General features: G+C 36.8%; 5 protein-coding genes across 9 annotated transcripts; 2 read left to right on the top strand and 3 right to left on the bottom strand.

Annotated features, from left to right (window-relative positions):
- Positions 1 to 15,142: 15,142 nt before the first annotated feature.
- On the bottom strand, positions 15,143 to 20,069 carry LOC122359997 (endothelin-2). Its single transcript, XM_043260265.1, has 5 exons — positions 19,251 to 20,069; positions 18,130 to 18,280; positions 17,648 to 17,761; positions 16,512 to 16,688; positions 15,143 to 16,405 (listed from the first exon to the last, which is right to left on the bottom strand). The coding sequence occupies exons 1-5, from the start codon at positions 19,306 to 19,308 to the stop codon at positions 16,336 to 16,338; spliced, it is 570 nt and encodes a 189-aa protein (XP_043116200.1). The 5' UTR covers positions 19,309 to 20,069; the 3' UTR covers positions 15,143 to 16,335.
- A 2,536-nt stretch (positions 20,070 to 22,605) lies between these two features.
- Positions 22,606 to 81,389, bottom strand: LOC122360159 (transcription factor HIVEP3). Of its 5 annotated transcripts, none has more exons than XM_043260528.1 (9): positions 81,130 to 81,389; positions 40,831 to 40,998; positions 33,096 to 37,717; positions 32,813 to 32,958; positions 29,261 to 29,436; positions 29,028 to 29,129; positions 27,034 to 27,647; positions 25,528 to 26,272; positions 22,606 to 22,857 (listed from the first exon to the last, which is right to left on the bottom strand). In XM_043260528.1, exons 3-9 carry the CDS (start codon positions 37,281 to 37,283, stop codon positions 22,754 to 22,756), a joined length of 6,075 nt encoding a protein of 2,024 aa, XP_043116463.1. In that variant the 5' UTR covers positions 37,284 to 37,717; positions 40,831 to 40,998; positions 81,130 to 81,389; the 3' UTR covers positions 22,606 to 22,753. The 5 variants fall into 5 exon arrangements, with proteins under 5 accessions (XP_043116463.1, XP_043116465.1, XP_043116461.1 ...); XM_043260530.1 differs by lacking the exon at positions 81,130 to 81,389 and adding an exon at positions 44,725 to 44,908; XM_043260526.1 differs by lacking the exon at positions 40,831 to 40,998.
- An 11,149-nt stretch (positions 81,390 to 92,538) lies between these two features.
- serinc2l (serine incorporator 2, like) lies at positions 92,539 to 101,587 on the bottom strand. Its single transcript, XM_043261016.1, has 10 exons — positions 101,429 to 101,587; positions 98,272 to 98,433; positions 98,002 to 98,189; positions 97,830 to 97,909; positions 96,628 to 96,765; positions 96,350 to 96,519; positions 95,805 to 95,895; positions 95,227 to 95,377; positions 94,216 to 94,425; positions 92,539 to 93,916 (listed from the first exon to the last, which is right to left on the bottom strand). Exons 1-10 carry the CDS (start codon positions 101,465 to 101,467, stop codon positions 93,778 to 93,780), a joined length of 1,368 nt encoding a protein of 455 aa, XP_043116951.1. The 5' UTR covers positions 101,468 to 101,587; the 3' UTR covers positions 92,539 to 93,777.
- An 18,538-nt stretch (positions 101,588 to 120,125) lies between these two features.
- On the top strand, positions 120,126 to 123,869 carry stmn1b (stathmin 1b). The gene is made up of 5 exons (XM_043261300.1): positions 120,126 to 120,219; positions 121,920 to 121,965; positions 122,085 to 122,257; positions 122,333 to 122,524; positions 122,607 to 123,869. The coding sequence occupies exons 2-5, from the start codon at positions 121,950 to 121,952 to the stop codon at positions 122,670 to 122,672; spliced, it is 447 nt and encodes a 148-aa protein (XP_043117235.1). The 5' UTR covers positions 120,126 to 120,219; positions 121,920 to 121,949; the 3' UTR covers positions 122,673 to 123,869.
- Positions 123,870 to 124,634: 765 nt separating this feature from the next.
- paqr7b (progestin and adipoQ receptor family member VII, b) lies at positions 124,635 to 131,071 on the top strand. Its single transcript, XM_043261299.1, has 2 exons — positions 124,635 to 124,957; positions 126,449 to 131,071. Exon 2 carries the CDS (start codon positions 126,485 to 126,487, stop codon positions 127,547 to 127,549), a length of 1,065 nt encoding a protein of 354 aa, XP_043117234.1. The 5' UTR covers positions 124,635 to 124,957; positions 126,449 to 126,484; the 3' UTR covers positions 127,550 to 131,071.
- Positions 131,072 to 144,179: the final 13,108 nt, after the last annotated feature.

Raw genomic sequence — 144,179 nt, forward strand, 5'->3', positions numbered from 1 at the left:
TAAGATTGTTCTTTTGTTTATTATTTTTTTTATTTATATTGTCAGACAGCTCAAACATTTTACAAAATGTGTTAAATCAGCTGCACAAAGGGATTGGCATGCTGAAAAGATTTGTCTATTCTCATTTTTGTTGGAAGATAAATATACTTAATCACTTTAACTCTACATTTACAGTCAGAGCCATGTTACAAATGTTGTATAATTTTACAGTTCTTATTTTTTTATAAAAACGTTTTATATATTCTATTAATATTAATAATATTATTCTATTGATGTTGATGTAACTAGTAATATTCAAATCTGTATCTACCTCAATTGATCATTGTTTGAAAATTATTTGTCATGTTCTGACAATAAACTATAAATAATAATTAATTGTCTGGTTTTTCTTTTATTCAGGAGAAAAAAACACCTGCCTTTAAAATCGCTAGATATAAAGATTTGACATTTATCGTGATAATTATCGATATCGACTGATAAGGAAAAAATTATCGTGATAATTTTTTTTGCCATATCGCCCAGCCCTACCTCCCATGCTATACTGTCTTGCAGTGCAGTGCAGTGCAGTATGTATAATGTGCACAGTATGCTAATTGTCCGTACACAAGGAATATTTACTGTAACTAATCTACTATATTTGCCTAGGCTATATATACAGATATCAGTACTTCGGACACTGTATTGCATAAGGCAAAGAACTCTCGTCATTGCAGCTAATGAAAGCAGTTGAAATTCGGAAGGCAGAACTTCATGGCAAAAACAATAAATTGGTCCAAAAGTGTCTATACAATGTTCTCTAAAATGTATAATAAAACAAAAATTTAAAATGTCACAAGTATGCGCACATCATAAGATATTAGGTTACTGATTTCAGACAAATTTGATTTTGAATCAAATTCTATTTAAATTTCTTTATCATTAATTGATCAAACTACCAGAATTGTTAACAGTCACAGATACACAGATTGTTTTGTGTTGGGTTTAATAATTAAACTGGCAAATTTACAATTACAATTATACACTTCTGGTGTAAATAATAAAATTATTCATATACATCCAAAAAAAATCTGCCCATTAAAATGAATGTAAAATTAAACAAACATTTCTTTATGAAATAACTTGTAAAACTATAAAATGTAAGCCGTTAATTAAATTTGACATTCATTTTAATGAGGTATGTAGTATAATAATACAGTTTGAATAGTTTCTCATTGCATATTGCAAGCTATTTCAGATACAACTCTCATTCGATTTGAAGAAATGCTGCTGCTGTGGCTTCATGCTGATGGGGAATGGCTTAGGAATATGTGCTGGATGGGCAAAAGAGCCGAGAGAATGAATTGGAGACACTTCAGTGCCTTAACGGGGAGCAGATGTGTGTGTCTCAGATAAATCCATTCTCACACCCCTGGACCAGAAGCATCAACGGCAGTGAGTCACACTGTAAACTGGAACAATGTGCAGGATGCTTCCATAAAAGGTGAGAATGTATGCATGCAGCATTCATGTGTGTAGCGTTTGAGATGAATGTGAATATGACCCAAATTGCGTGTTTCAAAAGCCACTATAACGACATAGGAACAGAAAGTGAGACTGTTGTCATATTCCCAAATGCAAAGAGAGTGTCACCTCAAGAACCTGACACTCTGCAATACATAACACATGCTAATCCCGGACACACACACACACACACACACACACCCATCCTCACAGCCTCCCTCAGGACATGAAGTGTGAAAAAAGGATGTAACTGGCCTATTTCTTCTTTGGGTGCTTAACTCCTCAGCCTCCGTCGTGCACCATTTAGGAAGTGCACTCAGGGAACTAAAATCCTTCATACTGTAAATTACACACAGAAAAATCTGTGTGGTACCAAAGCTGTTCAGGTACTGACCCATAAAAGCAAAATTTAAAAAATGAAAACCCGATTTGGATGGCTCTCTTAAGGCAAATGTCATGTAACCTTGCAAAGTACTTCATTTCACACGTCACTAACGGTAAACATTTCTTACGGTCAACTTCAATCACCAAGCAAGAAAACTCTAGAGGAGAAATAGAACAGATGTGCACTCTATTATTGCGTCTCCGGCGTGCCTATGATGTCTCGCTCTCCTTCAGAACCTCCATGTGAACACCAAGGCCAGTCCACACTCTGAATAAAAATAATCTCGAGTCAGAAACAAAAACATGCAAAAAAAGCTCTTACGTTCTGTCCAAAGTAGGGCAGAACAAAAGTACAAAATCGACTAGTCGTTGGTTTGCCTAATTAACTAGACTTGAGCTTTCAAACCAGGGTCAGACCAAAAGACAAGCAAGATCAAATAATATTTACCAAATTTTTTAAAACTTGTCACGAATCATGACATTAACCACAAATTATATTATTGTTGACATGAGATGCAAAACCAAAAAAAAAAAAAAAAAGTGAACATGAAAGGAATAGAATGTCTATAGTAAAATGAGTTCATTTATTGAATATATATAGAGCCTTTTTACATTTTAAAAAGGGAGGTCCCTTGCAAAGGTACCATCAATAAGAGATTAATAAGCATTCCATTATAAATAAGACAATATATAATAAAGAGCAAAAAGGAGGACAATAGATTGTAACACTGAACAACAAAAAAAAAACTGTAATTTTCTTAAAAACAACACTTGTGTTGAAATGCTCCAAAAATATCATGAAATATCATTTAAAAAATGCAACAAAGATGTCCGTCTGTATATGGATGACTGCAAGAGAGGTGCTTTAAAGTTGGCTTTTATGAAGAAATGTGTCACTAAACATCCAAAAATACACCTATCTAAAGAATATAATCAAATTGAGATAAATTAAACTTCACAGGTCAAATAGTCAGTTGTTGAACAGATCCAAAAGGCTCTGATGTCCCTTAATAACCGAAATGATGAAACAATGATAGAAATTGTATCAGAGCAGATGGCACGCTCAAACACATCCCCAAAGCTCGCTGTTAAAAGAGTGACACTACGGCACCACCCTCTCATGTACAAAACTAGGCCTACAACTTGAATGCCTAAGAATAGCTTAACACACATTAAAGTGGGTTTAGTGTCCTACATCAAGCTGCCTGGAGTACCACACGGCTGATTCTCCAAACACAAGTGACAGAAAAGAAGAAAGGATGACAGAAAGTAGAGTCCTCTTCTATAAACAGAACTTTCAAATCTAAGGACGAGTTCTTGAACTGGATGCGCTGATTCATTTACGTAGCACTGAAATGGGAGCAGCTGGTACGCTTGTGTGATCTTTAAATAGCATCCCACCTCTGCGCGTCAAGGCACGCTCGTGTGTTTAGGTTTGGGCAGAGACAGCTGCTGATGGCTGAGAGAAAAATCGTTACATGCACTGGAGGTCAACAGATAGTTTCGATTTCACAAACTTTTGCCAATTGCGGGGGAAGACAGTATCTACTGAGAACTTCCGATGCACCAATGTAAGCCAAATGCAATCTTACTGTAGAGTAAAAAAAAAAAAAGTCGCACTAGAAGTTGGCCTACCTCTCTAGCTGAGATCTCAACCAGAACGGAAGAGCTCCGTTGAGGAACTATGAAGCGAGACCTGTATTTCCTACCTCCAGACCGCATATCACACCCCTGGCTCCTTCAGAATGACTGGACGGTGCTGTACGTTCCCATTCGAACCGCCTGTGCGTCATTGCCACGCCTGCCCCAGAAAAGCTTCACTCACCCCAGGGACCTGTGGCCCACTTTCTAAGGAGCCCAAAACGCCAGTCCGAACCAAACTTCAAGACTTTCTCTCATTCAGTTTTCTTCACTGCCTGGGAAACTAACGGCACCATCAACATTGATTGACTCGCGCTCAATGGAAAGGATGTCAATGCTTGTTTCCTAATGAAATTCGGTTTTATAGAGTTTGGGGAGGGGAGCACTCTCCATTTCCAGCTACTGAAGTACGATCCTGTGACTAAATCCTGATAACTGGCAAACTGGATTTAGTGGGATGAGATCTCTTGGACACAAAATAACTTGATCAATACTGGATGATGTTTAGGTGGTAGAGCAGCTCAGAGTGCCACATGTTCTCATGGTAATTCGTAACTAATTTTACATTTCGGTGGCTGGCTAATTCATATGATCCCATTTGTATCTTTTTGTATCTTCTTATGACTGATGGTTAGGCTTAGGGTTGGTCTTTTCAAAAGTTATATCACACATATAAAACATAACTTTTGGAACCATGATCAGCCCTGTTTTGCTCTAAAAAGCAACACATTTATTTTGATAGCCATGTTAACCAAGATTTGGCTTGTCACCATGGTTTAGCTCTTGCTGGAAAATGTCATAACTACATCACCTTGCTGAAGAGAGGTTTTTGCCAGGCCAGGTATAACATGCATAAATAAGCAGAACAAACAGGAAAATGCACTATAATACTATGCATAGGCACAATCTTTTACAAAATAGTTCACTATGAAGCAACATAAACCCCAATTACTCGCTAAGGCCAGATGCTTCAGGTTCCATTGTATTTATTTTTTTACTAAATAATTATAAATCAGATGTAAATGTGATCCAACTCCCCTAGATTTCACAAAGATCAAGTCGGTCGTAAATCTCGACCTACCCCAGATGACCTTTTATAATGTACAGTCATCGAAAGAAACATTAAATGCAGTAAATCACTTTCTTCTTTGCAACAAGGCAGTTTCATTATGCTGCAGATTCACCATTAGCGTGAGAGTATGACGCGAACCTGCTGTTATAGTTACGCTGTTGCTAAGCTCAAGCACTACTTGTGCATGCGGTGTGAAACAGGCTGTCCTAACAGAAGTAAAAAAATAAATAATTAATAATTTTACATGCGTAGACGATACACAATCGCATAAGACATCAATCAAAAGCAACAACGAGATGTCAATTAGCAATTTCGAGGAAAATTAAACCAGTCTATAAACATCCTAACCGCCTCATGTCTTCAACATTTAAACATTTCTCCGAAGGAACTATTTAGATTTACAATGAAAAGCTTCTAGTATCTATTGATTTTTATGCCAAAGAGTTTAAACGCATGACTTGACATGATAACTCTATAGGCTTAATAAAATAAATAACCGATGTATTTTATCTTTAGTACAATTTCATCATCTCAAGACAGCATTCTCAACTGGGCATACCCAGGAGATTCAGATCTACATCATTTTAATGAAATTCATTTCTAATTGTCTAACTAAACATGTGTTCAGCATCATACCATGTTAGTCAATGTTTCTAATCAAAGTTATGATAAAGAAGACAGCATTTCATACTGAAGGTTCTTGGTTTGCTTAGTGTTTATCTATAAAAACTGAAAAAAATTTTTTCCACTGAAGCACGTTCTTGTAAGCGTTTGCGACCCCCTTGAAAAATAATTCCAACGCGAGAAACATAAGATGGTCTGCACTGCAACACAGATATTTCTTCAAATTAAACGGCTAAACAAGTGCCCTTCACCCTACCTTGGAAGCGCCAATCCATCTCAATCTTTCACTCAGGCACACGAGAGAAATTAGAGCTTCGCTGAATGAGTGATGAATGATGGAGCTCCGAGCTGATCAAGTCCTCAAAACGACTCGTGCACAAAGAACAAATTAGATGCTCTCAGGATGAAATCTTCCTCGATGTTACGCAAGCTGGCGAGATCGATCTTTGCATGTGATAAGATCGGACACCGGCTCTTGTAAACGGTTGCGATAGATTTTGAATAACAATGGAGAAGAAAAAAAAACAGGCGGTAGATGCGATATGCTCACTGCGAGTGGAGACGCGTGCTCCTCATCGCTCGGGTTTCAAATGAAGCTGAGCGGTGATACATTCAGAAAGCACGGAGGATTGTCCGTCGTATTAAAACTAGGGGCTTCGGTCTCCGTATATTTTCCATTATAAAAACCCCGTAAACAAAAACAGATTCGTAGAAGCGAGCGCAGCAATCTTACGTCGCTAAAAAGTCAGGTGATCATCCTAACGGCAAACATTCTCACATGTGTTCAAGGTTTCCTGATTTTCACAGCACTTAATGCTAGACTAAAGGGAAATGCACGGTTCGTAGTGGTTATTACGAGCGCTGAATGCATGCAATCGGGAAAAACGGGCGCAAGCGTGCAGAGATGATGCGGAGCATCGCGATGAGCGCAGCTCCGCTACAACTTTGAACACAAGCACTGATGCACTGTTTTTCTCATAATAATAAAACAAACCTCCTTGGCTGTGCTTGTGAAGGAAAGCATTTGATGAAAATAAATTGTATTTGCACGAGCGCCTTTGTGCATAACACTTACAAAAGCTGAGATTTGCATTGCAGCAACTTTCTTTCCAATGCGGTTCACCTGCGCATGCATCGTCTGGTTAATAGGTAACATCTCTTACCTTCCCCTATTACGTCTAAGGCACTGGCCCTCCTCTTCCCCGTCTAGTTTCACTTCACGTACACGACAACACGGGTACTTTTCATTACTCTCTTTTTCAACCCCCATTGAAACTTTTCCTAAAGATACCGGAAATCGAAGGACAGGAAGTATGGTAATTGTAGTTTTCAGTTTACAGAACCTCCCCCCTCTTGCATTGTCAGCGCCAACAAAATTGACTACATTGCCCACGAGGCGCGGCAGGGGAAACGAAACACTGCGACTCACGCTCTCTTTATAGTTTTGTATGCGTGCATGTGACTATTTAGTCTTTATCGCTAAGCGATACCTTATCATTAGAATTTATTAATACGTCGGAATGAGAAATAATAAAACAATTAGAGCAACAACAATTGTTTTTTTTTACTTCAGCTGAGTTTTTCATCTGTATACTACTTATTAGGCTATGCAATATAAATACTTAGCTTACAATGATGTAGAAATTAGTCCAATGAATGATGCAACTATTTTATTGGTCAAAAGAATATGCTATATAATTTTAAGGGACATTTATGTTGATGAATATCACTTGTCTTAACTGTAAAGTGAGACAAGATGTACTGGATAAACAACGATTCCCAATGAAAGTTTTTAGTCTGGCTGTAAAAAATGAATACATAAAAACTAAGCCTTTTATAGCTATCCTAATTGTTTGGTTTAGTGTATTTGGTGGAAGTTTATTTGTGGAGTTTTCTATCTCAGTGTAAAATCAATCCTTTAAGCTATGTAAGATTACTACAGTGTGTCTAAAAGCACTATACTGTATATGAAGTAAATATGAAACTATATATGAAACTATATATATATATATATATATATATATATATATATATATATATATATATATATATATATATATTATTTTTATTATTATTATTATTATTACTTTAAACTATACATGTCATAGAAAAATAGCCAGAGGCCTCTAAAAATTGATTGGTTAAGAAAAATCTTAATTTTAATCTGCATGAGACTAAAATAGTTCATTCACCTGGCTAAATTCGGCATTGTCATACCAGTGACAGCACTTCTGAACTTTTCAACCTGTAAAGTATAGCATGGTGAGTCAGTAGAAATTATATAGTGAGATAACTTTAGTAGGTAAAGTGGTCAAGTGGGTCAAAGGGAGAACGAAACCCCATGACTCCATAAGTGCTTCATGCAATGAAATAATATAAAAACTAGAATTTCCCTTACATGTAGACTGTACTGTACTGTGTTTCCAGAAATGATTTTCTAGGTGCCATTTTAGTTGTATAACACTAACAATGTAGTTGAAAACCAATTAAAAATGCAAAGGTTCAATATTGGTACTGCAATATCTGTTGCAACCAGTTAGGATTGAATATCTGCTAACATCCCATGTTTTTATTTAACACAGCATGGAGCTCATATTTAACTGCACCAAACATAAAAAATTATAGGTTTGTCATGTAAAAGTGATTCTTGTTGAGAATTGATAACAACATAACACTGCCACCCAGTGGAACTATGGAAAAATGCTAATGGAATCTTTTTTTTGCATTCAATTCTTTTCTTTTCTTTTCTGCTTTTGAACACCTTGCGTAAATGTGAATTAAAAAAAGGAAAGCAAAAGGATGGTGTGTTTATGACAATGATACTATTTTTAGATACAGTAGACCTACAATAAAATAACAATTGTGGAACGTTAGAATCTGTTGTAAAATAAAGTGTCGAAATAAACGTGGGAAAACCCCTGTGCCACACCAGTTATGCTTGGTATATTGAGGCAGCTTTCATGATACATTTTTCATTTTGATGGACGATGAAAAAAAAAAATGCAATAATTCTGTAAGACACTTTTAAATTGTTTTCTTTAAATAAATCTGTATTATAAGCATTTGTAATATTTCTGATTCAGTTAATTGGAATATCAAACACCTACTAATGCTTATCTAGAACCACGTCAGTAATAAGGTGAGGGATGTTTTACATAAAATTGACATATTTTACATTTGTTAACTAAGACACATGAAGATGAATTATATATATATATATATATATATATATATATATATATATATATATATATATATATATATATATATATATATATTTTTTTTTTTTTAAGCAAAGTCATGCATGCATGATAATTTAATAATTTCGTTACTCAACATAACAAATCAAAGTTCATCTAACAGCTGACAACGCCTTCAACGACTAAGGCGATTGCAATAGTCTGAAACGATAAAGAAAAACACAGTGTCATGCATAGTGCTGAAAAGGTGAAGTCTAAACAATGGCAGATACTTTGTTAATGCGGAAGCACTATATATTCGGTTTCAGTTTTCTCAGAAGTTATGTTTCAGAAAGTCAAAGATATGAAACTGATGTGTACAACTTTATTTTCAATAGTCTACTTTAGACATTCTACTAACAGTAAGTAACTTTGTAACTAGCAGCCATTAGAGTATCAGCAGACTGTCTGCTTAATAGCTTTATTTTGACTGGCCCAAAACATTGCCTACAACATACTGACTATATGAAAACCTTTGCAAATATATATGTCAGCTTATTAACCTATTAACCCTAAACCTAGCAGTGTACTCTGAGAGTGAGTAGACATGTAGTTGATATGTAGTTACAAAGTTACTTATAGTTGGTAGAATGTCTAAAGTGGATTATCAAAATAAAGCGTAACCAACTGACGCACAGAATACAAACGTAACTCAGCTATCCGAGAAGAAAAAATCTAGAGGTGAGCAGTGAAAACGACATCCATGAGTGAACCAACAAAACAGGAAGGGCAGAGGGTGGAGATCCTGCTCCAGGTGGTAAAATCAAGCCATCAAAAACGTTCCATGCAACTTCCGAAATTAAGATCAGAACAATGGGGGTAATGTTAGCATGATTTTATCCAGTAATAATCAACCGTGGAAACGATCACATGTTTTCCACAAGCTGATGTCTTCTGTGCTAGCTGCATTTCTATTTGACGATCTCTTATATTGGTACTGTAAAGTCATCCAGGGTACTAGTACTGCTCTGATAAAACTGTATGCACTTTGCTCGGATCTACGAAAGCAGGGAGACAAAAAGCTCTTTGATAATGTCGCATTTATTAGCATGTACATAACGTAAAATAAATGTTATCACGCTCCCCGCACGATCACTTCGTTTTCAGAACTGATATACTGAAGAGTCTAACACATACTGTGTTGTGAACATTTTTGTTTGATAAAATGTAATATATAAATATAAAGTTACAAATAAAATATCAGCTAAGTAAGTTTGTTGATCCAAGACGAGAAATTTAGTAATATATTATTTGCAAACCTAATGTTGAAGAGTGTCATGGACTACATTTGGATACTTGTTAAGGATCCTCCTCCAATCAGTACTATTAATAGCTCAGTAATAAGGCAGTGAGAGCATAATAAAGGAGCATAATCTGCTGGAACTTGTGTTTAGTGGACAGCTTTTGGAGGTCTCTATACTACACTGTATAACTGTAGAGTTATAGGAATGGCAGCATACTTAACATTTCTGATGCAGGAGGATTAATTGACATAAAGGAACGCTTATGACTGCACTTAGTTCTCTAAAAATAATATGATATATATATTTATATGAAGACAGAAACGCCCCATACTATATGGGTTTTTGTCTTATGCTCAGATCCAGAAAAAACCCAGAGACTGGGTTGTTGACTCAGCAGTTGGCTTAAATGTTTAACACAACTTTATGGTAAGTTGTATTTAACTCAGCTTTAAAAGTGACTATATAGCTAGCTTAAAAAACTCAGTGCTTGGTTGTTTTTAACCTAGCGTTTTTAGAGTCTGTATACATCATAATTTAGCAGCAAGAGCTCTGTTTTGTCCCCGAAGAACATTTGGAAATGTGATATTGATTTTACACAACAGTTCAATAAAGCTGTCACTGGGCGGCACCTTTCCAAAAGGTACACTTTTGTACCTAAAAAGTCCATATAGCTAGCTTAAATGCAGATACCTAAAACGTACAAATTAGTGTCTAAAAGGTACAACAATGCAAATTTTGAAAAGGTACCACATAGAGAAAGCTTTGTAGCTTTTGTCCTTAAATGTAATATGCTACATTTTCGACACTATACTGCCAGCCTATTTTGCTCAAGGAAAATAGCTCCAAACAAAGCCACGGAACTGCTGTGAATCAATGTTCAATCAATCGAGTGAATCGAGGACCCCCCGCCCAACAAACACACACACACAAATATCCAAGGTCTGTGAATAATGTGTTCTGCAGGTCAATTTCAGGCTTAAAACATTATCTGACCCAAAATTCCTCACCATGAAATATCTCAAATCTGTTCCAGATGCTATACCCCCCTCGCACCTGCTGCTCTCCTCACTCCATAACCCTGGACCCGCGCCCCAAAGACCACAAAACACCACAGAGACGACATTTTAACACAAGGGGAAGGGAATTCTTTACATTCTTACATTTCTTTTTTACATTGCATCTGCCACGTGTTCTGTTTTTCGATACTTCTATCACCTCAGTGAATTACCGATTGAAATAAATGGTAGGCCTATATTTTTAATTTTTAAATACTTTAAACACAGACTATAAAAACGAAATACATGTGTCTTGAGCACCAAAGCTATAAATTAAGCATAATTATTGATATTAAACACTAGTGGGCGCTAATTTATAATCTGAGTAATTTATTAAGGACATTACTGATCTGAACTGTCAGAGCCTCATATATCAAGGAACACCTGAATCTTGTCTAATGTCCCTAGGGACTGATTTTTTTTTTACAGGAGCGCATGCCTTCAGTACAAATGGGCTTAGCTATACTGACATGAGAATCATTTTCTCTGATAATATTGCTGCGATCGAGTCATGACTATTAATACTATGCCAGATTCTTGAATTAATCACATTCGTCTCACCATCGATTAAATGGCTTTGCAACAAGGGCTGAAACTGTTTGCTGTTTACTTCACTTTGTTCACTCATGCACTGAATCTTTAAATCGAAATAGTAGCGGGATATTTTATCGAGTTACCTAAATGGTTCCAAAAATCTAGGCCTACATTCAGAGAACTAATATGTAATCATATCTATTTAAAACAAATCTTAATCCATTATAAATTGACGAATGTTAATTACAAATATTTCAAATGGACAAAATGAAGTGTACAAAAACATAAACCAAAACAAATACAAAAAATAAGTTGCTTCCGGTCATAAGCTTCAACGGTGTTGTAGATGAACGTAGCATGAACATACTTTAAAATCTCTCTTTTTGGCTTCCGCGTAAGAACGTATGTCACACAGTTTATTATTCCTACGTGACAGCTTCTCATAAATAAGCCTTCTTTGCATATTGCGGCAATAACGATTTATGGATACTCAGTTATTTATTTCATTTCCTTAAAACCCTCATGCACAGAGCTAATAAAAAAAGACAGATATTTCATCTACCAGACAGAAAGGTATCGGCAAGGGAACTGTAATTAGGAAGAACTGTTTTATTTCTTTGTTTGGGTTGTGAAGGAAACAGCTACTTCCTGTTGTAGACATGCAGACTTACGAGAGAGAAAAGTGAAAGGAGTTGATTGAGGCCAGTCCAACAGTGCATAAAAACTGGCTTTGACAAATGTCCCGAATGCTTTGGAATGATAACTTGGCTCCTGCTTCCCAGGAGGGACTGTCAAACGAAGATCTGATTATATGTCTTAGACGCAGCTCACGCAATGAACCGCAAGGACAAGACTGGTGTAAAATTAACCTTTTTCCTCATTTGCCAAAATGACTGGCAAAATGAAAATTTACAGACATAAAACTTTATTTTGAATTAGCCATTTATTTCAGTATTTTGGAAGGTCTTTAGAAAGGATTATATATGTATTTTTATTTAGAGATATATGATACATTGTATGCACTAAAATAATGAATACTTTATTAATAAAGACACATTAAATAGATTCAAAGGGACAGTAAATGCATGATCTGAAAGATTCCTAATAAAATAAGATTGATAATAAAAATGTTTCTTGAACACCAAATCTTTGTATCATCATCATATGCTGAAAATTCAGCTTTGTCGTGATAAGATTCAATTATATTTTAAAATATATATTAAAATATAAAGTTTGGAAAAATAATATTTCCCAGTATTACTGTATGTGATTGAAAAAAATCATAAGAGGCCACGTTCATGAACTATGATTAGTGGATTGTGTTTTGATTTAAGGTAACATCATTTATTGAATTAAAAGACTTTAACAGAAGCATAACTTTAAAGAAATATTAAAGCACTCCAAAAGAAGCATTTAAACAATTAAAACACTCCAACAAAAGAATTAAAAAAAAAAAAAAAACCTGAATCTCTTCAACAGCATTTCAGTTGTTTCCCATATGATTTACATTTTACTCCATCTATTTATAGGATATTATTCTATCTATTTACTATATATAATAATAAATACAACAAATTGTTTCAGGATGCCAGGAAATAAGTAGGAAAACTGAAAAAAAATAAAAGAATACCAAAAAGGACAAATTAATCATACAAAAGATAAGACAAAAGAACACAGAGACATGAGACGTGAGTAAAAATAAAAAAGGTAAATTAATAACAAATCACCAGAGACGGAATGCGTAAACATTTCAATAACACTGAGTAAACAGATGGGAAGATGTTAAAATAAACTAACAATAAGACTTACGGTCATTTGTTAGTCATTCCATCTGTAACTTCGAGAATTGAAAAAAATCTTCATAAGCATAACAGTAATGTTTTATTTTCCATTTACTACTTAGCTAGTTCACGGCATCAGAGAAGCATGGTATTAGGCTAATGCCGTTTTGCTCTAGTTCTTGCGTATGAATATTTATATGTAGTTAGCAACAGCTAATAATAACAGCTACATGCTGTTTATTTAACAATCTGGCACAGGGACAGCAGTCTGGGTATGTAACAACCATTGGCACCTTCTTAAAGGTAATTATATCACATATAGCCTATAAGCAATTGCTGATATCACTCTACTACGTAAACATCTCCTGATTAGTTATCATCTGGTGTCAGTTATCTTTATTAGAGATTTTTTGGATACAGAACACACATCATCTGATGTTGACCCTGTGACCAGAAGCTTCTCTGAGATGCTAAGAGTCAACCGTTTGTGCCTAGCTGTGACAGAAGGGAGAAAACGTGCCAGTGTTTTTTATGCTTTCCATTATCGACAGCCGTCTACTTCATATCACTTCCTCTGATTTACCTCCAATGTGCCTTTCCTGACATTCTCCTCAGAATGCGACATGCAGTTGGGATGGAATGTGTAAAGGCATCCTGTTTTTCGAGCGGGACAAAGATGCTGTTGGCGGCGCAAGAGATATTGAGCTCAAGGGAGAAATGGATGCTGCCATTGTTTCAAATGTTAATATTGTTGAGGACATAAACCTTGTGAACTTGTCAAAGTAGTTTAGTACTTGTGTGCTCAAAAGGATTCAATCCCTGCAAAATCAAACTATTTTGAAGTAATATAAAAAAAGAAGTTCTGTAGGCCTAATCATTTACTCACCCTACCTGCAGTTAAGCTTCATAAAAGTAGGTCTATCATAAAAGTGACACCATTTGATCATAACTCAAGAATCAGTCCAGTTCACTCATGAATCTTTTTTATATAATTAATTTTTATTTTTTTATTTTATTTTATTTTATTTTATTTTATTTTATTTTATTTTATTTTATTTTATTTTATTTTATTTTATTTTATTTTATTTTATTTTATTTTATTTTATTTTATTTTATTTTATTTTTTATTTTATTGCTTCTATTATCTTGGCCAGGAGAAACAACTAGTAATAATAAAATGTTTCTTGCTCTCAATTTTGCCCTCAATTTCTTAAAGTTGTCCAGCATTTCATAATTAAAAACAGTGTAAGGCTTTATAAGGCTTCTCATGCCAGTATAATGATGTAATGTTGACGTATATGTTTTTCCTCGGTATGTGATCATTGAAATTGCTGTTGTCTCACCATCAGTCATTGCAGCCCATTCATGAGGCTACATTTCTCACACATACTCAACACATTTAAATGAGCAGACATGCTGAGAAACCTTGTAGCAATAAAGGTTATGCAGTATACAGTAGGCATGCAATGTATTACATGTTCAATAACAGAGTAATGAAGCAATGCATGTTTTTAGTCAATTTTAAATGTACAATAGTCTTAGACTAAAAGGATGAATGCATTTTGAGAATAAAATAATCAGGATAAGGATAAGTTCATGGATTTTGGAAACTGGCCTTATGTGCACTGTTGGCCTGTATAATCCATCATGACAGGAAGATGGAAACCAGCAAGGCTGTTGTTGTTCTCACATCGCTATTGTCTACACTGTTTCTTTCCCATGCGCCTGTAGGCTTCCTGCCTAATTCACCTGCTCTACAAGAGTCTATCTTTCACATCACAACATGTCAATGTGTCCAAACTAATTACTTTTCAACCATATACACACCCTTTGAGTTTTCATGCCAAGGTGCTTTGTCAACGGAGAAATGGGCAGTGATCCAGGGCAATTATACAAACCTACGTATGCAACAGATAAGGCCAACAATGTTTTAGCATGAAATGTAATTGTAAGCTATTGCTTCATTTTTGAACATAATCCAGTAGGTTCCTGCATGTGACACAGAGACAACAGCAGAGTGACAGACGGATGCACTTCAGAAAGAAACAAAATCCAGCAATAATGCTTGTTATTTTGAGGTGAATTTATTGGGATTATTGTTAATAACAATAGATATCAAGAAACATGTTCAGAGTATGCAAAAACATTTATGGAATACATACATTTCATTTTAAATTATATGAAACTTTGTTGTAAAATCATATTGCTGATACATTACATTACTTTCTCTACAGAATTATTAATGATTAAATATAATAATCACAAGAAAATATATATGTGTGTATGTATGTATGTATATATATATATCTACATACATATACAAAAATAATTTTAAAGTGCATACTTATTGTGTGCGATACACTGTTAGTGCTCTAAAATGTTCCTGTGCTATTTAATAAATTGGAAAGCACTCCAGCTTTTTTTGGCAAGATTAAATCTATTGTCTGTCATAAGGTCATAACAACAGATTGCAACAACACAACTGTCTGCATCACTTATGATTACACACAATGCTAGGCAAAGCTGGATTGATATGAAAATGAAGGGCATAGTAGTCATCCTTATGCTATATTTTCAGAAACGTCCTATTGTTACGTCAAATTTGAAAGCATCTGGGTAACAATGAATCCGGATTGTTGCAGTTTGTGGCTCCAATTGTTCCAGTCAAAGATGCCAATCTTTCTGGCATGATTCTCAATTTGGAACTAATGTTTTAAATAATTAATTAACTATGCAAATATGGGTAATTTGTAGTCTCTTCTAAAACATAATTAGTCATTTTTGAAATGTATTTTTGCTTTTTCTCTGTTTTGTTAAAACAGCGTCAATGGTGCCAATAAATAATAGAATTACTGCAGTTTCTTACCATCCAACAAACATTCATTAGCACTCTTTCATTTCTAACCATTCAAACTTGGTGCTTTTCTGACTAGCTATGATACTGTTATGTAGCTTATAGCCACTTAACTAAGGTCCTGTTTGCATACAGGACTGTCGCTAACACCTAACCCTCTGTTATGCTGTGTCCCTTTGGACAAATCTGACTTGCCTTCAACTCACAAATATCTCCTTAAGCTCTCACAAGCCTTCATCTCTCCTATTCTGTCTTAAATGTGTGACAAAGGCTCCATTTCCACAGGACGGTCCTTGAGGAATGCTGCTTCCAGATCACAGCGTATGCATGTTCTGCTGCCCCTGGTTTCACAAGGGTCATTTTTTGTTCAAGTGCTCATACTCCCACCTCTCTTCCGGGTAAGGACTTCATCTGTAGCCAGGTTCACTGGCTTTAGATGCCTTTCCCATGGCTCTGGCTCTAGCCCTAACCAGGTTCCTGAAAGGTCAAATGGGTTTGTTGTAGTTAATGGTGTTAATGAGGACACATTCGTAGAATAAGGTGTGTAAACATGAATTTCGTGATTTGTGTAATGTGGCCTTACTTGAGGAAGGTTATGATGTCTGATCGAGCCCCAAGGGAGGAAGGCTTCCCTACAACCAGAACTCCTGGACTGGCATTTTCAGAGTTGTCTAGGACAATCAGTTCTGATTTGGCTTGCTCCTGTCTTCCAGTCACAGGTTCAGATGGGTGAATCAGCATGATGGCAGGATTTTCAGAGCTTGGAGAAATATGCACAAAAATTTGTGATAAGTAAACAAAAACAAAACAACAACTCTTGCCAGTAAATGCGTCAACAAAAAACACTGAATTTTCACAGCAAAGCACCAGCTTAAACCAGCAAAAGAGCAGCATAAACCAGTTTAAACCAGCATCCCAGCTTCAATACATTTGAACATTTAGGTAAACAGCATATGCTGTTTTTTATAACAGCGTTTTGCATGTCTTTATAAACAGCGTATAATGAAAGATTGGCGATGCTACAGCTAAGCTGCCTTTTAAAAAAAGTAGTTAGCTACACCACAAACAACTAAATATATAGCTAGCTACTTGTTAAGAAAAACTTTTTAATGTACAAAAAAAATATTTTTAAAATGCTATTGAAGATCCAGCCACATTAGCAGCATTGTAACAACAGATCAATTTCAGAGTGACTTTTTTCTTCCGATGAATAAGAAAAACATTGGTACCACACCAGATAATATCTAAGTTTAGCTGTTTTTCTAAGCAGTTAATAATAAAATAGTTCAGTTTTTAGGCCAAATCAAAGGTCTATTTGGTTGTCATAACCACAGATTACAACAACAAAACGGCATAGTTTATGAATACATAACAGTGGTTAAAACCTGATAATAGATAAGACTGCTTTAATGACTAAGCAGCCTGTCATAATGACAGTTTTTTTTTTTTTTTTTGGAGTATCAAATAGCAGTCATGGCTTGAAAGCCATTAGTTTAAACTCTGACTCATTAGATTGAACTTCAGAAACATTCTCCTGTCATATAGTCCAGATTCTCCAACTGTGTTTATCTGGCATCACCTCACGCCCTCATGATAACTCCACATGCCCTAATCGTGCACACCCTTGCATTAAAAATAGCCTTCTAAAGAAGAATGGCTTCCACTTCCCACATGTTTGTCACGTAATCGATTAAGATGCAGATGAGAGAAAAGACTCACCTGTAGTGACAGAATGCATTGCATGTTTGATCTGCAGGACTAGCACATAAGCAGCGGCCCGTAGACCTGCGCCGGCGAGCCAACGGACTGCCCAGTCCATACACTGTGGTCTTACTGTGGAGGAGAGGAGACACCCAGAAAGCATCCGGTCATTGATTAACTCATCAGAAAGGGAATCGCAGGAATAAAAGACAATGGGACTTTGCACTTTTTTAACTTTAGGCATGAGAATTACAATCGGCGCCAAAAGTATTCTAGATAAACAGCAATAAAATGCACAATAACTCAAAAGTAAATCTTTCTGAACTATATAAAACACTGAGTGAAGTCACAGATGTGCACTGGTTTACTGAAACAGATTTATGGAATACGTCCTTATTCCTTTCAGCCTCTAAAGAGTCTTCGGTTTTGGTTGAACTTTTGCGTTGGTTTACTTACGTACCGGATTACGCAGGTTAGCCCATGCATGGGTGAACACTCACCTTGGCGTGTTCACCCAGATGATGTCCAGATGGCAGAAATAATGGCATTCTGAATCCAGCTGGTTGTTGCAGGAGCAGCGTTTGCTCCTGACCCTGTGGGTTGCAGACGGGTCACTCAGGTCAGTCTGGGGCACTAGAGGCAACCCCCAGCCTGCAGACAAGAGATATATTGCGGTCCATAAAATTTTCCGTAATCATTCTGGGCCAAAAAGCTCCAGCAGAGACTATATGGCTTAGTCTTATAGAGAAATGATGAGCTCCGTACACCATATGTTATGCTTTTATGATTTTGATTTATCAGCTCACTTTATTCCCACTTCTCTCCGCTATCTTATGTAATGACGAACAAGGTCTCAGATGTTTGATCTTGGCTAATAGTGGGCAGCTGTAAAGTTCACAGTCATTCACACACATCTGTGCTGAGTTGTCAATTTTGGCTTTAATTGTCGACACTGAGGCGTCAGATTTGTACAAAATGAATATGAGCCCCTGACTGTGTTCACATACGGTCAGACAGATGTTTAAAATCATAAACAGTTCTAGAACTGCATGGAGCTGAGTTTGAAGTGAGTTTAAATGTAAAACAATCAAAATAAAAATATATCTCAACAAGCCTGAGAATGAAGACATAGGCAAAAAGGTATGTCGATTGCCAAACTTATAATAATCAAGTAAAAATAAAATCCTAATTTGTATATATATGTATATATATGTATATGTAATTTACTGTAAATATGACATTGTATCTATTGTATGTTTTAAGTTATGTATATATATATATATATATATATATATATATATATATATATATATAGAGAGAGAGAGAGAGAGAGAGAGAGAGATATGTATATATGTATATGTATAAATATATTTATTTATATATCTATATGTATATATATCTATATCTATATATGTATATCTATATCTATATATATGTATCTCTCTCTCTCTCTCTCTCTCTCTCTATATATATATATATATATATATATACATAACTTCTTAAAACATACAATAGATAAAATGTCATATTTACAGTAAATTACATATACAGTACATCAGAAAAAATAGAAAATAAAAAATAACACATGAAATAAATCCTACATAACACACAAATGTTTTACCTTCAAGAAGAGTCGTGCACAAGGTAAAAGTGAAGATCAGAGCAGTTCTTGATTCCATTTTGCATGTATGTTGTAGTAGAAATAAATGCAGATGTTCACTAAGCAATCCCAATAGATCTCACTCAGCTGCAGGTGCTTGTCTAATGTTGAACCGTCCTGTTTGGCCACACTTATAGCTCGTGCCTTGCACCACTCCCCCCACTACGTTGGCTGTGTGATAGTTACACAACTCCAGTTTGTCTTCGCAACATTCCAAGAATCTCTGCTGCCCCCTCAACAAACCTGTTTGTATTTGTAAAGGAGACCCATGCAAGCTCCCGAACAATGATGATCAAGAATGGAAAAAAAGAGAAACTTTTTTTTTTCTTTCCTGGAACTTAACAATGTGGATTTAAACTGACTAATGGGTCTTGGGGTGGGAAATGGGTTGGAGGGCCAGCAGGAAAAGAAGAGTCACAAGTGGATATCAGCTGATTTGCTGCTTTGCATGAATTCGGTTGCACTCTGCAGGGAGAAACAGTGTCCCGTGGAAAGAGGGAACATTCTGGAGGGCAGCTCCTGTCTCTAAGGCCCGTGAGTGGGTGGACAGTGGGGAAAGAAGCTTCCTATGACCTCTGGCCACTATTTGTTTCTGATTATACAAATTAGTCAGAGATATGAAAATGTAATTCAAAATTGATTTGATTATTTTGTGTTGCTACATACAGTGCCAGCATAAACCAGTTAATTTCCTTTAGATATTATTGAAGAGCTGCTGTGGTGCTTTTATAAAAATGTAACATTTATGAACCATCTTAATAACGAAAATGAAATAAAAATTGTAACTTAAAATAAAGCGCTATATATATATATATATATATATATATATATATATATATATATATATATATATATATTCAAGTATACATTATTTTAGTTTGTTGCCAGCAACCAAGGATACATATATTAGCCTTTGTATTTAATGTACTAAAATAACTAAAGCCTAAATAAAAATGTATAGAAATTTAAGACATTAAAAGCTCAAATTAATTCAATAAATGTAAAGTAAATGTAAAGTTTTCTATTTTTAATTATACTTTTATGTAAAAAAAAAAAAAATATATATATATATATATATATATATATATTTATATATTATATTTATATTTATATATTTACTAAAACCACTATTAAAGCTACATATTAAAAAGTAAACACTAACAAAAATAAAATGACAAAAAGACACATTTTATATTAAAACTTAAAATTTAAATGAAAATGGAAGAAAAACAGGTAAAATTATATAAAAACTGTAATAGTATCTCCATTACACTAAAATAATATATAAAAATTACTACCCGGGAATGTGTGACCTGATAAAATTATATATACTAATATGATCACTATAAGATACATTACATTGTATGAGCAACAATAAACGTTGAGTGCCTCTGCTCTGTCAAAGAAATCTGCCTTACAGGAACTCAGAATGAGCAATGTTCATCAGTGCATGAGCCAAGTTGGGTTTCCGTGATGGATTGCCGTGACCCGTGTAAAGATAAGACACAGGGGCACAGCCTCGCAGGTATCGGGCTGAGTTTGCAAATGCAGCCCCCTAGCGTGGGATGTGCACACAGTGTCCATTCACAGACTTTCCAGCACACACGGACGGGGAATCTGCAGCAGCCGCCGTGGATCATGCAAATGCATCATAACATAATCTCACCACATACTTTGATTAGCATGTTTTATCAATTGCATTGTAAAACTCAGATGAGAGTTTGCTGAAGCACATCTCTCATCGCAGCTGAGAAAAGTCCCTCGTGCTGATAGGCATATTAATATGGAAATCTGGAGTTACTAATCAGCGCTGGACATACAGATTGCGTACATCCTCCCACACTCAGATGGAAAGATTTTGTGCACTGCAAATATTTCAAATTGTGAAGAGCAGGACGCTTTAAATGACTTTTAATCTTGAAGTCTTAAATAAGTTCCTGAAAACTTGGTTAACTTTTTTCCAAGTATAAACCTAAGCTCATTTGCAACTAGTTCAAAGGTGTTTCAAAAGGCTCTTTTATATATATATATATATATGTATATATATATATATATATATATTATATATATATATATAATGAGTGCTTTTATGAGCAGAAATGAGCATAAGAGACATTTGGCAGAAAGTTTTCATCTCAGCGCTGCCAAATCCTATCTTTTGCAGATGGATGAAAGAATTTGTGACACGGTGGAGGAAGTCGCTGCAGAGTGATAGAACACATTCCTCTGCATTCCACAGACAGAGGAAATGTGCACATCCCTCCAAAATCCTATCATGTTCTTTCCGGTCTCTTCCTTCAGAGCATGTTGATCAGAGAGCTGCTCGGAGGAGAGGAGGGGAGTGCACTCTGATTAAAGACAGTTGTGTTACAGTTTTAGCTTAATTATTTATCGTCCTAGAAGAACAGTTCACACGGAATATGAATTTTTATTTTGATGAATTTTAGTTCATTTCACATTTATTTACAAGTAGCCACAATGAGCTTGACAGCGTACAACATTCAAACACTGAGAAACAGAAAATGACTGCACATTAACCTTGATTTATTTTATTTGATGACTGTTTAAAAGGTTGGATTTGTTTTCTTTTAAATGATTACCAAGGCTGCATTGATTTTTTTCCAAAAAATAGTAATATTGTGAACTATTATTACCATTTCAAAACTGTTTTATATGTTAGTATATTTCAATTTAATATATTACTCTTATTTTTTTTTTTTTCAGCGTCACATGATCGTTCAGAAGTCATTCTAATTTGTCATTATCACAATTCTAAAAGGCTGGCCCGCTTAATAGTTCTATGGAAAACGTGATCACTTACTTTGATAACATAAGAGAACATTTTTATAACAATTTACTATCACTTGGTATAAGTTTTAATGCATTCTTATTGAATAGAAGTGCTCGTTTCTTTCTTTCTGACTGATCTCATACAGAATCCAGTGCTCTCTACTAACATGTGTAATGTTTAACTTGTTATTTCCAACAGTACAGAGTTAAATACAGTTTATCCTACCACAGTAAACAGATTAAAAGACACTTAAAGCTTAGCAGGATTTATAATGCTTAACGATTAAATATTTTATTTTGCTGGCACGTTTTTGCTTGTTCATAAATACGTGACATCTAAATTCAGGAAAGCCATTGATACTGCTTCACGTGAAACAAAATAATGCAAAAGAAATATATAAATAAATAAAAAATATGTATTGATTGAACTTCATTTTCATTTACATTCATGCTGCCACATCAAATCAGTCGGGAAACAGCAGCCACTCACTCATCAGCAAACGCAAGCACATGGTGTGCCCAGACTGTAGAGGAGGCGTAGTATTAGCATTTAAACGCTGTTAGGGCGTCTCTGTCCCATTCTCCCATAAACACCTTTGTTTACCTTTAATTATAGACTCCTAATACTTTTGACCTGTCCTTGAACGTTTAGTTTTGCTCTACACGTTTCATTCTCAACCTACCTCCATCAATGAGACCGGTTGACTCGTCTGCTTTACCTTTAAAGTAGTTCTAACTTCTAATTTCCTGGTTATGCAGCATAATCTTGAAACCAGATCTGCACAAAAAAAAAAAAAAAGCATTCAGGCATAACAGGTTGATAATATGGACAGGTTGTTAACTGTGCAGCATTTTTACATTAAAAAAAGTTCCTTGTACAATGAAGTCTGAAATTTTCGTATGCGTTATTTCTCGAGCGGTCAATGCTATTAATCGCATTCAACATAAAGGTTTTTGTTTACATGAGTGCGTACTGTGTATATTTAGATATATGCATTATATATATATATATATATATATATATATATATATATATATATATATATATACACACACACACACACACACACATTTTGTTTATATATTATATAAAACAGAAAATAGGTATAATATATATATATATATATATATATATATATATATATATATATATATATATATATATATATATATATATATATATATATACACGTAAATATTCAGAAAATATATATACAATATGTGTATTTAGATATACATTATAAATACAGTACATACTGATATTATGTAAACAAAAACTTTAATTTTGGATGCGATAAATGCGGGTTTTTTTGTATTCGTTATCCTTTCCTATCAAAATGGAAATTGCAAAATGGAAATTGCTACAGATGCGACAACGCAGAAAATTTTTACTTAAATCCGATTCCTTTTAATGACTGATGAAAGTAATTCATCCAACTTGTGGTCGTATTTCTATGCATACACCTGCATATCTTTGTCTTTATATTACAGCGTCGCATGAAGACAATCCTAAGTGTCAGGCTGTTGCAAAAAGAGACACTGAACATAAAATACATTGTTTTGGAATGCGTCACTAAATGGGATGGTTAATGTTTACACCCGACTGTATTGAAGAGAAAGTGATAATGATAAGGCAAATAAAGATACTGGTGTGGCACTAACTGCACTGGGGTTGAACCACATTCAAATTTTAATCACTTGACCCATTTAACCTGTAGACTTCTATTGATTAATGATTGCGCTACTTACACTTTTGGTTTATGGCGTGGGAATGATATTTACATAAAGCTTGATCCTAGTGGGATCATATAGTAACTGAGTTCAATAGCGCTCTTTCATTGTATTTAATATTGAAGGGAACCAGACTGAAACATCGTCTGTTCTTATTCACACAGATACTCACTAAACACTTGTTTGGTAGTATGAGCAATTGAGTAAAAGTAATAAAGAGAGTGCATAAAATTAGTCATGAATTATGAAACATTACACATGATGGCTTTTGTCTTACTGCATGTTTACGCCAACAGCGCAGCTTGTACCTGAATCTTTTCAAAACAGAGAATTTGATGAAATGATAGAGCGGTTTCAAGGTCTACACATCTGTCACATACCATACATGGATAAAACAATGACTAAACTAAAAAAAAGACACTTCAGGAATAGCCTCGGACAAACTGCCTTTAGAAAGCGAACAGACGATCTGCCACGTCTCAGACTCAACGCTTGGGAATAGAAATTCTTGCAGAAGCCCAGATATGTGACTCTACACTGCTATCTTTTTGCTCCCGGAAACTAAAACCTGGTTGGAAAGGGCCATGAATGCCTCCCACACAGCTCACATAAGTCCACCTGCTCAGGCCCCAGCCGGGAACGCAAGTAAATGAGAATGAAAGCGACGTGAATTAACAGACTGCACCATCTGCTGGCCGCAAAACACTGGACACCATCATAAGCAGGGTTAGTAATTCCTGGTGTACCTTTATTGGTTCAGAAATGCAAAATGTCTGACAAATTTGGAGGGCATTTGATCCACTCAGAACTTCGGCTATTGACCGACTTCACTGAAAGCCTGTCCAGTTTCTTCATTTCAAGTCTCGAGGTCATAACTAAAAAAAAAACTATTAACAAAAAGTGTAAAGAATAATAAAAATGACAATAGAAATCCCTTTGAAAACCAAAGTAAACAAAACATAGGCATTTTCATATTTTTACATGGCAATAAATATGGACCATAGACTTTCTATCTGTACAGAGACTATTTATCTAATCATTTAATCACTTGTATTATAAAAAAATATGACTTCAGTGCAATTTCCCTGCAAGGTTCGCAGCCGAAACCTTTGTTTCTTGTCTATTCAAAAGCAACCTTAACGTATAAAGAAAATCCTTTCATTTCTTCAAATACCAGCTCATTTAAAGCACACAAAAAAATCTATATTCATAAAAAGAATTCACAGCCTTTTATCTTTGACACTTCAAGCAGTAAATCTGGACAGAAAAAAGGCACACATCACTAGAATTTGCGCAATACTGGACAAGAGACGAAATATTGGAATTACTCTCAATTTAAGTTTTCATCTTGGTCATTTAGAAACGTATTCATACCCATTCTTAATGTTTTGCAAGTACAAGTTTTTTTCTTTTTTTTTTTTTTACATATACATATTCAAATAGATATATTAAGATTGCAATGTCAATAAAGATAGAAGAGGGACAGACGCAATCGATTTACAGAAATATTTTTTCCAAGAAAAAAAAAAGAAAAAGAAAAAGTGCATCATATTACAATCTTGAATATTGCAGAACAAACATTTACCAAGTTACCAATAGTATTGAAAATTTTGTATATAAAAAATAAGCGCATTACAAAACAAAACAATAGTAGTATTAGCAGTAGAAAGCATTTTCACCATTGTGCACGGAGGCTTTTAAGTGCTATCTGGATCACCTTCCTGGCTCTGAGGAGCACTGCCAGATCCTGAACATCCTTCTGAAGAAGAGCCACGTCCCCTGAGTGGCGCCGCTACAGGCTTTTCTGTCTCGCGCAGCTGTCTGGTTTCGCGTGAGGAACTCGCTGCTTCCCCCTGCGAGATCCTCTCTGCTCCTTCATCGCTGTCTGCCGCCGCTATCCTGGATGTTTCGGGACCGAAGGTGCGAGTCTTTGTGGCGGAGCTCGAGTCGCCATATTGCTTTCTGACCTTTGCAGTCCACCTCTCCCCTCCACCTTGCTGTGAAGGGGGGAGTTTGGGTAACGTCGAGCTTGTACTGGGACAAGACAGGTCAGACCGGCTGGCTCCCTCATCTTGGCTTTTTGTCCTGTTGTCCGCCAGAGTTCTTTGCGGACTGGTTTGCGGAAGCGAGATCCATGGATAATCCCTCCTGGTGAGGGAAAAAGGGGAGTCCTCTTTGGGAGATGTGGGCGAAGGGGTGGAGGATGACTGTCGTTCCAGTTTGGGGCGTGATCGGGGTCTGAGCTGCACCATTTGGATGCCCCCAATGGGAATCATGTGATAGGGCATGCGGGCTTGATCTTGGGAGTGTAAAGGCAGGTGGCTAAACATGCGGTCCACTGTCCGTGGCGTCACAGGACTTGGAGGGAAAGAGTCGCTTGGAGAGAACCGTAGGGATGGGGAAAGCAGGCAGGGATCTGGGGGCATACGCTGCTGTAAAGTTGGTTGAGTACCAGGCTTGTCCTGTAGGGGGAAACAGAGCATTGCAATCAAACTTGTATATTCTGTGGTTTTATTTTTATTTTATAGTGTGTGTGCGTGTGTATGTATACATATACATACATTCGCACATATATTTTTTTAAATTGAGTTATAACTTGTATATATTTTAAATAACAGGCTGGCGGGATTAAATTCTTGGGGTGGCAGCCTAAATTCTTGTCAAAATAAATATTTTATATACACACACAAGATTTTTTATTTATTAAAGTATCCATTTTATACATTTATATAAGTTCCATGCATAAAACTATGTTTTGACCTCAAAACACTTTTTACCCTATGCATTATTTCTAAACTAATCAAATAAACTGCTCCAAATGTATGCCATTTTAAAAAAATAAATTTTTTTGGTTAGCTAAAATGATAGAACTAGGCTCAATCAATGCACTGTAAACTAAAATGGCATAACTACTCAATCAAACACTGTTTTATCTCAATATAATAATAAAATGTTGCCACAATAACATTCATATGTCTCTAAAAAAAACAAAACAAAGCTTTTATGTCACATTTGCCTTTGCTAGGTAGGGTTTAGTAGGTAGTACATTATTTTCACTCACTCCCGCCATACATACAACCACCATCATAAAATAATGCTGCCACATTCATCTCTTTTATGTATTATTATCTCACTCACTGGACATTTGAAAGTGCTGAGAAGACATATAATATCCTTTTACAGAATTGCATGTTTTTCCAATAAATTGTGTTGCATTACCCACCTTTTGACCCTCAGTAGCTGGTGTGCTAGGTTCCCAGTGGAGCCCTGCGGGTGAGCTGTGCGGCCGATGTTGGGGTTTTAGGGGCGTATTAGAGGAGACAGCTCTTGCGCTCCTGTACCGTGCTGGGGATACAGGCCTCAGAGGTGAGAGAGGCCTGAGAGAGGAGAGGGCTCTGATGGGTGATGGGCCTCTCTCTGGGGAAGGAGATAGATGACGGCTAGGCGAGGACAATTCAAGCCTTGGAGACAAGCTTCTAAGGGGAGAGCCTTCACTGCTAGGAGAGAAGGTCCTCGGGGAAACCTCCCAGCCCTTGCGGGAGAAAGACGCCCTCTTGCTGCCTGGAGATGCGGCTCGTATGCCAGGCCACGGTCTGTGGGGTGAGGAGTATCCCTCTTTGGCTGTAAGGTCAGAGGGCTCAGTCTGTGAGCCATGGCCACTTTCAGAGAGGTCACCCGTGGATTGACGGGTATCAGTGGAACAGGCTGAAGATGGTTCATCGTGGGAAGAGAAGTCCTCTTCCTCATCCTCTTCATCTTCTGCTTCAGAATCATCAACATCAGAGAACTGGTGCCCCTCCTGTTCTTCTGACTCACACACTCGCTCGTCACTGCCCCCTGGTGGACAGAAATGGAATGCGTTCATAAATGTAACAGGAGTTGACACACAAAACCAATAAATACTTAAAAATAGAACTTAACAGGTTTCACACCAACCCAAAGGGGAGTCAATCTTTTTAATCCTGTTATTATTTCTAGGTAATGATCTGTTTTCATTTTCAATTTTAGTTACAATTTTATGAATTTTTTTATATATATGTTATATACATTTTTATTGTTTCTTATTGATTTATTTTATTATTGTAGTTTCAGTTTTAGTTCCAGTTATCCATAATAACCCTGGTCTTGTTAATTCATGATCCTTCACAAATCATTCTAATATGCTTATTTGGTGCTCAAGAAACAATTTACTAAAAATATTTCTGTGTAAACTGTTTTTTTGATTTGATTATTTGATTAACTGAAAAAATATATATATATATATATATATATATATATATATATATATATATATATATATATATATTCAAAAAGTATTTTCCATTACTTAAAACATCCATCCTCAAAACTTTTGAATGGTAGTATCAACTGTTTGGAAAAAAAAACACCCAAAAAACACAATTCAAACTTTGGTTAAAATTCTTCTTTAGATAGTTGACATTTGAATGTACTAAATGTGACTTTATGTTCACTCGTTCATTAAATAACTATAGAAAAATCAGGAAAATACACATGTATTGTTTTGACTAAAAGCTCTTCTGATAACTAGCCCCTGTCTCCTCTCATAAACTCTCACCAATCCCTTGGTGGAAAGCTAAATATAACATTAAAATGCCAAAAAGTATGTTTTTTGGTTTTGCTCCATTCATCAGCTACTGTACATTTCAAATCTAGTGAATGGAGTGCAGCTGAATGAAATGTCCTTGTAGCTCTTAGATGCACCCAGAATGAAAAATGTCAAGAAAAAACAAAATAAGAGAGAGCGAGACAGACAGACAGACAGACAGGGAGAAAGGCAATTTTCAGTTCTAGCTTTATATAAACAGTAAACTGAAGGTCAGTCTTGCTTCTCTTTATGGCAAACTATTTTCATTGGCTTCTTTCAACTTTAAAGACTGAAAGCACACCGCAAGGTTGACATCATTTTGGCACCAATGAAGCAAACAAACAAACAAAAAAAAAAGTCTGGATACGGTGGAATATGTTCGTAGTCCTTAGCCCAAAGCATGAGAAATTTAAGGTTTTGAAATTTATACTGCACTATACCACAAGCCATCTACATTTTCAAATGTGTGAAGTATCATATGAATGTACTACGACACACTTAACAGCACCCGAATGCAACGAATCATTACTGTGGAAGATGGCTTAAATGATCAAACTACAGGTACATGTCGACATTCACACCCCTGATGTCCATATTTCCGGCAACACTACCTGCTTCCTCAGACTCCAACTCATCCACAGACGACTCCGACACACCCATCTCCAGGCATTTCTTGCCGTGGGCCTTAGACTTCATGTGTTTGGTAAGGTTCCCTTTGAGGAAAGTGTATTCTCAATTACACAGAATACAAAAACCACATCTTTTGGTGACGAGAACACAAACACTGAGGAACTGTGATGCAGCTGGATGGAATGAGTTTATAAAAAAAAAAAAAGAAGCCTACCTTTGGTTTTAAAGGCGAAGTTGCAGTGCTTACAGACATAAGGACGGACGTCTGTATGAGTGCGAATGTGCTTTTTTAACATGCTGGGCTTCTTGCAGCGAATCCCACACTCACCACACACATATTTTCCTCTCCCCCGACCGCGGACATATACATAGTCCTCATTTGACTTATACCTGCTCAGGTGAGAGAGAAAGAGAGAGAGAAACAGATATAAGTTAATAAAAATAATAGATTCATTAAACTGAATAATATAAAGATAGAGTTTTCACTTTGGCAGGATCCAGATATAAATTGTCCAAAACACCGAATCCCTCATTAGAAGAGGTCTGGACTGCCACTATATATTTTCAGCACTTGTCAGGCCACGGATGGTCTCAATAAACCATGATTTGGCTCAAACTAGGTGTTTTTTGCTGGCGAGACAATTCCAGTTGAGGACCGAGAGATAAAATTGGCCGTATATAAAAATCTATTAACTCCATATCGTTCGTTTACCAAAGGTCTCTTACGAAATACATGTTTACCCAATAAACAATGTGTTGCACAAGAGATATAGTTATATTTAATTAAGTAAACTTGGCCAGAAACAAAAAGTGTAGGAAGAAAAACAAAGAAAGACATGCTAAGACAGCGATGCTAAATACGCTAGATAACTAGTCCACAGAGAAAGCAATTTGTGTTAAAAATTAACAATAATAACAGTAATATTCATTCATTTTGTAATACTGTTGCAGTGCTTGTGTGGTTGCTGGGCTGATTTTGCTGTATTAAACTATTCTTTTTAGCAGACCTAAACCCATTAACCTAATCTAAGATAATAAGGTAACATATAATAACGGATAATAATAAAATCCATACGGTTTATTTATTTGGTATGAGCAGCCATAGAATAAGCAGAAAACTGCAAATGTAGTATTACTGCAAGTCAGTATTACAAAATAAACCCATTTAGACTGATATAAGACAATCAAAATGGAAGTTTAACCCTCTTGGGGTTAACAAACATACTTAATATATTGTAAAAAACAAATAATTCTAAATACTTAAAAAGAATACAAATAGGGTGAATAATAAAAAACAAGCATATATTTCATGAATTAATTAAAGCATATAATTTATTATATTTTTAATAATAAGCATATATTGAATGCTCGCTGTTTAAAAGCTGGATGTGACAATCTTTGTTACAGGCTTATGAGACAATGCTGCAAGTCCCACAGTCGGAGAGAATATAATAATGTATAATTGCATTATTGACTGCTAGAGTATGAATCCTGATCTGCTTTATGGCAGCTATGATACCAGCAGGATGGGATGTATTTTTATAGACAGAATATGCATTTTGAAAGCTGTCTGTAGTCTTTCATGAAAAGTGTAAAAATGGATGGGGTGGAGAGAAAACGACTTGCTAAGCATCTGTTTCTAGGTAAAAAATAAATAAATAAAAAAATCTAGCACACTCCATTTTGTACAACCCAGGACACTGCAAATGCAATCAGAGGGATGACATTAAAGTCTTTTAATATACAAACACACCTGTCGACTATTTTTAGAAAGGTGTCTTTGAAAGGGGCCGGTGCCTACAGAAAAACTGGCACCTTTGTCCTTCAGGAAGATAGTGTTCTGCTCATGAGGAAGAAAGCAAACAACAAATACAGTTATGAGAGTGCAAAGACAAAAGGGTGCTGATGGATGTGAGAAGTTTTGGAGACAAAACGGTGTGTGTGTGTGTGAGACAGAGAGCGCAGAGACTGATGTGATTAGGGAGTGCGTGGGTGTGCAAGGCGGAAGAACCGTATGAGCGAAATAAAGGCAACGAGAGAGACAAAGGAAGCAGGGATAAAAATGCAGGCTGTAGTGAGTTGTTGCCGCAGTTTAAGCACTCAACCACATTGAGAGCCCCGCAAGAGCAGATGAATACAAGAGACCCAGCTAATGAATCCAAAGCTTTTGATGTTTACAGGTCAGCTTTCTCATCTCTCCTTTTTCTTATCCATTCATCCATCAATCTGCTGTCCTTTCATTTTTTATACTAAAAATGATATTCAAATCATCTACTACAAACTACACAAATCATCTTTCCATTTATAATTTACTCATGAATATTAAAGTGGTATGGTATTTGACTTATCTTACCTCGACAAATAAACAAAAGTTAGGTATTGTTCCTAAGAAAAACTAAGAAATGATTATCTTGAAGCAGTGCAGACATGAAATGTCAGCAGTTATTGTATTTATTCAAAATGATTTTTAATCTTGATGTTTTTTTACTTGTTAACTGTGCTATGTAGATTTAGTTGGCACAACACTAATGAGCAGCAGACTTCAAAAACACATCTGCAGAGCTACTGTCTAAGTTATCAGCACTCGCTCTACGCTCCATCCAAATTCATACCTTTGAGCAAGGTGTGAATTCTGCAGACAACTGAACAAGGCAGGATAAATGAAGTCCCTAATGGTTTGTGGTCTCACCTGTACTACCATGTCTTTGTCACTCACACAGCAAATAAAAAGAAAACCTCAAGCTGAGCAGCAGCTGTGTTTTAATTGGCACTTACAAAAATGCACTTTCATGGCAGGAAGATAATGAATAAATTGCACTATTAGTACTCCTTAACAGGACTTCAAAATATATATGCTGCATTATTAGATAATACTATAGGCAAATCTTATACCCTGCTAAAAAAATAGATTATGCTCGTTAGGTATGTTATGATGCATGACAGCTGGTTTAAGATGGTTATGATCTGGACCTGAGTTGGAGCTAGTTGCTCAACCAGCTTAGAACCAGTACATGAAGATCTTAAACCAGGTCATGACTAGCTAAGGACCAACTAAAGACCATCTCAAACCAGCTGCCATAATTCAAAACATACCTAACCAGCATGCTGCTTTTTTGAAAAAGAGAGGTCAGTTATTTGTAAAAACTTTTTTATAAAAATGAATTTCCAGTTACTTGTTACAACATAGTATGACAACACATTACATTGTTATTTTTTACAATATTATACTGTCAGTAGCTTGTAGTACAGCTAACTATTTAAACGGTTTCTCCACACCAAAATGAAAAATGTTGTCATTAATCACTCACCCCATGTTGTTCCAAAACCGTAAAAGCTTTGTTCATCTTGAAAAATCTATTTAATATATTTTAGATAAAAACCAGGATGCTTGTGACTATACATGCTGTGTTTGTACAGATCTAAGTGTAAATATGCACAGAATATGTAAACTTTGCGGCTGACACAGAACAGCGTATGCTTTGTGCATCCAGCGGAGGCTCTCCGAATTTGCACTACATTGACGTTATGGTCGTTGAATAAAGTTATTATTTTTGTTGTCTTCATAACTTATAGCTTCATAACGTTATGGTTAAACGAGTGATGGCAGATGGAGTATTCTGACAAAGTCTTTCATGAAGGCTAAGTTATTAATGACACAATGTTCATTTTGAGGTAGAGTAACCATTTAAGTTTTACTGCATGTAGGCTACTTTATCTTATCTTACAAAGCTACAGCTTCATAAATAATAACTAAGAATTTACTCACCCGCCCTCAAAAATGCAAACACGTGTGGTCTCACTTTGCGTCGAAGTAGCGGGAACGTCATCAGAACTTTTTTTCTCTTCATCTCCTTGTTCATTTGGTGGTTCCTCTTTTACTTCGACGGGTGTGATGGGCGGAGAAGCACGTACCTACACTCCAGACAGACAAGTTAATTCACCAACACTGTAGTAAATCTATACACAACACCACCATCAGCAGGGAGTTTGTTTGTTTAATCAAACAATCAATGCAATATGTTAAAATTAAAAATTACAGTGATGTTTACCTCTGACGCACTGTCCGTCTTGTTGTCAGTAGGGACCAGCTTGTCAGTGGTTGGTGGAGGAGCTGTAGCCATAGTATATGTCTCAGCACTATGTTTCTGTTTAGAACGCAGCAGGGACAGTAATATTTTGGTGGATAAGCCAGGTATATTGGGGTTATGCATGCTAACACTCCACGAGGAATAGACGGAAGTTGAATCTCTATGTGTAGATGGGTTGGGCTTTGTGTAGTTCAAGTAGCACCAGCTGACAGATGTAGTGGTATGCAAACTGGGGTATGAAGGGTCCACAGTTCTCTCTGGACTTGTTACCCTTGGAGCATATCGATGTCCTGCCTCTATCCTTCCCTCCTCCTTTAAGGTCTCAGATTTGTGTTGGGTTAAGTCCTGCTTCATTAACTTTTCAGTTTCTGGTACTTCTCTTGACTCTTTGGCCCTCCCCAATGTCTCCACTGTTAGCCTCTGCTTAATTTTTCCCTGACTCACCTCCTGAGATTTATTGTCACATTTGTTATTGTCATCTTCCTTGTCGCCCTCTTCTTTCTCCTCCTCTTCTTTCACCCGTTTTTGGTGCCGTTGTGCCTCTAAACTGAGCTCTAGACTACCGGCAGGTGACAGCATTCGCTTACTTCCTCCAGCACCTAGCTGCCCACAGCTGTCATCAGATGAAGCACCTGCTCCATGCTCGAGTGGGAGAGGCAAGGGAATATAGCTCTTGGGGCTAGGTGAGGGCAATCTAAGGTAAGATCTCTGAAGCTTGTCTTCCTCCAGCTTACCCATGATTACCATAGCTGTGCAGCAGACTGGATGCTGTGTTGTGGCTAAAATTTGTGAGATGGTTGTATACATGGCACTAGCATAGGTAGGTATGTGAGTCTGTGAGCGAACAGGCACTACAAGAGACACCACTGGCATAAGCTGTTGAAGACAAGGGGCAATCACGGGATGGGCGTTGTGGCGGGCGACTAGCTGCTGTTGTGAATGACTGGGAGTATGCAAGGAGGAAGGTGATGATCTAGACTCACTGTAAAGAGGTCCTGAGGGGACCTGTATAGTCAGACCACCTGGCATGGGAAAGCAAACAGCCTGAGCAACATCACTTGATTGTAGCGGAAATAAAGTGGTGAGTGGCTGAAGGGGTAGTCCCAGGTGCTCTACATATTCTATGGGTCTTGGGTGTGGTGGAGGCGGCTCACTGTGAAGGAAAGCTTGCTGAAACATCTGGGTAGACACGACTGGTGTTGTGACTGGAAGGTATCTAGAGAGCTGACTTGGGGAACAAAAATCAGGGTTTGCTTGGTGTAGCGGGAAAACTGCTGGTGGGAGTGAAAGAGGGGATTGGAAGAGCTGCAAGGTCTTCCCTATATGCTCTGAGCTAATCCTAGAGGTCCTGCCTCCCATTCTATGCTCCGTGAATGTGAATGGAGGATGACCTAGGTAGGACTGGCAAACAGCTGAGATACCAGGTTTAGTACATGGCTCCTCCTGATCAGGTTCACCAAGGGTTCCGTGCTTCACCAAGAGACATTTCCTTCTCTCCTTCCAAGTAGCAGAAGTGCGCTCTTGAGAGAGGGAGCCATAGTCAAATGACTTGCTTCTTGTTTCCTCTACATGTGCAGGGTGTGGAGGACTTGCAGTTGCCTGTTCAGAGGTTGAGCGGCGCATCTCTCTGTGAGAATGATGGTGCTGATGGAGACTTGATGGAACTGTCAACATGTGAGAGCCTTGGGAGCTCCAGGTACCACTTTGCATCTCAGTGTCTGGCCTTCCGGATTCCTCAAAGGATGCAGATCGACTAGAGGCATGGGAAACATTGCTCTCTTGACTTGGGCTGTGTGGCAGAGATACTGACTCAAAGCTAGATTCTCCTGATGATTGGGCTGCCTCAGCCAAACGGAGACGCTTCTTCTTTGGCGGTAGCTTCTCTGCAGGGAGCTGAGCCAGACTTTGGCTACGCTGAGGCCACTGGAATTCCTCAACCTTCTCTGACTCTTTAGATGTGTAAGCATTCACTGGATGGGAGACCATCTCGGTATCTGGCTCCTCTGTAACCAGAATTTCTGGCACTTGAATGTTGGGTTGACGGATTAACCGGGATGTGGAGATTGATTTTGGCTCCTGTGATGGCTCGTGTTCTGGCTCTGCTCCCTGATTTGCCATAGAGATGCTTTCCTGTTTTTCAAAGGATCTGGTATGCTGGATAACAGAAATTTCCTTCCAGGAACTCCTTTTTTCTACCTCACTTTGTGAAAGGCCATGGGGTATGCCCTGAATATCAATACTACCTAGCATTGATGGAGGCTGGGTGCTGAAGCACACTGCTGTTGGACCTGGACTGGGAGGGTCTTCCTCAAGACTTTCTTCTTTTTTTTTTCTTTTGCGCACTGCCATGGCCATTGCTTTGAACTTGTAGCTCATAATTTGTGGCTGATTCTCAATAAAAGAACAGCCTTCCTCACTTTGCAGACCATGTGGAGATTTACTCATACATGCTAGTCTGTGTGCAGTGTAAGAGTCCTGCTTATTCAAGCGAATACCACAAATGTCACACTCATAAAGGTGCAATTCCCTTTCTTGCTTCTTTCCAGATTCTATTTCTTTCAAACTGGAAGAAGGACCTGCATCCTCATTAATGAGGTCCACTCCAACTGGCACCTCAATAGCAGGTTGGCGTCGTAACATTCGTTGATGTGGCCCTATTCTCATTTCAGCTGCAATGGCCTGCTGATCATCAAAAGAATGACTTAGACGAAAACCGTGTGAAGCTGTATCTGAAGTATTACGAGAAGATGGCACTGATTGACTCCTATAAAGAAGAGCACTGGAGCTCTGACCAGTCAGTGTTTCTGTTTCAGCTAAGTATGAGCCAGGTAATTCACTTCCAAAACTACCAGGAATAAGTTGAACAGCTGAGCCACAGGAGCCTGGGACATCTGCTTTTGGTTCAAAAACACAGGAATCTTTGGGTGAAGAGAATTTTACAGACTCAATGCTACTTCTTCTAGAGAGTGATGAGCGTCTTGGTTTGACACTATCAATTTCACTTGTATCCACCACGGCTTCATTTATAGTAATTAGCTTAGTTATATGCTCAATGACTTGTGTCTTTGGAACAGTGAAAGGGACAGATTTTTCCTGTTGACCTGAAGATGATGATAATTGCAGTTGTTGATGTGAAATTCTTTGCTGTTGTCCTAGGCGTCCATACTTTCCTAGAATTATCTCAGCATACGTTTTAGCACTGGCATTTGGTGGGCTCACTTGAGAGAGCTCAGCACTCCCAGAACTGGAAAAATAGCCAGATTCTGTGCTCCCCTTGCTGCCGGGACCCAGTGAGGATCTGGTTTCATCTGAAGATGCTCTGGGAGCTCGCTTCCTCTCGCTTAGCCTCATTGCTAACCTTTGCTTGACTGCCTGTGAATCCTCTGTTTGGGGACCCTCCTCTATAAATGACAATTCCACTTTACTACTTTTTTTCAGAGTTGGCCTGCCCTGTGAGGTAGATGGTTGGTGTTGCCCCGTCTCATCATCAGAACCTGAACTCTCTCCTTCCGTACCCTCCTCTTGCTCATCTGCCAAGGCTCCACCTTCGGGCCCGATGAAACTGGTCTCTTCGCGACTTGAGGCCATGCCTGCTTTTATTCGATGAGCATGGGATTTGCGGTGTTTGTACAGGTTGCTTTTGGTCTTGAATGAGAAGCCACATGGGACACATGGATAAGGTCTCTCTCCAGTGTGAGATCGGATGTGTTTTTGGAGGACGCTAGGCTTAGCACAAGGACGGCCGCAGTATGTGCACACATATTTCCCTGGTTTTTGGGGTTTACGTTCTCGTCTACATGGGGTGCCTTCCTGTAATTCCACACTGGGCAGAGACTGAGTTTGCTTAACATTAGGGATTTGGGGAGATGGATCTCCCAGGGCAGAACAGCTGCCTCTTGAAGGACCAGGTACTTCTGAAAGCTGCCAAGATGACCCACCCGCCTGTGACTGTTGCTGCTGCTTCTGCCTTTGGAGCATTTCAAAGCGTTTTGGCTGCCTGTGTTGAAGACGGCCATGTGATTCATGGACAGATTGCGAGGTAGCTTGTTGATGTAACTGAGGCAGCTGCGCTGCTAACAAAGATTCTGATGGCTGCTGTTGCCCACCAGACCGCTCCCCATCAGCTGACTGCTTTTCCTCCGCCTCCATAGGATGTGGGGAGGAGGCCTCAAGAACGCAATGGGAGTGCTGCTTTGAGCACCAATCCAATAAACATCATTGCATCAATACTCTTCCGATAGGAAAAAGTCTTTACGCTCGCTTTAGGGGGCTAATTGTATTATGCCATAATTAATATAAGATACCGGATGATGTCTTAACTGAGAGAGGCATAATTAAACAGTGTCAGTATGTAGCCGCCATATATGTGAGTGCTGGTTGTGTGTTAAATGTCTCCTCTCCTGTTCACAAAGAGCCTTGGTGAAATTCATCTTTGTGTGTCTTTTGGGCTAATGCCTAGCAATGGAGCTTGACAAAGAATGTCTCGAGATGCTTCTGAGGCACTTTCTCTGCTGACATTGAATAATTCTTTAAGACTACTAGTCTCCTATCTTCAGGTTGTCACATTTAGACCTTCACTGGCTCTGTAGACACACAGAAAAATAAAAGAAGTGGTTAGTGTTGGGTAATTTAACCAACCAGCAGCAGCCAACTACTGCTTAGCTCATTTTAAAAGATTAAAATTAATCAATTTAAAATAGATTAATATGCAAATCATATATTCCCATTTATAATTCTAAACTGCTATACTAACTCCAGACATATATTTGTTAAAAACATTCTAATGGGACATAAGACATATATTTTGTTCAACTTTTCAGATTTGTCAGAAAAATGGTCATTCATTTTTGTGTTCAAGTTTTCTGATTAAACTGGAGAAAACATTTAGTATTAGTATTTAAGGCTTGTTCAAGTAAACAACCTAACACTTTTTTTTTTATTCAGAAAATATGTAGAATTAACTTTGTAGAATTAGCGCATAAATTAAGCCTAAATCTAACAACAAAAAAACACTTAATTCAATACTCTCTTACTAGTATATAATTTCTGTAAACAAGTCTTAATATCTTACACAATTAAGCACCCAGTAAATTTATATTATGTATAATTTTACTGGAAAACAACAAAAACATTGGATTTGTGCAATTATTTACTGTTTCTATTTACTGTTTTCTTTTCCATATGTTCACAAAAACTATAGCATCTTAGGTTTCATTACTTGGTGTTCACTGAGGGAAAAGCAGCAAGCAGAAAAATACTGCTTTCCTCTTGAAATAACTTGACAGATTCTTGACTGAGTTTGCTTTCTCAAACAGCTGCTCCTGGCTGAGTGATGCGCAACAATTTAATGAGCGTTCTCAGAGCAGAGGTAGGCTTTGGTTACACAGTGTTTTTATCATCAGCAAGCAATTATAGAAGATATAACAATACTAAGACCTTCATCATTATTCATGATAAAATAGGTATATGTTTGACTGCAAAAGGACTAAAGTATACATTTATAATGAATTCACCTGATTTGCACAGGGTTATCACTGTGAATGGGGCTTACAGTTTATTATAGAATTAAACTGTGTGGTTGTTAGAATTGTTATCTGGATTTATACAAACAGATGTAATCTAAAAGTGTAGAGAAAGACAAATATAGATAGGATACTTTGTTGTTATCACTTCATAACAGATGTCCATTCATTCATCAAAAATAAGTGTAAGACAGATTAACAACCTTGGTTTTGATGTGACTCTTAAACAGGGAGATTTAGAGGCTTTCGAATGGGGAGAGCATTATGTGAATTATTCATAGCTGTCTACGTGCAATGCACTGCACTGGGAGACCCTCTATTACGACAGAAACTACTGAAGAAGTTTTCTCATGCCCATGCATATATAGAGATCACCAATCATTCATATTTCATCTCTGTGATCACAAAGCAGCAGACCAAAACAAACAGAGACTTTTCATATTATCTAACTGGAAAATCTGGAAATTTAAGCCTCAATGATGATACTGAAATTGCCCAACAGACAGACAGACAGAGAGAGACAGAGAGAGACAGAGAAAGAGAGAAAGAGAGAGAGAGAGAGAGAGAGAGAGAGAGAGAGAGAGAGAGAGAGAGAGAGAGAGAGAGAGAGAGAGAGAGAGAGAGAGGAGAACAAGGCTTTGGCAGGACCAGAAAGGTGAAAGAATAGGGTATGGACTGTGCGTAGGCAGCAGAAAAACAAATAATGCTGGACCATGCATACTGAAGACCTAAAGAAAAAAAACAACAACTACTTTTTGTCAGCTTTTTTTGTAACAGACTTGTGTAACTTTAACAACAGTGAGAAAACAAAGCCAGGCAGAGGTCAAATGAAGGATAAATTAAATACACAAGGTGAGTGTGACAAACATGATGCAAAATTCTCTTGCTCCCTCTCTCAAACATAAGGACCTACAGCTGGGAGCTTCTCAGGACTGTACTGGCACTTTACAATACTATCCTATGTCATATTTTATAATTCACATCCATGTGAAAAAAAAAAAAAAAACTTTCAGCAATGATACGCATTTTTGTAAAATACTAAATAATGCAATATATATACAGACTACAATTTTATAGAAACACAACTAAGCGTGACTTAATTTACCATTTAAATACACATTGAAACCCCCTAGTATATCCCTATAGCACTTCAGGATTTAGCAATGCACTAAAAACATTTTGAAGACTACCCACAACACAGTATGCTAATAATAGTTTAGAAAAGGTAAGCACCATACACATTTACTTAATATCTAGTTAGTATAAATCTTGCACAAACATTGAAAATACACTGAAATTTAACGGGGGGAAACAAACAAACTGTAATTTAAGTTAAGTTTGGTTTCCCTTTCAAGATTTGTTGGTGTGGTAATCTGATCTGGATCATGAACTAGCAAACCAGTCTTTGTATGCAGAAAGTCTCACAGATTGTGAAGAAAACGTAAAATAAATGTGCTTGAGTCACAAAATCGTCAGGCCTGTTCTTAGAATAGCCCACAGACACTTCTAGACAGGAGTGGAAAAACACGTTTTAAAGCTCTCCCATCTTGCCTCCCACTGTCCTAGTGACAACTCGGCAGATTTGATAACAGAAATGTCACCTTGTTCGTCTTATGTTAATTGTGACACCAAGAATGATAAAAATATCTCCCGACTGGTTGGGGTTGGCTCGTTTCTAGCAGTTTCCAGGTGAACTGACCCTGCTGGTGTAGAACATGGGCTCTTTAATAGAGCTGACTCGAGGACTCAAAGAGGCCACGTGGCGGCTCGTCAAGACTGTAGTAAATAAGGAGACCATCTTGATTCAAGGAGCTCATTTTGTCTAATATTTACATAATTACAAACAATACTTATAAAACCGATGGCAGTGCACTAGTTTCTAAGCGATCAAAATAATCCAATCACGCTCCATATGAAGACAATAACTCATCGTCTCCATGTCAGGTCCATTAAAATGGAATTTTTTTATTATTAGTTGAGCAGAATGATGGATAAAGAGTTAGCGCTTCTCTTTCCAGCTCTTACTCTTGGCAACCTGGCTCCGGTTCCCATGGAGACAGGCCTACAGCTAGCCATGGCAGATGGAGGGTGAGCTGGAGGTCTAAATTTGTCCCCCAGCATCCTATCTGAGTGTAGTGGCACGCAGGCAAAAGGAAGTAGATAAACAGGCTGACCTCCGCACGCCAGTGGCAGCATCTCATGACCCCACGTGTTCCCTCGCTGAGACCTCAACATGTTCATCAAAGACAAACCGGAGGAGGCGGTGCCGCTGGCCCACGCTGCCAGAAGGCCCCTCCTGAATGTCAAGCCGCAGGAGTCAGAGGCACACCTCACCACCCCGTCTGTACTGGCACAAACATCAACATTCAGTAAAGATCATGGGGGGAAAGACATCACGACCCCTCTGAACCGTGCTGTTATCGTCCCTGTCCAACATCCTTTCCTTGCGACGGAATAATCAGCGGTGACTTGTTCGACTAGAAAGATACGCTACGTATATTTGTCTACAGAGTAAAAGACAGCCGATGTGAAAATGTTCTTCTTATACAAATCAGTCAGTTACCACAAACTAAGTATAGTAATGCAGAACCTGATTTTGCAGAGTTCAAGGTGTTCCTAGGTCAACATCTTTGTTGACCCTGGAACAAAATTGTGGTTGCAAAAATATGACCCTGGAACACATCAAACTTAGCAAAATCAAGATGTGTGTATAGTAACTGAAAAATAGAATTAGATCTTTGTAGCGTTTACTGAACAAGGACCTCACATGGACGTCCACATCCCACTCCCTGCCACAGGCCTGCAGTTTGTTTGCTCTAAATCGGAACAAAAAAAGTGTGTTTGCTCTAAATCGGAAGAAAAACATTAGCTTTCCAACTTTGTTGTACTCCGTTTAGCTTTGCTTTTGGACTGAATGTTCACACAAAGTTATGTAGTACAAAAGGAAAAATCTAATCAAAACAAGAAAAAAAAAAATTTGACGACTCCATTCAAACATTTACGGTCAGTAAGAATTTTTTTTTTTTACTTATTCTGCAAGGACACGTTAAATCGATCCAAGTCCAAGACAGACATTTGTCTGACAAAAGACTTCTATTTCAAATGAATGTTTTTCCTTTGAACTTCAAAGAAACCTGGGGATAAAAAAACCCATATGGTTTTCACAACATTATTAAAAATCACAAGTGTGTTTGATAAGAAAAGATATCATTGATAAGAAATGTTTTTTAGCACTAAATCAGCATATTGGACGGATTTATGAAGGACCGTGTTACACTAAACACTAGAGTAATGAATGGCAGCAGAAAATACAGCTTTGCCATTACAGGAATAAATTACACAAAATAAATAAATAGCTTGTTATTTGTGGTTTATGGGGACTCTCTATAGGTGAAATGGTTTTTATACTGTACTTTACAGGACACTTTGTGCATTTTTTAGATTTTCCAAAAAAAAAAAAAAAAAACAAAAGGCATTTTGTATGTTTTTTAAGCCTTTTGAATTACGGGGACATCATAAACCACCTTCAAATTGTAATACCTCTAATTTGTGTCCCTTTTACCCACAAATACCAACACACACACACACATACCTCAAAAGACTGCAAACTTTAAAAATTATACATCAAAATAAGCAACATAAACAGGCCTCATAAACTCAAGGTTGAACTTAAATAAGCCCAATATCATCTGCCAAATCAGCCCATAAGACAGACCCCACTTGTAACGCACCACACATTCTGAGTAACTGTATGAACTATTTGGTTTACCTCACAGACCTTCAGATGCTGGCAGACAGACTTGTGAACAGGGGAGTTCAAGAGGCATTTTGTGTTTACTTTGATTAAAGAGCAACAAGGGCAAATCAGGTCAGCGGGTCTTCAGTTTCACCAGCCCAAGGTGCTCGTTTCTGAGCAGGTATGCATATCAGCAAAAACGCCATGCTGGATCACTTTTATTTGTTCAGCCTCACCTTATTTATAGAAATAAATGGTTTTAAATTAATAGTTGACCAAAACTAAACAATTCTGTGAACATTTCTTACGTTTCAAACTCAAAAAGGTTTTCCTGATACTTGTAAGCTTTAAAAAGCCCCATGAAAGGATCATGTGGTCTGCAACTTGCACTTTCACTTTCCTGAAGTCATATTTGTCTGTGAGGATCAGCCTAACTACAGGTTTTTGACATTCCTCTTCATTGAGATGTTTATGAACAAATCAATCTTTCAAACCAGTGCACTAAGCCAGTTTGAATGACTCATTCACAAATCAGACCGACATAGTTCAGTGATTTAATAAGCTAGTCGCAGTTAATGTAAATTTTTGCATTTAGGTCCATTCCTCAAACAAAACTACCTCTGATCTTCAGTCGATTTGAAATAAAGTACACAAACCATACAAATCGCTTTTATCCCATCTTTATGGGGATTTTCATCTTTTTAAAAGTTCATTCTTCAAAATGAATCGTTTTAATTATATAGAACTAAACGTAAGAAACTGAAACGACTGGAACAACTGTGTAAATATTGGCAATTTTTATTTTTCGATCAACTAAAAAGGTTTAGGCTGGTTAGAACATCAAAAAAAAATAAAAAATACTAGGTGACACATGCCTACTTCAAGCGTACTGCTAAAAACGGCCACTCAGGGCTTCCATAGTAACCCTAGACAAAGAATGAGAAAGATGAGCTGTGCGAGTTTCATTCATTTACATTCACAGAGGAACAAGTGGAACGGCTCAGTCTTCCAAGCCACCCACAACATGGTGCTATCGGGCCCGTCAATCACCTCACCCTTCGGCTTTCAGAGCACAGGGCTGATAGGAAAATTCCGCCCACATCAGGAAGTGAATCAAGCAGTGCTTCTAACGGGGAGCGACGGTGAATCAGATGGCCCCCAGAACTCTAACAAGCGCACGGGCCGGCCCACACAGCCGCCGCTGAGCACTCTGATATGATTAGTCATACTCCGGCTGCATTTCTGAGCTTCTTTATTCCCTCGTTACCGCCACCTCTCAGGTCTCTCCTGGCTTTAACCTTCCAAAAACAAAGCAGCGTTAATGAGGAAGCCTCTCAGGGCTTTTCAGAAGTGCACTTTACCTGTACTCTTCCTGATGGAGAGATTCTTTAACTAAGACATGGAAAATAAGGGCCTCGGACACTGCAAAGAGTTGAAGCTCATCAGATTTGACACGCTAGTTAAGGAAACGTAGTGATTCGCCTAAAGAGCCTACAATCACACAGCCTTGGGCGGTTTCAGATTCCTAGAAAATGCTTAGTTAACAGATTTTCTTGAAGACGTATAGAACCTATTACATGCAAGACAAAAGAAGCAATGAGTCTGAGTCATTTATGACAAATTTCCCTGGATGTAAAGAGCATGTGAAAGCACTGCAAAAAATTATTCAGTGTTCGGTAAAATGTATAAATATCATTAAGATGACTTTAAACTCTAAACATAACATTGAAGGGTAAAATAAAAAAAAAAAAAATCATAAAAAGAAATAAAATAAAACATATTGTGGTCATGATTTGAGAATTAGTTCCCACAAATCTAAATTCAGTTAAATCAGGGCAGTTAAAACTAGAGAATGTATTAGTACAACACGGCCACAAATTAAGTTGTGGGAACCAATTATAAATTTGTGGCCAAGATAGCCATTTTTTTTCCTTTATCATGTCATGAGAGGAGCAACATATGTACACATTTGTTGTCGCGATATGTGAATTTATTTTACAAATTTTATTCTTTTTTTTTATTTCATTTAACTTTATATAACATATACATATACAAATACTGTATATACATACATATGCACATTATATACACACACACACACACACACACACATATATATACACATACATACACACACATGCACAAATTTACATACAATCCTAGGATGTCTAGATATCTTTACTGAAAAAAAAAAAAGAAATTAAGGAAATGTTTGTGCAGCCCACAAACACACGTTTCAGTCCAGTGAAATGCAACTCAACCGCCACACACTCAAAAAATGCGGTGACAATAAACTTAAATGCACCGTTAACAAAAACAGTGAAATACTCACTCTGAAAGCTGATCCCCTTATGTCTAGTAATTCCAGTTAGCGGTCATTTTCCAAACAGAACACAGCGTACAGTCGGATAGACAGGAGGTAGTGCCGTCCATTACCTGAGTTCTGCCACCTCACACTGCTAAAGCATGAATGAAAGCCACCAAACGACACAGCGGATATGAATGTTTGTGTTTGAGTGGGTGTACTTCTGTGAAGTGAGTGAGGGGGAGGAGGGTGAGGAGGGGAGAAAAACAGAGAGAGATGGGAGGGGGAGAGTAAGAGTGAGAAAGACAAGGAGTAAGAAAGCGAGTGGGTGTGAGAGAGACATGGAGACACATGGCGGGAACGAGGTGGCGGAAAAGGGTGTGTGAATGAACACTGTTACAGTGATTGAATAACAGGCTTCTCCTCCATGCACAAGGACAGCAAGGAGTGTTTCTGCTGTGATGACCAACTGATCAAACCAGAATGCAGAATTGGTTATGCAGCTTATTACAGGGACATGATCATCACAGGCACTGAGGGAGACATTTACACTTTGATATGAAATTATCACTAGATGTCTTAACTTTTCAGAATTTTTCTAAATTATTAAAAAAAACAAGAAGTTTTTTCTAACTATGTACTGTATGTGTGAGTCTTTGCTTTTGAATGCAAATAATCACAATTAATCATTGCGCAGCACTAAAATAAATACATAATATTTAAATATACCACTATTCAAAAGTTATGGGGTTGTAAGGTTTGTTTCCTGCTCAACAAGACTTTATTTGTTTGAATGAATGCAAACGCAACATAGAGAAATATTATTACACCTGAATTTCTATTTAAATATATTTGAAAAATAATTTATAATTTATTTCTGTGATAAAGTCAAATTTACCTTCATTACTGAAGTCAGTGTCACATGCTTTTTTAGAAATCTGACTAATATATGTAGATTTGGTGCTTATGGCATATTTATTATAATCAATGTTGAAAACAGTTGTTGAAAACAGTGCTGCTTAATATTTTTTGGAAATTTTTTTGGAACCTTAATGAACAGATGAATTCATAAAAAACTTATAGCCTATACTTTTAGAAATTATTTTAATAAAATACTTCAGATACACAATATATTGTAAACTGTTTTGTCTCCGTGCATATGAATCAATGAGAAACACAGATTAGGCGATGATGTCATTACACAGATGGGAATTTGTAGGCTTATGGTTAGTGGATTCCTGTCATGTCAGCCCAGTTTGGTCTTTCTAACTTTCACAGTTCAATTAAAAATCACAGCTCCATATTTGGATGATAACATCACAATGCGCTAGACCACGGGCTGGGTGGAGCTCTCTCAACTTTGGATGAACATATGACTACTTTATTTGTGAACATGCACAAGTAATCTTCTGTCAACCATCTAAAGAACTGGAATGGATTTTGAGTCAAAAAAAGATGCTCTAAGCATTTGTTTAATAGTCCCTGGATATTGAGACTAAGTAGGATTTTGAGAAGTTGAATTTGATTTACCGTACGCCAGATTCGAAACAAGATACATACCACACCTGATAACTACCACCTTCTATTTAAAACAAAAAACTATCAACTTCTAGTTATCCACACACACACACACAGCCACATGTGCATATGCCTGGATTTATCACAACAGCTCCTGAGAGTGAAAACAGGTCACAGTTATAGGAAATTCCTCTAGGGCTGCAGCTCACAAATGTTCCTGCAGCACAAACAGAGAGCCGTAATGGTGCATTGTGGGCCGATGAATCAACACACTCCAAACGGGGCTTTCCCAGTGAACGAATGACATGAGCGCTAAAAATCCTAAGAGAATTAAACTGCCTACTCATGACACCAATGGCACTGAAAACGGTCTTTATTGAGGTGAGTTCAATTAACCAGTTTTCCTGATTCTTAATAGCTGATTCATACCATCGCATTCATTGACAAATGATCAACTCAAATGGAAGTAACTTACAGACGTGAAACTAAATCTAATAAGAAAGCATGAAAAAAAAAGAAAAACTTTGATTGATATCACACTTTGCTTATTGTTACAAATTTATGGATTATAAACCATGAAGATCACATTTGGCAATCTGAACAAAAAAAAACAAAATAGAAAATGACCTTGAACGTTGCCCAAATAAGTCCTTAGAAATGCCTATTAAATCAATTTTCTGTTATATTTTTGTTTTGTTATATTTATTTCAGGATATTTACAAAAAATGCTACGGGTTTGAGGTCCAGGGTCAAGTTCACATAAAACGCTGCTATAAAAAGGTCAAATCTTGACAGGAGTTATTTCACAGTCAATTTCTTTGCACACGTTCATACAGTTTCATTTCTTACATTTTTAATCCACCATATTTCTTTCTTTTTCTCTCTGTTTGTTTTATCAATCATCCCAAATGATTGTGTGACCTTCAGCGTCATGTGGAGCAGGGCAGTGTGCCGGCCCTGGGGCCATGCGTGTATTGTGTCTGTCTGAATGTGATCTTTGTGGCGATGGTCAGCCTATTTAGAGGGGGGGGGGTCTGTGGCCAGGCATTGCCCATACTGTAGCCCTCTGGGAGGGGAACTCACATTTCCGTCATCTCTTTGTCTTCTGTTTTTCCAAGAAGAGATGGGACAACAGAGGCTCTGTAAATCTGATCAACAGGCCGAGTGCTGTACAACAATGGCATGACGGATTGTCTTGTTAGAGCGAGATCTCCATTGCCACAGCATACGAAGAGAGCTGGGCCGGTGTCCTCGGACCTTGTTAGACAATAGAAGATTGGATATGAAATAGAACAAACTGCACTGAATTAGAACGTAATTCAGACAACCAAATACCATCCCGAAATGAAAAGAATACCTTGATATCATAAAAGTGACAGATTACATAATAAAAGTAGGTTTAAAAACGGTGTTGGTTCTACAAACTGAAACATCTCCAGGTAACGGTTCCAGCCTGAGGCTGAATAAGCATGACAGAGTGCGTAAGGACCACTACCTTACCAGGTGTGTTTACACCACCTTGTACATCAAGAATTCAAAAGAATAGCATTGTGACACAAAGATTATACATAGAGAGGGCTGGCATGAGGGCGGACTCAATTTGTAGAAACGTCTATGAAGTTTGCATTCCCAGACCATTATGGAACAAAGTCAACTTTTTAGTCTGGTCTCAGAAGAAGCACGTTTGGTCATTTTACCTTTAGTCATCCTGCCCTTGAATAACCCAAAGTATGAGCAATAGCAATTACTTAGCAAGCACTGCTACTAAGAATGAGCTTTTTGTCGCTTCTGAAAGTCAGGTATTGCATTTCCTCCAGGTGGAATGACATGCATAAAGAAGCTTGCCATTAGTCTGTACCTCCAGGGTGACATCTCCACATGACTCCTGTTTGTTATTTTCATTTAGGCTCTTACGCAACTAATGCGTCTTCTCCGAAAATTCAGCTGCAGGCACTAAAGCAACAGTTTAAACAGGTGGGGTCCTGAAAATTTAAGGAAGTCATTTACTTACGGCCCTATGATTTCTGCTATGTGGAAAACACAGATGGAAATGAGGATTCAGTCATACAAATGAAATGTACTGTATAATGTGGAACGTCACAGAATTTGGCAAATTTGGATGGGTACATCAAAAGTAGGTCAGTACATTTAAATCAAAATGTGATATGGACGTCTGTGAATATTAAGCAGCAAAATATTATTTAAGGATGACTCCTGCATGTTCTGCTTGTCTCTGCATGAATGAATGGCGCAGACGCACGGTTTTGTTTACTACGCACATACTGAAGCGTGTGTGACGCATTTGGTGTTTTCAGCCACCTCAATGTGAGTACAAGAACTTCTGAATAATCTCTAGCAGTGCTCTAATAGTCACTTTGTGAGCATTTTACCATATTTTTACAAAGTGGTACAAATACCATCACATCATATACAAACAGAAACCGAAAGGTGTTCAAGGCAACCTGTCAAAGTAAATGCTTGGTATAAATGTAATGATAGTACTATAAAATATAGTATACATAAAAAAGTAGTATCAAATTGTTTTATTTATTTGTATGTTTTATTAAAACATTATATATATTTTTTAATAAAATTAATTAGGTATGCTTTTAATTATTAATATATCAAGAAGCCATTAAATTGGAATCCATTGAAGACCAAAATTGTAAAGAACAATTAGAGGGCCATGAAAATGTAATTAATAAACTGCAGTTTAACATTGTAAATTTCATGATTTCAATTAATTAGACATATTTTCTGATTAAAACTATTGATTTAACCATTAACCAGAGTCTAGAAAAATGGAAACAAAACAAGCGAACAATAAATTAAATAAATAATGTTAAATTAAATTAAATAATGAATTTGGGGGTGAAAAACATTCCATAGGGCTTTATAAACTGTGCACGTACAGAAATGTATTTTTAAAAAGAATTGAATCCATCTTTTCATTTATGTCATTAGAAGCACACAGATTTAGATGGATTTAAAAAGGGATTCTTGGACAGAAAATGCTGGCACTATGACAAACTTTCCCAGCCTCCTCAGCTAAACCCTCACTTCTATTAGTGTTCTCCAGCAGTGGGAGTGATGAGGGTTTGTTTTTAGAGCGAGAGCAGTATAGGAGGCCTTTGTCTCCTCAACTGTCACCACCCAGCTTCTCTCCAGAGGGGAGATGGTTAAAGGTGGGGGATTGAAAGTCAAAAATAGCCCGATCCCCAACGATATAACACCCACACATGAAAAAGTGAATAACTCACAGCCAATGACACTCCCTCACACCCCTGATGGCAAACAGAGATAGTAGTTTGGTTTGGAACAAGCATCCACAGTGCTCCTCATTGGTTGTTATGTGGGCAATTCTACACTATTTTCCCTCATAACCTGTCAGGCTTATCTGTTATTAAGGTTGCATGGATAATCTTGTAGCTTCGACATAAGTTATACTTGCTAGACGGGCGATGTAATGCAACGTGTACATAACAAGCTTTACAAGGCACATTTATGTCATATTGGCCCAATCCTGGACTGTAATTTAAATCAAATTAGCGGTCTTGGATTTGCAGACAGATGAAATGTATTTTTGCACCGCTGCCCACAAAATGAGGACCTATAAAAAGGGAAAAGGTAAAAATGGATCTGCTTGCGAAAATATTTGCACAGCGATTTTAAATGTCAGACTAAATAGACAACAGGGTTCAAGAAAAGAACACATCTGTCATTTACAGTATATCTATGATGGCAAAAATGAATTTTCAGCAGTCGTTTCTTCAATCTTCAGTGTCATATGATCCTTCAGAAATCATTCCAATATGCTGATTTCGTGCTTAAGATGCATTTGCAATTATTAATAATGTTAAAATATTTAAAACAGAGACTGTGATGCAAGTTTGGGAGTAGGTATGTTTAAAAAAAAGAAAAAAAAGAAAAAAGGTTACAAAAAATAAGTTTTATTAAAATCAGATAAAAGGCATTATCTGAACAACCAAAGTTTCTACAATAAAATTTTGACACATTAACTAATAGATTATATCCATTATTAATAATTAATCGCCAATAATAATGGAGCAATGATTTCTGAAAATTTATCTGACATTGAAGACTGGAGTAATTATGGTGGAAAATTCTGCTTTGCATCAAAAAATGCATGCAATATATGCAAAATATATAAAAAAAATGCAGAAAATGCAGTTTCTTTCAAAATCATAAAAACACTTAATTATTCCAAACATCTGGTCACACATACACACACACACACAGACAGGGAACCACATGGATATCCTTCTACACAACCGGCCTAATGTGAATGAGACCCTGATGGACTGCTGTATGCAGGTCCTTTGTGTTTTATGATCGATCAATAAGACTGCTCTTTGGCTTGGATATGCGATCTGATTACGTCTGAACATACTAATCGTGATTCTTTGTATAGTCTGCATCGCACTAGAGAAGCAATATACCCGAATATAACAGAAAAGCAGCCAAAATTCCCCCAAAGTCACTGGCTCGATGCCAAATTCAAAATACACATAAATCTAGACTGTTCAAACTCAGGTGGCACGGCGCAATACTGCAGCTTGAAGCTTTCAGCAGAAGCATGAGTAGGAGTGAAGCTCTCCGGTGTTATGTGTTGTGTAATACAGCACTTGTGCATCCTCCCCTATCATTTACATTACACTTATGCCTTTGGCAGACACTTCAGTGCATTCACGATACATTTTATGGGTATGTGTGTCCCCTGGGAATTGGACACATGACCCCATTGTTACTAGCACTACGATCTACCAGCACAGCTACAGGAACTACTGTTGGCATCTGTGGGTTACGTTAGAGAGGTTTTGCTTGTATTGCCATTATGAGGGACGAGAAAAAGCTCTCTCCGTGAAAAACGCAAAAAGGATGGGAGAAAACAACGTTCAGAAAACAACCATAAAAAAAGAACTGGGACGTCTGTGAAAGTAGAGGGGCAAAATAAGACGCATTCTGACAGAAACTTCCAGCTGTCATGGCAACAATCAGAATCTCAAGTTACTTAGCGGAAGAAAAATTAAAGGGAGCAACAAAGGCGAGAGAGAGAAATAAGCATGACATGTCATGGGAAGAGAACACAAGAGATAAAAATAGAAAAAGGAAGTCACACTTTTAGAAGCCGCCTACTCATTTCGAAGCCGACAAGTTTCACTCGTCACTGCGTGGGTGACAAAACTCAAAGCACAGGGAAGCCACAACACACACTTTTCTATACACTCCCCAGCGACAATTTGAACTTGCTGAGACATGACCAGGAAGCGGTCACCGAGGCAGGAAGTTGACACTGATGACAAACAGGGCATGAACAAAAGAAAGAACAGAATTGGTTTAAAATTGGGCATCTGAAGCGGTCCGCATCAACTGACTTGTATTTTACCAGTCATTATTCAAATGTGTCAGAGAATCAGCTCTTTCTTCAAAGACACCAACCTGACCGTGATCCAAGAGGGAATTCATCAGTGTAAAAACAATGGAAGCATCACAAAATAAGCAAGTCTGATTTCTAACTTGGCACAAGAACAGAGCTTCTCCAACCATGTGTGAAAAAAAAACAAACAGCCAAGGTCACGAGAGACTAACTTTTTTGGACAGCAACAAACACATTCGTGACAACAAACATATTAAAGCTCTATCATTTGCATGTGTTGGCTCTGATGTATCAAGTGCAGGAGAATAAGTCCAGCATTACATGCGAGTACATCACACAAACAAAATGGGTCAAAGAAACGTTGAATGCGACTGATCTAACCCACAGCTGGAACAGTATCCTTCTTAAAGTAATTACACCTTAGTACCTTATCTACCCATATTTGTGTGCAAAAAAAAATACTAATATGCACCCTTTATGGATACAAAAAAGGTACAAAAGGATCCCTTTAAGGGTATTAGGGGGTATGAAAAGCTGAAGGTGATCACAGATTATCAACTATTTGACTTTTAGGGTTAGCGTTTAGCTCAGAGCTGAGGTCAGGGGTTCAACAACATTCTTATCTGGTTGACCAACACAAGTTTACCTGTAATTATATCTATAGTGGTTGATTGACACAGTAACAGTTGATGTAATATCTATAAAGCATTAGGCCAGTACATTATAATAACTGTAATGCACTGTTCAAATATTTGGGGTCAGAAAATTACGTTTATTTAAAAAAAGGTTTTGCAAATAAATAATTTAAACGATAAATTATTTAAAAGATGATAGTGAAGCCGTTTCATTTTAAAATAAATACAATTCTTGAGCACTAAATCAGCAATTATTTCTGAAGAATTATGTAGCACTTGCAATAAGAACAACAAGACTGTAATAATGGCTGCTAAAAATTACATTAAAATTAAATTGTAGTAATATTACACAGTTTTACTGTTCTTCCTGTAAAAAAATAATATAGACTTTGCAAAGGAACTTTGTTTCAAAAAAACAACAGCAAAAATCAGTAGTGTACAGTAGTGTATGTAATATTTGAGATTAAAAAAATTATCATAATAAAACATCATGGAAAGTACATGAATGCATTTCATGCAATATTCGCAAAATAAATAACATTTCAAAGCACAAAAAAATTACCACTAAGGCTGTCAGTAGATTTGTAAATGACATAATGTGGTCACATCAGTCACTAACCAATGAAACCTCTCAAAAGGACATTAATATGCATGAAGTAATTATATAGCACATAAATGTTAGCGTTAGGCTATACAGTAGCGCTGATGGAGACAATCATTTCCTTTTCTCTACTTGTCTATTCTGTGCTGAAAGACTTTGGCTACCTATTTAGAAAGAGAAACAAAGGTGGTGGGGCTACATAAGCTTACCTGTGCTGTTCACGTATTTTTCAGCCAATCAGAGTAGATTTGACAAATTCATCCACTGTTACACATATGTACAGCAGTGGGGTCACGTACAGCCTGCTGCAATCATCTAGTACTTGTCATTTTGAAAATTCAAGTCACTTTCGGCTTTAATAGAACAAGGAATCGGTTTCATTTCGCCCGCACAGCTGTTTGCACAGCTCATATCACACACAGCATATTTCCCGTAAGGCTCTCATTCCTAAAGGGCCATCTCTGTGTTTGCGTTTATCGAACACACATAAACATAGCATGCAAGACAGCAAATATCTTCTCATCAAGCTCTCCTAATCAGCAGACATCTACAGTTGTGCACCATCTGCTCTCCATCTCTCGTCGAGCGCTGAGCTAAAGAAACTGTAAATCACACATGACAATAATATTAGGGACAGTTCAGCCGGTCTCACATTAAATTACAGTTGGCAGCCATCGGTGCAGTGCAAATATCACCGCAGTTTAGTCTTCGCAAATAAACTGCACATTGACGCCCAACAAATGACTGCTTGAGTGAAAAAGAAAAGGAAGAGCCTCAGACATAAACAAGCTAAACGGAGGGAAAAAAAAAAACCCTGATCTGCCCATTGGAAACGCTTAATTAGCTTTCAATACGAGCACAATGGTTGGGAGTCTTGGTGGTAGTTTCTCTTATACAAACGGCCTGAACAAAATGAGGCTTAATTCGCAGTTAGCTGTCGTTCAGAGACACATTAAGCCAGGGTAAGTTACTTTACGTTCTGTGGTTTATGTTCCTGGATGAGAGCCGTCCCGAGGACTCTCCCCTGACACTGGCGTCTATTTCTGTCCTCTCTCGCTTAGGTCTCCTGGCTCGCTATTAGAGCTCAAAGAGAAACAGGGGTTTGACTGTGCCCGATCTCCACTGCGTTTCGTTTCTCCGTGGGGAGGGTACGGCTGGCGTACGAACACACACAAGGAGACAAATATCATTTATAAAGTTATTTCTCAAGTAGGGGTCTGAAAAAGCACCCCAGGGGTTAATGGCAAGCAAACTCATTCACCACCAGAACCTAATACTGCATTTTGGAGGGAAAACATGATGAACAGACCATTTAAAATTTCTCGTCCTGTATAGACCAATCAATCAATCATTGCGGGTGAAAGTGAGCTACTGTTTCATTCATTTTAAATATGAGTAGGAGATCTGAGACCTTACAAAAAATATATAATGCATTATATATACACACACACACACATATTTTTTTTTATTAATGATAAACAGTTATTTGTGTGGAAACAGAGAGGACATTTGAGAATAAAATTGATGCATAAAACACTTAATTCAAACAAACATAATTTATTATAAATATGCAAATTCTAAAAAAAAAAATATATATATATATATATATATATATATATATATATATATATATATATATATATATATATATATATATATATATATATATATATATATATTCAGCTAAAGTTGAAAGGTCAAGTTCATCTACAGAAACAAACTAAAAACATGGTTAACTGTAGTCTTCAGCAAATCTTAAAATGAATGTTAATTCTTGACGCTAATAATTATAATGTGCTGCCTCAATTTAATTGCAGCATTCCAAATTAAAAAGTTTAGTACTTTATTTTATTTAAACCAATCGCAAAAATCACTTGTGGCTTGAACGTAACAGTAACTTGTTGTTAGAGCCAACTTCATTTAAAGGTTCAGAGACTGTATAACATCAGCAGTTCAGACATCAAAACTCATGTTATCTGCAATCTGATGCGGCTGGACAAAGCGGTTGAGTAGGAAAACTACTAGCATACAATAGTAGTGACTTATCTCCTCCAACAAGGTGTGAACACACAAAAGTCTGCAGGGACCAAAGCACAGTTTACTGTTGTATACTACCTGGCAACAAACATACACATAAGCTTAAACAACTATCAAATATCTAAAAAATAATGGGGTGGCTAATGGTCATGAGGGCGAATTAAAAAGAAGCTGGCGGGATGTGATATGGCAGTTCTAATCTTCTCTGGCATTAGTGAAAGATTCTTCTCAATTACAAACCCAACTGGCCCAGTTTTTCACCATCAACAAGGCAGAAGTGTGTCAGAGGAGTGAGCCAGGCTCGCCGGTGGTCTGGAATCAGGTCAGAATGGACTCCAGGGATGCGGTCACACACACACACACACCCAACGAGAGGCAACGTTATCTACCTTATGAGCGAGTGGATTTGTAGTAACACTGAGAGGAAGAGGAGAGGAAAAGGAGTGGTCGGGGATCCCTTTCACAGGCTGAAGCCGAAACCCTGATCTACTGTACAAGCAATGCATTTTGAATGACTGCTGACAGGGCAACTTTAGCCTGCATCTCCATATTATGCCACATGTGTCATTGAGAAGCTGAGGGCTAGCTCAAGTAATTGCGGCAGGGGTCACATGACTCTTGTCAGGGGGATTGGCACCACACTCCGGCAGCTGTCATCAACTCATAAAAATCTGTTGAGGGGAAATCTGACCTCGCTTCCACCGTGGCCCGTCGCTCCCAGCAGCTCTTAAACAAAACCCCTAGGATCTCATCTTCCCTCTCACTTTGACTCGGAGCTCGTGGGGAGGAGGACACATATAAGTGTCTCTGCTTGATGGCTCAGAGCTTCTGTTGCGTATTGATTTTGTTCTTTCTCATTTTATTTATTTTTTTGCGCGCGAGTCGTGTGTCAACCAATACCAACACATACGGGAAAAGGGGATTACTTCTTGAAAACTGGGAACAAATAGGTGTAGAAAAGGAATAATCATCTCCTAGAAAATCTGCCTTCATAGAGTTTAGTTCAAATAGCTGGTTTAGATACTGCTGGTTAATGAAGTTCTACAGGAAACACTTTAAATACAGTTAGAGCTGCAAGGTAGCTCAAAATAAGTATAATAATAATAATAATAATACAAATCTACACACCATCTATAACTGAGTAACATCTACTAAATAAACATCTACTATATATATATATATATATATAGATATAGAGAGAGAGAGAGAGAGAGCGAGAGAGAGAGCGAGAGCGAGAGCAAGAGCAAGAGAGAGATTAATGTATTAATGCAAAATGCTTTTTTCTGTTTTTGCATTTAGATTACCTTTGCAGTCAGCTAACGCTCATTTAAAATGTAAAAACTGATTATGAGTTAACAAGACCATTAAATGTTATCTTTAGTTAATTTAAATAATGTACATTATTGTGTTGTTATGCCTTCAGTCACTGGTTCTCATGTTGTGCACGAAATTAGTAGCATGTAGGGTATTATTGATATATGTAAATAATAAATTGCTTATCCATACTAGGATAGGAACTGTGCATTCAGTTTAAATTAAGAGGATGCTCATTTAGTACAATATAATACAATGGGGAAAAAAAAAACAGCAAATTGTCATGTGTGAAATTTCATAATTTTAACAGGAATCCATGCATTAAGGACTTCTGTGCGAGGACAAAAGGTTTCTCCACATAGATTTCACAACCGATCAAGTTAGTTCCAGCAGAAAAATGCTTGGTTTGAAAGTGATTCTGTAAAGCGAGGTTGTGCTCCAAACATCATTATTGAAAGATTTTGGAAAAAATTCAGTAATATGACCTTTAGTCTGGATGCAAAACAAAACTAAATCATACAAAACTGTCTACAGTGTAAGAAGCTACCCAAGTTCAGATGAATATCGACAAATACGTAATTTCATTAAATTACATTACAGAATTATAGCAAAATTCATTACAATATTACAGCAAAAGCAGTTTATGAAGGCAGGTCAAAAAGCTACATTATCTCTCACCTTTCAATTCAGCACAAAAGTGAAATCGTTTCATAGCCTGCCAAAAACTTTTGTTCACTGCCAAAACTCCATCATCCCTCATCTTTAGGCCAATGACGATGTCATTTCAGAGGCCTGAATGAAATTCAAGTAAACTAGAAAATGTCAAACAAGGGTAGCAGCAGTGCAATGTCCTAACAACAAACCATCAAGTGATAAATGACATCTCTATCGTGTTAATCTGAATGTTTTTAACCTGACCAGCCGCAACTGTCAACTGCGTTGCACATCAAGATGATTTGACGGATGCTTGGTCTCTATTTTTAACGCATCAAGCCAGATAACCTCAAACATGGTGATGCGGCACACCTAGTTAGAAGGCAGACGTGTAACAATTCGAGAGGTAACATCTCCAAATTTAACTCTGAGAGAATGCAGATCTGTATTCAGCAAGGCATACTTATTTTTCATACTGCAGAGACAAGGACAAAGGATAACAGCTGTAGGAGGATGTCAATGTTACGGCACCCCAGAGAGAATGCTCCAGCCTGCCCAAAATGAGTTTAGTTGCAAAAATTAAATGCTTTTTTTAAATCCTACAACATTCATGTTGATAAAACACCTGAGCTTTATGGTGCAGTCTTTATAGGTCCTTGGGTTGCTGACTTTGGCCTCATGCTGTCATACAGATTTAATACAGTCAAGCACTGAGCTCCAATAAAGACACTTTACAATTTAAAACGCTGCCTATTCTGTCTCTGATCTACCCTTTGCTTGAAGAGCAGTGATATGTGTGTGTGTGTGTGGAGGAAATGTAGATGAGGAAGGGCTCTGATCCACTGAGCTCACAGCCTGTCTTCATTATACTCTAAATGTGCTGTACAACGACATCCTGCTGTTACGGAGCCAAGAGTGACATAGTCACAGTATTCTGTCTGAACGCTGACATAACGCTTCATTAATCTTTCCTGATGATCCGCGGGCACATCTGAATGATTCTGATGGGGTCTAAATGGTACACGTTCACAAATATCAGTCATCTTAAAGGGATGGGTCAGCCAAAAAAATCTCTTTTGTTCCAAATCTGTATGCTTTTCTTTCTTCTGTGACACATTTTCAGAAATGTTTTGATATGCGTTCTGTTTGGGAGGGTTCCTAAGCAGAGTTCCCTGCTCCCTTGAGCATGGGATATTTGTAAAATTTCAGTTTGCTTGACAAAATGCATTAATCCACCGCAGTGTCACCACACAGACTAAACTTGATTTGCATATATCAGAGGAGTTCAATGAATGTATAATAATAATAATAATATATATTAGTGCTGGGAAATTAGTGCATACATAATATAGGTATGTGTACTAATATATATATATATATATAAACATAACATTGAACACTTATCAAACTCTCGTTATCGTATTCGTTATCGTAAATTTATATTGCTCGATAATTATCGTTATCGATTTATCACCCAGCCCTACCTACAGTCTATGAAAACCCCTAAATATAGAGTGATATGTGTGACGTTAACGTTTAAAAGCAACGTTTTCAAATATCCCAGTATATTCATTAAAAAGTCATAACACAATAACAGTGCGAAAAATACGCTTATTTAATCAAAACTTGTGTGAAAAGAAATAAAAGGTGTTTTTTATTGGAGTTTTACTGCTTCTAAGTGTTCATTTCTTTCGGACTGCAGTGATATGTTATTGGCATGTATTTCGTGTCTCACTAAAAAGTGCACCAAGGTGTCATGAGACCAGGCAGGGAATAATATAAGGATGAGTAATTGATATCTGATGAATGACTTTAGTCTTTGGGTGAACTATACGAGGCGATAACCAATGAATGGCAGGTATGGCTGGGACCTTCAAACTAAACATACATTTCATTCTGATTTGGAACTTGGATAAGGTGCCAGAATGGAACGCAACTTTCGTGTTTCACTTTTGTTTTGACCGCACTGACTTTCAAAATCTCTTCACTCTACAAAAGGGAGAAAGTCACACCAGATTAGAACGACATGAAAGATGAATAAATGATGACGCAATTTTTTGTTTTGTTTTGAACTATCCCTTTAAGGACGCACGAACAGCAAAAACTAGTGCAAACCAAAAATAGCAACTTGGAATGATGCTTTTACCATTTACATTTCTGGAAAACATCAGATGCAACTTCAAAACTGCTAATGATTGTGATCTTTTGGATAACCCCTAAAAGCTCAGTCATTTTTAACAACATAATATTTTCTGAGAAAAGTGGGAGAACCAATATAGGGAATCTAAACCACAATATCTGATATCCCAGGGCCTTTATCTCTGGATCCCACCCAATGACCTCAGCAGCTCCAAGCAAGAAATGAGGAGACAAAGAAAAGACATTCTCTTTCCCTATCTTTCTCTCAAACTCTTCTAGTCGTGAATTGCCACAGAATGGGAACGGGCCAAGGCCTTCAACTCCAGCACTGCACTCAGAAATCAATATACAGTGTGTATTGAGTTTGGAGAGCAAACAGAGGAAGCAGAGATCAAGACTGTTTTATCGAGCACACCAATCTTGGATTCCAGCCAGAATCTTTTTTATTTCAAGGAACTGATCAACTTCTTTGACTTAAAACCAAACTGCTGTATAATGAGACCGAAGAAAAAAGAAAGAAGAAAAAAATATGGTGTTCTGTAAGGTTGAATGAAAGCTAAATGTGAGCGAATACTTGAATATAATAACATCTGGCTTGTGTTTAAGGTCCTTTGATTGAAATCCCAAACCTTTTCTCCAGTAAGAAAAAGTATTCGTTTACAGTGTGCTTCAGAAAAATGTCCACTTTGAGCATAGATTTCCATTTTAACAGCCTTAAAATGCTGATGGTCATATTTTTTGATCTGAAAACCACCTACAGGAATGTTAACTGCTAGTTAGCTGCTATTAACTTTATTATTACATTTTTTAAAAAAGTACTCAAAATCCCTCAGTAATACTTTATTCTGGGGTGGGGGGAGGAATTTCACTCTTTAACATCCATGGAAACTTACAAAGTTCTTTATGTTGGATAATGTTCTTCTGAAAATTAAAATGTTCATTCAGGAATAAAAAAAAATAAGATAAGTTATTTGGGGAACCCAAAATGGTTCTTGAATGGCACTGCTGTGAAAACCTTTTTTTTTACTGTGCATAAAAATATTTGTTGTCTACTACTCTCATTTTATAACTTGGAAAGGAACCCAGGCAATTAGTCAAGTACAAGTTACCATGTTAAATTATTGAAAAAAATATTGAAAAGGAAATGTTTCCAGATAGCTTAAAATTATTTGATAAACCAAACATATTCAAATAAACTAAAAATCCAAATATTAAAGCCCTATTTATAACCCTTTGACATCGAAGGCAGTTATATGACACAACAGATTCTGCTATCTAACTCTGATGTGCAGAGACAAATATAAATAATGCATTAGTAGAATGACTTCCCAAAGAATATAAACACTGAACCTCTGTGATGATTTCAGATCACTGTTCTGATTTGTTGTCTGACATGCCAACTAATGATGTGAGTGGGAGTTTATGAGAACCTGTTTAAAAGCAAAGATTATTTTTGTGAGTAATTTGGTTTAGAATAAAGATTATTTTAAAACAGACTTTTGCATCCTTGCATAAACACATTTATATTTAACAATGGAGTAATAAACGGTACGTGAAGGTCAAGGGCATAACATCAGTACAATAGTTATGGTTATGGTTATGGTTAACTGCAACTAAAACTAGCATTGCTTCCAGTAACTGAAATGCTGAAATAAATAATAATGTATACATTTTGTAAATGTAATTAAATATAAATGTAATTCCTGATGCAAAGCTTAATTTTCAATATTTCAATAAAATTACTCACGTCTTTAGTCTAAGATGTTGATTTATTATGAATGTCGAAAACGGATCAAAAAAATAATATTAAACAGCGCAACTGTGATACTTTTTTCAGGATTCTTTGATCAATAAAAGATTAAAAAAAGAACAGCGTTAAATTTTTTTATAAATAAATACAAACACACAGACATTTTAGATCAAATAAAGTAAAAGAAACAGGTTTAAGTGTTTTAAAAATGTAGAAATGAGTGCTGTATTAATCACGATTCATTGTTTGAAAGCACTAACAGAAATACAATAAATAAATAATAAAAATGACCAAAACAAATTACTAAAACTTCACATTAAAACAAAAACGTTACTACACACTGTTACAGTACATAAATAAAGCTAACATACTGGAATGGATGACCACAAGACAGAAAGAGCTCAATAACCTTTTCTAAATTATGTAATATGATATTACACTAGCTAAAACACATGGGAGGACTCAATGCTAATAGGGAAGGGCTCGAGAGCGTGAATAGAAAGTGTGGTGCTTCCTACTGAGTGCGAGACGCAGGCAGACTGTTGCAGAACAGGGCTGCATCCTGTCCTCTGGCCTCATCCAGTTACACATACACAGACACCCTTCCTTAACACTCCAGCACACAAACACATATCGTCCTTAATCTTATTTACTGGTAAGCTGACATGTCCATTTTCTGGGTGCTAGCATTGCTCTAAGGGGTTGAGGTGGGGAGGTCTCCTCCAGGCGGACTGAAGGGCTGAGTCAGCTCTAACAGACACAATGCCAAGAGCATGATGGATAGATCCAGTCACACCCAGCACATCAGGAGACAGAGGGGCCCCTGGGTCAGTCACATCCAGTCCACATACTGCACAGGGCCTCCATTGAGCTGTGTATGGGATAAACGTCACACTACACTTTTCTTTCCATTGACTCCATTCACACGTATGCCAGTGTAGGAGACAGGAAACAATTTCATGTGAAATCTCACTACATTCTTTTTTATTCAGCTAAGAACACTCCGCACGATACATGAAACAACACATTTGCAGTGTATTATAAAAAGCAGATTACACACAGATATTTGTATATTTTGGATATATTTAGAATTTCTTTTTTTAAAAGACACCAAATGTCTTTATGATGTCATTATATGTTTTTCTTTTCGTTGTTCCTTTAGTTATGTTCACAAAGCAACACAAAAAACGCATGTAAGAGAAACTCCAAAATAAATAAATGTATACTTGTCAAAAGTTTTAGATCAGTTACCATGTACATATTAAAAATAGTTATATATTAATCTTAACTAAAGAGTTTTAATCTTAAGTCAGTTTTTTATACTTCTGGAGAACTTGTCAATTTTACACGCAAATCTAAATTTGTAAATCTAATATATACAGATTTAGCTTATGTAATATTCGTTTGTGACACTATATTTTGTGCTTTTTTTAACCATGGAATAAAATTATAAAAAGTTGCTGTGTGAGTGTTTCGAATTTAAATTAGAATTTCAAATTAATCTGCTGAACACAATTAACCTAAGTCAGAGCAATGCTATTGTGGATTTTTATTTATTCATTTTTTGGTATTGAGGCAAATGACAGCTCATATAGTTTCTGTTCATCGCTATAGAAGTGTGACTTCCCCCCAGAAAAGCGTTCTTTAAATATTTTAGATTATACATTTATTTCAACCTTTCAAGTCTTCTAAATGAATAAAGCTGAAATAAATAAATGAATCTTTTACTGGTTGAGTTTTTAAATATGCATTTCTTCATTATCAGTCTTCTGTTGTCAACCTGTAAATAGCTCAGATCAAAAAAGGTTTTTTTTGTGAACTTGCTCCACATATTAATTGAAAATAAATAAGTAAAATATAAATACAAAACTAAAATATAAAACAAAGCTACTGAATGTGTATAAATAGCTGGAATGAGGTTTGGGGGTCGAGGGCTCTACAGTGACTAAGCACAGACGTTCCGGTACAGTCTACCATAGACTACTGACAAAGCCCAGCTGCTCCAAGTTGAGAAAACGGATGGAGTGAAAGAAAATAATGGATGTACACATCCACTCCGCTCCCTCCTGCTGGCGGCTGAGAGGAGCTGTCACAGCCTGGCAGGGTTGAGGACTTCAAACGAAAGGAATCTGCATGATGTGTTTGCAGCATGTAAGCCTGTACATCCCAACGCAAACACGCAGACAAAGAAAAGCACTGAGACACACTAAGGTGATTGTGCTACATTGCACGATGTGCTGAAATTCAAAAGGCGTTCAGATGAGCGAAATTCTTCCGAATTTAATACGGAGCCTACTTTCGATCTCGTAACAAAACAGGAAACAGTTTCTTTGGCGAAAGGCGCTGCACGCAGAAAGCAATAGTGCATCCAGCGATCTCCACCGTGTCAGGTGTGGGCTGGGAGGATGAGGCGGATACAGAGCCATCCATCTTCGTGTGCGGAGGGAATTCCTCACAAAAACACAGCGCTATTACAAATGGCCTGCTAGTCTGACCATCAGGGCTTGAGAGAGTCTAAATCGCCTTTTATGTTTTTAAAAAGACGCAAAAAGCTGATACAGAGAGACTGGAAAGCAGCACACCAAACAGCTGTGAAGCAAATATCAATACTGGAAAAAGTGGTTAGCGATTGACCATTTTAGTGTTACACTTGAGTTTTGTCACTTGATAAAAAAAATCATTAAAATTCAAAGTATTTTTTACATTTTGCAATAATATTAATAATAATATTGAGAAATGCATTTGACAAATACATACTGCTGTATTATTTTTCTATTTTCTCAATTTTCTTTTTATTCATTATAAAAATTTTTTTTATTATTTTCTACTTACTAGCTCATTTGTAGGTCTCTTTGGATAAAAGCATCTGCTACATGACTAAATGTAATGAAAATGTAATAATATCTGTTAAGCACAAGTACGTAACAAACACACGGGACTGCTACTTTAAGCAAACATAGATCAAAGAAATAAAAGCACAGCAAACTCAAAACCAACCAGACCTAACCAAAAAAAAAAAACCAAAAGACATGTGTCATGAAATCGTATTTAACAAACTCAAAACACACCAAATCAAACCAAAAAACAAAAACAAAATAAATACAGATTCAGTTTGTTTGCATGCCTTTGGCCCGAGATATATATACATAGACATATATATCTTGGTTTTTGAGAACAGGTGTAAAATAGTATGACAGCATTTTAGTTCCACCGTAAAAAAAAATAAAATTATGAGAATAAAGTCTAAAATGTTTTGAGAATAAAGATTAAAGTTATAATATTTAATATTTATAATATTTGAGCATGCAACTAGAACTTTGGGAGCGTTGGGGGATATTACAAAGTATGACTTTTCAAAATCTGTCAGTTTTATAGCAAAATACAAACAATATATGTTTATTGTTTATTATCAGTTACATAACTTGAAACTGCAATGGGCCTACTTTTATTTGTGTGCACTGACAAGTTTATTAGTAAATAATTCAAATATATTATTATATTAGTAAATATTTTCCCTGAAACATACATGGTAATTACTTTTGCTTGGACTTTGCAGCACGTTTCATACAATTGCGTGTATCTGAACGCAGCAGCTCTCGGCTGCGGGACACTGGACACCGTCGAGCAACTCTTAGTCGCTGTAGCACAGTGTTGTCCCATCAGCACCATGTGGCATTTTTCATCACTAATTCGTGGATGTCTAAAATAGAAAAATATCTAAACTATGTTGTGAAAATTGGTCAGTTAGAGAAAATTACCAAAAAATTAAGTTATGCTAGGCTATTATATATGATAAACTGGCTGGCTGGTCAATCTGGGCTATTTGCATGCGCTATAAGCTACTCTCAATATATTATAACTTTAATTTTTACGATTTAAACTGTCTTTTATTCTCGAAATATTACAACTTTAAATGTCATTTTAAATATATATATTTTTTAAGGTGGCACTTAAACACTTAAATAAAAATTGCAGAAAAAAACTGACAAAAAAAAAAAAAAAAAAAAAAAAAAAAAAAAAAAAAAACACATTCTGGGTGTTTCCATGCCTTTGGCCCAAGATGCTACACAGGACATGTATTTTAGAGAACAGATAGAAAACAAACAAACAAATATTAATAGTAATTAATAAAAAGTAAACTGAGGTTGCTTCAGGGCGACTGAACCTGTACTGAATTCATGAAATCCAATAAACCAAGAGAAGTGTGATTTCAGAATCTCACAACTGGCCAACACATCAGAGTGAAACTTATTTCTGAGCTAAGCGTCAATGACTGGACTGAGCCAGACATGCTTTCTTTACACCTCACAGACTGTACGGTCTGTCGCTGACCCAGCATACACTCACGACTAGTCATAGGTCTGCTGAGCTTTAACAAGGCTCAGTCAATGTGCCGTTGGTGCTTTGGGTTTTGAGGGAGAGTCTCGAGCGAGTGCTGCGTGTCAGTGATCAGTCTATTCAAAGTCAGTGATCGCTGCCAAAACATTCAACTGGGTACTTCACTGACCTTCCAAAACAGTCTATTTTTCACGAGTGGGAACATTTGGGACCTGAGCCGGAGTTAGAGTTATCTGAGACTTCCAGTGTGTTTCCATGGTTACTAGTTTAGTGAGTGTGTCTGGGTTTTCATTACATTTTAGGTTGCTAAGTTTAATATATCAGCACAGTAAGGTAAAAGCTAGAGCCTAGGATGAAGCCTGAAACTGCTGTGACACTTTTCCTAGTGTTCATTTCATGAATGCAATTTTAGTGAGATTATCATAGCCAAAATGGGGACATGCCTAAGACAGAGCAAGTCCTCCATTTTGTCTTACATTCCTCCGAAAAAATTCTTAAACCAGACTAAAATGGTCATAACCCACAAAGACCCACTGCAACAACATCAACATGTATACGTCACTGTTTACTGGCACCACTGGTAGCAGTTTCAAATGTAGTACGATACCTGTGCTATTAATTCCCAATGTTAAGGTGATTGAAACTGTGTGCATATCGTGTATAAAATATAGAAAAATATAAAAATAGAAATTTTAGACCAGGAAACCAGCTTAGGCTGGGTCTTGCAGGTTTTTAAACCAGCAACCTCAACCCAGTGCAACTTTATTCCCAGCCTATAGCCTGAATTAGATCCTCTTTATTGTTCTTTAACGCCTTTCTGCCAAACAAAACAATGACCAAAAGTAACAGACATAGGCCTTGTCCACACTAATACTGTACTTTTTCATTTAAAAATGCATCACGATGAGATGTCGTTTTTCCTCAAGGTAAACTGAGTTTTTTGAAAACTTGTATAAATTTGAAGACACCATTTTCGCATTGTACTGGATTGTGAAAAAAAAAAACAAAAAAAAAAAACAAAAAACGTCTAAAATGATGATGCACGATTACGTTTGATGATATAACACATATTGTACCAACAGTGATGTCTATGTTTCTAAAAAGGTATTGTGCCTGTTATGTGCTATTCAATTTCACACTATTGCTACAGATGTGTTACTTGGTTCACTCTTCATATCACAGTCCTGCTAACATTAAATGTACTTCCGATTGCTGTCTGCAGTAAAACATGAGAGTTGCGTTTTAGATCAGTTTGTGCAATTGTGATTGATTGTAAATAAAATAATCCTGCCAGAAGAATTGCATTAAAACGATTGTGTCTGTACCATCTGTATAATCTCAGTGACTGTTTTTAAGGCTTGGCGTTTTAGTTTTAGAAAATGCTTAAATACTCTTTTAAAAAATATATATATTAGTCCAGTCAATAGTCCAGTCTACTCAAGAGAGACCCAAGTCTACTCTACTGTACAACTTTTACCTGAGGTTTTTCTATTACGTATTATTTTTTCCTCTCTAGACCTCAGAAATTTCTTATATCAAGCAACCAAATTGAAAATGAAGTGGGAGCAATTTTACTCAAGAGATGGAGCATGGCAATTCATAAAACCTGACCTATACAAATGTCAGCCACTGCCCAACAAACAGGCTTCTTTATATTAATACAAACACATAGTCAATGCTGCATAGTCTAGAATTAATCTGCTGTTTATTTTTCTAAATTACCGCATCTTATGTTCCGTCATTGGGCAGAAAGGGAGGTCCCCAGGCCTCCCAAAGGGTCTAAGGGGATTTCCTGAGGGGCCCTGTAGTGCCACAGCATGGAGACCAGTCAACGGTATGCACTATATGTAGGTACAAATAAAAACGTACACATTTAAAAGTGCATGCAGGGTTACAATGCACTAAGACGCATGTTAATAATAAATCTGGCTGCATTTAAGAAAAACCTTATCACTACTTGGCTGTGAAACGTAGCACTTCAGCTCGATATCAAATGGGGTCCCTTTCTTCTTTGGCCTCAGGGAATAGAAATGAATTTGATGCTAATGGCGGGCAGTTTACAAGCTACTATTGGCTCATGCCATACAATGTGATATTACGGCAGCGCTGAAAATAGCTGCTGTTGTAGAAAGATGAACTGTGAGAGAAGCAGAACAGAGACATGAGTAGGCGTTCGTTTGTCAGAATATTTCTGTCCATTGAAATACCACACGGGCGTTGCGTAATGCAGTGCGGGCCATTATTGCATCTCAGGTTGAAGGAAATGAGCTAGTGCATTCAAGATTCTGTTTTACAGGTAAAGTGCTTCGTGCGGAACAGGAAAAAACTATTGCTTCTCAAATTTTCTAAGAATAAATGTTAGTACTTTATACTATTTTAAGCTTTTTGCAACTTTTCTAAAAAAAAAAAAAAAGAAAGAAAAGAATTGGGACACGATAAAGGTAGGGTTGTTTCCCAACAATCTAGCTCAAATAAAAAGTTTGTTGAATCTAATAGAATGTTTGCAAGCACTGCTAGCCACTTTGCCCGAAGAAACAGCATTAACATTATTAGGGTTGTAACTACATAACTGCAGTATTACAGTTGGGCAAAACTGAGAAACTTACATTAGTGTTATGATCAAAATCTTATATCACAAAGCAAATCATTTTATTTCACAATAACAATATATACCACAAAGTGATTATTTTTGCTCGAAATATGGTTGTTACAACGGCAAAAAATGCTATGCCAAACTAACCAAACATTTCTTAAGCTTAGTGGCGACAAGTAAAATAAGAATAGAAGAAAACTATTTTAACCAACTGAATTTTGAATAACGGCTTACTTGACCAATCACAAAGCTGAATCTGTTTTGTTCTACAAACAAATCAATCAGGAGAGTAGATTAATATTGATGGATTAAATAGAAAAATGGTGTCTTTCCAAGGTTGAAAAAATACCTTCTGATGTTTATTCACGTTTAAATCATGTTTCATGTAAATATGAAGTGCTGCTTGAACTGAGGCGCTACAGTGTTACATTGTTTGAATTTCTTTAAAAATTCTTTGTTTTATACCATAAGTAAAATGCTCTGTCTTTTCTTTTGGCCTGTTGTAAGTGTCCTCTTTGTTCTGCGACTTATATATTTAATTCCGTGTCAAACATAGCAGCAGTAACTAAGGGAGGAGGTCTTTGTAAAGAGTCATTTGGACAACTAAATACAACAGAACAAAGGAAAACTGAAAAAGATTTGGGTGTACGCGTAGAAAGTTGCATGTGAAAATCAAATAGAACATTTTTTTTCGTTCGCATCTCGTTGAGCTTGGATGATTTTAAATCAAATGAAAATGTAAGACTAAAGTCAAGCAAGTAAGGCTAAAATCACATGACAAGGATAAACTTTTGTGACACCACAAAATCAAAGGGAGTGCAGCTGCTATAAAGACAATAATAAAAAAATTATGATGTTTGAATAGGTAGCACTGATGTATAGCAATACCTAGATGATTTGGAACTAGAAGACCTGAAGATCTGAAAAGTGGAATAATAATAATAAAAGAAATTCAATTAAAAAAATAAAACCAAGACTTTTCTAAATATTTTTTTCCCATAACTTGGTTATAAAATGAAAACATGAGGAACAAAATCATTTTATGTGTTTACATATATCATACATGTATCATTGGAAGGATTTATTCATTTATTCATAGATGATCGAATCTAACTTATTTCAAATATGATGGTGAGTGCATCAGTAACCAGCACAGTTTGTTATTAATTTGCAAGAGAAAAGCTACATGATTCCAACGTGATATGGTCAAATATATCTCTCTAAATAAACATAAATATGAAATAGTTTCATGCCGAGTAAGACATAATTATGACATATTATGAAAATTATGAAATATTTGCAATTCAGCTGCTACTGGCCATTTTAGCATGCTAATGATACGACATATAAACAACAAAAAGACAAAAACAAAAGAATGCTAACTAGATGGTTAATAAATCTGTTGTCATTTGGCTTTGTTTGGCCATTACGTAGACCCAAATCAGGTTATTCTTGTAGTCTGGCACGTGTGCGAAGTGGCACAGACGAGTCTGAGAATGTGCTCTCTCTCTCGCTAGCTGACACAAAAAACCCCAACAGTACAGCTGAGAACAGACTGTACTATGTCAAAAGGCAGGTAGCTCTCACTTAAGGAAGCTCAATGGCCTCACACTGAAGTGTTTACAGAGGGCTGGGGCACAATGGCAAAACCAACATAACGCACAAACTGATACCCGATCTTTAAACACATTAAAGAGCACACTAGTGTAAACACTCAGACAAACAGAAGTCACAAGTTTGTTGCTTCTGTAACCAGGCAATGCGATGGACGACGCAAACAAAAGAACATTATAGTAATCCATTGTACATTGCACATTGATTGAGCTTGAGTGCAAATCACAAAATACTGTCATTTGCGTTAAGCTAGAGTTTACTTAAATTAAAAGTAATAATTTAGCTCCAAATTTTGTGTGGAACATGAAAAAAAAGAAAATGCTTTCAAGCTGCAAAAATAATGCAAAAGCATGATGAAAGTAACAAAATGATCGGTGCAACTTGTATATTAGAAGTCCTTTGATGGCTTGGTGTGGAAAATAAAACATAAAATGTCGATAAAGAAATTTCAAAAAGTGTTGATGTTGTTAACTAAAACATTTGTTTCATTTGATATAAACTAAAATACGCCTAAACTACAGGAAAATTTTGCCTTAATATTTTAAAGTACCAATATTACTGAGAAATACTAATACAAAAATTAACACTAACTTATAACCAAGTAAACATTTAATTAAAATAATAAAAAATATAATAAAAAGTGACAACTGAAAATATAAAAAAAAATGATAACCCATTTTAACTCATGCAAAGCTATCAGTATGACTTAAAGAAGCTTGTAATATAGCATGCAAATATATTTTAAGAAGATTTAAAAAAAAAAAAAGCTTTTGAAAGCTTCAGTGCAGACTGCTTGTACTTTCACGGAAAAGAAAAGTCACACTGGTCTGGAACAACATGAGGTTGAGTAAATGTCTAAACAATGAAATAATCCACTGACGGGCCGATCATTCATTAAAACAAGGCATGAGATGTGACAGACCGGATTGTCAAATGAAGGTGTAAAGTCAGCTACTGCGCGATAGGCAGCTTCTGTTGGACTGCGAGGATGTTTGGCAGCTCTCTGACTGCTGGCAGCTGGGCAGACAGCTGCAGCGAAGAGCGACTCGTAGGACGTGTGGTTATGTAACCATCAACATGGTTTCAGACATGCAGTTTAACATCAGTGGCTCCACAACCAGGACCAGCACTGACTGACATCTGATACAAATACGCAAAGGTGGCCCCGGAATGCTCCAGCAACCTGTGCAGCATATACAACTTATAATGGATAAAACGGACAATGTTCAACTTGCTCTCCACTTTGCAGTCCTAACCATTGTCTTCCACAGTATCATGCTTGTGCACACAGCAAATCTAAAGCCCCCCTTGAGGCTTAAAAGGCAGGCAGAACTCAGAATCACAGGTGCGGGATATCACAACTAGATCACGCTGAGAGGCCCGTCAGAGATTTAGGGAATTGAAGCGGCCCATGTTAATGACAGAGCTGATGCCAGAGATGCTTTGCTGGAGCTCAGCCTGGTGCTGTTGATCCCCTCTGCGCCTGGGGATTTACCAGCCAAAGCCCCCTAAACCCCTCCTTCCATCTGAGCAAAGAGAAAAGAAGCAGCTCCAGTCATACGGCCCATCGCCAAGCCCGCACCCAATCAGCGAAACAGATTTCCACTCAACTGAAACACAGCAGTCAATTTCTACATATTTCTTAGGTTCCTCCATGCCCATTTATAAAGTATTTTGGATGATTTAGTTATATTTATAGCTACTAATGAAGTCCCGGATATACTGGTGAATTGTTTTCCATTCTTCGCTTCTTCTAAAAACCTTTAGAGTGGTTAACCAGCCACGCCCTTGAGAGCTGGGTATAAATGAACATGTAAATATGTGAAGTGAGCCTTCCTCCCAATAACAAAAAACATAACCAAAATGCCATAGTCATAGTGATGTGAATATGTTTGCACCAGTTCAACAATTTGGGACTGCCAAGCTGTGTCATGTTTATTTATCTAGCACTTTATACAGTAGGTTGCAGTTTTACATAGATAGTACATTTATTTAAACTACCATTAATTTCTGAGTGACAATTGTACCATTCACCATTTTCTTTTCTTTTGCAGGATAGAGGTGTGTAGAAGCATCTGAGCTGACTGAACATTAACTATTTGGCTAGTTATAATATTTTATTTAGCAGAACTGATGCAATTAACATAGTGAAAGATATTTTCACTGAAATTTTGAATGGCTAAATTAATGCAGTTTAGAGCACAATATTTACAACCGTTAGGTGGACTTCCTTGGCCATTGTGTTAAATTTTGCAGTTTGACCAGTGGCATATCAATTTCTTTAGCCATCGGTCTGAAGGTCTGGCTACGTGAGACTATATATGTCAACCAACTTTTAAAAAGTGTTTTAAAGTAATGTGTTCTTTTCCATTGTGGCACGCATTGCAGATGATGTGCCATGTGCCCATTTAAATAATATAAATGGTTTAGTTGGTCAAACAAGTCAGAACAAGGTCCAAGCTAAGTTTTGACGCAAACACGAAAAAATACGTAAAATACGAATACATAACAAGAAGTATCTCATTATGAAATTTACTTGACATACACTGTGTGCATACCTAAAAATTTTACCGTATCCTATGGTGTGACATAGCAAAAATGAAGAAAAAATAGCTGCAAGCAGCAATTAAAGGGCCAAACACTCCAAAGGCAAAATGAAGAGTTAAGCATGGCATGGAGCATCAGACCAAATGCAACGAGTAGCTGAAGCCAATTTAGGATGACTTTAGTCAAAATGGCTGAAAAATCATAAATACGACCACTAGTAATATAATCTACTGCCTTGCCACTTTTTACCAATAAGTGCCGCTGTGTTCTGTGTAAGGTAATAATGGCCCACACAAACTTTTGTGTCAATATGCCAAAGCATTGGAGAGATACAGCTTCAAGTGTCATTTTGGCATCATGCTTCAAATTCGTTGCTGTTTTATGCAAAAATGTTTTTTTTCTAATCCACACAAACTTTTTATCAGCACAGTCTGAAGATGATACGATTCCATTTTGGTGAAAATCAGACAAACAGTCTAGGAGGAGTTTAAAATTTTTTTTTTAAGTAAATCAAAACGGCGCACAGGAAGTTTGTGCCACTTACTATCATAATTTTGGCAGTTGTGTATTAGCACATGTCTGGCATGCTACGTTTCCGAATTTTCTACTGTGGTTTTGTGTCAATGTTTTTTAAGATATCTGCACATTTTTTTAAGCGCAAAAAAATTAAAAAATAAGGCAAAACCTACCATATTTGGTATTGCTGGAAAATAAGTCAACCAGACCCAAAGTTATAACCATGTGAATATTAGATTTTACTACTAGGTGGCGCTGGCTCAAAACTTCCCAAGCCCAAAATGGCTGACATGTGAATACTGGGTATCATTCAATGTGGCATGATGCTCCGCATATAAAGAGACCAGATTTATAGTTGTTTGCTAATGCATTAAGAAGTTAGAAACAAAACTGAAAATTGTTCATATCTCCTGACCACTAGATGGCACTTAGCCAAAACACTGTAAGTAATCTCAAGCTATGGTTGTTCTCAATACACGAAACACGCCAAAAATAAGCTCAATACATGCTTTTCATAGTTAGTTTGCATGTTATTCAAAAACGGTTTCCCATTTTTTTTGGTTTTTTTTCACCTAACACAACAGCATAAACTAAAGTGGTGGTGCTAGAGAGCTTGAGTCAGAGGCTCCAAATTTGCTATGGTTAATGTTGGGGCTGTCCTCTATCAGTGTCCCAAACTTTCCTGCAAACGGTTCTATGAGCTGCCATAGACTCAATAGCAGCAGAAGCAGAAGAAGAAGAACAACAACAACAAAACAAGAAGAAGAAGAACAAGGAGATTTTTGAAAATACATAGTTTATTCCATCCCTAGTAAGACCTCAAGGGATGTAGGGAGGAGGAATGTGTGTGAGAGTCAAACAGACAGTGAATGTCTGTCTCTGACTGCTGAGCTCAGCCGTGGTCAAGCGTCTCTCGAGCTCACACACACATACACACACACACACACACACACACACACACACACACACACACACACACACACACACACACACACACACACACACACACCTCTCCAATATTCAAGGAAGAAGTTAGGCCAGGCCAAGCGTGAAGACACATGCAGATACACATGTTTTCAGGGAGAAAAGGACGAAAGGCGGAGAAGTCTTAGAGATTTTGGATCGGCTTTCCTTGGGGTTATTTCTTATTTCTGTATGACGTTGAAGTCAAGAGCCGCTGCTGGTTGTCAGCACTTACATTCTGGGAAATTGTATACATTTGACCCTAAGAGCAACAAGATAAGACAGTTTAAAATATCACAGTACAAAAGTGTAGACCTGAAAGAGCCCAGTGTTCTCCTCCCGTTCAATACGATCCATTTCAGACCAATCAATAATTATGCAAGTAAACCGCAAACATCGAACAAAAGCCCATCAGACAAATGTCTTTGCACTCCAGCGAATCTCTCAGCTTTGGCTAATCTAAATAACTGAATGTTACTTTTGGGTAACGCTGTGACAGTAAACATAGTCAGTCTGAAAGATATTCCAGAGTACATCAATCCAAAATCAAACCTATTAGATTGAATTCTGTCCTTGAACCAAAATATTTATATGCACACTACATAAGGGTCAACTGAGAAAGAGAATTAGCCATAATAAAATCTGCAATGACATCTTTAGGGATATACTTTAGATAAATACTCTAAACTTTTTTTTTTTTCAGTCAAATTCACACCAGACTTTCCACATTAAAGTTTCTTTACAGTTGGGAAAGCATAAAACCCCAAGCAAAGCAGTCTTTTACAATGCTTAAAAGGAATTTACGAATGTTTTACAGATGCATTTGTTTATTACAAACAGAAGACATTCATTATTTGATTTGAGTCATGCAGATTACTTTTGATGCTTTGATAAGCTGTTTGGATGGCACCCATAAATTGAAGATGATTCAATGGTGAGAACTGAAGCATAAAAATAACGCTAAATTTCTCCAAGATGTAGATGAATTTGTTTTGTTGTCGGAAAAGATTTAGAGATTTAGAGTTTTTCCTTTTTGAAACTCTTTGGTTTTATTATAAAGTTGTTAAAGCTTAGTTGGTTATTGCTACATTGCAGAAATGACGATGGCGATTCTACTTTTGCCAACAAGACTATTTTTTGGGTATGGCTTAGGACAGCCTCGGACAAATGGGAGGCATTTGATGTCTTGAAACTGTGCAGGACAAAATACGAACCTTTAAAAGAACACCAATAAAAACCATCAGTAATAAAAAGAACAAGGGACCTGAGGGAAGAGTGAGGAATTATTGCTCCTACTTCATTAACTCCCAAGCTATAATTCCTGATCTACGTCTGCCTGCTTTAATAAAAATGCAACACAAATTGTAGAAAGCAATGATGTGTTATTGTATAGGCTGTCATTAGTGTTGGCCATGCCCATTGTTATTTGCATTACTGGAGCTAGCCATCCTTGCCAGCGCAAGACAAGGAAATGCAATCCTCATCAGCAGTGGAAGCCAACAGTCCCCTGGGATCCAAGTCAGACGATGTTTAACACAACTGCACAGTGCAAACACAAACACCTGACCTAAATTTTGCACAATAATAAGACACTGCTAAATGATACGACTAAAGGGTCGTGCGTACAATGATGCATTTTAAAGTCATGAGACGTTTTCAAGGCATAAAGCAAACTCACCCCAATTGCACTCTGATTTTTCATTTACACAAATGTTAACATTTTCAAAACCTTTCCCACGTTGGTGGACATGCCCACAATGCATCACCAATGGTCACCAATGCCCTCTCACATTGGTAATTCTCAATGAAAACGAGTGACTTCTCTTCACTTTGTTAGACCAACATATGAACAGACTGGTTGATTTCTTTAAATTTGCAAACATTTTAAATTTTACAGTAACGCTAGCCTAAATGGAAATAATAAAACGGACTAAAATGGAAGATCAACAATGGCCTTAAAGAGATAGTTCACGCAAAAAAGAAAATGTTGTCTTTTTTTTGTGTGAGAAAAACTTTTAACACAATAAAAAATTTTTATAAAAAAACATGCTGTCAGACACACATCTGAAACCCTGACGATCAACGCAAAATCTGACACAACACAAAATGTTATGCCTCATGAAGCTAAAACAGATGACTTGTTAAAGCACAGTGCAGAGAGAATGGTTGGAATGTGGACAGCAAAGTATGTGACGGCACCCAATCTGGTATGTGGAACTGTAGTGGAAGGACTAATGATTAACCCATTGCAGCTGTGGGCACAGTGCTTATTCACAGCAAGATGTGCTTTAATTGTGCCTAAAGGCATCTATTGGGGTAGATATTAAAAAATTAATATATAAATGCAACAAAAAAAAAAAACAATGTGATGAATGCAATACAAGTGATAATGTAAGGTCCAAAATACAGGAGTAGTATTTTCCAACACAAGTTAGAGGTTTTTAGCATCACATATTAATGTGCCCAATGAAAAAAAAAATTCTAACATTGAAGATAAACCTCTCATATTTGTAACTCTTATAATAAAGATTTTTCCTCCATTTTTTCTGTCACATAGGACAGTCCGATTTTTTCTTTGTTAACTTCCCCTGTATTATATGAAAAACATATTGTGCAATACTTTCCTATTTAACATAATTTAAATGTTAAATATAGCAAATACATTACAAATTATATTATTTGCCATATTATACATCATCTCATATATCATCTCATCTAAAATGGAATTGTTGCCATTGATAACTAACCCTAAAGCTATTAATAATATTTTTATGAAAAAAATAATAATAATAATATAATATAATATAATATAATATAATATAATACATAAAGTCAATACAAAAATCAAACATGAAATTTAGTTAATAATATATAATAGTTTGGTTGATAATATATAAATATAATAAATAATATATTTTATCATTTATTTAAAATTTGAAACAGTTTTAGCTGTGTGATTTTGGGCCCAACTATTTATGTGCTTCTCCAGCAGCAGGAACGCGAAACAGGATGCCAACATTAGGGAGGTGCCAGACTAGAGATGATGGAGACAATCACCTCCTGTTCTGTTGCTATTACATTACTACACCAGAGGCATCACATTCTTTTGAAAGTGAAAAACAGACGGCTGTCATTTCCTGCTCCTGAAAACAATAGCAAAATGCTAAGCACAGGCGGATGTGAAAGGTGGAGGAAAAAAAAAAAGCCTGGTGATCAGTGGATCTCCCAGAGCTTTGCTGCTCATCAGACAGTAAATCAAAGAGCAGGAAGTGAGCGTTCATGTATCATTTTTCCCCGTGGCATGGCAAACACCGAGAGTGAGTTCCTGACTGATGAGCGACGAGGGATATCAAGCTCATTCATTGTGGGATCATAGCACCTGCTGCCCTTTCCAGACATTTCAATTCATTTCTGCTCTCTTCGCAGGCTGCCGTATGTCACTGGAGGACCCTCGGTAGGGAACAGTGCGGTGTGATGGCTGGGCATTTAATCAGTTTGGGTTGTTTAAGATAACGGCTAAGTTCTTATCTTTCTGCAATAACATACCTGACAGGATGATGATTCTGTTTTCCTACTGCGCTGCTGATATGGTGTCCCCAAAGAACACTTTCCTACATTTCAGATATTTGGACCATTTCTAAACAAAATATAAACTGTTGCAAACCACCCAGCAGTTTGTATATTAACCATCCAGACTCCATATTTGGAGGGCTACTGCAGAATTAATTTTCAGTTATTAAAAATTCTTAATGCAATTTGTATTATTATTGCTCTTCTATGCAAATATAAAGGCTCCCTCAATCAGATGACAAAAAAAATGTAATACAGTTATAAAATGACAGATTATATTATATTGTTTACGTTTATAACGTCTGCTGAAATCAGGACAAAATTGCACTTAAATGAGGTAAAATGTGTTACATTTTTACACAATTCATTTATTTTCATTCTCACTGACCAAATTTGATAATGTTGCAATATAATTAACTGCAATATTATTTATAGGAGAATTTTTAACAGTATAAGAAATCCTGTTAACCAGAGATAGTCATTAAAATCAAAAATTTAAGAAAATATTTTTGTTACCTGAAACTTCAGAAATGTTAATTTAAGATAAATGCTTAACTGACTATATTTTATCTAGTTGCCAATGCAACATTTCTCATTTTCAAGTTAGATTAAACAAAATAAACTACATTTTAAAGGAATTGAGTGTACAAAACAAAAATACGAAAACTTTTACTATAAATTAAAGTGAAAACAGAAAAAAAAACTCATTAGCAAATATTAACAAAACTAACAGAATATTAATAATACTTTATCTAAAGCATCAAAAGCTTAAAAACCACTGGACTAAATAATTACAAAATGAGTCAATAGTTAATAAAAGAACATGGAAGTTCAAAATGTAGATTTTTATAAATGATGGACCCGTCCTAAGTATTAAAAACACCTTGCTAAAAAAAGTGTGGGCAGAGGCGAAGCAAGCGGTGAACTTGATGTCCAACCGGTGCGTTTAATGTTTGTGAATATATTTGAGGATGAGGTGAGAAGGAGAACGAGAAGCCGTGAGGTCTGATAAGGACAAGGCACTAGGCACACACTGTGATAATGGCCAGTGAGCTGTTCCTCAGATCTACAACACTTCATGCCATCCGGCACTGATGGTGCCCGTGTGGCATGCCGGCATGAAACAAAGGACATTAACATCAGCAGAGAACGTTATTATTTTTCCTCACAGTGTGAATTTCAATGCCATTGTTTTACTGAGACACATCTTTCATGTCCTCCATTTTACATGTGAAAGAAACGGAAATGGAGCGGTTAAAGCCTGGGAAAACTTCAAGACGAAATCTCGCCAACAGCTCATTAGTCTGATGGTTAGAGCGCACCACAGGTGCTGCGGTGCCCTGCCTAACGAGGTAAGCAATGGTCATTAAAGATTCTCTCACACTTACCAGCAACACACAGCCGTTAACCTCCATAACCTCGGTGGGTTTCAAGAGAGTTTGACTACGAAAGTTACAAATGTTTTTTTGACCTTGCCATGCTCCTCTCTGATGAAACCATTAGAAGGAAGATACACGATTAAAATTCTGTTTACTTCAACATAATAGAGCCATCACCCAAAAATCAATATTGTGTCATTAATTAGGCTACTCGAGTTTATGTCATTTCCAAAATGGTATAACTTTCTTTTCAATGTGGAAAATAGTCGGCTATATTCATGCGGTATTATTTGATCATTATTTAGTTTTTACTACATAGTATATGTACTTTATATCATGCATAGTTGGAAACTAGGCAATCCCAAATGCAAGGAGTCCATACTGATTTTAACAAATCAATTGATCAAGCTCAAAAATCAGACTCATGAACAATTCATGAATCACAATGGCCACATCTACATATGCAAGTATGTTTAAAATTACCCAAGAAATACTCTCAGTTTTTTTTTTTTCTTTGTCAAGATTCTGAAGTGCACATTAACTGGACGCTTTACTATCCCATAAGACCACTGGAGAGGACATGTGACTTCTGAAGGTCCGCTACATTGTAGGTCACATGACAACACACAAAAATGTAGCATATCCATATGACATTCATACTTCATAAAAGATAGTATTACAAATAAAAGTAATTATTTAAATTAAAAACCAATTTTAGTCACTATTAGCGTTTTGTTTTTAAATGGAACAGTTTTTTTTCATAAACTGTTTTCTAGTTCAAAAGGACAAACAGCAGTATACAAGTTAGGCATAAGAGGAGCAAATAAATGACAGAACTTTAATTTCTGAGTGAGCCATTCATCTAAACGTTATAAATATTTCTCATGATCACACCTGAAAGTTTCAACATCAGCTAGCAACATATTGTATTGAGTCACCGTTAGCCAAAAAATCACTTAAATATTCCAAATTGCAAACAAGTATTCATAATGAAAATGAAATGCGCTGCATATAGTGCCGTACAGAGACAATGAGTAATTTAGTCTCTAGTCCATTTAAGGAAGATTAAAGCTTGGATTATTTAACGCAAACTGCAGTGTAACTCCAGATTAGCAGGCTAAAAGCAAACATTTTTTTCTGGGTACCAGAAAAACAAGCTGTCCCTTTTTCACGAAAGTCTTGCTTATGATATATTCAAACAATCGTGACAATATGGTAAATATAAAAAAAAAAAAAAGGCCAACATCATTCCCGTCTTCAGATTCTGCTCGAGCTCTATTTCAAGCAATAACATGTCTCAATCGCCGAGTTCTTCGCTTTGTGCTGATACACTCAAAAATAATATCATTAAGCTTTCCCTCCTCACCACTACAGACTGCATTAAAAGAAACTAGCTCTAGCCAAGTGTGTCTGAAGCAAACGAAGCCAAGTTCTTCATGTTACTTGATATAATGGAAACCGTTTGCATCACATTAGAGAGTTGACTCCAAACAAAACCTGTCTAAATCAAATGCTGACATCAAGAACAGTGAATATGGTACATAGTGTTCAATGCTACCAAACTGATTGGATGAACTTGAAAGATTCACAAATGAAACATGTCTTTCGTGTGAGCATATGAATAATTCGGTGTGGTCATAATAAGAAAACTACGCCAAAGCAAACCTTCTAGATTACACCATTACTTTTTAAGTCAACGTTGATGCTGAAACGGACATACAATAAATGGATTTTTGAAAAAAAGAAAAATGTAGGGCAGGAACTTAGTTCTGTGCATAAGACTTTTTGATGCAGGTGTAGCACTCAAAAGTGGAGGCAGATGAACATGAGCTTAAATGGAGCAAAATGATTGGATAAGTCCTACATATGTCAACAAATAAAGTCTGTCGTCAGGTCCAATTACGACATTTTCGTTAAACATTAGGAGGTCAAAACATTTACACAAAAATGAAACACGCACAGATTAGCAGTTCACAGTAAGATTTAGAAGCATTTAGAAAACCCAAGGATGGATTTTCATTTAATTCCATGCCGTTTTTGAATGGAAAGCCATCAAAAAAAGTGGAAATGAGATTTAAAAAAAAAATAAAAAAAAGTTTTCATAAATGTCACTATACCTTATGCTGTCCCAATGCTGTATGACTTTACTTAATGAGACGTTGGCAGCAATGATAGCCTCATTTTCACTGTATTGAAAAAAAATGCGATGGAAGCGGATGGTGACCGAGGCTGTCAGTCTCGAGCATCCTACCTCGGCTCGCATCTCCCTTGCGTTCCACGAAAGAAAGTCGCTCGAGTTTGGAACAACACGAGGTTGAGAAATTACAGCGTTTACAGTTTTTGAGAGAGCTACTTCTTTAAGCGCCCTTCTCCGCGAGCAAACGTCCAGTGCTCCCTGTACACCCCACGCGCGCAGGGGACTCCGTCCATGTTCTGTCATTTCCAAGAATCAGAAAAGAGCGTCGGATTCCTGCGGCGTGCGGTTTGCCATGTTACTCTAATGTAGCAAAACGTTATTCTTGGCTGACCGTCGGGACAAAACCATGGGCTGAAAATGTGTGCCTGCTTTGCGCTACGTTTCTCAACTTGTTTAAACAACCCAGACAGCTGATTTGACTCATATTGTGCCGCATTGTTTACAGGAAGTCAATCTTCATATTTAACATATGAAAAGTGCAACAGCTTCCACGGATTCCACTCAAAAAGAGTCGTTCCTGCAAAACGCCACGTCTAAGTTTTACTTCGTAAAATGTTATTCCTGCCTAATCGAGGTATCAAAGGGAAACGCTTGCTAAATATGCCCACTAATCGATCTGCGTTAAGACGTATGTGTAAAACACAAAAACATTTACACGCTAGATCGTACCTGAAACAGCTGTTGGCGTTGATGTGGCCAGTTACTCTCCAGGGCAGCGTGCCGTGGTCCGCATCCCATCGCTTGTCAAACGGAATCGCTGCTGACGCCTCTCTCGGCGTTATTTGGACGCTAGCGAGCCAACAGGGCTTCCCCTCCTGCTTGTCAAACTGGAAGCGCAATCATGCGTTCAGCTGATCGGCGCAACAACAACAGCTACAGTGTCGCGCAACGCAAACAGTTCACACCGCACCACCCTGCACGCGACGCCCCGGGGGCCCCGCCCCCTCCCGTGCTCTAGCGGTTCAAGGGGTGATTAATAATCATGAGGTAGTATACTTCCGCGACGCTCATTGGCCGAAGAAAGTACCTTAATTTTTAGCTCCCTCCTCGCTGTCAGCCAGTGCGAGGTGACGTCATGGAACATTCCAAAAATTCCTTGTCCCGGTATTCTTCATTTCATGGGGACCCTGCAAAAGTTGTTGTGTGTTGATATTATTAACAATCAATATTCTTCTTTCATATCGCTATTTCAATGGGGCAGTTTACCCAAAACGAAAATTATGTCATCATTTATTCACACACGTGATGTCTGCAGTCTTATATTTGGAAAAAAAAATGCAATAATGATAACACTATATACTGGTTTGTAACAATATGAGAGTGAGTAAATGCTCATTTTTATTTTTTATATTTAGGCTATGCTATTAAAAACCCACGCACATCGAGCACAAAACCAGTAATAAGTAGGGTATAAGCTATAGGCTATTTGTAGCAATAACCAACAATACATTGTATGGGTCAAAATTATTTTTGTTTAACTTTAAATAGTTATATCGCAATCAAATAGTGTCCTATCCTAACAAACCATACATCAATGGAAAGCTTATTTATTCAACTTTCAGGATGATCTCAATAAAAATAAAAAAAGACGCTTAAGACTGTTTTTTTTTTTTTTTTGGTCCATGTATTCCTAATACTTTCATTGATATTACTTCTAATTATGGAATATTAGGGTGAGAATGCCTTAACACATTCAGAGCAAGTGTTTCATGAGCTAGCTCATCTGGGGGATGCATACTGTGTTGCATATGTCAGCAAAATTCCCACAATTCCCTGACTCAGTTGTACTCTTTAGTCGGACTGAAGCTTCTCAGTTGCACTAATGGTAGCATGGCCCACATGGGGACTATTAGTGGGGTTAACCATCAGTGTGGACTTTAATTCATTTAACCCTTTCCCAAGGGCATAGAGGAAAAGTAAACCAGAACATTACCAAGAATGTGCAGATAAAATGAAAAACAAACCCAAGTAGTAAATTACGTTTCCCCCAAACTTTCCAAAAGCCCTTTGTATACCAATTCTCAAGAAAGAAGTGCTAAAAAGCTCAAAGCCACACCATACTTGCTGGGAATAAGTTGTTTTTTTCTCTTTGCCTGTTGGATTTATATTTCCAAATAGATTGCTTCCTACTAGACCCACCTTTTTACACAGGATTCAGAAATTCCCAGACTGTGTTGAGTTCAACAAAACACAACGAAGCATGGGAATCTGTTCTGTTGTTTGTCTCTGAATATGCTATAGTATTCACAACACTCTATGAATCTAAACACAGTCACCCTGACTACCATATGACAAGCGGTTGACAAAGGAATGCTTTGTTTAACGGATGCAAATACAGTGCTGGGTCGATACCCCAAGGACAGTTTAATTACTGGGCATAAATATAGCTTTCCAAACTCTACGCCTGCTGGGCCTCCAACCTGTTATTATGCTTTTTTATATTTATTTCACAAGAGTCAAATTACTTTCAAGGAAGCACAATAGTGCTGCTTGAGGAACCGAGCAAAAACAAGAAAAACTTGAATGCTTAAGAATAATATTTTTTTTTTTTGAATAGCAGACTTTTAATGTCTTGTCAGACATTTGGACTGTATATCACATATCATCAAATAGCCTTACATCTGATATCATCTAGTCTTATTTTAAGATCGTTTTTATAATATTAAAGTATTTTTTTATTTAAAATGTTATTTTAATTAGATATTTACTTTGTTTACTTTCTTTGTTATGTGCTTATCATTATTATTTTTTCATTTATTATAAATTTATCCTAATTTAGTTTCATTATTATATTTATTGTCATTATTTTCATTATTATATATTATATACTTTTTCATTGTTTTTATATATATATATTTTTTTAACAAAAATGGCTTTTCAGCTGTATTTTAATTAACTTTTTTTTTTTTTTAGCATTTTATTTTCCTCAACTCTACCTCTGCTGGGCCTCTAACCTGTTACTATTCTTTTTTTCTATTTATACAAAAACAACTTTAATGGAAGCTGTTGCTTGAGGAACTGAGTTAAAACTATGAAAATTTGAATGCATAACAAGGGTCAACGCGGGGTCAATGAAAGAGACGTTGCGTGACAAAACCAACGCGTTATTGTTCATTTTCGCACCGTAACGTCCAGTGATGCCACAATAATGCTGGACCCAAGTGTCTTGCTGCTGAATCGGTCAACGTGGTGCCTCTAAAATTAGCAAAGAGATAAGGTGAGACTCTCACCAACTGTGTATTTAGAAGGCTTAGACGGACTCCTGGAGACTCTCGGGTGTCCGGTAAAGTTCACCTGGCATTCAGGTGATGAGTCATAGCTCGCAGCTGCCTGATCCTGTCACTGGATGCCACTGTCGTTCAGACTCCCCGTGGAGAACGAGAGGGCTGCTGACTCCATCGTCATGACAGCCGCCGTCCTCGCCCGAGTCAAACAGGACACCTGACTGGGCGTGTGGCTGAGAGGTGCGTGACGACCGCGCGGGTGGGGGGTTCAGGCCATGCAGTGAGGTCCGCTTTGATTGGCTGAAGCGTGATTGCACAGTTCGCGCTCTTTGAACTGCATTGGACCACCCTTTTGTCGGCAGAGAGAGGGAAGCACAGTAGCAAGGACACTGCGTTGTGAATGCTCCACAGTGTGACAATATGATCTTAACAGGCTTATGTAACAGGGATGCCTGCATGCTCGTCTTCCAGCAGACAACGGCTGCACCGACTGTTATATAACTAGATCAGCCTCCCCACAGAGCCGGCCTGCGCCTGTGCACGGCACACAGCAGCCTGCCAGAGACAGTGAGAGAGCGAGAGAGAGACAGAGACGCGGAGAGTGAGACGGAGAGAAACAATGCTGCCTGCTGCAGGAACACAAAGAGAGTCAAAGATAAGGCAGGAGTATACTATCAGCAGCTTAACCTTAAAAGTAATGCTTTAAATAATCAAGCCATTGGTTACAATTTTTTTTGTTGTTGTTACTATAGCTTTAATTTTTTAGTGGGCATGTACATACAATGGCAATACTGTTCTATATTCAGAAATGACATTATATTATATTATATTAGCGACCTAGAAAAAATAAGAAGCTCAGTTTCAAAGTCCCCATTTTTCTGTTGATGCTCAGGTTTAAATAAATTTTCAGCTTTAGAATCAGCTTTCAATTCAATTTTAGATTGTCATTTTCTTTTAATTTTCTAACATTCATATTAACCATTAATTTATTTTTATATCAGTTTTAGCTGTAGTACTTCAACTTAAATTTTGATTTTATTTGAGTCCGTTATCATGGCGACGTTTATTTATTTATTAATTTATTTATTAAGTTTTTCATCTAATATTTATATTTAATTTAAATGTCATTTCATTTAAATTCACAAAATTTCATACTTTCGGTTTCATTTTTTAATTTTAGTTAATGATGGCGAGCCTGATAAGAGTACGCCCACTGTACTCTCTGTAAAGGACATGAGATATAGTGACCCCACATATCATGTGTGTAAATATTTGATTCTGATACACATGCAACATAACAGCTCGGAGTAAAATCAATAGGTTGTAATATATCTCACTTTGTTGGTAATGTACACCATTACCCTTGTAGTATCTGATATTTCATTGTCCATTACTTGAAGTATCACACACATCCGAGCCTTCCCCCATTGCATGGAGTTCATATAGTCCCAGATGTATTTCATATACAATGGCTGACAACACCAATTGATGAAGAGGCTGAGATTAAATCTGATTATGGAGGAGGATCTGATGAAAAAAGGATTTAAATATGGTAAAACATCATATATGGAGATATAGCCCATACAGCACATTTAAAAATTTGAATAGACACACAGAACGACACAGATTATCTTGTGTTTTCATTCATGACCTTTATATTCCCTCAGCAGTTCCTCTTGTCACATGCACATGTGGATAATTAATGTAGTATTTTTGCATAGTGCAGCAAAAGCTAGAGGCGGTTGCTCTTGGGATTCAGAGCAGATAAATCCACCTTTGCAGGAAGGCATCACGATCCTCTGCCACTCTGCTGCCAGACTCTGGGCTGCGTGGAGTCTAATGGGTGGTAATGTTGGGTAAATGTTTCCAGCACACATGTGCCAGCAGGGCCAAAACTCAATTAGCTTCGCTACATACTGCCGTGTAATCCAATGTGCTTGGGTTTTACACTTAGAATGCAATTACACCTCTGACAGCCGCTTTCAGTCATTTCACTATAAGAGCAGCGCCTGCAAATCGAGTACAGTTGCTCTCAAAATGATTTTTTTCTACTCTCAAAAAAAGCCTCTCAAATGGTAGCCTCTCAAATGGTCACATGAAACAGAAGACTCGGAGGAAATAATATGATCGTTTTTGAAACGTCTTTCTGCTTGTGATGCAAGTTCTTGTGCCTGTTAGGAAATGCAGTAGTCTCCCAAAGCCAATCAATGAGTCTTACTGCGGCTTAACCTGGAGTAAACCATCGGCTTAGACAGGAAAGGGACATCTAACTGCTATTCTGTATAAAGTGAACAATCACCGTTTATTGGGTGGTTAATTTGTTTAAAATGTTTAAAAATACAAAATTGTTTATACATGAGTTTTATTAAATGACCATCCCTACAATGGAAATTCTGGGCATCTCTTGTTCTCTGATGCCTCAATAATGGGGAAGACTGCTGACTTGGCAGTGGCTTAGAAGGTGATCACTGAGAGGTGAAGTCACAGCAGTTCATTACTGAATGGGGTGGCTGTTCAGAGTGCTGTATCAAAGCACGTTAAATGCAAAGTTTACTTGAAGGAAGACGTTAGGTAGGAAAAGGTGTTCAAGCATCAGGGATGACCGTAAGCTTGAGAATACTGTCAAGCAAAGCTGATTCAAACACTTGGGAGAGCTTCGCAAGGAGTGGAAAGAAGCTGGAGTCAGCGAATCAAGAGTCTACATGCTCAGTCGTCTTCAGGAAAAAGGCTACCAAGACACTTCTGAAACAGCAACAGAGGAGAAAAGTATCTGGACTGTTACTCGGTGCTCCTGGGTCCTCTCTTCAGATAAATAAAAGAGGAAGACCGGAGAGGCACAGAAGCCAAGCTGCTTGCGGTCCAGTGTGAGGTTTCTGAAGTCTGTGATGGTTCGGGTTGCTGTGACATCTGCTGGTGTGTTTGTCCATTGTATTACATCGAGTCAAAAGTCAATGCAGCCTTCTGTCAGGTGATTTCGATCTGCTAAACAAAACTTAAAAATGAACATACTTTGAAGAATTTGAACTTTTATAAAAAACTTTTTTAATTAATCTTAGGACATGTTCAGATATTTTCAGATACTGGATTTTAACTTTTATGAGCTGTAAGCTCTAATCAACATCATCTTGACGTAATGAATTAAACTTTTTGAAACGAGTAACAAATAAACGTTTTTCCACAATATTCACATTTTTGGAGATGTACCTGTAGATAAAATGAAAAACAATGGACAAAGTGAAAGAACAACAGACAGAATGATAGTACATATGAATCAAAAGAATAAAAAACAACAGACAGAATGAAAGTACAGACAGACAGCAGAAGGATAGAACAATAGAATCATAGATATATCAAAATAAAAAAAAGCTAGACAGTATGAAAAGCAACAGACAGAATGATAGAATGACAGACAGATAAGTTTGGTTTGTGAAAACGTAAAATGTACAATGATGTAGACAGTGACAGACATGCGCAACTTCACGTCACATGCCCCTGACGGCAGGCCGAGTATCAGCATTGTGATTTCACACTGGGTTAAAGGGATCCCTGGAGATACACTTACCAGTCTGGCTCTGGAAACTCTGGAGCAGAGAGGGTCAAAGCAGAGACAGAACATCCTGCAGCACTGCTGAGTCAGTGTGTGTGTGTGTGTGTGTGTGTGTGTGTGTGTGTGTGGTGCTGAGGGAGTGAGATCATTTTGTTGATGTGTCTCTCTCCCTTGTTCATTGTTAGGCAAGCCTGCCAGAGAGAGAGAGAGAGTTTCCAGACAGGAGTAAGTAGTTTATATGAATTGATGAGGGGAGTTATTTTTCTCTTATGCTTCTTCCAAAGTTTGTTTCTCATATAGCAATGAGATATTGTGAGTGCAGCTCTGAGAGAACAACACAAGCCTTTAGATGAAGAGTGGGCTGGGAAATGATACAGTGAAAACACATTACTTCAGAATTCAGGGAAGAACACTGCATTACACAGACTTAAAACTCAACAATGTCCTTGATGAATAAACAGCACGGTTTGCTTGTCTTAGCTGGTTTACACTGGTCTCCCAAGCTAAAAAACACCCCAAACTCTTCAAATAAACCCGCTGGCCTGCCAGAAATACCAGCTGACCGTATTAGGCTGGTGTTTCTAAAATGTTAATGGAGAAAACAGGAAAGACGCAAGTTACATCATTGTTCAACAATGGTTTGTGTTTCTGAAAGAAACCTATTATGCTCACCAAGGCTGCATTTTTTAACAAAAATAGAATAAAAACATTAATATTGTGAAATATCATTATAACTTAAAACAACTGTATTCTATTTAAAATGTAATTTGTACTAGTAAAGATGAATTTTCAGCAGCCATTAATCCAGTGTCAAACATTCTAATTTTCTGAATTAGTGCTAAAGAAACATTTTTATTATTTTAATTACAGCATTTTTTACATAATGTATTTTTGTAACAATATAAGACTTTACTGTCACTTTTAATATTTTTAAAGCGTCCTTCCAGAAAAATACTGATGTGTAAAAACTTTCTTGACTCCAAACTTTTTCCCGTCAGTGGTATTTTATTGTAAAAATACAAAACACTAAACACCGTTTTGGCCGGACTAGGAGACTAGCAAAAAACACTTAAGACCAGCAAAGCACTTTTACATGCAGAATTTCATTTTGGGGCATTATTAAAGTGAAAATATTTGTCATTCTTATAGTAAAAATCAATGCTTCAAGCTTACTCTGATTTCATCTAATACCGTGTTTGCTTTAGTCAGGAACGGAAAGACAGCAGCGAAGCCCCATTTGAAAAGCACGAAGTGAAAAACACACCCTCCCTGACACATTATTACACTCCGACCATGTTTTCGAGCGGTTTTGAGTTGGCACCAAGTACGTATTTCTTAAAACCTCTGTTCCATACTAGGCAGAGTCCCAAGATGCTGAACTCTAACAAGAAGAAACCAAAGGTTTCTGGCATCAGCTACGAGACAGACCTGATTAAAAACGAGGACAAAGACAATGTGAAATGTTATGCTCCACCACAGCAGCCAAAATCAACTAGATTCACTGGTACCCCAGCAGAGAGAGAGTTCTCTGACACAGCAGCTCTGTGGATCAAGAGTAACGTCCTACAGCGAGTTCAGTCAATATCTCTTCGCTAATTGGGAAGCTTTATCTCTGCAAACACACATTAGCTCTCTGTCTTTATTACTCAGCATCAGAGTCATTATCGTCCCTCCTCATTGGCTCTTCGGTAAAATATAGCCACGGCCATTTCCATCCTCTAACTCTCTTTAGTTAATTTTAAGCCAAAGTGAAACTTGTTTACCATTTAACTTGGAACCATTTAACATCCAGAACGTGACGGTTTAAAAGTTTGGTGTAAGATATTGAAAGAAGCCTCTTATACTCAACAATGCTATTTTTGACAGGAAAAAAAAAGTGATCATCACATTTCAAGTAACATTTATTTTCTAACATTTTTTGTAGCTAGATGAATTTTCAGCATCATTACTCAAGTCTTCAGTATCACCTAAATCCTTAAAAAAAATCTTTTGAATATGCAGATTTGGTGATCATTTCTTCGTACTGTTATTATCAATGTTGTTAATTAATTGTGCTGCTTGTTATTTTTGTGAAAACCATGATACTTTTTTTTTCGGGATCTTTGATGTATAGAAAGTCTCAAAGAACAGCATTTATTTAATAGCTTTAGTCTCTAAAAATATTAACTTCCATGCATAAATAACCATACCGACTGACCATAATAGCAATAATATGCATAAGACTTTTTATTTTTTAAATAGCAATAGCAATATCAGTGGGAATAGTATGGTGTGACAGAAAAAATCTTAATATTAAAGATAAACATCTCTCATGCTTTTTGAATAGAGCATAAAGAATAAAGCTAAATTTTTCTCATGTTATTTCTGTTAACTATTTTTCCCCCTACATATTTTGGACACCGTAGGACAATGTCCATTTTTAATTAATCAACTACCCATGTACATAATTCTTTAGAAAACGGAATGCATTTTATAAACATACTGTATATTCTCCGCAGACCCCCGTTTATAACCCTATAAATTATTTATAAATAACTGTATAAACTAAACATTTTCTCTCGCTTCAACATTACTTCCCTGCCCCAACATTCCTAGCAGATAAGCAAAGCAATTTAAGTTTTAAGTATATATAAAATATATTGCACACATGCAGTTTTGTGTTTGTACGAACATGTATTAAGAAGGTCAATTTGACTGCAATTTCAGGTTATAGCCATACAAAGTGCACTTCCTTTTCCTCTCTTTTATGTTTGAGGTTGTAAGAACGTTTGATGCAAGAAAATCTTCCAGACCATTAGCTAATGTACTAAATCCTGGGTTACTTTCATAAATGTAACCTTCATAAAACCACACACCCCACAGCCTGCCTTACAGAGGGTAAATAAAGCACCGCTGAGCTCTAGATGTCACCCAATGGTTCTATAACACCCACCTGGTTAAAGGAAAAATCACAAGAGTCATGTAACCCTGACCTACAGATACAAACCGCACTCAGCCGCCCTTCAGCTGCGCTAGCGTTACACACGTGTGCAGAAACGTATCAACACTATTAGCAAAACACTCTTGCATAAGCAAGCATTATCTATGCTTAGTCAAGCTGCCAACTGATAAACCACACTTTTGAGAAGAGGGGCCTGATTTGCGGGACCCGTACGACCTTAACGTTCAGCACCTTCCTAACGCCTAAGCCACTCAAAACATCTCCAGCACTGAGAGGAATTCATGAAACACGCTCCCTCTTGGAATCTCTTACTCTCTAGGCCTGCTTTTCTTAGTTTTCTCTGGCTGTAGCAAAGTAACGTTTTTGCTGCTAATGCTGCCAAAGGCTACACAATTGTGAGAGCGATAATTGCTTGTAACTGGAAGAGGGTTTTATGGTCAGTGAGGCCGGTTTAGGGCACTGAGACTAAATTGGGTAAACAAAAAAAAAAAAAAAAAAAAAAAAAAAGAAGAAACAAATGGAGAAAGAAGAACAACAGCGCTTAAATGACACTGGTGGAGGTAAAAACAATATAACTGATGTGATTTTTTTTTTCATCTATGAAAAAGTGCTGAAATGAAATTCCATACCTGGAGTAGTACTGAGTAATTAACGGCTGCATTGTTAGGCCAGAGATGGCCATCAGTATTGAGCAATGAATATCATCCATGACAAGGAAGATAAAAATCAACAGCACATCAGTTCCACCTGGTGGGCAGACAGCAAATAAAAATACAACCTTCTCGTTCTGTTGTACACGCTCAACATTATTTAAAATGAAAGAAAAGAACAATATTCAAATATAAATCAGTTTGAAAATATTTTTTAAGATGTAATTTTTTTTTTTAACATTTAGGATGCATTTATATATATATATATATATATATATATATATATATATATATATATATATATATATATATGTATATATATTTTCATTTTCAAATGAAATCTTCTTTTGTGAGTGCAGTGGAAATACTTTTATTATTGTTTAATCCTAAACGGACATAACTAACTTAAATTCTGCATCCAATAATAAAGACTTTTGAATTTTGATTGGCAGTGAGAGCGATACAGCCGATTTGTAAAGACTTTGACTAACCAACGGTTTACACAAGTTTATTGAAATATATACACACACAACACACATTGAACAACACCGGATCACTGAAAAACTACTTCTACAGAAAGAACTAAAAGAGCAATATTGTCCATGGTATGAAACATGAAATGTTATAAAACAGCAAAGGCACTTTTTCATAGGTCTGAAATAAACCTGGTCACTTTTGATAAGAAGTTATCATAGAAAGGCACATGAAGAATTACTAATCTTGCATGTTGCTCCTAATAATAGACCACAGATTAATCCATCATGCTTATCAAATTATTACCTTGGGAAAATATCAATATATATATATATATATATATATATATATATATATATATATATATATATATATATATATATACACACACACACACACACACACACACACACACACACACACACACACACTTCCAATGTCACAAGCAATCAAATTCTTGAATGTCAGAAGCAATACCTACAATGACTTGAGGCATGACACACCTACAAATGAACTTCATAGTTTCATAAATCCAGTTTTTCCCCTTTTGAAATGAACTTCATATTTTGCTTTCATAACAGCTTTTTAGCAATTTTACACAAATGTAAGCTAAACATATGGTCACTTTTAGAACATTTTCTTATGTAATATTACTCCAGCATGTGCTTGCAAATTAATCAAAGTAATAACAAAAACCCACTAAAAGTATACAAAGTGTCACAGGTGGATTAACATTCATTTTCAGAAACATTTACAGATTAAATATAATCACCTTTACCACATTAACCAGCCCCGAACCGTTCATTCATACGTAAGTGCCATCTAAACGCATTAGTTCACATTAAATTATCTATTGCCACACCAAACAACAAACTAGGTATGCTAGCATGTGCCTCTGATGGATCGACAGCACCATAATATATTCATTTGGATCACAGTCTGTTGTTTATGGCAGTGCGGTAGACCCCGGTCGAGTGTGGTGTAGAAAGCTGTACAAGGGAAGGGTGTGTCTGATTGGGCTTATCTGCTGGATGCACAAGTTCCAGGGGCTCTACAGAGGACGTGGACTGAAAACAGCCCCCTGTTCAAGCCCCCCCAGCGCACGTGGGCTGCCCAAGGCCCTCTCTCCCCATTGCTTGAGAGAAAAAAAAGTGCTAAATCGGAGTGAAATTGTATATTTGTTTAATTGTAGTGTCTATCGTACAATGCATTGAACCCTGAAGTTAAAATGCTATCAGTGTTAAAAAAAAAAAAAAAAAAAAGTTTTTTCTTCAGGTAGAGTAGGTTTCTAGCAGCAGTATAATGCATATTTGAATTCGTGGCTAGGACCACTGTGATGATGGTCTGTAGGATAGTGTTTATTTTGTTGCACTGGATATGCGTGGCCTTAGGTTTGAGTAGCTTGCATCTGTTAAACAAGATAAACTAGTAATATTGACTTTAGAAAACATACTTAACAGCCATACTGAGTTTGAAATGACAACAAAATAACCCTCAAGTACCATGTGATGGTGAATAATTCAAGATATCGACAAACGCGCTAGAAGCGACCTATTTCATTCTTTTATCCTTCATGTGTGGAGATATAGTGACTCTTTTGACAGAATAACACCAGCATTAAAGTAAGCAAAATAAGCAGAAAGACTCATAAAAATAATATTTAATGTTTTTTCCAAAATATCGAGCAAAACTTCACTATTGCTAATATTAATAAATATTTCTTGAGCACAAAATTAGCATATTAGAATTATTTCTGAATTATGATTCATGTGACACCAAAAACTGGAGTAAAGGATTATGAAAATTAGCTTTGCTGTAACTAAAAATTATATTTTAAATGTATAATAAGCAGTTTTTTTATTGTAATTTTACACAATAATACGGTTTTACTGTATTTTTGACCAAATAAATGCAGCTTTGGTAGGCATAAGAGATTACTTTCAAATCTCACAGCCGCCAACGATTTAAAATGTAGTGTAATAAATGAGACAGCATCGAATCAATCGTTAAGCAAAAAGGTGCTTCTCATTTCCTTAATTGTCCAAGCATTTTAGCTCTTAAGGACGTGAATATGAGATAAAAGGATGGAGGAATCAAAGCAAAACGGAATTTGTTATTCAAACTGGCATTTTTGCAAAGATATGTTACTCACAAAAGTGTGCTTCAGGTGTGCTAATAATGAATGGCGACTTTCTGCACAGCAGTAATCCTCACGTCATGAGTCAATTTACTGAACAATTAATATACTTTAGCGTAATTTTTAAATACTTGTCACGGCATCATACTTTTGTTGTTGCCCATGCATTTTTTTTTAAATACGTGTAAGTACCTACTAGGCCTACGAGACTAGTCACCAAATGTCGGTTTCAGATTTGCATTGCATTTAGTGTTGGCTATTTAATGGTATTTGTAGATTGCAATATTTATACCATAGCACAAACACGGCCAGTTTGAACAGGTGAGAGTCTCACCCACTCGAGCTCAGTTGAAGTCTCGACTGGGGAAAATGACAGGAGCCACAAGCGTCCACAGGTAGAGGCCCAGACCCAGCCAGCTGGAGCTGATCTTCACCCACACTGCAGGAATTGTGCTCTGCATGGCCTGAGTGGTTGTATCAGGCCTGAAGATAGATGCGAAGAAAAGGAGACAATATTTAGACCAGTTTCTTAACGTGTGCAGTTCTGTTGCATTCTTTGACTGCATGAAAGAATGACTACTACATTCTTTTAAATATTAAATTTTTTTATAAATGCCATACCGGTTTGGAACAATATTATGGTGCATAAAAGCTAAATCTTTTTCATTATTCTGTGAATTATTCCTTTAAAAGGTGATAGGAGAAGCATTTTAAATTTTCACACTTCACCTTTAACTTTTTGGTTCACTCCAGAATTAAAAAGTGGAAGAACGAGCACTTACTTGTACCAGTTAGTGAGTGTCATCATAATGTAGAGAGAGGCTAGTAAAAGGTGGAAGTGGAAAAAGGAATAGTTGTATGTGACGCCATCCTCTTCGTTATCAACGACACGCCTCAGTCCGTCTTCGCCAACCTCCTCCCCTCCCATAGTGCCCTTCCCTTCCTCCGTCTGCATCAGCCTGTTCACCTGAGCATTACTGGATGAACGGATACTGAAAAGAGAAAAGGCATCGCATGGACACCAGCATGAGAAGGATGTTTACTTCTCTCAGATTCATATTTAATTGATGATGAGATAGACTGGGGGGTAGAGTTTAAAGGGAGAGAGACTTTTTTTCTGACATGGCAAAATGTATAATTTACAAAGGATAGCAAATTAACTTAGGAAATGTGGATGTCAGAGGTTAATACTTTTATTTAGAAAATAAAATTATAAAATGATAAAATTAAATTGATCAAAACATTTCAAACACAGTAAATGCTGTTCTATCAAATTTTACATTCACCAAATAACCTAAAAAAAAAAAAAAAAAAAGTTCACAATCGTTTTGTGAACAGTAATACACGAACAGTAATATGTCTTTAGCACAAAACTAGCATATTACAATAATTGCTGGAGAATCATCCAATTCAAACAAATGGGAAGCACATTATTTACAAAGCACTTCTAATTTAATTATAAAATAAAAAAAAATCTGACACCGTCACAGAGCATGTTAAATTTACCTTTTAACTAGCAACTCTTACTTGCCTAGGCCAATTTGAACTCACAGTTGCTGCTTGGCAAATATTAATTTTGGACCCTGCCTACAGGTGTCATCATCTGACACCACTAATCAATCAATCAACCCATGCCTCTGTGCAGCTGCTTGTGAATGTCAAATTGAAATATGCAGCATGAATCAGCATGGAAAACAACATCTACTTGATGTTTACTTTATGCATTTGATGCAAACGCTGACAATAACAAAAGAACAAAGTCATGTTCGATATGCTTGTTTTGCTTAACGTACCTGGCATAAAAGGTGCAAAAGAGGAAGATAACCAATCCCACAATGCCTTGGGCATCCCACCACTGCACCATCCCAGGTGAGCTTGTGGGCATGGCCTCAGTTGTGCTGACATTGGACACCAGGCTGAGCAAACTAGGATTACATTCACGATCTGTGCGTGGAACCAGACAAATGTAGATTTAAAACTGAACGTACAAAAACATTATATATTGCAATTTCTACGCCAATTAATCACATACTTCACTACTAAAGACTATGATCACACTTAACTGTCAGCTAATCACATTATTAAGCTTATCTAGGCAGCTAATAGGTATACTTAATAGGCCGTAACAGAATATGGGAATAGTGGTTTACATTTATAATCTGAATTCTAGCAAGTAATTTGGCTTTACTCAGTATCAAGCATCAGGAGACTATAAAGGTTGAGCATCTGGTTTGTACGGCACCACAAAACTCACCAAAAATTGCATCAACCTGAGTAGGAACAAAATTAATGCTCATAAAATGAAGAGAGAGACCAGAGACAGATAGTAAATATTTTCTGCCTCTTTTTTCTTTTTAAATGTGTAACTTACTAGGATTGTTGGTCATGGCTGACCAGGTGACGTACATAGTGTACAGAGTAATAATAGAAGACTGAAGCAGACCAGACTGAGGTGAAGCGTCCTGCAAACGGATACAAAAATAAACAAATAAAGCACAAATCAGAGTTTGTCTACCATTGTGAGAATCAACCCAGTATAAACTGCACATTTTTATAATGAAAGCCTGTCTGTTGTGGCAGGCCAGCATTGATATTCTGTGTGCAAAGAAGAAAACAAAGAAGTTTCCTTACAAAGACAAAAGCTGGAGGCTAATGTAAACAGTAGATGACCTTCAGTACAACGGAGAGGCTGTTTTCTTATGCACATTATTATAAATCAGCATTCATGTCAGGATGTGTGTGCTGAGGCAATTGCATATTTGGAACAGCTAGTTAAAGCAGTTTTATCACTTCCTGTTTGCCACTTTACGAACAAGGTCTTAATGGTGCTTAATATGTTAATATAGAGTTGTTTAGCCTCTAGTCGATGATTTTGAACTGGGAGACAGGAATGAAAAGCACCGAAACATGCTTTACCTGCACTTTTGGCAGAATAGAAACCACAGATATGATGATGCAGAGAATAAGGTTGAAGCTGATGAAGAACTTGTGTTCGGCGCAGTTGTCGGGTTTGGTGTAGTAGAGATAAAACAGCACGACTGCTGCAAAGGCCAGGGCATAATGAAGGACGGTGAAGAACAACAGACCTGTGGGCATAGAAAACAGTCTCATGTTTCTTTCTCTGAAAGCAGCGGGTGCGGACACAAACCGGTTGTGATGAACAGGGTCTTTCAGTGCATCTCATCTCTGCGTACCTGAGAACCAACACTTGCCGTTGCCTTCCTCAGCATTTCTCACCCACACCTCATTCCAGGAGTGGGCAAAGTCGATCAAGAGGATGAGCTGGATCAGGATGAACATGAAGGAGCCCACGATACCAAAGTAGAACCAAACTGTGATTAAAACAAAGAAGAGAAATTATGCTTCAGTAACACACTGGTTAAATGTGCTTAACCACAACATAAAAACAAGCCTTTTAACTAACTAAATAAATTATTATTAATAATTTGCAAATGTCTGGGGCAAATTTCTGTTTTAGAAAGAAATATCTTAAACTCATGTGGCTTTCAAAGGGGTGTATATCACTATAATATATCGTATGCAAGGTTTGTATTAAAATCTGAACAAAAAAAGTACAAAAGTACACCTCTTTGTGGGATAGTTCAGCCAAAAATGAAAATGCTGTCATGCACACCTTCACGTCATTCCAAACTTGTATCTTTTTCTTTTTTTTCCCCAGTGAAACACAATATTTAAAATAAATGTTGGCAACCAAACGCTTCTGATGACAATTAACCGTACTGTACTGACATAAAAAAAAAAAAAAAAAGAACAATGGGATCTTTTGTGTTACACAGAAATGTTAAAGTCATGCAGGTATGAAAAGACATGAGGGGTACAAATGACGACAGAATTTAACCTAACCTAACCCTAACCACATTTGTAACTACGCTAAATAAAACATGCATCTCCAAAGGGCCTGTATTTTCTACTTAAGTTCACAATGAAACACACTAATGTCAAGATCTTGTTTTGGAAGTTACCCGTGATCTCTGAACACAATGTTCTGCATCTTTAATTCCACACCATGAGAATTCAGGAAAGACAGTAACAACGGGTTCTCGCCGCTAATGTAATATGCTATGAAAAAATAATAACATCTTATTCCGCTTTTAATACGGTCTTTTCCCATGCATCTCATAACATTCAAAATAGTCATTAAAAAGTAATTGACTTCTTCCCTGCAGGAGACCGGGCGTTTTCTGCATCCCTTGAAATTTAGCCCTCCGTTATGACAATGGTTTCCCAGAATAACATTATCATAACTATTGCTGCATTTAGAGCTTAACATCATTGCCATGTTGTCATTGCTTTTATGCATTTCCCAATGTGAATATATGAAAATGAAATGATCCTATTATGTGCTCTTAATGGAACAGTTCAACCTAAAACGTACCATCATGAAATGTTCCATCCGGGATGAAAAAGGCTCCAACGGTGATGCCAACAAGTATCAGAAACTTGAAAAACCAGAACCTGACAAAACGGTCAAGCAAATTTCAATTCATTTGGTAAATAATACAATAACAAAATAATAAAACAGCGCTTAAGTAATAAATCAGGGTTACCCATTCTGAACAGCGGCGCGAGGGTCTTTGCTGCTCTTTACGCGAATCATAATTGCTGAAAACAGGAAAAAGAAGCATGCCATAGCAAAGCACATGCGGTACACCGATTTGTAGCCTACAATCACGTCGCAGTTAACATGGTTCTCGATTCCTGGTATTGTGGTTCCGCCTTGACAAAAGCCAGGAATCTGAAGAGGCAATAAAAATGGAAAATTAACAGAATGCACTGACGGCACAAGAGAGGCAAATAAAGACTGATGGTGGGCCCACCTTGCGGAGCTGCGTCTCCATGCCAGGCAAGATCATGATTACAGACACCAGTGTCCCCAGGAGGAGGAAGAAAGAGAAGACCAGCCGGGTGACGGTGGAGTTATTGGAAGAAGGACAACAGCCACAGAGGAGACATGGAGCGGAGCCACACAAACACGAGGCCTGTAACGTGGAGGGAGTGAGAACACTTATATCACCAGTTCAAGCATCTATTGTTTAATTGTACAATAGTACAAAAGAATCTGCAAAACGTTATACAATTTAATATACATTGCACTGAAAAAGATTATTTGTGGTTATAAGATATTGGAAGTCTCTTCCGCTTTACAAATGATTTCTTTATTTCACCAAAAACAGTACAAACTGTAACATTTTTAAATATTATTACCTTTTAAAGTAACTATTTTATGCTTTGTATAATGCAATGTATTTCTTTCAATACAAACGTGACATTTCACTCCAATCTTCAGTGTCATGTGATCTTTTAGAAATTAAAAAAAAAAGAAAAAAAAAAAAGGGAAAATAAATAATGGTTAAAAATTGTTCTGCTTAATTTATGTGGAAATCATAATACATTTTCTTCAGGATTATTTAATGAACAAAGTTTAAAAGAACTGCATTTATTTAAATATAAATCGTTTTAACATTACGTCTTCACTTTTTAATGTATTTGTAATATTAGTATTACTTTTTAATTTTTTTTTTTCCCTTACCTTTTAACATTTGAAAGACTAATCTTGTAATTTTCACTCCATTACATCTCTATCAAAGTCTTTATTATGTAGCAGTTTTTTTTTTGTTTTTTTTGCAACGTGACTTTTGTTTTTTAGACAGCCTATAAGTAATCACTCTTGTAGAACTAGGTGAAATGATTTTTGGACACTGACCAGCTGAAAATGTAATATTTATTTACAGCAATTCAATAACAAAAAGTCTAAATTTAGTGGTATATATTGTCTGTTTTTGCAAAATTGTGTAAATGGAAATATTACCTATAAAATACCGACCTATATTACTGACATGAACACTGAACACTGCCAGAGGGGAGTAGGGGTGTTATTTATTTATTTATTTTTTGGTCAACTCATTTGCTTTGTTTCTATAGGCTTATTACATTCTGAAAGCTCTTCATTCCAAAGAGTCTATAAGATACTAGGTGCATTCAGTAGGTGTAATGTAGCTTCAGAGGTATAAGGAATCGCAAGAACATACAAAAATAATAAAACATTTTTTTCATTGACCAAAAAAATAAATAAAAAAACTTAACTTTTTACATAACTTACTTTTAAAAGCAAGTACTGCTGTATTTTTAAGGTTTTGATAATGAGAACCTAGGGTGTGTAAATATCAGCGTAATTACATTTACGATCATTCATTTCTTTATTTATTGCTTTTTTTCTGGACTCTATGAATAATTATTTTAGTGGAGGTTAGTGAATTTTTATTTTTATGACACTCATGACCTAATTTGTATATACATATATATATCTGTTGCAAGAAATAATGAGGAAATCATTGTTTAAGACTTTGATCCTAATAAATCCAGTCATGTGCACTGTATAAAAGTTAATTCAAAAACATTCACCAGGACCATTACTTATGATAGGAGTGGCTGATCAGCTGATTCACTGGAAACTGAAAATCAAATCAAAAATATTTTTTTAAAAATTTGTCAGGCATTTTAATTTTTTTTAAGAAGTTGTATGACTCATCAAGCAAAAGGGAAAAATTGTATTGAAGACCAAAAAAACAAAAAACAGACAAGGTGTGTCTTACAGGCACAAATGATAAGCGTCAAATAAAAACATGTTATACCAATCTTAACCATAATGTAAAGTGCAGGCTGAGCAGATTTGACACCCTTACAGTGTGCTGAACAAGAAAGAGGATAAACATTTACAGAAAGGGACTCAAGCAGCATGGCTTGGGTTTCAAATGCAAAATCAAATATGCCGAATTGCTGAAAAGCAGCAGATGAAAGCAGTTCAGCCGGTTACAAGTAATTACAAGTCTTTGGATCTCACTATAGTTTCTACAGGTTCATCTACATCTTGAGATTATATATATATATATATATATATATATATATATATATATATATATATATATAGAGAGAGAGAGAGAGAGAGAGAGAGAGAGAGAGAGAGAGAGAGAGAGAGAGAGAGAGAGAATCTGGTATATAATTTTCAACTATATCTTGTACTTCACTTTTAGCATTAAGCTTCAATTCTTTGAAAATGGGCGAGGCACCTTATTACAGCTGAACATAACCAAATCTTATTCTCAATTACAAAAACTGAAAGCCTGTATAACCTGATTATTATTGTCTTAAAATACATTGAAACTACAAGAATACTAAATCACACCAAACACTACATGAAACAGAAATGATCCCTTGCATAGTTGTATAATTTCTTTAAATTGTTCAGGTAATCATATGTGATCCTGGACCACAAAACCTTATGATATATTATTATTTTATTTTATTTTAGCCAAAAATCATTAGGATATTATGTAAAAATCATGTTCATGTAACTATATAAAAAAACTAAATATTTTGGTAAATATAAATAAATCTTTTTGTGTATATATATATATATATATATATATATATATATATATATATATATATATATATATATATATATATATATATATATATATAAAAAAATCTTAATTTGGACAGATCTAAAAAGTTGATTTTCTTAGTATTAAATTTTTTTGCACCCCCAGATGCCCGATTTTTCAATGTTTGTATCTCGGCCAAATATTATTAGAAAACATACATCAGCGAAAAGTTTACTCATTTCAAGACACTTTCAGATAATGTATAAATCTACATTTAAAAAAAAAAGTCATTTATGACTGGTTTTGTGGTCCACGGTCACATATGATTGTTGTTTGTTAGGAAGTCACGGAGGATCTCTTAATATCAATGCAAATATGAGCACACTTCCGTGTACTGATGTTTCCAGCGTCCAGCTCTTTTAAACCACACATTTCCTATTTAAATATCGCCGTTCAATACGTTAACGGTTTTTTATAAACGTTGTCTTTGTTGTATCTTTCTCTATTTTCGGATAATTTAATGATTCAGCGACGCTTTTAGATAGCAGCTTAGTTAGCTAAACCATGAAAAATAAAACAGAACACTTACACAGCTCGCAAGGGAACACAACGCCATACAGGCTCCCATTCTGTATTAATAAACAAACGGCTCCAAACTTTAAGAAGACGAACTAGCAGTCAATTACAGTACGAGCTATTTCTCGTTCTGTCAGTTTATTCCTGTATTTGAAGGTAACGACTGTAACGGACACTTCATTCTATTTCATAATAAAGGTCCTCTCTCTATTCCCCCACAAACTCTACAAATATATTGAACAAACCAATAACAATAAAACTTTGTAAAAAAATAACACATCGATGTATACATGTATTTTTGTTGTATGTTATGTATATTGATCTACTGTGTTTATATTACTTAATGAGATTTTAAGCTAAGGCTTTTGCTGAAGTCCATATGCAAATTAAGCAAACGTGGTTATAATAATGCAATATTTTATTGGGCATAACTATAACTACACAGCGTAAAACACCGTATTTTAATAGTGTTAGTTTCCTGTATATATATCGGCTATGAATATTTAAAGTTCTGGACATGGTAACTTTTATTTTGGAACGGAAGCTTAGTGCCAAACATAAATGCCTTTACTAATTTATTTATCAATTAACAAAAAAATAAACTTATACCTATATAAATCAATACTAAAATGAATCCTTTATGTGTGATATTTAAATTAACTTCATATTTTAGATAATTAAATTGCACTGATGACATTTGTACACTATACCAACTGATAGCACATTTTGATTAAGTCAGATGTTTCACAGACAAACGGATTTAACCTACATCTCAACAATACATATACGTTAGATGAGATACACAACACTTCTATGTGATTTCATACTGTCCAAAAAGCAGTCCCCACTAGTTTATTGAAGTGACAAGTTTCAAACCCTACCAACATTTGTGTGTACTGTAGGGAATGGTACTGACATTTAAAGTTAAATAATAATAATAATAATAATAATCATTTTATATATATATATATATATATATATATATATATATATATATATATATATATATATATATATATATATATATATATATATATATATATATATATATATATTGCAGTAGAGTGCTCTTCACACACGGGGGCCCACCTCTCTGACTTGTTGAATCAACCTAATCCGATTGTAAGAAAAAAACATATATGATAAATAATAAACAACAATCAAAAAATCATTATTTTGCTATCTTAACGCCACGTGTATTTGAAATATCAAACATTTTATGTAGTATTAATCCTCGCTGCAGAGTACCGTCTCCCCTACGAATAATTAATGGTACGGTCCTCCTCGCTCCTGTCAATTATTCCTCTGAAATCACGATCGCAAACGGGAGCCGAGATGGTGTCAAACCTTAGGACCGGGGCAGGTGATTTCAAAACACACCGTCTCCCCTAAAAACAGTGCATTAATTTATCCGCACCGTGAAAATATCAGCATCAGTCAGGGATATTGAGGACATCTCTCCACACCGCTGGTAAGTTCTCGCCTCTTTCTTATGCTGTCTGAGCTCGGCTCGGCGTGAGCTTAATCTTCTATCACAGTGTATGAAATTCATTCATTATCATTATTAAAAGTAAAACGCCGACACGTTGCTCGAGGCTTTGCTATAACGATCACTTGCATTGAAATCCATTCAAGATTGACACTGGCATAGTGATATATCGGGAGAACGAACACCCCTTTTGTTGACTGATATCAAATACGGGTGACAACGCAATTATGCGTGTATAAGTAAACGCATTTATTAGGTTGAAACTGTTGAATTGCGATATTTGGTGATGACAGAGCGCAGATGTCGGGCATCAGGGAACGCTTGTGCAACATGAACGTTTCTACATGTACACCCATGGGCACGTACTGCTGTCAGATCAATTTCAGATGTAACCCGAAGGCAACTTTAATAAATTCACTGTAAAAAGGAAAAAAAAAAAAAGAAAATATTGGAATAGACTTCAATGAATGAGCTAACTGGTTTATATATACTGTATATGAAAGTAAAAAAAGCACTAATTACCTTATAGTTCAGAACACTGGTTCATTTTATTTTTTATCTTATATATCATAAAAATTCCCCTGATCGTAAGATAAAAGGTTTGACAAAAAACAGAAAGATATGTTGAATGGGTTTGTGTATTATATTTACACAAATACAGTTTGAAACTGTAAAATATACAGTTAGTGCTGATAAGTACAGAATTTGGCTGTACGGATCAGATAAAATTTTTGTTTTGCATACTGTTTACTAAGATGCTTTTATCTCATCAGGTTTTTTAAGGCAGCACACTGTATATCCTTTATGGCCGATAATATCCCACAGTCCTGCATGTTGGAGCAGCTGAAATAAGTAAACTGATTCATTGTTTAATTTATTTTTTTTTTCAGCGTATGATTCTATTTCTAGCGAGTAATTTGCCTAATTATTTCTAAAGCTCATATGAATTTGTTCCAGATCATTAGACACTATGTTATGGTGCCTTGCGTGAAACCAGTAGAGGAAGTACCTTCATACACAAACACCACCTGAGAAGTCATTACCCGGCTATCTTTTTATGATAAAATATGATTAATAGGATTATCATAAGCTCCAGTGTAGCTCAGGTCCTCACTCTGTCCGCTTTGTCGTAAAATTACCCCATATTTTACTCACCCCGAAGCCATCCAAGGTGTATATGACCTTCTTCTTTCAGACGAGTTTTGGTACAAATTTATCCTGGCAATTATTTTGAAGCTCCGTAAATGAGATAAATGCGCAAGTACTGCGACGTTAAAGTAACCTATACACCTTCGGGGGGTTAGCACATGTCCTCTGAAGCAGATCGATGGGTTTTTGTCACGAAGATAACTTAAATAACCCCCGAAGGAGTATAGGTTAGTTTAACGTTGCAGTACTTGCGAATATATCCGATTTACGGAGCTTCAAAATAACGGCCGCTATCCGCCAGTATTACCAAGCTTGGAAAGAGCCAGGATGCATTTTTTTAAAAAAACTCAGACTGTGCTCGTCTGAAAGAAGAAAGTCATATACACCTTGGATTGCTTCAGGGTGAGTAAAATATTCCCTTAAGATCAACTTTTGAGGGCCTGAATTTGAAATAAAAAAAAAACACACCGTTAAAATGAAGTGAAAGAAGTATCTCTTATCTTGAGAATGATCACATGACTTAAGATCACTTTAGTCTTGTCCCATGTTGTTGTCTTAAGATTGCCTTAATGCAGGGTCCAAATGTGCCGTCCAGTTTGAGAGACAGTATGAGGTCATGCCCAAAGTGTGGCCAAAGTTGTTCGGTCTGAATGCTCGGAGAAGTGAAGTGACCCCTGCGGTCCACCTCTATTTGTTTACATAGCCTGTCATATAAAGTCTGTCACTTCCCTTACGTCTTATGCAACGCTCTCTTTGCACTCTCGTTGGACAGACACTAACAGTGATGGACATCTGGCTTGATATTTTGCTTTTCTGTGGATATAGAACAATCACGAAATGACATCTTTCAACAGAATGTAATATCAGTAATCTGGGTGCACCGTGTCTCCTCTAACGGAATTAGGTTTTCAATGTGAAGGTCATCGCTTTGGGCTTCCAGCTGTTGCGTGACTGATCATGTGAGTCTGATAGAAAAACAAACCCATCGTCCAAAAAAGTGCATTCAATCTGCGCCATGTTTAGCGTATACAGTAGGTTAGTTCCTTTTACCCAAACACAGATTGTGTTTTGCTTTCGTTTGGCTATTTGTGTGAGAAAGCAAACAGGTACAGATGGTGTAATTTTGAACAAGCTGCTCAAACTAACCCATTTCTTTCTTAAAATAGTTATTTACAGATTTGTCTTTTAAGCAAGACAGGTCGTCAGGGACAAACAGGTTAAAGAGTAAAATAGCCATCACAGGAGTTAATATTTCTATAAGGAAAAGCAGTTGTTGGCAACTAATTTTACAGTACAGTATCATACATGCACTATTATTGTTATTATGTTTAACTGAGTTTGATATAATATTATCAAACTCAGTTAACTTAGTTATATATATAAATTTTTTTTTATAAGAAAGAAATTAAAACTATTTATTCAACAAGGACACATTAAAATAATCGGTTCAAAAGATTAACATTTTTAAATAGATGCTTTCTTGTCATCTGAGAATCCTAAAAAAAGGTTGCCATGGTTTCCACAAAAATATAAAGCATTTATAGAGTGGAGTAATGTGAAAATTCAGCTTTGCCATTACAGGAATAAAACGCATTTAAATCACATTGAAGTGTAATAATAATAATCATAATCAATAATAATAATAACATCAAATAAAAACAGATTTGATTATCGTAGGAGACCTTTTTATAAAAACATTATAAAAATCATGTTTTTTTTTTTTTGTTTGACAAAATACATTTTGCAATATTTTCTGTGGTCTTTTTATTTAATTAATTATTTTTTTTTTTTGCATTTCTCCAGCTTTTATATAAAAAAGGTTCCTCAGCGACCGAACTGGTTCCTGTACGTGCACATTTACTGAAAGCAGAAGATTACATGTTTTCCATCTACTTATCAAAAGTGTTTCTGTAATTCTTGGGTGAGGTTTTGGATGAAATTAAGAGGCACTGCTCTTTGTATGTCAAAGGCAATGACATCCGGTTTAGTTTAAGATATGTGGTTAAGCAAGTGTGGACGAGTGAGAAGTTTAAATAAAGAGGGGTTTAAATAAATGATAATAAATAAGGAGTGTAGCTGAGAGTGCAGTGGATCCACTCCAGAGCTGTCTCTCATCCGTAATCCTCCAGCTTCATACAATATGGATTATAAAACTACAAGAGCCACAGCTAGTCAGGCAGCCTGCCAGGAGACAAACAGAACGAGAGGGGGACTGATGCTGTCTTAAGCTGTCTTTAGCCTAACTGTGCTTTTACCAGTGAATAGCGTTCGGAGGAATGGTTCACCTAACAGTGTAAAAAATGTGCTGAAAATGTACTCTTAGGCCATCTTACATGTAGACGCGTTTGTTTTCTCATCAGAACAGATTTAGCATTACGTCACTTGCTCACCCTTGGATCCTCTGCAGTGAATGGGTGCCATCAGATTGAGTCCAAACAGCTGATAAGAACATCACAGTAATTTATAAGTAATCCACACGGTCCAATCAGGCAAAAGGGTACTTAGTAGTGCTGTCAAAAAAGTAATCGTGATTAAATCGCATTCAAAACATACCTTTTTGTTTACGTAATATAAGTACGTATGCTGTGTACATTCATGTATATATCTCGTTTATAAGTAATCATATAATTTATAATATAAATTATATAAATAAAAATATAAACATGTAAATGCATGCAAATATTTTCAAAATATATACTGTATGTGTGTGTATTTACATATACATAATAAATATATGCAGGGCACTCATGTTAGGCGAACAAAAATTTATTTAACTTAAACTTATTTTATTTTGGATGCGATTATTGACGATGAATTGTTTTACATGGCTAGTGTTTTACATGGCTAGCGCCTATAGCAAAACAGGCGTGTGATATTTAAGGGATGATGTTTAATTCACCCTTTTGAAAAAGTGTAAACAATAATCGAAATGCTCAGAGCGCAAAGGTTCGGTGTATAAAAATTCATGTGTAAATTATGCTGCCTTTACACCGCAATAAACACTTGAATCATAACAAATGAAGGGTGACGTTTTATGTCCCCATCGTAAAGATATGTTATCTTTGGTAATTTGTGTCAAAGAAATTCAAAGAAAGACCTACTTTCAATTTTCAGTTCCTGTTCAGCACAGCTTTAGGCGTCAATGATTTATTTATGCTGCGTATACACAATCATTTATTAGGCTGTTTCGGAAAGTTGCATTGACAGGAGTGTGTGACCAGGTCTTGCTGTATAAACCAGTCGAACTGGCCTTGATGTAATCAGCGGATGATCCGATGATGCACTCGTGGCATGCAAATTTTGCTATATTTATACACAGACATATGTTTGGGCGAGAACATGCTTAGACAGCGATGTGAATGCGTGCATATGGTTAAATCGCTCAAGTGTTCAACCGCATGTGAGCGCGCATACAGAGAATAGGCTCACGTGGAAAAATAGCTTACTTGTGGCAACAGCTGTGTCAAAAGAAAACAGAGCAAAAGTGCATCTCAGCACTGTTTGTCAGAAGAGATTACCTGTTGCTATGCAATATAGGTGATCCATCCTGTTTCCAAGGCAACTGCTTCCTGACTGAGAGAGAATGGAGAGTGATTTGGGAAGGCTTTGCGTTCTGTAGAGTGGCCTATTTGTGCTTGTGAAAGACGAGCCTCGGGCCACAGTGGCACCATCGGGATGGGTCAAGCATAAAAATGTTTGCTTATATAATTTTGTTGTTCCTCCTGTGGGCGAGAAACGGTTTCTGGGGTGCCGCCACCATCTAGTGGTCAGGCAAGACAATGCATGTACAGTATTTGGGTAATGATCTGTTTTGTATTGACTGCAGGCCTCATGCGAGCTCTGTGTTTTCTTTAGAGATGACAGAAGTGGAGCCGGTGTTGGATTTTGCCTCATCGGGCCGCTCTGGCCGTCGCAACGCACTGCCCGACATCCTGGGGTCTCCTGTTGGAGTCCCCCCTGACCTGCCACTTAAACTGGCAGAACTATCCCTCACAGGTAACTTTTTTATACTTTGTATGTTACTTATGTAATATTTATTATTAATAATATTTAATAAGAAGAAGAATAAGTATTTAATAAAATAAAAACTATTAAAATGTAATAATAAAATATATAATTTTTAAATAATCATTAATAATAGCATATATAATTTAGAATTTATGTAGTATATATGCATTTATTATATTTATTTTATAGAATCATTGTAATATGCATAATTATAAATAATGTTTATTACAGATATATTATTTTTAATAAATAACAATCATTTCTAAGCATTTGTTATAACAAATCAAATTATAAAATAATAAATTAAAAAAATACAATACATGAATATTTTAATTGTTTTATAATTATTACTGTTTTTCTTTATTTTTATTTAATAAATGCAGCCTTGGTGACCCAAATTTATTCACGTCAGTATGTGTAATTATGTAAGCTTGTAGATGTTTAGACTATTAGCTTTTTATGCTACAATGTAATGGATAAAGATAAGGTTAATATGGCAATTATTAAGAACAATTGTTATATTATTAATGCATATAGTTATATAGGGCTTTCTTTATAGTTATTTAATAAATATTTATTTTACAGTCTGGGAAAGTCACAGAAATGAATCAAATTTAAGTTAATAAACTTAAATTTTTTTCCCCATTTATATTTATTTTAAAATTACACATCTTGTACAAAGTAAAACTTGCTTGCAAGCTATTCCATCTAAAATGAATCAGGTTTTTTGAGTCATATCTTAATGAACTGATAAACCTAGTTTACAAACGATTCAGTGAATTACACATTATTCCAGTTATCACAACTGATCGGAAATCTGAAGGACATGCAAACAGTGTGAGAACTCTGGTATTAGATATTACGACAATTTCAATACTGAACATCGTCTGTTGTTTCTCAGTCATTTTTTAATGTCTCTTTGTTTCAGACGGCCCAGGTGATGCTCAGTCCCCGTCCACAGAGGAACCCCCCACTCCTACAGAGAGCCCAGAGGTGAAAGAGGGTTCCTAGGTGGCTGAGACTATGCCTAGACCGCAGAGATGGGGCCTCAGCCGCCCCCGCCTTTCCCCTGGAGCTCATCCTCTACCGACTGTTCCTGATGCCTGTCAGACTGCATTATACAGTGGGAAGCAACGGAGGGCAGCTAAAATGTGAAATGAAAGACAAGGTCTTCAAAGGGTGCGTGCAATGGAAAAAAAAAAAAAAACAGAATGTCCAAAAAACAGGAAAGGAAGAAGAATATCGCAAGAGGATGTCGAAGAGCAATCCTCGCTTTTTTTTAAAACACAGACAAGCCAAAACGCGGGGGGACCTGCTTGGGAACGCTTTAATGAATTTTACGCATTTGTTTGACAAAATGCTGTTCTTTTTATGAGCTTTCTATCCAATAATGACTATTGTGAGTTACGTATACATCCAGTTGTGGTTTGATATTGTATGATATTATGTGATCTTAGTAATGTGTCTTTGAATATCGCCTCGTTTTTTGAAAAGGGTATCTGTAAACGAATACGAACAGATGCGAATATTCAAGCGTCATGTAGCATTATCTAAAGCCTTCAAATTAATAATAATGATGATAATAATAATAATAAATTTGAAAAATTACAAAAATGATGTTGCTACACACACACACACACACACAAATATCAACTGCCAAATATAAAATGCATTATGAAAAGGCACAAATCAGGAAGGGAAGTATAATCATAATTTTAACAGTACAAAGTACTAAGGAAAACATTTTTTTGCAGCGTTTTAATGAATACTCAAAATGCCCTCCACACGCAGGTTTAATAAAATTCGAATGGTTAAGCGCATTAAAACAAATAAAATGCTAAACTAATTTAATCTCAGTGTGAAAAGGATTTTATAACTTAAAAAGAAAAAAAAACTTGTCCACTTTGTATTCTCTATAAACTCTCATACTGTATGTGATGTATAGAGTTTTGTATAGAGTGTCCTTACCGAACAGAGTGTACAATATATGTTTATGTTTAGTAGATCTTTGATGTCAATTTAATTCAAACTCGAGTTTGAATAATTGAGCTAATCCAAACTATAGGATCAAAAAAAAAAGAGTACTTGTACCTTTTATTTTTGAATGCGTGGTGTGAGGATGTCTAAGAGCCATAGCCTTTTTGAGGTCTATATAGCCTAAACATGCAAACTGAAGGGAGGAATATGACTGTGATGTTAGACAAGTCCGGAGAGATTTTATTTTTAGCGTCTGTGTCACCATATGTGTGAAACTGGTATTATTTATTATGTGTGGGGAGCTTTGGGATGCCCGATTTTTGTCTATTTTAATACTCTGTGTTTATTTTACAGTATCGTCCCATTTATACTCTGCACTGATAACCGTTAACGTATCAGTGTAAAATGTTGTAATTGCCAAACTGGGATAAAATTGCCTTTCTTTGTAAGTTTTTACACTACAGTAACTGTGCTGTTAAAAACACATCGATGAAGTCACACAATGTGTGTATTGTATCCAACATTACAAAGACAGTGAAGCTGTACCTGTATATACACAAATATCAAAAATGTACCATACTGAAAGGCCAGTATGAGAAAATCAATTGAAACCTGCTGTACCTCAGAACCCATTTAAATGCATAAAGTGCTGTCGTTCACCACCAGGTGGAGCCACTGTTCACACGTGGCCATTGCCAGCTACGCGCCATTTGTTGTCAATATGAAACAATAAGAGGGTGAACGTGTGTTTCTCTGCAATAAACGTCTAATGTCGTACACATATGCCATAATACATTTAGCTTGGCTTTTTTAATGGGATGTAAAGAGGCACGCAAGGCTGCTCTTGAGTACACGATCAATACAAACGGACCGATCTTAGCAGGCTCTACGGTCAAAAGCAATTTATTTCTGGGTAAGGCATCCAAGCAGTGGATGTAAACATGTAAGGCAGGGTGGAAAAAAAATCCTCTGATGCTGAGATGCTCTGTCTGCAAATTCCGCTGAGCGCTTCGTGAGGCCTGGTAGTCAAAGTTAATCTAGATTTGCAGGAAACGAGTCGCAACGGTGCAGCGTTTGAGAAAGGTCTTGTGAAAAGTTCATTAACTGTTTGAAGGAACAGAATACCGATGCTACACCAAAGAAAACACTACAAAAATAACACAGGGAGTGGCTTAAATTTTCTTCACAAGACATCGAATACAGCACACTGTTGAAGTACTGACTGTTATGACGCTTTTATGATGCTAGCATGATCATACATATCTGATTTTGTCATTTCTGGAAGAAAGGCATAGTGGATTGAAATAACATGAAGGTGCTTAATAGATGAAAGAATGCTATTTTTGTCAGTTGTCCCTGTAAATCTTCCCTGAAACCTGCTTCTTTATACACTTAAGGATAGGAACCTATTCTATTTCTTTTTTAAAACATACTGTGTATGTGTGTGTGTGTGTGTGTGTATATATAATTTCTGTTACATTTTTTCATTTTAAGTTAATCGTCCTAAACATCTTCATATAAAGCTTATCATACAATCTCGGTTTCACTGATTACTAAACTGAGATGACAGCGGCATACTGCTAGTCCCTCCTACTCTTGGCTCTCTAGTGCAGAGCTTGGTGAGGACAACATCCAGACTCTGTCCAATAAAGATTAAAGGAGGCTTCTAATCATGATCTAATCATGATCTTCTTAAACATCTGCCCATCTGACAGTTTGAGACAACAACATATTTGATGAATCTGCAATGAAAAGGACACGTAAGGATTTGTGTCTGGCCTCTGTCATTTAATCTCAAAATATATGTGTGATGTTTGAATTAGTCAAAGTAGTACAGTACCAAACAAAACGCGTAGGCCTAACTGATACACAGTGCTTCCTACTGTACATTTTGTGTATGTCCTATAATCATCTGCATCACATAACAGTAAGATGAAGTACAGCTTCCCCAATGGGATAGGAAATAGAGTATTGGATAAACGTCTTTGATTCTGCATAGGCTGATGTCCATATCCTATTTCTGAGGCTTCTCTTAGTGGTCAAAACATTTGGTACAGTCATGATAACATCCAATACACAGTCATTTAAATACTACTTAATGAATTTGCTGTGCGTTTATAAGAAAGGAGTTTTAAGATTGTCGCTTCTGTGAACCATTCTTTTAACGAATTCAGCGAATAAAATATCATTGTAAATATAAAAGACTCTTTAAATATGCAGTAACTATTAAACCGTGTCCTTCTTTACACAAAGTCCTCAAGTTCAGATATCATTTTTTAAATTGATATTAAATTGTTTTTTCATTTCAAATTTTCGTGACTGAATTCAAATTAGTAAGTAATGATCATGTTTCGTGACAATATTTTGTATCAAAACCGAATTCTTTGATTAGCAATATGCATTGCTAAGAATGTTGCACCCTACGAATTATGCAAAGCTGTTTTTGCACACTTAGATTCCAAATTTTCTAAGGTTTTAGCTTATTTATTCTGCTTTCAGGTGATATATACATCTGAAATAAAAAGTACCCTTATGAATGGTTTTGTCTTCCAGGGTCAAATATATATAAAATTTGTTGTATATAACAACTTTCATCCTTTGCAAAAACCATATAAGCACTATGTAATATATATATATATATATATATATATATATATATATATATATATATATATATATATATATATATATATATACACAACATTTAAAATTCCCGTTTGTTAATTGCTAACAGCATCATCTATTATTATTCATATGAGGGATAAACATGGCAGATTGGCAGATCCCTTGACACATCCAGCACATGCATTGACTTTGTGTCTGGCTGTCTGAGCATGGTGTTAGCTCACACGTATCCACCCAAATATTCTGAGAGAGAGTGTAGTCCCGCCCCCCTCGACTCGCAGCTTGTATAACAAGCCAACCAAAAATGGTGCCTGTGCCGTTGCTATGGCAACACGTTTCCAAGGAAACCGCCTCTGCTAAAAAAAAAACTACCACGAAAAAAACACATTGCTAAAAAGCTCACTTACAGATGTGTCCACCTTGTATGTTTTTTCACATGAAACAATCTGAGGGCTCTTTCATCTGATGTGCTCGGGAATCTTGCGAGGGCCAAACCCAGACGGCAGCCGGAGCGCATCACGTGATTCCGCTCGTATTTACAGAAGCACAACATGGAGGGACACAGCCAGAGCGAAGCTGAAAAACAAAGGCTACATCCTCACAGCAGCGAGATACTATCACATCTGCCCACATGCAGCGCGGACAAGAAGCACGCTTCATCAGTTAATAACTACATGTTGTGTGAAAGCACGGCTATTAGTGACAACCCCAGGCAGTCGACGGCACCCTCAGATCTTCTGTAATAAAGGTGGAGGCCGAGGGGTGACCTTTTCTTTGGTGCTGAGCCTAATAATATTTCGTGGCAGTTTTGCTCTTGTGGAGCAGAGGAATTTGTTGTGTCGTCACAAATGATGATGTGTTGATGTGAGCCAATGAAAAATAATCGTCAGCTTCTGGAGCTCAGGGGAGTAGGTTGGCAGTACCCACTCAGACGCACGGCACATGCCGTTTAACGTGCCAGTCAGACTGCCTGAGGTGGAGAGAGTGAGAGCAAGAGATGGAGCAAGAGGAGGAGAGGAGAGCAAAAGTGAGACAGAGGGGCAATAATGGAAAAAGACATGCAGACAAACATTAAGTCAGACCTTTGGGTAAAAACTTCACTGAATTCACTGAATATTTGATTTACTTCCGAGATACAGTGGTCCGAGACGGAAAAAGTGTTTTTTTATTGGTTTATAATTAAAAAAAGGTTTAAATCGCTGTTTCATAATGAGAAATCAGTTTTAACTTAGACATATTTGCCAAACATACTACCAGAATTATTTCAAATTAATAAATTAGGGAGATAATAATAATCCCTTTTATAATCAAATGTATTTTTTGCACGATGATGTGTTTAGTTGCATTTCGTGCCATTTCTTATTTGTACACCTGCATTTGAGAACCAGTGATTTGAATAAGTTCAGACATCAAAGAAAACGAACGAGTGGATAATTTGGAAATAATCACTGAACTCAAGTGGATGACCTGTCCTCTGGGCACTCGATGTTCTGACTCAGAAGGGCAGCTTCAAGTTGATAGCAGCCTGAACGGCCCAGCGCAGGAAATTGACAATTGCGTGTCAACAGCTTATTTAAATGGAAATTGAGTTTCTTACAATAACGTTGCATTATTGGTAAGGTCAAGGTTTTTTTTATTCCCAAGCAACCCTCATTTTTCAATGAATGCATGTTAGTTTGTATTACATAAATAAATGAGAATGTCAAGCACAATGAAATTAACAAGCTATTGAAGCCATTAAAAATAAGAAGTCAGCGCCAATAGCCGACAATGTGTATATTTGTAACAAAAGCCAAAAATACATTGTATGGGTCAAAATTATAGATTTTTCTTTAATGCCAAAAATCATTAAGACATTACGTAAAGATTGTGTTCCATGTAGATATTTGGTAAATTTATATAAACTGTAAATATATCTAAACTTTATTGAATGTTTAATTAGTAATATGCATTGCTAACAACTTGGCAAAAGGAGATTTTTTTAATGTTTTTGCACCCTCAGATTTTCAAATATTTGTATCTCAGCCAAATATTGTCCCATCTTAACAAACCATATATCAATGGAAAGCTTATTTATTCGACTTTTAGGTGATGTATAAATGAATCTGGTTTTGTTGCAAAACATATAGCTTATTTAAATAGCATCTTAATAATTAATTCATTTTTTGAAGTACTGACACAACTCATAATGTCATCTTTCGTGCCAAGTGACATCATATGAAAATCTCCCTTTTTTGTGTGTAAGTGCTATAATCAGGTAACCAGTTTGTTGATCTTATTGTGTTATTACCACCCCTTAATCTGCAAGTTTCCACCCATGGCCTTGCCGTTGTGTTTTTGCAAACGCCATGGCAAAAGTTTGAGCAAAGCCTGCTTTGGCTGCACCGACAATTACAAAACACTGTTTAGAGTATATTAAGCTGCTGCTAGACAGTTCTAATATCAACATACGATATATCTACCATATATCTTACATAACATTTACATTTGACAGTTCAAGTGCAGTAAGAAATCAAAGAGAACTTTACTCGCATGACATGTGACAGCAGCTTTGTGTGCCCTCAAAAAAAAACCATTAAGTTTAAACCGATCTGGCTTTAAAACACATGGATTCTGCACGATAGACATGATCATTAAAACCAAACAGACTTTTTTGAAAAGGTGTCAGGGAGCAGCTGATTTGTATTTAAAGAGACATGCATGAAAGCCTGTCTGTTTCCACTCAAAATAGGCATTTTCACAGATCTGCAAGTTATTTTCAGTAGAAACTTCACACGTTCAGAGAACAACTGGGACTTATATTAAATATTGCAAAAGGGCCCAAATGAACTACACTTTGTCATATGAATGACCAGTCAATGTATTCAACAATACAAAGCTATATTTGTTTAATTCGCCAAACAGATCCAAACCTTTAGACACGTCTATTGAAGAATTAAACACTAATTATGCTTCAGCTGTGATATAAAAATTAACCTAAGAAAGAGCTCGGCTGCTGCCTTAAGGGGTTTTTTGTCGTTACTATCACATGTTAAGAACAGTACTAGTTCCCTGATCGGTTTACAGTGTGTTTGCTGTCATTCACTGCATAGGGATAAAAGGCCAGGAGACAGATTTAACAGAATTTACCCCTCCCTTGTGACCGACTAGGCGGGTATTCAGCTCACCCGCTTTCTGACCGTTATAATCGGATCTTTTGTTGAAATGTTGGCGAGCCGTTCTAGGCTGAGGAAAACTAGGCAGCTGATATCTGCCTCTCCATTGTGCAGTTTGAACGAGGCGCCTACCAGCATTACAACTTTATACTGGAGCAACCGTCAGCCTTTCAGCACTCCCTCCTAGGAGACGCTGGTATTTTTCCACTCGGGCACCGTTGGGAGAAACACAAAAGGAAAAGTGCCAAGGAGAGTTTAGATTGTGAAGAGACTACAGCCTCATTGTCGGGTGCCTGCTTTATTGTAAAAATCTTCTGTAATGATTGTGCCTAGGGATGAATATTATCCACAATAGTTAATCAAACTTTAGGTGATACATTAGTTGTATCCACCACAGAATAAAAAGGGAATTCCTCATTGCACAATTCTGATATTTTATATTTGAGTTTATATTTTCACTTAACATCTCAAGATCTTAATTTTTAATTTTCTCAAAATAAAAATGAAAACAGATACTGTTGTCATTGAATTATTGAGTTATTGTTTATAGCTCTGGTAAAGCATGTTTATAGACAGATGAAATACACAGTGAGTCATTACATAATTCCTCACTGATGTAGTGTATTGTACTGTGTATGTATTTCTAGGTTCACACCAAGAACAATAACTATAACCATGAAGTTCTGGAAGTCATTTAAGGAATGAATGATTGAATGAATAATGCAGAAACATTAGTAAAATTAGGTTTAATAAAATATAAAAAAAAATAATTAATCAATTAAATATGAAATAAAAAATTAAAAAGTGTAATATTTGATAAATAACATTTAATATTTATGATTTTTTATTTCTTTGTTATTAAGTGCTTTCTATTCGTATTCTATTCCCTTTTTAGACTTGAACTTTTTAGACTTAGTTAATTTATTAACTGCATGGGTTAGCTTCTATATTTCTTTTTATTTCATAATTTTCTTTTTATTTAGTATACAATTAAAAAAAAAGGCCTCTAACACTAGATTGCTCTATTCTTTTTCCATTCTCTCGGTTTTCTTTTTTTTTATTATTATAAAAATCCCTTGATCCTCATTTGTAAATTGCTTTGGACAAAGGCGTCTGCTAAATAACTAAATGTAAATGTAATATCACTTTTATCTCAGAGATAAATGTCAATAATGTGAGATGCAAACTTGTTAGAATTGCTAAATGTTAACTCAAAACCATGAGCTCTAAACTTGCCAAAAATCTAAATAGTCTAAATAATGGGGGGGTTTTTTCGTTCTGTGATGGAAATGGGATTCTATATGCAGTGGTAAATATAAACTTGCACAAGGAGAAAAAAAATTAAAAAGCTGGATGTATTTGCATGACATACTTTCTAACAAAATATCAGATTTTCAAGTATTGCTTTATATTGAGAACAAAATGCATCCAGAATACTCCATGACACCATGTGATCCTGACATGCTTGGTCCATGACAGCACAGACGGAGGAGAGGGAAAGGGAAAATGCTGTTGGCCCGTCATGCACATATGATTACCTATTACATAAGCATCAAAATATACAATAACCTTGACTGTATGTGCCTTAATGAAATATTCAACACCACAGTATATCCACTGGAGGTTTGCCATTTGAACTCAGGTCACAGGGGCAAAAAAAAAAGATTCTGGAGAGGGACTGGACGACCCAGCTCAGAGATGAGGACTCATTTATTTATAATTCATCACCAGCTTATTCAGCCTCTAATGGAGGCGGCAGAGAGCACATGTTAAACTTAGATCCTAGTGATGTAATGGCAAACTAATGCTTTACACTGCATTAACTGCTTAATACATTAGTGATGGATGGCTGTGATAAAGCCAGTCAATGAACGGCCCTTACATACTAATTTTTAAATATAGAAATGATCGATTTAGACATTTTGCATTGATGAAAATAAAGTATACCATATTAAATATTTTGATTATCATATTTATATATATATATATATATATATATATATATATATATATATATATATATATATATATATATATAAATAAATGATGATCAGACAATCTGTCTTGACTAAAAAATATATGGAAAAATTTTTTTTTTTTTACATACTACTATATTTATATGAAATAAAACAAAGTCTGCAGTTAATTAGCATATAATGTTTGCAAAGACAGGTGGCTTTTCTATTTGTCGTTTTAAAATGTTGTTTCAATTTTAAAATTAAGTAATGCTTTGCTTTGTCTTACCTTAAAGGCTTTGGGAGAGAGAGAAGAGAGACATTGGGAGGGGATGTGTTTGTGAGTAAAAGCATGTGGATCCAGTATTGTGGTTAGAATAGGGGAGGAGCTTCGCTCTTATGGGAGCATAACAGCTCCCAATCTGTCCAAAGAGGAGGAACATTACATAACACTATGGAGTTATGACATCATCCACGCATCCGACTAAAAATGAGATGACTTCAGCCTATAGGGCTGGGGAAAAAAATTCTGCATCACAAAAAAGCAAGCATTGCATATTAGAAGCATTCAAGCAGAGGTGTTTTATGCCGAACCCATTTAGGCTAGTGTGGATTCACTGTTCCGTTAGAGACAGAGAAAGAGAGAGAGAGTCTCTCTGTCGCACAGTGGTTCTGTAAAGTGGGTCACTGTCGGCGGTGGGAAATGAAATGCACAGTATCTGTCTGTCTGCCTGCAGGCAGTATGATCCACGATCTAGCCAATAGATGTTCCAGTGCATTTATCTTAAAATATTTCGGCATAAAGTCTTCCAGCTTACATTTATCTATGCACATCTGGTGCACGTGGGTCAGTCAAAGTGCACATCTGGCTGTGGATAAAGTGGCTTCAAAAACATTTTAACAGATCGAGTGTCAGCCTGTTATAAGTGGGTCTGGCTCACTAATAATAAGGGCGACACATAACACAGGAAAATCAATGCTTGGATATATTGACATTTGTTTTATACTCTACCCGATTCTGAGTGGGTGTCAGAAAGTTTCAATACACACACACACACACACACACACACACACACACATACGTGTGTATGTATACAGTATATTTATACAGCTCTTTGATAAATTTCAAACAGTCAGCAACATGTGTGGGAAGCAACATGTGTAGCAAGTATGTCACATAATTATAGAAGGCCTGCTGATGAACTTATTTACACCCACTTAAATGTTGTTTCAATTTTATGATAACCTCTGCCCCCAGTGATAACAGACAAAATATGTCCTTGACGTGGGGTTTCTCGGCTCCCTTTGTGTCTTTGTGTAAGACACCAGAGACCCTAGACAGGGCGAGGCATCTAAGCACCATCTGCTCCCCCTTCCCCTGGGCAGCTTACAAAATGTCTCCCCCCTCAAACAGGATGAATGAGATCCTGGGTGGGGCAGGAGGAGACTGGCAGAGGATGATACAGGCACTTTTGGACAGAAATGAGGCCTACAAAGAAAATACTAGAGAGATATTTAACCCGAGGAGCAAAAAATATCAAATAATCTCATGTAATGCAGATGCATGCCAGTAAGTGTTGTGTTTTCCTCATTCGTAAGTCAGTTTGGATAAGAAACAAACACCAGCAATAAAAACCAGTCAGCTTGAAACGCAGTGCTGAGAATATCAGCTCTGCCATTTAGCTAAAGTTCACGCACTGACAGAGGATTCATTGAGGCATTGGAAGCAAAACAATCACTAATGCCAAGTGAACTGTTAATTTCCATATTGCTTTGCTCCAAAAACAGTTTGTAAAGCAGGTCACAGACATGTCGCTGCTTTGTTCTACAAATCTATTGGTCTGTAAACTAGTTGTGAGATGACTAACAATAAGGGTGAGGTCAGGACACACTTGTTCCATTACAGCCTCATCTTAAAGAAAAAATATATGCCCTTTTTACAAGCTGTCAACGTTTAATACTCTAAATTAAGCTTTCATTGTATTTTAGGAAGCCTGCTAGCCTATGTGCATACTGTGGCATATATCAGTTTTAACTTTTAATGTATGTTTAGCTAAGATATCTATAAGATAAAATGGTTATGTTCAATAATAAAAAAACAACAATAAAAAAGCTTCATGTGAAATAGTAGGTAAAAACATTTTTTAGCAATAACTATACGTTTATGATTTATGACTCAATTTATTTTTAAGAAACAAGCATTGTACAATCTTAATGTGAATTCATTTAAATATTATACAAATCATTTAAAAGTGAGCTAAATCAGATATTTTCCATCGAAATTACAGCGTACTACATATCCCAGAATTCTCTACTCGGCTATCATTGGTCACATCCAAAAATGACGTAACACAATTTGGTCCTCTTTTGCGCGAACGGTTGATGCTGAGGCAGAGAGGAATCTGCGCGCGGTCAACTCCAGCTCTGATTTCCACTGCAACTAAAGGTGGGTGGGTTTTTTTAATTGTCAAAAAATGATCTTTTTGCAATGCATCTCAACATTGTCTGGAAGAGAAGCCGTCTAATGTGCAAAAATTCAAACGATTGCGATATTAATTTCAGTTACACCCTTCTTTACCTCCCTTTTCGGGGAGGGGATGTAGATAATAGACAAGGGCATCAGAATACAGAATATTTTGCACGGTTAGAGAATAACCGTAACTAAGTAAGTAAATGATTTAAAAATAGCAGCACGCGCTGCTGCTCGTCGTTGCTCGACAGTTAAGGTCTTGTGTTTATTGTCGTTGAATTGGGAGGGAATTCGGCAAACCGTCGAACTCAACCTCAGCCACCTGGCTCCCGTTTAGTTGATCTTTGCTTGTTGATCTCGCCATGCTGCTAGTGCCGAAATCAATTTTATTGCAAGTCCACATACTTTTTATTTGAACTAAAATCCTAACACCATTCCCATTATATAGTCCACAATACAGTGACAGGTGATCTAATGGGTCTCGACGCCTTTTGTCTTCGTTGTGTCTGCATTCGCCAACTGTGCTGTCAAATAACAGCATTTACCTTCGAATCCATCGGTAACATCGATCAGGAGACACACAGCTGTGCATTTTGCATGTCAACACTGAGCTTATTGTGTACAATGGGGAGTGCAGTTGTGTCCTGTGTGTAATGGGAGATTAGGGTGTGATCTGGTTTGTCGGAAACGGGTGATACAACAATAGCACTATTTGTAAACGCCGCTTTCCATATTTGCATATTCCTCGAACATTACTGAGGTCTTGCTGATGCGTAATGTAGCGTTATTTGTGGTTTAATGGATTTCTGAGAGCTGTTTTAATGGGGGTTCGGGGTGTATCTCGGCCATCTATTGTCTCCTTTTGAGATCCTGCATCCCATCGAGTAGACACAAGGGCTGGATGTTTATTTTCAGCAATCGAGTGATGTTTTGTTGTGAGGTCATATTTAGGATGACACGTTTGTCTAACACTAAATATTTGACGAACCACTCCAACGGACTTGCCTGCCTTTGTTCGTTTCTTACACAATATCCCCTTTGTTTTAATCTTTCAGCGCCCGGCTGGATCTCATTACATTACAAAAAAGAGACGCTGATCTGTTTTCCCTGCATTTTACCCGAGTATGCACCCTGTAGTATATATTTTAATTGAACTATTGTGGTTTAATTAGGTGACGATGACAGCACGTCTGAATAGATGGATCCGGTGCTTGTTGTGCTGCCAGCGACTCGCTCTTTTCTTGGCTTCCAGCATAAAGAAGGATATATTGCTATTTAATAGGACTTCATATTTTGCATTTTTAACAGCTTGTTTTTTTTTCCCCATAATATCATTCAGTTAGTAAATTATGCATGACTATTGTGGCGACGCCACTCCCATTAGTATTATATATATATATATATATATATATATATATATATATATATATATATATATATATATATATATATATATATCTGCATATACCACACTAGGCACAGCACTTGAGGATGATTAGCTAACTTAATGTTTTTTCCTTTGATGGAAAAGCTGTTGTACAGCTGAGGCTTGTTGTTTTTAACATGTGAGGGGGACAGAGGGTTCAAAGAAAAGATCGCGTTAGCACGATTTCCCTCAACGTTAGCAGCAAAACGTGTGCATTTTTCTGATATTATTGTATGCGTTCATTTGGCAGGTGCGCGAAACCGTCGAGGTTGGAAGTGCAATGGCGTCCTCTGGAGGTAAGCAGCGAAAACGCGCCCAGCTAATCTCTAAATCGGCATGCTTCTATAACGTCATTTGAATGAAATCGGTCGGCAAGCGTGGGTTGTTAAATGCTGGCTTATTGTTTTTTTCACAGACATTCAGGTTAAGGAACTGGACAAGCGTGCCTCGGGACAGGCTTTTGAAGTCATCCTGAGTCCTACGGCTCCAGACACCAAGGGAGAGTTCCCACTCAACACCCCCAAGAAGAAGGAGGTATCTCTGGACGAGATCCAGAAGAAACTGGACGCGGCCGAGGAGAGACGCAAGGTAAGCGGTCGATCAGGGATCAAGTGCGTGGCGATTTCGCATTCTGTTCCTCATTTGTTTACCTGCTCATATTAGAACCACGAGGCAGAGGTCCTGAAGCACTTAGCTGAGAAACGAGAGCATGAGAAGGAAGTCCTTCAGAAAGCAATGGAGGAGAACAACAACTTCAGCAAGATGGCAGAGGAGAAACTTAACCAGAAAATGGAAGCCAACAAAGAAAACCGCACAGCACGCATGGCAGCCATGAATGAGAAATTCAAAGAGAAGGTTTGTGCATTACAGCTTACTTTGTAAAGTTTCAGTCCCGTTCAATTTCCATTGTTAATGGAGGTATTTGTCTTTATTTTAGGACAAGAAATTCGAAGAGGTACGAAAGAACAAAGAAACAAAAGATGGGGCAGAGGGTGAAAACTAAGTTTCCTCTCTCATTTTCCTTTTCATTTAGGGTATAGTATTGGGTTTTTTAATGTATCCAAAGATTTATTTTTTGTTCCATTTCAATGGCCAGTTCTCCGTGTTTGGATCCATGTACTTGCCACTTTTTTATTAATGGGGTCTTGGGGGAAAAGCTGGTGCACAACATTTCATCAGTTTATGTGTATTCAGTTCCGTCTTTCACCATCCCCTCTAACCTGTAGATTTGTCCAGTTGCAGCTCTATAGCGTTTAAAATGAGCAGTGTTTTACTGATAGGGAAGCATGCCTGTGTTATGCATAGGTCTAATATATACTTGGTATACGGCATTGTGCAAGTCCACCTGTTTCCTTGTATGTCAGTACTGCCATCCTATGAGCTTAATAAAGTTGCACAGTTGTTTGTTATTGTACCAGTTTTGCCACTGCCTCTTTGTTGATCTATCAGTCAGCCAGAGTGTAACGTGGAGTAAAATAACTTCATAAAATTTGTACATTATGGAGATAAATGGCAGTTTCTGTAATTCTATATGGAAAATCCATTTTGCCAGAATAATAATTAGATCTTTTTGGACACTTTTTGATGTACTCTTTATAATCTGCATGAGATTCCTAGCGTGAAACACTAAACATTCCATTATCCACATGCATTTCCTTTACTAGATAATACTTTTATAATAATTCATACTCAGTATGCACTAATGATAAAAAAAAAAAAAAAAAAAAATCAGTGCATTCCAATAAGTACTTACAAAGGTTTGAGAACTAAAAAAATCGGTTGCATTTGAAACTGTATTTGAACTATACTGGCATCTAGTGGTTTTGAGTTTGTCTAGCTGGTATCAGAAAAGGCTTTTTTGAACATTTTTTTTCTTGCAATGCCTTCAAAAAAAAAAAAAAAAAAAAATGTTGACAACCATAATTGATTTATCCTTTGTTGCCAAAACAGAGTTAGTGCATGAAAATTTATGGCAGTTGTAAACAGCTTTGCAGTGATGAATGGCTTGTTGTCCACATGCTGTCACATTATTATGTGTTCAAAATAGTGCATCAATCTTTTCTAAAATGAGTTATACCTTATTTCCAAATTCTGAACTCCCTTAGTAGAAGCAATTACATGCATCCAAAAAATGATCATGTCCAGTAATATGCTGTGTGAATACATGTTTTTTTAATCGAATAAAATAAAAATGAAATCACGTGCTTGTCTGTGTTGTAGGTAGGGGCAAATGACCTTCAAAGCACCCACACATCCTTATGGCCCAGTCTGAATCATTCAATCACATCAGTGTTATAGCTGAAGAAGCCTATCACTATGAAAAACAGTGACATTTACCACCGAAAGGACAAGTACGACAGGAATTACTTACAACAGGAATTCTTGAAATATTTTCTTTCTGAACTTTATTTGGGTACATGCAAAGTGCATGGGAATATATGATTATCAGCTGTCTGAATAAATAATATTTTGCCTTCCTGCGCCTAAATTCACAATGTAGACCTTTGTTTGCAGTGTTAACGCCAAGCTTGACAAGGACACATTGTCAGCAGAGTGCATGTGTGGGTGATGAGATAAGCTGTCACAGTATAAGGATTCAGTATAAGAAATTAACAACAGTACACTCACCATGTGACCAGCACATATTAAACAATGTGTACACTCAAATTACCTTAAAATTCTATTCGCAATTGTTTTTCTGTGTTACTAATTCAAACTACTGACAATAAAAGTCTAAACATGGCTACATGTGGCTTTTGCATGGTATATAGCCATAATATATACCATGCAAATATATATATATATATATATATATATATATATATATATATATATATATATATATATATATATATATATGTTATCTTATGTATATCTTTTGTCTGTGTTACACCATATTGGCTCTCACCTCGTCTTTTATTAAAGAGGGCATGTAGGCGGTATTAATAAGAAGAGTGTAGTTTCACATTTCACAGCCCCATACATTTTACAGGGTGTCGCCACCTTAAAGGATATTTCCTATTGGCGAGTTACTCTGAGCGGGGGCGGGGATAATGCTCTTCGGCTATTCTGGTTGGATAGTCTACCTGTCCGTCAGAAATCTTTAGTTTACGGCCATCTGACAGCGGTACTGCAGGGAGCTGACAGGAGCCTCTCCCGCTCAACACATTTTCACGTAACATTTTTTCCCATAATGAAATTTTCTTTGTTTAATTAGGTTTTCCGAAGACGCATATGAAGTCGCGACTAAATGCAGTTCACTGACTGAGGGGATTAACCTCTTAAAAGGTAAACCAGTTCATTTACCGATCGTACGTTTAAGGCGAGATGGAAGGTAAAAATGAAAGCCCCATATGCAATGCATAGCCTGTTTTAGGGTAAGGTTTTCAAGAGCGCACATAGCCTTTGTGCTGTCTGTTAAGATACGCGTACGCTGTGCAAACGGGGAGCACGAATAAGCGATATATACCAAGATAGGTTATCGACGTTGGGTAAAACATGTAATGTAACGTTACACGAGGAAAAAAAGAAATTCGTTCTGAGTTGTTGCTTGCACCTGCAGACATTGAATTTTGTAAGACATTTCATTGTTGCGCTTCCGGCATCTCACGCTTCTTTTTCGAGATTTTACGAGAAAAGGCTTGAGGGTGTGGGAAGGGTCTTGTGGGATGCCATCACTAAAATTGTCCACAGCCTTTTTCCTCCTATCTCGTCGTTTTAATACATTGGTGATTAAAAAAAACAGTAATATTCCCGTCCCCCCGACCGTATGTGTTCTGGACATAAGCGATGAATTCGTTTCATCAGATTCGTCTTTATTAATTCACGTGCACGAGGAGCTTTACGCAGAGAACTGATGTTACGTAAGCGGTGATGTCTATTCATTGTCCAAGAAGAAACGCCCCGTTTTACACAACGTTACCTTAATTTCAGGACAAACCATTTTTTTAGGATTAGCAATACCTTTACATTCATAACTGTTTCATAAAAGGAGGCTTTTATGATCCTGATATTTTATTTCTGATATTTGTTATAAATCGACGCGTATTAATTTGCATACATCGCTATGGGGATTGCATTCATAAGCCAGGGTACACACCACAAAGACAATCAGGCTGGTTTTGGACCGATTTCTTCCCTGCCGACAGTCCTAGGCAATGTCCTGATTACATCGGTGGTTCTAAATATTATTTTATCATATTTTCCTGCGGTGTGATGTGTGTGAAGAGCGACTGCTTGGAGAAACATATTGAATATGAACATGCTGTATTTGTGACCGGTGGTGTATACAATGCCCTTATGATTTATTTCATTTCTGTGTGTGTGTGTGTGTGTTTTTTTTTTTTTCATTTCATTTTACCATTGTCCCAGCTCATACTTTAAATCTTAAACTATAAAATGTTAATTATTTGATGTTTAAAACCGGGATGACCTAAAACTAATGTAGCATTATTAAGCAAAAATAAATGCAATATTCATTTAAATAAATTATAATTTATAATAAACACAAATAGTAGTCGTTTCCCCAAAAACGATGCGAGTCAATCAATCTTTCACTTTTCTACAGGACACACAAACTGCTGTGCCAAATAAGCCTTAGCAAGTCAAAGTGGTCAGCTGTTTGTTTCCTCAAAAATGTTAAAAATAATTTCCACAGAATGCTAATCTGATTTAAATGTAAATGAAATGTAATTAAGAAAATTCCCCCCTGCCCTCCAAGTGAACCTTCTTGAAAAAGCAAGGGTAATATTTAACTGTTGAATGCTTCTTCCCAAACAGATCTCACAATAGACTGCTGCCTAATTATTCCTCACCATGGCGACGGTTGTGATGGAGCAGATTGGGCGGCTGTTCATCAACGCACAGCAGCTTCGCCAAATCCCCCGGTTCCTGGAGTCAGCCTTCCCTAAACTGCCCTGTACTGTGATGGTGAGCGATGTGCCGTGGGTTTTCCGTGAGTCGCACATAATCACGGGCTACAGGCCGCCTGACCAGAACTGGCGCTACTACTTCCTCACTCTGTTCCAGAGGCATAACGAATCTGTAAATGTGTGGACACACCTGCTGGCCTCCCTCATCATTTTAGTCAAATTTCAGGAGCTGTCAGAAACCGTGGACTTCCTGCGAGACCCGCACGCCCAGCCGCTCTTCATCCTGCTCCTAGCCGCCTTCACCTACCTGGGCTGCAGCGCGCTCGCTCACCTGCTCTCGGCCAAGTCTGAGCTCTCCCACTACACCTTTTATTTTCTGGACTACGTTGGCGTGGCTGTCTACCAATATGGCAGCGCCCTGGCCCACTTCTATTACGTCATCGAACAAGAATGGCACGCTCAAGTGCGAAGTTTCTTCTTGCCAGCCTCGGCCTTCCTGGCCTGGCTGTCCTGCACGGGCTGCTGCTACGGCAAGTACGCCAGCCCAAGCTTGCCCAAATTCGTCCACAAGCTATTCCAAGTGGTTCCCTCGGGCCTGGCCTACTGTTTAGACATCAGCCCGGTGCTCCATCGCATCTATAAATGCTACGGCTCCGAACAAGGCTGTGCTGACCAGGCGGTGATGTACCACTGCTACCAGGTGGTTTTCTTTTTAATCAGCGCCTACTTCTTCTCGTACCCCCATCCTGAGCGCTGGTTCCCGGGACGTTGCGACTTCATCGGGCAAGGCCATCAGATCTTCCACGTGTTCCTTGTGCTCTGCACTCTAGTGCAGATCGAAGCCGTGCGACTGGATTACAGCGAGAGGAGACCTCTCTATGAAAGTCTCCATGGAGACTTGGCTCACGATGCAGTGGCTCTTTTTACCTTCACAGCGTGTTGCAGCGCACTCACTTCATTCTACGTGCGCAAACGGGTGAAGGCATATCTAGAAGAGAAGCAGGAGTGAGCGGGGACCTGGCTTGCACGTGTAGGAAGGATTGCACTGGTCTACAACAATTGAAGCAACTAACAACGAAGGACCTTTTTATTATTTTTCAGTGTATGTTATATTTGTCGTTAATGTTTTTGTGGCCTGCCAATGCATTTTGAACCAACTGCTTTCTGTTTACCAAACTGGTGACATGCTTTAATACCGCATCACATACTGTATGAAAAATGGCTCTAAAACAATGGATCGCCCGCTGAAAGGTGCCGATTTGTTTGACGAGTGCCATTACACATCGCATCCTATTAAACCTGGTTAAAGTGAGGTGTGCGAAGGGATGTCAGCGTTTTTTGCTGACTGGTTAGTTTGCATACAGGATAGTTTAGGTAGAATGGATCGTTGGAAATTTTCATATTTGCATTGTGCCTCTAAATCCAACCTCATTTTGGTGCAGCGTGCTGCTCTTAAGTATGTTACGCATCTGGCGTTTGCACATTTAGCAAACACATATTGCATTAAATATATGTAGTATACTAAGTTTTCTTTTACTGTGTTCCCTTGGAATTGAACCCATTAGCTTTGTGTTGCTCGCTATGGTTTGAATTACTAGGATGCGTACAGTAAGTAAAATGTCCCCATGCCATCAAATTAGCTAAATGTGGAACTCGGCACTTAAATTCGCATGTTTTTAAATCATGACTGAAATATCGCAAACCTCACAAGGAATCTAACCGAGAGATGAGTAAATGATTCATTCATTTATTTTTAAATGAATCAGATCTAATTCCTCACTCTGCAGTGCTTTTTAGACAACAGTTTTCTGTTTTGGCTACTTTTACCTCAGTGAACCAATGCAAATTAGTGTCAAATTGACTACTGACTTGCCTTACAGTATGTCCGACCCGTCCAGTGCCATGTTGAGGTTAGTTTATGATTACTTGCGATTGCAATCGATTGGTTTTGCACTGCCAGTGCACACTTCCCTTTTTGATGTGTGGCCTGTGAAAGAGGCCCGAAATACCGGACGTTATGAAATAGACATTAGGCAAGATGTGACTGGATTGCAGTATAGTCAGATGAAAGGATTTCAGACGCAGCCCTGGCTGATTTTTAATTTGACAAAAATGAGAACTCTGCATGTTCTTCATGCTTCAGAGTTTTAAGAAAGTTGCTCCTTTTTTGTTCGGGAAATTTTAAAGGGAAAGTTCATTCAAAAATTAAAACGCATCATTTACTAATTTTCATGTTTTCCAAATCTGAATGACATTTTGAAGGACGCTCTTACTGGCGCCCATTGAGACGGTTACTGAGGTGCAAAATAACTTTCGTTTAATTTTAACTCAAAAATATTTTTATAAATATTCATTTTTGGGTGAACTATCCCAGCCAAAGAGGCTTTTTGAGAAACATCGAATTATCCATTAGCTATGATGTCTACATTTGTCACGACAATGCTCCTTTTGTACGCAAGGGCTATAACTATGGCCTTTACCTTTACTCATACCCTGATACGAATGCCTTTGTGTGTTCTGTGCATATGTGGATTTTTGTAATAGAAGTTCAGCACTTTATTTACAAGAACAGTCTGAGCATCAAAACTAATGTGTTAAATGTATATTCTAATGTGCCTGACTACATGCATGCGTCCTTGTGTGAGTATGCATACAGGTGCTTGTCGTATGTGTGTGTGTGTGTGTGTGCATTTTTGAGTGTTTATGTATACCTGTGTGAAATGGCTACTGACGAGAAAGGATATGAAGCTTCCCGAAGGCCTTTTAGTGACCGTGAAATGCATCTAGCTCTCGTATCATGAATTGTGTAGCTCCCCCTGTCTTACAGCCCTTGTTCATAAACCAACACATCTCCATCAGATTGAAGGTGGAAGGATGACTTATTTTTCCACTGAAGTGATTCATATTCCCTTGAGATGAATATCGTGTCACTAGGCTATTGCTGCATTAACCAGGAAAGCGTCTGTGCGATGTAGCATAAAAGCTGGTTTATGATCCAGTCCCAGAAAAACAAATTGTCGCTGTGGTATGAGCCGTTCGAGAAGTAGCAAATAAGCGAAGTCGTGATAAACGGTGACCAGCATTTATTCTTTTTGCAACCAGGAACACACAGAGAAGAAAAAGGGGCTGTTCACGCAGAATGCATTTTTGCATTTCAAAACACAAGACGCTTGGTAATGGAATGGAAAAAATGCTTTGACTAGAGCTACTACTTTTTTTTTTAGCTTATTTTAGCACTGCATTTTTAAAATGCTGTGTCGTGTGAAATGCTGCAAAAGATTTAAGCGAAACGGTCAAGTGTGCCCGTTTATCACGTTTATAAAGAAAACAAATGAAAAACAGTACAGTGCAATACAGGATGCTATTTTTTTTATCTCGCTCAAAATCGCTAGACACCGGCCAGGTTTAGAAACGTTTAAGCTGCACTTGTGCATGTCTAGTGCATGTTTACGTAGAACAATAATGGAAATAACAGACAATAATCCATTAAACAATAACGGATTCTGTACAAGCATGCTTTTACGTTATAATAATAATAAAAAAAAAAAGAGTAAGGTCTAGAGTGGCGTTTTTTAAAAGTGAATTGAACTTGAGCACTGCGTATTTATAACGTATTATGCAAGATGCTGCAAAAGACGCGAGATGTAGCGTGGATTTAGCGCGAAATGTAAAATTGCGTTCTGTGTGAAGGCCCTCCAGTTTGATCAGCACCAGCAGACAACAATGATGTCACAGATCCATGATGTCATCAAAGACTAGAACTGATGAAGTGATGGAAATGTTGTCGTTGGCTCATTTTGATGACTATATATTAAAAATGAACGCATAGCGGGTGGTTTATTTAACGAAAACCATATTGATCACTATTACTTTAGAATATTAATTACATATTGTAGGCATTAAACAAACTATTAACAGAATGCGTTGTTTTAATTGCTGTACCGCGCGGTTTAAGAGACGAACAGACCATTTGAGATCACATAGTAGACGGCCAACAGGGGCCCGCCAAGAGCTGATGTCACCGAGAAAGACAAGAGATGAGGTCACCTCCTGGCGCCACCGGGATCTGACCTAAGGCCTCAGTTCCCGTAATGCTCAAGTGGAATTTTAAGGAACTCTGTAAATGATTTTTTTGCTAAACTGTGAAGTGTCTCTTTCTCAATTTCTGTACTGATCTACTCACCTCAGAGACACTTCCAGAATCTTTTCTATTTCAAACATGATCATGTTTAGAGATTGTTTTAACATCCGTGTTTCTTTTGTATTGCACTTAAAGAGGAAGGACTGCTCAGAAAGTTACTCGAGAACCTCTTGATTTTCTTTCAGCACTTGAACTTTTTTTTTTTTTTTCTCAACTGTACTCAACCACGAACCCTTGCACGGAGATGAACTGACGCTCGTGTTCTGCTGCAGTGCTGAACAGGAACAATAAAGACCGGAGATAACCTAAACTATACTGTTGTGTGTGGAAATGACTGTGTTGATGTACTATGGTATTTAAGTGAATAAACAACTGTAAGTCCCACCTCCACTTCACGCTGTTGTGTTTCCTGTCTAGAGAGTATAGGTAAAACAATGCAACAAAAACATCAGTTTGATGTATGCGCACATTAACAAGCGGGTAACAATCTGTTATTGTGAACAATAAATCTATCGTAATCCATTTAATGCACCGCTGCAGCAACTGCCACAGCTTCAAACGAAGTGATAAAACAACATGTCATCACTTCGAAGGCTAGCTCACCCAAAAAACACAATTCTCTCATCATCATTCACTTGGAAAGACATAGCGAGTAAACAAACGCTGACAGACTTTTATCATGTTTTTTGGAGCATTGAATTTGCACATTTATTAAACTAGACCGTCTACAGAAGATTTATTCATTTAAATCATCACTACCGTAATGTATGGATGCAATAAAGCTGTACACTTTAGAACGGCATATATGCCTATTATGGACTTTTATCTAATTTTCTAACTGATGGATGTCTCTCTACAATGCTGAGCCTATTAATATTTTTGCTTTTTATTATACTTCTAAATGTAAATAAGTTTGACAGCATAAGTATCTGCAACACAGCTGACTTCGCTTAAGGGAATAATCCAGAAAATATAATATAATATAAATATTTGTACAGTTTGACAGTTTGCAATGAATTAATTTACCAGTCAATGTGGTTTCATTTTTGAAAACGAGATTAGATTAATAGGATGAGATTTCATTTACTCAAGACCATAATGAGCTAAATTCTCAGGTTGTTATTATACATATGATTTTAAAATTTCAAACGGCTCTAAATTGAATTGTTGAACATTTATATCATAAAGTCAGCTGTAAAGTATAATGTAATTAAAAACATCATCATCTGTAAAAATGTGCACTATTCAATTTTAAATCTGTAATGTTTTGCCGTTTTCAATCGTTTCCCAGTAAATGTGTGCTAGAAATAATAGCTCTGTAATTTCTCTTAGCTTTAAAAACCCCTGTAGAGACAGACACACACACACACACACACACACACACACACACACACACACACACACACACACACACACAGACAGACAGCTAAATGATTGATTCTGGCTAGTTACAAAATACAAAAGACCAGTAAAAATATATGAAGGCCACGTAAAAATCTGCTATGGCAACACCTATGGCACACTGATATAGGTGAATGTTATCAATAAAAATAAAAAATAATCTAGTAACATAGCATGAAGATTTTGTGACATCTTGAGTCATATACGATACTCATCTGTTAAGCGGTTCAACATCATAACCTCATTCATCATCATCATCTCGTTCATCATCATTATTATCACCATCATCATCTTAATGGCGCTCTGCACTTTGCTAATTAGCAACAGAACTCTGCATAAAACAAAACCCAAAACCCGAAACCCACGCATCTGCCACCAGATGGCAGTGTTGTCAAAGCCAACAATAAACCTGAGCGTTTTCGTAAGCCGAACGATGTAGCGCAATCCTTTTTAAGCCATTTATCGCCACAACACACTTATGTAAAACAGCATTTCTACACTTCAAAACATTCATTGTGTCACCTACACACCAGAGTTTTCACCGGCTCTCTGCCATTTTAACACGCACGGATCCTAGAGTGCTTTGTTATTCTCCTTCTTGTGGAAATAATGCTGGCCGTGAGTCACATCTTAACATCAGACCTCTCCACGAAAGTGCACGACTTTGACACGCAGCATTCAAGGCTCCGATCACATTCATCTGGGCTCCAAGGTCCACTGTAAATCGAGGTCTGTTGACAGTCTGAAGCCTCTCACGTGAATGGAGGCCTCTATCTCAAACTTTAGATCTTTCTTAGATTTAATATACGCTCTATAAAGAACGGTTTGTTCAATTGCACGCGGTTTCTGTTGTTTTCTCGCCCCCGCTTTCTTTCGCCCCAATCCTGAAGACAAAGCCCTGCTTGTCTATCCGGTGCTTAATATTCTGAAATGCTGATTGTAGCTGTCACTTTGCCTTCAGCGCTGCAAAACATGATAAAATAATAAAATAAATTGATCAAAAATCTCTCTGTGAAGCTATAATCTGGAAATCTGTCTGAAACAGAATTGTGTCATTTCATTTCAACATCATTCTTGCATCAGGATCGTGGTGGACAGGAAAAGCTTTCATCTTCAAGGCTCAGAATCTTTCACAAGCGTGACCAGTTCAGTATAGTATAAACTGATTTTGGGCTGCTTTATCATCTTATACATCCAGCGTCTGTAGATGAACTTCCCTGTGGGTTACACAGGGGTTTGAGTAATGGGAGGTGGGAAAGCTCTGACGACTGAGGGATTGTGGGAGTGATGTTCAGAGGTCAGTTCAAGTGGGCTGACTCATGTTGACGAGGAGTTTTGCTGCACTGTAAAAATACCGTGCAACCCGGTAAAATGGAAAACCTATGTTTTTAAGTGGTGTCAAAGCTACAATCTGTACTGATGTGGTTAGCGCACTTCTTAAACGACTTTCCCTGAAACTACTGGCGAAGAAAATAACTCTTACGAAATTGCATAGAAACGACAAACGATTTTGTCAATTCATAATGTAATATCTTTATGCATCTCTATCTATATGTGTGTTACCTTTTACTTTTTCATGAATTATTTTGTGTTTGAAAATGTTAGCACACTTCACTACAAAGTCTCCAATAGGCTAATCATTTATTATTAGGTTTCTTTGTGAACACTTACCCCATATATGCTCGACAACACGCACTAGTATTATTTTAGCATTATTTACTTTTACATACAATTAAAAGAAGTATTTTTAATATTTTTCATTTTATTTTAGTTTGTGTTAGTAATTGTATTACATGCTTTTGTCATTTTAAAATACAAATTTATATACAAATAAATAATAATTTTTCTTAAATATTTCTATATAGTATTATTTTTATTTAGCCAAGTTTAATTTTATTGCTTCAACACGCTTTAGGCCCTATTCATTTTATTTCATAATTAATTGTTTTTTTTTTTGATTTAGCTTTAGTTTAATAAACAATAAAAAAACATGCATCACTATTGATCAATGTTGTATTATTACGATTTTACTAGATTTAGCTTTAGTTTTAGTAACAATAATAACATGCACTGCTAATAATGCATGTTCAATGCTATTATATTTTTATTATTATAACTGCAAAAACATTGAATATGTTTAATAAGTTTTTGTATTTAAGACATGTGTCAATGAAACTAACTTTCTAAATTACCACCCGCAGGGAAAGAATCATGGTGTAAAAAATATAGTGATTAGAAAAGTTTAAATATTTTATGTAAAATATATATATATAAAAAACGATATGATGAATAATACGTTCAGGCATTGATGTGCAGACAGCACTGAATTCATACACACACACACACACACACACACACACACACACACACACACACACACACACACACACACACACACAGTAGTCAGACTTTTCAATCACAGAAAAAAAGAGTCTAAATGGCTACATAAACAGACTCCCTGTAGAGGTAATGAAAAGGTAAAAAAAGGTAAGAGCAATTACACCTTTGTAGTGTTCTCCTACACAGATAAGCCAATTGGACCAGCGCTGCTGACAAACATTAGATTAGTATCCACGGTTCCACCATTGTGTGCTTGTTCATGTGTTATCACTTCCTTTTTCGTAATGCCATATGAGAGCCATATAGGAGTGCAAGTGCATATAAAGAATTGCTATATTTTCCAGCAAATCCATCGGAAGAAATCCCTGAAACTTAGTGTAAATTGGCTCCTGCCGTATATCTGTGCACTGATGAATTCTCTCTGTTGTATTATATGGTTAGAGGGCTCTAAATCATACAGGCGAGATGGGCATAATCACCTTGCCGGCTGCTTCCTGTCTTCTAACTATCAATTCCCTCTCTTGTCTCCATCAATTTTCCTCTCGAAATGTCCTTTTAGTTCACTATACCTCCCCGTTCCTACCTCTGTCCAAGGAGCCTTGGCTATCTTCACATTCACGGATCCCTTTCTAAATGTTCCATTTGGTCCGTCAGACAATGATTTGGATCAAGGTTGGCGCATCTCCTATCATGTGGCGTAATTAAAGATCGCGCCAGCTCTTTGTTCAGAGTTATTAAATCGCAGGACCCTTCACCGTGACAGCCACCTCTCCTTTGGCTTTTCTGCCAACCGCCCGCCTCTCGCCTCAGATTAGGCCTCTTCCTCTCTTTGTCGCTGCTGCGTTTCCATCGTGTCCCACCTATTCATTTTCTCGCTGAGAAAAGCACAAAAGCAGAAATCAATATATTCTTCGGAGCTAATCCGCTCAAGCATAGAAGAAATAAGAAACCTGAAGAGACTCCACGTATGTTGAGGAATGCAGCTCACACACGTCGCTGACTCAGAATGATACAAAAACCTCGCGCTTCTTAACACTTCAGTGTGCCTGAGGCTAGCGCTTAATCCACAGGGCATACGGCTGTAATGATAAACTGTCAGAGGTTTAGGAGGTCTTAAAAGTTTTAGAGACCGCCGGACTTGAGATATGAATGAGCTAACTTACATCGCTAAGGCACTGAAAGACTTAATACAATAGATCTCATTCAAGAACCATCAAGCGGAGGTGATTCATCAACAGCACTAGTTCATGTTTAGGGTCGGTACGTTTTTTTTTTTTCCTTTTCGCACAAAATGAATACTTGATTAAACTTGATTGACAGTAAAGACGCATTAAAATAATTCCTATTTCAAATAAATGCTGTTCTTTTGAGTATTATTTAAAGAATGTTAGAAGGTATCATGGTTTCCACAAAATATTAACCAGCAACTGTTTTTAAAATTGCTAACAATAAGTTTCTTGAGTAGAAAATCAGCATATTAGAGTGATTTCGTAAGAATCATGACGCTAAAGACTGGTAATGGCTGCTGAAAATACACCTTTAGCACCACAGAGATAAATTAAATGTATACAGTATAGGCTATATTGACAAATAATAAGTAATAATAATGGCTAGTTAAAATAAAAACCATAAAAGAAAAACTTGAAATAAAAAAATTAACCTCTCTCATGTTATTTGTAACTCTACTAACTCTACTAACTTTTTCTCACGATATTTGTATGTTAATTTTGTTTTTACATTTTTGCTATGTCACACCATAGGATACAGTCCAATTTTTATTTGTCAGCTACCCTAATATTTCTCAGTACTGTTTTTACTGTATTTTTGATCAAATGAATGCAATTTTGGTGAGAAGAGACTTCTTTCAAAAATAGAAATAAATCCAACCCTTTCTTCTAGGATGATGATTTTGTAGGAATTTATGTTACTTGATTTGTATGGAAATATATATTTTTAAGAAAAGAAAAAAACACAGGCACGAAGGTACACTCTGAAACTCACACAGAAACATTCAAGACATCAGACACCAATTAAAATACATAAAAATAGCCACCAATTAAAAAAAAAAAAAAAGTATAACAATGTATGTATACAGTATAAAAACACAATGTATTTAATGTATAACGTATCTTAATATGTACAATTACTTTGGCATAGATTCATATAAAAATGCTTCCAGTGCAGGCATATATAATGTAAGAATTTGAAGATTGTGAATAACCTTTATATGAACATGTCTAAGTGTGTAATTACTAACAGTAGGCACTCATTTAGAATAATTCGAACCTGCGTAAGAACCTGTTTTGTTATTTTGTGGCCATTTGCATGTAATTTGTAAGCAATTACTTGTGATTGAAACCTAATGACTGCAGACCACAAGGAAGTGGCAGCATTATCCACTTGCATAAAATGAATCACTAAAAAAAGTGAAGAAAAAGCGTGAACGGTAAAGACTTGAGGGAATCATGTAATGCAGTTTGCACCCATTTAACAGTTGGTGGAGATTTAGGATCCATGGCAGAATCAATGCAGAGAGGATAAAGTGCTTTCGTTGTCCACACAGCCTGAAGATCAGTGTAAACATTACGGGCATTTAGCCGTCTAATGATTGTGCGAGGGGGTGTATTTTAGCTCGGCGCTGAGAGGTGTTCCGTCTTGCTTGACTTAAATGACATGGATGGCCTCATTAAGACGGAGTAATGACTTGATGGCATAGGGCATGTGCTCAGATGTTATTCTTTCCAATTATCGCTTTCAGTAACAGAAGATTTTAAAATGAACATTCCTATCTGAAAAAAACGAACAGGTTAGAGCCAGCATTTCCCTTAGCGTTTGATTTCTGCAGCTAATCAAAAGGCAGGCTGCCTTTGTGTAGCAGTGAGCGGATATGATCAATACCAGAATATGAGGTCACTTGTCTCCAGTGGACTAATGATGCATTCAGCAGCTACTCCATCCTCTGCTTGTACGCTTTACATCACACGGCCCATATGTTACACATTTCGCATTTGAATAACAACAAAACAAATGATAACAATGCACCATGCTTTACAAAACAAGTATATTGTCATGAAACAGTGTTGGTTATGCTTTAACATAAACCCTAACTGTGGAATATAATACCTTGGTGCACTTTTTAAGTACATATCAATGCAATTTCCAAAAGAAATGAACACTAGAGGCAGTAAAACTATGACACATTTTATTCCCTTTCACGCGAATTAACCAGTTTCGATGAATAAAGCGTAATTTTCGCACAATTGCTTGAGGAATATCATGTTATGACTTTTTAATTAATATGCTGGGATATTTGAAAACTGATGCTTTTGAACGTTAGCATCACTCATATCCAGCTTCATATCTATGGGTTTTCATAGACTGTAGGTTTGTACGGTAGCTCAAGGAGTACAGAGATGTACTGGAGAGACGAGGAGCTCAGGTTTGAATCCTGTGTAACTGCTGTTCATCAAAACAGTTCAAATCTTGGTAAAAGGAAGCTGAAATGGAACAGCTGCATCAACAAATGCCTTTTCATATATGTTTTGCATTTGTTAATGCTATCAGGTAGGTTTAAAGTTGGATTTGGCGTAGGGCATATTTATTCATACAGCAATTCCTCAGCAACAGTCCACTTTTTTTATTTCAATTGTGAACCATCGCAATCAACATAATGAAACGTGCCAGAGTTCATGTATTGAACCTGTGTTTCAGTGGAAAAGCCTCTTTGAAATTGCAGAAAAACTTGCAGTAAGGCATGTAAACACGGTGTTGCACAAAAAGTGCACAGAGGTACATTACAGAGGTTTTTTGCCTGCAAGTAGTCAATTTTGTTAAATCAAGGTTTCATTCTGAAGTCCCTCATGTCGTTCCAAACGCGTAGACCTTCGTTCATCTTTGGAACGATAATTTACAATATTTTTGGTGAATTCCGAGAGCTCTGAGTAAGCAAACGACCACGATCAAGGGCCAAAAACGTAGCAAGGACATTGTTAAGACAATCCATGTGACATCAGTGATTCAACCGTAATCACAAGAAAACTACAAGAAAACTTTTTCTATGCAAAAATAATGACTTTGTTCAACAGTTTGTTTCCTCTATGTCACTATGGCACCATTTTAAAGAGTATCCACTGAAGTCTATTTCCATCTATTTCAGGTGTATGTTGTTTATGCTTTGATCTGAATGAAAACAACATATCCGTGCGGAGCAGCTGACACAGAACAGCATACAGTTTGGAACGACATGAAGGTGAGTAATTACTCACAGAATTTTCTTTTTTGGGTGAACTATCCCTTTAAGTAGTTATTATTTACTATGAAAGTTTTAACTTGTAAAAGTTTGGGATAATTGTGTTTTCTTTTTAATAATTAAGTCGCTTATGCTCACCAAGGCTGTATTTATTTGTACAAAAAAAATATAGTTAAAAAAGTACTATTACATAAACATTGTTATAAATATGTAATGATTTCTGAAAGATCATATGTTACTGAAGGGCATAGTAACGCCTGCTGAAACATGTTAAAGTATATATTACAATATATATATATATATAATTCTTTTAATTGATAGCAATATTCAAATATATTTACTGCATTTGTGTTAAATAAATACAGTACATTTATAAAGAGCAGTTATATACAGTGATGCTTAACAAAAAAGTCCAAAATTTCTCAGCCAGATTTTGAAGACAATGAGATTAATGGGAAGATAGGTGGTACATAACCATTTACTAATCAAATATTCCCAACCTCAAGAGAGCCCTGTGGAGGGGTGCATTATCATCAGATTCAAAGAAACTACGAATTTCAACTCCCATCTCTGCCCGCCCCAAAGCAACACGAGAGGATGTTGTCTCGTCTTTAACTCAAGATTAATTAAAGCACTTAGAAAGTAGGACACCGACCCGCTGAAGATATATTTGCCAATTTTGCGAACGACATTAAAATACATTGGAATACATTTTTAGGCTAAACCTAAATGAAACCAATAGATTGGCTAGAAGGATTGCAGGAGGATTTAGAGAATTACCATACTAAACAGAACCTCGGGCGAAATTTGCTCTCGGGTCACTTTTATTTATGCATGGCCTCGTGTAATCACCCATTTCTGAGGTAAGTTCATGGAAGAAGTGCTCTGAGGTAAGCTGACAGGAACTGATATCTGTTTTTATGGCCCGAGGCGCATTGCAGGCTGTTTCATCTGTGTTTACATGGCACACGTATCGACTAGATCCCATTCATTTTGACGAGATGGCACAGATTGCAAAAAAGGCACTTGAAACAGCTCAAAATTATGCCTACGTGAAACAGCAAATAAGCACTGGGAAAAATCAGAGTAAACAGACCCATGAAAGGACCTGTTCATAGCACAGACCGCACTTATGTCTTTTTTTGGTTTGAGCTCTTCAGCACCTCTGTTTGTTTGGCTATTCTACCAGCCCAGCTAATCAGCCATTCTGCCTCCTGATCAGGCCAATTCATCACGGAAATGATGAGAGCCGGCTTGAAAAAGGTTGGTTGGGAAGGAGGTGAGACACATACAAATTTACGTGAAGGTCACCGGCCTGCCAAACATCTATGCTATGTTTTGCTGCCACGAAATCTTTTCTTGTGAAAATAATCAAATGCAAATTTAAAGCAACAGCAACAAGTGAAAATAGTTTCTGTTTTCCCAATCCACTTCAGACTGATCTTTGAGAATATTTTTTACACTAAACGTTTATGGTGGCCGCTAGTTTTTCTAATTTGATTGGCTGAGTGCCGTTCCTAGAGTGCTGATATTTAAGATTCAAAATCACAGCTTACGTTCTAGTAGAAGAGCACTCTTGCTCTAGTAATATTTCTTAATTGACCTTAAAGGCTTGTCTTTATCCTTCTTGAAGGTCTAATTTCGTTGAGACGTTTTAATGGAGTTTTGTTTAGCTAGTCATCAAAAACGCATTAAACGTCAGGCAGAGTTCAATTGTTTGGATTTCTTGTTATTCAAAGACTTTTCGCTCGTCTGAAATGCTTCACCAACTGCAAATTCAATAAATGCCTTTGTCACTATATCAGGTTTTTGTATAACAGTACAAAAACGTGCATCTTACTAATTAAATACCAACTTCTAGATGATGCGGACAGCATGCGCAAATAAACAGCACGCATAAATCATTTTAAGACAATAATGTGCTGAATGTATTTCGCATGTTAGACTACAGGTTTAACGGTCTTGGCTGTGGAAATACTGTTGGCTGCACAGATTCTGCAACACTGCAAAGCTCTGACATGAAAAATGACATGGCCTATAATATATCTCACGGCCTGTCAAAACACATACACATATGCGGGTACAAACAATAGTCTATGTTATTGACATTGACACAATCAATGCAGGGACCTTACTTGTAAGCAAACACACCTCAGAAAAAATACGCACATGGACACACAGATGCATGTTCAGATGCAGACTGTGCCATTATAGAGTATCAGACCCTCAACAGGCAAAAAAAAAAAAAAAAAAAAAAAAAAAAAGAAACCTCTCAAACAATTCAGCAATTCATGTCTGGCTGACCCTGACAAAACAAATCATTCAATATTGCATAATTAAAAGTGAAGGAATTATGGGTAGCACTTTATTATTTTATTTTTCTTGTTCCTCATATACATACTATGTATTTATTGTAGTAATTACACTAACCTGAACCTATACCCCTAAACCGAACCCCTATGTACTTACTTTATATTTATGTACTTTCTTGAGTATACTGCAAATAAATTGCAAGTACAAGTACACATACTGTAAAATAGTGCAACCAAATTATCTTAACTTTATTGCATTACATAACAAACACTATTTCAACACTACACAAAATACATCATGCATATTTAGTTTTGTTTAAAACAAATAATGTAGAAACAGTGCCAGCTAGGTTATAAATTGCATAACAAACACACTTTCTTTATTTATACAGATTCATATATATATATATATATATATATATATATATATATATATATATATATATATATATATATATATACACACACACACACACACACACACACACAACAACACAAAAACACTTGTGAACTAAATACATAGTTAGTCAAAACATAAAGGAAGTCCTGAACTTGAACTTGTTACTGAGTTCACAACAGCTATTTTTTGTTTGTTCAGTTTGGGTGATATCTTAGAAATACAACCAGCATAATATGTTGCACTCTTCATGAAGAAATTCTGTAATTTCCCAACTAAATAGTCATTTGGCTTCAAAATGGCTCCCTTATTAATCCAAAAGTCTAATCTTTACAGGATCTCCATAAAAACAGACACTTGTGAGAGGTTTTCTGGTTACACAATAGCCAGAATATTCTTCCAACTTTCCTTAAGTACACAAACAACAGTGGAGACATAAATGAACAACAGAAATTTACATTATAATTTACACACCTCATCTGCACACAGCAAAATGACACCCTCAACAGCAGCAGAGTGTTTCCTTAAACTCTCTAATCTTCATTATGATCTACTCTGCAGCAATGAGACATTTTCATGCGGAGACATTTTAACCGATAACAAGCGTGAATGAGGAAATCACAAATGTGTTTTCCTGCAGCCCTCACTCAGTGGGGTCTGAAACTAAATGAAGGTATGTTAATTTGCTGGATGTGAGCTTGTTTCCCGTGAATTCAAAGCCGTACAGCCTTTCGAGTGATTCAATTTTGTAGCTTGTGAAGTGGACTGTTATGATAGTCTGGAAGTACTGTAAATCAGGTTAATAACTCTGAAAAACAGTAACAATAGTGGTTTCATACAGAGTAAAATGCGCTCTCATCAACGACCCTCTTCAGAGTACTACATTCTCCCATTACCTGATGTTATCACAAAAGGAAAGGGGAGGGGGGGGGGAAAAGAAAGGAATCGTTTGTAATCTCTGGGAAACAAAGCACATAATGTGCTGAATGTATCTTGACAAAATCTAAATGAAAGTGTCTGCGAGAAAACAAGGAAATTGAGGGGTCTAGCTGCTGAAGTTTGAAATCAGCTTGGTGGATTGACAGAGGGATAGATAGATCCAGCCAGAGCTGACACCTTCACAACAGAGTACAAATCAACAGAAGCAGGACTCAAAGATATTGATACCATTTGAGCGAAATGCAGATAACACGCCTAAATGTGGATTTTGAAAGTCACGTTCCCCCGTTTCTGCTCGCTTACCTCTAAATGTCAATATGCCAAATGCCAAAATATTTCTAATTTCTGTTATAGCAATAGGGTCATCAGCGAGTGAGCCCTGCTCTTTTAAAGACGGCATGCCCTGAATCTGACATGTAATAAAAACATGAAGTAACAGAAATTGAACATTAGAACAGCAGGACAATGTTCTTTTTTCCGTGCTTTCCAAATCAATGGCTGTGAAGTCATCATTAATTGCCACAGTGTGACATATTTTTGAATGAATTTGAATAATCATGCAGAAATTCTGAAACGTGGATGGACGGATGTGCAGTGTAGTACCAGTATTACAGAGCTGTATTGAAATTGAATACTGTGGGTTTACTCCGTTGATAGCTAATGGTTAATATTATCCTAACACATGTATGGCAAGTGATGACAGTGAAAACAGACAGCAGTTGGAGAGACGGAACAAGTTGGCATGTGTTCACACTAGGCAGGTTTGATTCCACCTGAACCTTGACGCAAACCAAACAAGTTGACCAGGACCCACCTTTTCAGGAGTCCAAATGAATTCTGGTGTGGTTTATGATGTGTGTTTGCAATACGGACCAAAGACATCTAAACGGACCAAATAGAGGACGTGATTTTACAAGATGCACCATAAAAAAACTCAATGTTCAAGCTACCCGGTTCTTGTAATAGGAGCTATTTTGCTCATTACAGTTAGGTACAGGCATCTGAGCGTCTCGTGAATCAGAGGAATTTCTGCTGCTGTTTTGACACATTTTAACACAACTAGCTAAACCTGGCAAAAATACCATATGTATACATACATACAGTATTTATATTGTACAGCGTCTTGGGTGTTTAGTAAGTTTGCAAAATATACCTCATAAAAGCTGTTCAATGACTGCATGCTTTTTGATTTGTATCTCTCGGTTCAGTGTTAAAAATTACAGTGTGAATGCTAAGCAAACCAGGACTGAGCACACGTTTATTTTTTGGTTCAGAATAAACCATGAGAAGTGAACTACTTCCAGTGTAAACACATCCTTAATACATTCGGATTGGTGTGGTTAACAACTTTCCTTTCTTTGTATAAATGTACACTTTGTATAAAGCACCTCTAACAATTTACGCAATTACATTTTCCCAGGCAATACCATAAGACATTCCTACTTTTTATGTGGTCTTAAAGCCAGAAAAAGACACTTTATCTTCAACATTCTACGATTTCTGTCTCTCAGGGGCCCACTAAATTGCAATTAGGCTGCTTTTCCCCTATGCTTTTCCACACTAAAAGCCAATTTCTATTCTTTCTTTTTTAGATGAAAGTGTTGAACGCAGACAACCTATTCGAAAGCTCCTCCTGCTGGCGTGATTCGCTTTCAGTTCACTCAAGCCTAAATAAACTCATTAAAAGGGGTTGCAAAATATGCTAGAGGGAATATTTGTAGTATTAATCAGTGTCGTGTTGAAGTAGCCTTGATGGCTTGCTCCACACTCCTCCCATGTTGTTTAAAGGTCCTCGGCTTTATGTTAGTATTCCTAGGGTCCAGCGAGCCTGGCTGTAAATATTTACTGAGAAGACTGGCA

The sequence above is a fragment of the Puntigrus tetrazona genome, chromosome 16, assembly GCF_018831695.1.
Source record: "Puntigrus tetrazona isolate hp1 chromosome 16, ASM1883169v1, whole genome shotgun sequence".
NCBI lineage: Eukaryota > Metazoa > Chordata > Actinopteri > Cypriniformes > Cyprinidae > Puntigrus > Puntigrus tetrazona.

What these genes read in the sequence shown, in the direction of transcription:
- LOC122359997 (XM_043260265.1), bottom strand. Translation starts at nt 19,308, where the DNA reads ATGGAATCAAGAACTGCTCTGATCTTCACTTTTACCTTGTGCACGACT. An exon ending in ATCTGGGTGAACACGCCAAG is followed by an intron (nt 17,762 to 18,129) that starts GTGAGTGTTCAC and finishes TCTCCTCCACAG; the next exon opens with TAAGACCACAGTGTATGGAC. An exon ending in AATGCATTCTGTCACTACAG is followed by an intron (nt 16,689 to 17,647) that starts GTGAGTCTTTTC and finishes TATTTCTCCAAG; the next exon opens with CTCTGAAAATCCTGCCATCA.
- LOC122360159 (XM_043260526.1), bottom strand. Translation starts at nt 37,283, where the DNA reads ATGGAGGCGGAGGAAAAGCAGTCAGCTGATGGGGAGCGGTCTGGTGGG. An exon ending in AGACGGACAGTGCGTCAGAG is followed by an intron (nt 32,959 to 33,095) that starts GTAAACATCACT and finishes TCTGGAGTGTAG; the next exon opens with GTACGTGCTTCTCCGCCCAT. An exon ending in GTTTGCATTTTTGAGGGCGG is followed by an intron (nt 29,437 to 32,812) that starts GTGAGTAAATTC and finishes TCACCTGAGCAG; the next exon opens with GTATAAGTCAAATGAGGACT.
- serinc2l (XM_043261016.1), bottom strand. Translation starts at nt 101,467, where the DNA reads ATGGGAGCCTGTATGGCGTTGTGTTCCCTTGCGAGCTGT. An exon ending in TGGAGACGCAGCTCCGCAAG is followed by an intron (nt 98,190 to 98,271) that starts GTGGGCCCACCA and finishes TTGCCTCTTCAG; the next exon opens with ATTCCTGGCTTTTGTCAAGG. An exon ending in GGATGGAACATTTCATGATG is followed by an intron (nt 96,766 to 97,829) that starts GTACGTTTTAGG and finishes TTTTAATCACAG; the next exon opens with TTTGGTTCTACTTTGGTATC.
- stmn1b (XM_043261300.1), top strand. An exon ending in CGGCCGAGGAGAGACGCAAG is followed by an intron (nt 122,258 to 122,332) that starts GTAAGCGGTCGA and finishes TGCTCATATTAG; the next exon opens with AACCACGAGGCAGAGGTCCT. An exon ending in ATGAGAAATTCAAAGAGAAG is followed by an intron (nt 122,525 to 122,606) that starts GTTTGTGCATTA and finishes TCTTTATTTTAG; the next exon opens with GACAAGAAATTCGAAGAGGT.
- paqr7b (XM_043261299.1), top strand. Translation starts at nt 126,485, where the DNA reads ATGGCGACGGTTGTGATGGAGCAGATTGGGCGGCTGTTCATCAACGCA.